Genomic DNA, 144,179 nt, shown 5'->3' with positions numbered 1-144,179 from the left:
ATAACTAGTTGTAATGTAAAATGAAACAGTCACTCTTGGAAAAGAGTTTGGCAGTTCTTCAAAAAGCCCTTAAAATACAATTACCACATAATTCAGGAGCAGCACTTCTGGGAATTTATCCGAGAGAAATGAAAAATTATTTTCACACAGAAATCTATATGCTGTTATAGATAACATTACGTCCACCAAATGATTAATGGATAAAGAAGATACACACACACACACACACACACATATATACACATACACACACACACACACATACACACACACACATACACACACACACACACACACACACACACACTGGAATATTACTCAGCCACACAAAAAAAGAACAAAATCTTGCCATTTGCAATGACATAGACGGAGCTAGAGAGTATTAAGCTAAGTGAAATAAGTCAGTCAGAGAAAAACAAATCCCATATGATTTCACTGATATGTGGAATTTAAGAAACAAAACAGACGAGCAAAGAGGAGAAAAAAGAGAACAAAGCAAACCAAGAAACAGATTCTTAAGTATGGAGAACATACTGATGGTTACCAGAGGGGAGGTGGCTAGGGGGATGGGTTAAATAAATGGTGGAGATTAAGGAGTGCACTTATTGTTACAGTCACCATGTGTTTTATGGAAGTGTTGAATCACTACATTGTACACCTGAAGCTAATTTTACGCAGTATGTTAACTAACTGGAATTTATTTATTTATTTGTTTATTTATTTTGAGACAGAGCGCATGCTAGTGGGGGTTGGGGCAGAGAGAGAGGACAGAGAGAATCCCAAGGGGGCTCTGAGACATGAGGCTTGATCTCACAACCATGAGATCGTGACCTAAGCCAAAATCAAGAGTCAGTCGCTTAACCAACTGAGCCATGCAGGCACCCCATGGAATTTAAATAAAAATTTTTAAATGAAACTAGACAAAAAAAGGAAACTACAGGCCTCTATCTGAACACAGACACAAAAATCTCAAGCTAAACATTAGCAAATTAAATCCAGCAATATAAAAAGGGGGGAGGAACCATCATGGTGAAGTTGGATTCACTCCTGGGATAAAAGATTGGTCTAAATTTGAAAATCAAACAATCACATATGAACAAAATAAGGAAAATTAAATGGCTATCTCTATAGATTAAGAAAAATATTTGGGGTGATCCAATGTCCATTCAAGATAAAAACCGTCAGGGATTGTGGGAGGGGGGATGGGCTAAATGGGTAAGGGGCATTAAGGAATCTACTCCTGAAATCATTGTTTCACTATATGCTAACTAATTTGGATGTAGACTTAAAAAAATAATTAATTAATTAATTAAATATTATTTGTGGTACCGAGAAAAAAAAGATAAAAACTGTCAGTAAAGTAGGAAAAAAAAGTAGGTCCCTTAAACTCAATAAAGGACAGCTAAGAAAGCATACAGCTAACATCATACTTAATGGTACTGGATGTTTCCTCCTACCATGATTTTTTAAATATCGATTTAAACTTTTCATTTTGAGATCATTGTGTATTGTAGTTGTAAGAAATAATAGTAACCTCTTGCAAAAATATAGTATAATGTCACGAGTGGGATGTTGACATTGATACAGCCAAGGTACGGAACATTTAATCAAAACAAGGATGCCTCATGTTGCCATTTTATAGACATACCCTCTCCCTTTTAGCCTCTTATCCCCCCTTAACCTCTAAAAGTCACTAGCCTGTTTTCCATTTCTATATTTTGTCATTGTGAGAATGTAATAAATACAATCAGATTATGTAACTTTTGGGGATTGGCTTTCTTCACTCAGCATAACTTCCTGGAAAAATAAAATTTGCTGTGTGTGCCAATAGTTTGCAGAAAATTTGCAGAAAATTTTTTTATTTGCAGAAAATATTCCATTATTTGCAGAAAAGATTCCATTATATGGACATACCAAATGTTTAAGCTATTCATCTATTGAAACATGTCTCTGTTGGGGTGCCTGGGTGCCTCAGTCTGTTGAGCGTCCAACTCTTGGTTCTGCTCAGGTCATAATTTCACGGTTTTGTGGGTTCAAACCCCACAAGAGGCTCTGTGCTGACAGCACAGAGCCTGCTTGGGATTCTCTCTCTTCTTCCCTCTCTGCCCCTCCCTCACTTGCACTGTCTCTGTCTCTCTCAAAATAAATAAATAAACTTAAAAAAGAAAAAAAGGAAAGAAAGATGTCTGTGTCGTTTCCAGTTTGGAGCTATTATGAAGGACACTGCCATTGACATTAGCATATAGGGTTTTTGTGGTTTTTGTTTTGCTTCTACACATAAGTTTATTATTTTTTTTAATTTTTATTTAAATTCCAGTTAGTTAACACACAGTGTTATATTCGTCTCATGTCTACAATATATTGATTCAACACTTCCATATAACACCCAGTGATCATCACAACAAGTGCATTCCTTAATCCCCATCACCTATTATTTCACCCATCCCCACCCACCCACCTCCCCTCTGGTAACCATCAATTTGCTAACAGAGTACATTTACCATAATAAGAACTGAGTAATGATGTAAATAATTGTTGAATCACAATATTGTACACCTGAAACTAATATAACACTAAATGTTAACTATACTGGAATTAAAATTTTAAAATTTTTGGGGCGCCTGGGTGGCGCAGCCGGTTAAGCGTCCGACTTCAGCCAGGTCACGATCTCGCGGTCCGTGAGCTCGAGCCCCGCGTCAGGCTCTGGGCTGATGGCTCGGAGCCTGGAGCCTGTTTCCGATTCTGTGTCTCCCTCTCTCTCTGATCCTCCCCCGTTCATGCTCTGTCTCTCTCTGTCCCAAAAATAAATAAAAAACGTTGAAAAAAAATTTATTAAAAAAAAATTTTTTTTAAGAGGCTCTGTCTCTAGGTTTGCCTCTCTCTCTTTTATCCCTTTGCTCATTTGGTGTCTTAAATTCCAGATATGAGTGAAATCACATGGTATTTGTGTTTCTCTGACTGACTTACTTCACTTAACATAATACTCTCTTAGCTCCATCATGTTGTTGCAAATGGCAATATTTCATTTTTATGGCTGAGTAATATTCTATTGTATATATATACCACATCTTTATCCACTCATCATTCAGTGGACACTTGGACTGTGAATTGTGAGGTAGTTCTATTTTTAACTTCTTGAGGCTGGGCCACTTTCTTACACCATACACAAAAATAAATTCAAAATGGATTAAAAACCTAAATGTGAGACATGAAACCATAAAAATCCTAGAGGAGAACACAGGCAGTAACCTCTTTGACATCAACCATAGCAACTTCTTTCTAGATATGTCTCCTGAGGTAAGGTAAACAAAAGCAAAAATAAACTATTGGGACTTCATCAAAATAAAAAGCTTCTGCACAGTGAAGGACACAATCAATGGAGCTAAAAGGCAACCTACAGAATGGAAGAAGATATCTGCCAATGACATATCTGATAAAGGGTTAGTATTCAAAATATACAAAGAGCTTATCAAACTCAATACCCCCAAAATGAATAATCCAGTTAAAAAAATGGGCAGAAGACATGAACAGACATTTTTCCAAAGAAGACATACAGACAGCCAACAGACACATGAAAAGATGCTCAACATCATTTATCATCAGGTAAATACCAATCAAAACCACAATGAGATATCACCTCACATCTGTCATAATGGCTAGAATCAACAACACAGGAAACAGGTGTTGGTGAGGATGTGGAGAAAGGGGAACCCTTGTGCACTGTTGGTGGGAATGCAAACTGGTGCAGTCACTCTAGAAAACAGTATGGAGGTTTTTCTTGTCTAGGATTGTACTAAGCAAAATAAGTCAGTGAGATAGAGATAAATACCATACGACTTGTGATGAGTACCAAGTGTTGTGTAGAAGTGTTGAATCACTAGATTGTACACCTGAAACTAATATTGCATTGTATGCTAAATGCACTGGAATTAATAAAATGAAATGAAATGGGAAAAAAAGTGAGTTGGAAGGTGTTCCTGTTCCTTCCATTTGGTGGCAAATGGTGCATAACTGGTATTTTTTGATAAATGTACAGGAGGTTTTAAACCATAACTTCAATTGTTAAAATAGATATAGGGCTATTCAGGCTATCTAGTTCTTCTTGAATGACTTTTGGTAGTTTAAAAGTAATTGGTCTATTTCATCTAAGTTATCAAATTTAGAGGCTTAGAATTATTTGCAGCATTCCATTGTTAATATGTAAATGCCTTTGGGATCATTAGTTATGTTCTCTCTTTCATTCCTGTTGTTTCTAATTTGTGTCTTCTCTTTTTTTCTTGGTCAAACTATCCAGAAGCTCATCAATTGTATTGATCTTAGATTTTCTCTATTATTTTCCCATTTTCAAATTCATTGATTTCTGCTCTAATCTTTAGTATTTCCTACCTTATACTTGCTTTATGTTTAATTTCCTCTCCTTTCTCTAGTTGTGTATGATGGAGGCTTAGGTATGAACTCCTTGGCAGCCCAGGTGACTTTTTCAAACAATATGCTGAGACTTAACCAAATTTGGCATCTTTATACTAATATTAATGGTAATATTTTGGTCTCTTAAGTGTATTTACATCTTTATGGGACCATTGTGCTGCTGCCAACAATATTGCTAAATGTCTTTGATCATCACATCTACCACTCTGAGCACACAGTCATTGGGAGCAAAGGTTGGACCTTTCTCAAGGACTTTGAAGTGTTGCAATTATGTTTGTTCTATGAGAAAAAAATCTAACCTTTCTCTTGAACAGGAGAAGGGACGTTTGTGAATTGCCATTCGGCACAAATGACATCTGCAAACATTTTTCTAAGGGACTTGACCAAACGACAGCCTGGCATCCTCCTGCACCAGGCTGTGTCCCTAATGGACCCCAGCCCTCATGCTGAGTCTTCGCTCAAGAAAACGTCATGCAGCCAAACCACAAAATGTACACTGTCCACCCACCTTGCCAGAACATCTTCACCTATTCTTTGTGCAATTTTCCATTCCATAAAGTCCCCAGTCCCTTTCTTTTCCCCTCTGCTTCACTTCCCCAGAGTCCTTGTTTCTTCACTATCTGCTCTCCTTTAAAAACCTCAGTTCCCTTTGTTTTATTTGAAATTGAGCTTACTTTACACCGCAGTATCTCTCTCTTATTATAGTAGTCAGAATAAAATCCATTTTAACAAGTGTTCAGTTCTGTTTTTCTTAACATTTATTTATTTTTGAGATACAGAGAGAGACCGAGCATGAGCGGGGGAGGGGCAGAGAGAGAGAAGGAGACACAGAATCTGAAACAGGCTCCAGGCTCTGAGCAAGCTGTCAGCACAGAGCCTGATGCGGGGCTCGAACCCACAAACTGTGAGATCATGACCTGAGCTGAAGTAGGATGCTCAACTGACTGAGCCACCCAGGCGCCCCTCAGTTCTGTTTTTCTTTGACACAACTTACTGATTTTTAAAATCTTTCTTCCTTTGGGGCACCTGGGTGGCTCAATAGGTTAAGCATCTGACTCTTGCTTTTGGCTCTGGTCATGACACATTTCAGGAGATAGAGCCCTGTGTCGGTCTCTGCGATGACAGTGTGGAGCCTGCTTGGGATTCTTTCTCTCCCTCGCTCTGCCCCCCCCCTCACGCACCACTCCCCCAAAATAAACTTTAAAAAATAAAATAAAATAATACCTTTCTTCTTTTCCAATATAGGAAATGAATGCTCTAAATTTCCAAGTAAGTATATCCCATAAATCTTGCTAAAGCCTAAATCTTGGTATGTTGTGTTTTCATTTTCATATTTTCAAAATATTAAAAAATTTTCTTTGAGACATCCTCTATGACCCATGGGTTGTATAGAAATTGGTTGTTTAATTACAAAGCTTTTTTTCCCTAAAGCTATCTTTCTATTAATGCTTCCTAATTAAATTATATTATAGTCTAAGAACATGATTCAGATGATTTCTATATAGCATACTTGGGTGGATGTTCCGTGTGAATTTTTTTTACTTATTGTCTCAGTGTTTAAATATACATTTGAAAACAATCTGAATGCATCTTCAAATATTATACCTCTTCACTTGTAGTGTAAGAAAATTATAGCAGTATATTCTCAACTCCTCCCTCCAATTCCATGTCCAATATTTATCATATATTTTACTTTTACTTATGCTATAACGACACACATTGTTGCTATTATTACTTTATATGACTTACTATTTTGGAGCACTTAGAAATAAAACGCTACATTTTATTTTCATTTGTTCCATTTCCTATGCTTTACTTTATATAGATCCAAGTTTCTGCTGGCACTGAATCCTCTGGGGATTTGGGGGGTGTGGTGGTGCTGGAAAGTCTTTGCTTCTCATTAAAGGTATAAAAATAAAGATATTCTTGCTAATTAGAGAATCTGGATTGACATTCCTCCCCAGTGCTTTAAAGATGTCACTTCATTGTTTTCTTCCTTTTATGGTTCATGATCAGAAATCTGCTAGACTTCTTATCCTTGTTCCTTTTTGTGAAATGTGCTGTTTGTTATTTGACTGACTTCAGGATTTCTGACTTTCTCTAGATTTCATGTTAGTTATATCCCCTGCAACCTCAGTTTTCAAATGGATTCAATAAAGTCTTTAATTCTGGGGTGCCTGGTGGCTCAGTCAGTTAAGCGTCCAGCTTCAGCTCAGGTCATGATCTCACAGTTCAAGAGTTTGAGCCCCAAATCAGGTTGTCTGACTGTCTGCTCTCAGCACAGAGCCTGCTTCAGATCCTCTGTCCCCCTCTCCCTGAGCCCCTCCCCTACCCATGTTTTCTCTTTTTCTCAAAAATAAATGAAACGCTTTTTTTAAAGTCATTAATTCTAAGTTAGTCCTGCTTTTCTCTTGTCATGGTAGGAGTGAAATTCTTTCCAGCTTCCTACATCTCTGAGCTGAAACTAGCAGCTCTTTAGTGTCTCTTAAATAGGCTAGTCCATAATTAATTATCTTAGATAATTTTAGTCTCTATTTACAATATCTGTTGCTGCATGGCAACAGAAAATGTTGGCTACTTTCCAGCACATCTTGCAGGATAAAGAAGACTTCATAAAGGGTCACAAGAATGCTCGCATGTCACTGTTATCAATGCTACTTTCACCTCTGTCTTCAGCTCAGATACCTTAGGGTCCCATCCAGGCCACACCTGGTACCACACTAAGCTGTCCCTATTATTGACATAGCCTGTCTGGAGCTGAGGTTTTCCATTCCTATCTCCACCTCATGGTGGGGTGTGCAGGATGCATCAGAACTTGAGCAAGGTCAGAGCCACAAAGTGGTTTTACGCTCCATGTCTCAGTAACAAACAGGGCCCAGGGTCTGCATGAACGTCCCTGTCTACAGACCACCAGCTAGCCCTTAGTCTCTTTTTACACCATCTTTGAGGAGGGGTAGGATGGTTTCCAACACTGTTCCAAGTGGATGAAGCCTGATACCCTGTAGATCTATAAACATGGTATATGTGAGCTCTCATACTTCCTTCAGTCTCTTAGCAGGCATTGGTCTCTGGTTTGGTGTGTACTCATCAGTGGCTGGCCAGCCCAGCTGCAGCAAGCTTTCTGGTGAGGTACGTTAAGGTTAATATGAAACAATGTAATTTGTCAAAATAGGAGGCTAAACTAGAAAACTTACAGAATTCTTACAACTAGTGAAAAATTTAATAGAATTCAACACCCACTCATGCTAAAAACTTCCAGCAAACCAGGAAATATTAGCTCATAAAGGTATCTCAGAAAAAAACTCTAGTTGATATCATACTTAATGAGAAATGTTGAACACTATCCTCCTAAGACTGGAAACAAGCAGTGTACTACACAGTATGTAAGGCAAGATTAAAAATCATAAAATGTGAGATTAAAACTAACTTTATTCATTGATGACACAAGAAATCATACAAAGTATCTTCACTAACCACAATGGAATGAAACTAGAAATCACAGAGTGAAAGTAGGAAAACTGGAAAATTCAAGATTATGAAGAAAATAAACAAAATATTCTAAAATAACCAATGGGTCAAAGATGGGATTCTAAACAGTCTCAGAGTTAGAACTGATCGATGAATTCATCAAGGCAGCAGGAACTCAACACACAAAAATTAGTTGCATTACTATACAATGAACAATCTAAAAGGAAATTAGGAAAACAATTCCATTTACAATAGCATCAACAAGAGTAAGATACCTAGGGATTAACTTAACCAAGGAGGTGAAAGACTTGTACAGTGGGAAAATACAGAACACTGCTGAAAGAAGTTAAAGAGGACACTAATAAATGGATGACACATACTATGTTCATGATTGGAAGACAATACTGTCCAGTTGTCAATGATACCCAAAACAATCGACAGATTCATTGCACCCCCTATCAAAATACCAATGACATTTTCTGCAGAGATAGAAAAGCCCAACCAAAATTCACATGAGATCTGAAAGTACCCCAAATAGCCAAAATAATTTCAAAAAAGAATATAGCTGAAGATCTTACACTTGCTGATTTCAAATTTTACTACAAAGCAACAGCAATCAAAACAATGTGGTACTGGTATAAAGACAGATATATAAACCAATGGAATAGAATAGAAAGCCCAGGGGCACCTGGGTGGCTCAGTCGGTGGAGCGTCCGACTTCGGCTCAGGTCATGATCTCACAGCTCATGAGTTCAAGCCCCGCGTGGGGCTCTGTGCTGACAGCTCAGAGCCTGGAGCCTGCTTCAGATTCTGTGTCTCCCTCTCTCTCTGCCCCTAACCCACTTGCATTCTGTCTCTGTCTCTCTCAAAAATAAGTAAACATTTTTTAAAAATTAAATAATAGAAAGCCCAGAAAGAATGGGCAAACATGGTCAAATGGTTTTGACAAAGGCGACAAGACTATTCAATAGGTAAAAAGCCTTTGCAACACATGGTGTTGGGAAAACGGGATATCCACATGCAAAAGCATGAAATGGGACACTTACCTAACACCACATACAAAATTTTACTCAGAATAGATGAAACGCCTAAATGGAAGAAATAAAAATATAAAACTCTAAAAGGGAAACAGGGCAAGACTTCACAGCATTGGATTTGGCAGTGATTTCTTAAATACAACAACAAAGGTACAGGCAACAAAAGAAAAAATAGACAAATGGGACTTGATGAAAATTAAAAACTGCTGTACATTAAAAAACACAATAGCAGCACCTGGGTGGCTCAGTCAGTTAGACATCTGACTCTTGATTTTGGATCTGGTCGTAATCTCATGGTTTGTCAGATCAAGCCCTGCATCAGGGTCTATGCCGATAGCTTAGAGCCTGCTTGGCATTCTGTCTCTCCCTCTCTCTGCCCCTCACCTGCTCATGCATGCTCACTTTCTCTGTCTCTCAAAATAAATAAACTTAAAAAAAAAGATACTATCAACAGAGTCAAAGGCAACCCACAAAATGGAAGAAAATATTAGCCAACAATATATCTGATAAGAGATTAATATCCATAATATAAAGAGAACTCCTACAACTCAAAAACCAAAAAATAAAAAACTGGACTGAAAATGGGCAAAGAACTTGAATAGACATTTGTCCAAAGAAGATATACAATAACTACTGTGCACATGAAAAAAAAAAGTTCAACATCATTAACCATTAGGGAAATGGAACTCAAAACTACAAGATACCACTTCACACCCGTAAGGATGACAACTATCAAAAAAAAAAAAAAATACCAGGTGTTAGCAAGGATGTTGAGAAATTGGAACCCTTGTGCACTGTTGGTGGGAATGTAAAATGAATTGTATATCCACTGCAAAAAACAGGATGGCAGTTTCTAAAAAAAAATAAATATAGAAATAACATACAATCCAGCAACTTCACTTCTGGGTATGTATATTTAACCAAAAGAATTGATAGCAGTATGTGGACACTTATGTTATAGCGGCATAATTCATAATAGCTAAAATGTGGAAGCAATCCACATGTCCATCAATGGACGAATGGATAAGCACAATGTGGCATATCCATATGGTGGGATATTATTCGGTCTTAAAAAGGAAGGAAATTCTTGCATATACTACAATATGGATGAATTATGAAGACATGATGCTAAATAAAATCAACCAGTCACAAAAAGACAAATACGTTATGCTTCCACTTAAATCAGGTACTTATATTAGTCAAAATTATATAGAGACAGAAAGTAGAATAGCTGTTTCCAGTCCAGGGCCTGGGAGGATAGAGAAATAGAATGTTACTGTTTAATGGGTAGAAAGTTTTCATTTTATAAGGTAGAAAGGGTGGGAGATGGATAGTCCTGATGATAACACATTATGAATGTACTTAATACCATTAAACTCTATGCTTAAAAATTATTAAGATGGGGGGCGCCTGGGTGGCTCGTCGGTTAAGTGTCCGACTTCGGCTCAGGTCATGATCTCACAGTCCGTGAGTTCGAGCCCCGCATCAGGCTCTGTGCTGACAGCTCAGAGCCTGGAGCCTGTTTCAGATTCTGTGTCTCCCTCTCTCTCTGCTCCTCTCCTGTTCATGCTCTGTCTCTCTCTGTCTCAAAAATAAATTAAAAAACGTTAAAAAAATTTAAAAAAAAAATTATTAAGATGGTAAATTTTGTGTTATGCATATTTTACCAAAAATTTAAACACAGAAAAAGATAAAATAGAGAAAAACGCAAATGAGAACACAACATGCCAATATTTGCACGACAGTGAAGCAGCGTTCAAAGAGAAATTTATCACTATAAATGTCTATATTTAAAAGGGAGATAGAACTCAGTTCAGTAATACCACTTTTCATTTTAAGGAAATAGAAAAAGGAGAGCAAACTTAACCTGAGGTAGCAGAAGGAAGGAGATAACAAAGATTAGATCAGAAAATCAAAATAGAGAATAGAAAAACAATAAACTCCATAAAACAAAAAATTTGTTCCTTGCAAAGATTAACAAAATTGACAAACCTTAGCTAGATTGATTAAGAAAAAAGAAAGAAGATTCAAACTACCAAAATCAGAAAAGCAAGTGGGAACATTACTACCAATCTTACAAAAACAAAAAAGATTATACAAAGAATATTATGAACAGTTTTACACCAACAAACTAGATAACCTAGATGAAATTGACAGATTCCTAAAACATACAATTTACTGAAACCTACTCAAGAAGACATAGAAAATAAATCCTAAACATGTAAAGAGGTTGAATTAGTAATCAAGAACCCCCCACCCCCACGCTTCTAGTGGGAGATTGACTGGATGGGTGATGGGTATTAAGGAGGGTACTTGTGATGAGCATTGGGTGTTGTATGTAAGTGATGAATCACTAAATTCTACTCCTGAAACCAATATTGCTCTGTATTTTAAGTAACTAAAATTTACATTTAAAAAAAAGCCTTCCCTTCTAAAGAGCTCAGGACCAGAGCTCTTTGCTAGTGAGTTTCCAACAAAAAATTTTAAAAAAAATTATCCTAATGCCTCTCAAATTCTTCCAAAGAGCAGAATAGGAGGGAACATTTCCTAGCTCTTTCTATGAAGTCAGCATCCTTCTGATATCATAGCCAAATAAAGGCATCACAAGAAAAAAAAAAAAAAAGGAACAAAGTCCTTTATGAACATAGATGCATAATTCCCCAACAAAATACTAGCACACTGAAGCCAGTACCAACCACATTAAAAGGATGACATATTATGATCAAGTGGAATTTATCCCAGGAATGCAATGGTGGTTCAACAATATGAAAAACAACTAATGTAAAACACCATATTAATGGAATGAGTGGAAAATCCACATGATTATTTCAATGCTGCTTTAAAAAGCATTTGTAAAAATATCAGAATCTTTTCATGATAAAAAATACTCAATAATATAGGAATAGAGGGTTTAAAGTAGCACCATACTAAATGGTGAAAGGCTGAAAGATCCCTCCTAAGAGCAAGAACAAGACAGGATGACTGCTTTCACCGCTTCCCTTCAATATTATCCTAGAGTTTTCAGGCATAGCAATTAGTCAATAAAAAGAAATAAAAGTCCTCAAAATTGGAAAGGAAAAAGCAAAACTATATTCATAAATGGCATGATTTTATGTGTAAAAAATCCTTTAAAAATTTACCAATAAAACTGTTAAAACATACATGACTTTGGCAAAGTTTTGGGATACAAAATGCAGCTGTATTTCTATACACTAGCAATGAAAAATCCAAAAATAATTTTAGGCCAATTGAATTTACAATAACATTAGAAAAAACATGATACTTAGGAATAAATTTAACCAAGGAGGTAAAACATTCATACACTAAAAACTAAAAAACATAGTAGTAAGAAATTAAAAAAAAACACAAATGAATGGAAACATATCCTATGCTCATGGATTGGAAGACGTAATATTGTTACAATGGCAATACTCCCTGAAGCGATCTACAGGTTCAGTTTAGTCCCTCCCAAAACCCCAATGGCCACTCTTGCAGAAATGGAAAAGCTGGCCTAAAATTTCTATGGAATTTCAAAGAACCTCCAATTGCCAAAGTAATCTTAAAAAGAACAAAGTTGGAAGACTCATACTCCCTGATTTCAAAACTTTCTACATAGCTAAATCAAAACACTGTGGTACTGGGATAAAAGTAGATAGAGATGAATGGAACAGAATACAGAGTCCAGAAATAAGCCCATATATCTATGGTCAAATGATTTTTGACAAGGGTTCTAAAACAATTCAATGGGGAAAAACCAGTGTCCAGCGTTGGACAGCTGAATATCTGCATGCAAACAAGTGATGTAGAACCCTTATCTTACATCATATACAAAAATTAACCCAAAAGAGATCAAAGAATTAAATTTAAGAGGTATAAAACTCTTAGAAGAAACATAAGGCTAATCTTCATGTCCTTGAGTTTGGCAATGATACATTTTTTTAATGTTTTTATTTATTTTTGAGAAAGAAAGAGCATGAGCAGGGGAGAGGCAGAGAGAGAGAGGGAGACACAGAATCCGAAGCAGGCTCCAGGCTCTGAGCTGTCAGCGCAGAGCCCAGCGGGGCTTGAACCCACAGACCGCGAGATCATGACCTGAGCTGAAGTCGGATGCTTAACTGACTGAGCCGCCCAGGCGCCCCTAGTTTGGCAATGATATCTTAAATATGACACCAAAAGCATAAAGCAACAAAAGAAAAAAATAAGTAAGTTCGAACTCACAAAATCAAAAGTTTGGCTACATCGGGACACCTAGGTGGCTCAGTTAGTGAAGCATCTGACTTCAGCTCAGGTCATGATCTCACAGTTTGTGAGTTTAAGCCCCTGTCAGGCTCTGTGCTGACAGCTCAGAGCCTGGAGTCTGCTTTGGATTCTGTGTCTCCCTCTCTCTGCCCTCCCCTGCTCGTACTCTGTCTCTGTCTCTGCCTCTGTCTCTCTCTCTCTCAAAAAAAAAAAAATAATAATAATAATAATAATAATAATAAACATTTAAAAATTTTTTTTTAATTTTTGGTACATCAAAGGACACTATCAAGCAAGTGAAGAGACTTCACAAAGATTGGGAGAAAGTATTACCAGACACAAAAAGCCCATATTGTATGATTCTATTTATATGAAATATAAATTTGCATAAATGTAAATATTTGGAATAGGTAAACCCACAGTGATGATGAGCAGATAGGTGGTTGCCAGAGGCTGGGGAGGGAATGAGGAATGACTGCCTAAATAGCATGAGGTTTTCGTTTGGAATAATGAAAATGTTCTGAAACTAGGTGGTGGTAATGGTCACCTAACACTGTGAATGTACATAATGCCACTGAACTGTAGCCTTTAAAATGGTCAGAAAGATAAATTGTATGCTATAGGTATTTTATCACAGTAAAAAACATGAAGAAAAAAATAATAGAATTTAGCTCAAAGTTGAAACAGATTATCATGCTTAAGAGTGCTTCAACACTTCTAATGGAAATCACAGAGAACAGATTTATATATTTAATTAAAGTGATAAAAAATAATTCCCTTCCTAAAAACTAAACACCAATTAAAATGTTATGAGTAAAGATATATTGAAGATATTTTCATACACACATGCACATACATGCAAACACACACTCATGCACACACACACACACACACACACACACACCAAAACTACCCCAGTCACTACAAAAGGAAATTCTAAAGAATGTTTTTCAGGCAGAAGAAAGGTTATCCCTGAAGGACCTTGTCCTCAGTCGGGTTCTTAAGAAGCAGCCCCTACAGTGCAGCTGCCAAAACCTTTCCGCCAGTAAACTCTAGAACCAGAAAATATCGTGGTGAACTCTATCAAATGGTCAAGGTACAAGTAATCCCACACTTACATTTTGGCAAATAGTTAAAAATTGCAAGCATTCCACAATTCATTTCTTACACTAGCATAAATTTAAAATAAAACCAAGAAATGAAAATATGTAACAAAAGACATATCAATATTATTCATGAAAATGTAATCCTGAACAAAATCAATTAGTTAATCCAACAATATACAAAAATAATAGTTTCCATGAATGAGTTAGGTTTGCCTCAAGAAAACAGATTTACCTTAATATTAAAAAGAAAGTAGTCAATAAAATTAACTATATGCACAAGTTAAAGTGATCATCTCAATATTTGTATCAAAATTCCTTGGTAAAATTCAGAATACATTCAAAATTAAAACAAATGATAGAAAAATATGAATAAAGTGCTACATACTTAACCTAGGAAAGTAATTATAACCTGGGCCCATAATCATCCTGCAAAATAATTAAATACTGTGAACTCTATGTAAATGGGAAAATACTCAGAATTACTCTTTTCATCATTTTTATACCAGAGGAGCTGATCTAAAAACTAAGGCAAGAAAATGACTAGTACATGTTTTGGAAAGGAAAAAAAGAAAAACCCAAAATTGTCTTGTTAGATATTATTTTCTGTGTATAAATTCCAAATAATCTACAGCTTAAAATTTTTAAATAAGAGAGTTTTACAAGGTAAATGGATAGAATTATAAATATACAATAATAATTTTCATGTATATATCAGAAACAAATTCTATTTCTTTTTTTTAAGTTTTTATTTATGTATTTTGAGAGAGAGAGAGAAAGCACGAGCAGGGGAGGGGCAGAGAAAGAGGAGAGAGAGAATCCCAAGAAGGCTCTGCACTGTCAGCACAGAGCTCAGTGCAGGGTTCCATCTCACCAACCATGAGATCATGACCTGAGAAGAAATCTAGAGTCGGACACTTAACCAACTGAGTCACCCAGGCACCCCAACAAAGTTTATTTCTATAAAATAAATTTTGAAGTTGAGATATTATCTAAACAGTATAAAAATATCAGGGCACCAGCATGGCTCTGTCATTTAAGCGACCAACTCTTGGTTTTGGCTCAGGTCATGATCTCATGTTTGTGAGGTCAAGTCATATATCAAGCCCCACGTGGGGCTGTGTGCTGAGCATGGAGCCTGCTTGGGATTCTCTTTCTGCTCCCCTCTCTGTCCTTCCCCTGCTTTCATGCTCTCTCTCTCTTTCAAAATAAATAAACTTTACAAAAATAAACAGTAGAAAAATATCAAGTAACTAAATAAAAACAAGACACGTGAAAGCATTAAGAGAAAATCACCTAAATTTTCATGTTCAAAGACTCAGAGATGTAATATGTTAATGCTGTCAACATTTCCAGAATGATATATAAATATTATAGAATCCAAATCTAATTCTTAAAATGATTTGCCCACCTGTAAAATGTCTATGACATGCACAATGTCAAGAATAGTCAAAGCAATTCTAAATGAAGAAGAATGTGTAAATAATTGTTCCAGGAAGTATCAAGGAAAATCATTATAAAGCTACATCATTAAGATATAATGGTTTTGGTGCCAGGAGCCACCTATGAAACAATTAGAGTTCTCAGCAGTCAACCAACATGTTTTTCTAGTCCTGATACATGATGAAGAAAAAAAGAGAAGTAGGCAATGAAGAGTATTTTACAAAAATGGTGTTAGGTCTTTTCTAAGTATGACCTTAGATATTTCTGATATAATGTCATACAAAATATCGGTTTCATAGGCATTGAATACCTAACTGTAAAAGCAAATCTATTGAATATTTTAGAATTCATATAGAGAATATCTTTAAGAGGTTAGAGTAGATACATTTTTCTTTAATTTTTATAAATCACAAATGTAAATAAAGATATTAAAATACTGGACTACATTAAAATTAAGAATATAAAATGAATGTACTAACCAGCCCTAGGGAGGAGGAGATATTGCCACAAACATAACTATAAATTCAAGTATGCAGAATGCATTTGGGTATGCACAGTGTATTCAAGCTAGAAGGGAGGATACTTGAGTATAAAAGAAACAAAGGAAAGGGGAAAGAAATACAAAAGGACAACAAATATACCTCTGGAAATAGGATATAGTAGTGAAGACCTTGGAAACAGCACAAATACTGTAATTATTACCAGAAAGGGAAAGAGTGATAGGAGTTTCAGAAGTAAATAAATGGAAGAAAGAGAAAAATTACTTAAAATACTAATTTGTAGGGGGAAATTATTAGGTGAATAGTTAAAAGAAATAAAAGACTATAAAGTATTAAAAACAATGCCTTAAAAGCAAGCATGTAAAAGCTGAAGAGGAAGTACAACCAATAAAAGAATGCAAGGAATGGAAATAGAATGGGTAGTCGGTTAGACAAGTGCTTAAAGTGTGAAGGACCAGGAAGGAATGATAAGGAGGAAAGGCAAAGAATAGGTTCTGTAATCAATACGTGGTGTATTTCAATCTATCATCAAGTATATGTGAGAAGACAAAAAACTAATAAAGTCATCTTAATTAAATACAAAGAGATTTTTTAATGCAATTAAAGAAGGAATATGGATATGAGCAGGAAAGCCAAAGGAGAAATTGAGGAAAAGAATTTAGTAAATGGGAGATTAATAGAACAGAAAAAGATCAACATAACACATTTTTAAAGTTGGCATAGTAAAACTAAAATATAATTGTACCATAAAAAATTAATGCAAAGAAGAAATCTGAAACATAGGGGCAATTTTAAGAGATAGAAGATTAAGTTTAGATTTGGAAAGAAGAGAATATTTGAGGAGCAGAATTCTGGAAATGACTTAATATCTCATTTGCAGCACTGAGACCCAGTCACAGCAGCATCCTTACCAAAGCCAGTCTCTGTGGCCCCAGAGCAGGAGGATAACTCTCATAGGCTGTGCTGAAAGGCAATGGCAGGATGTCAAGGTTATGTGTGACTTCATCTCCCACTGGGCATGAACTACTTTGTTATCCAAAATGGAAATGGCCTTGTGTACAATGACTCACCTGCCAAGTACACAAGAGACTAAACTGCCCTCCCTGATGCTGTGTGTCTCCTGTTAGGGTCATTAAGATCACTTGTGTTACAAGTGCACAATTACCTTCTGACATAACAGATCGCTCCTGAGTTGAACTAAGTGGTAAATTATTCCTTGGGGCTTCAGAACAATAATGGGACAGTAATCAGAAGTTTAGTTCTCTCAGCAAAAATTATTGCCGATATTTAGTGTTACACTGGCCACAGTGCAGCATCCCTGAAGCTGGGGTGGTGATTACTCAGAGTTGAATTTCAAGTTTCTAAAGTTGCCATATAAAACTAGCAAATTGCTTTGTCTTGTTCAATGACCAAGTCCTGGTTTTTATTTGAATTCTCAATACATACTCAGTGACATACCTTACACAACTTTGAATACAGGGAATATCTATGTTTTTTAATTTAAATGTTTTATTTTGAAATAATGATAGATTCAAGGAAGTCTTCAAGGTAATATAGAAAAGTGGCATTAACCCTTCACCAATTTTCCCCAGTGGTTACATCTTTCATAATTATAGTACAATATAGAGAAATTTGATATCGATGCAGTGTGTATATATGTGTATGCAATGTGTATAGCTATTTTATCACACATGTAGATTCATGTGACCACTACCTCCATCAAGATAAAAAACTATTCCATTCACACAAACATTCCCTCATGCTACTTCTTTATACTCACATATTCCCCCCACCACAAATCTGTTTTCCATCACTCTAATTTTGTTATTTCAAAAATGTTATGGGGCGCCTGGGTGGCTCAGTCGGTTAAGCAGCCGACTTCGGCTCAGGTCATGATCTCACAGTCCGTGAGTTCAAGCCCCGCGTCGGGCTCTGTGCTGACAGCTCAGAGCCTGGAGCCTGCTTCAGATTCTGTGTCTCCCTCTCTCTCTGACCCTCCCTTGTTCATGCTCTGTCTCAAAAATAAATAAACATTAAAAAAATTTTTTTTAAATGTTATATAAATATAATAATGTAATTATACAGCATATAGTCTTCTAGGATTTGGCCTTTATCCCGGAGCATTAGTCTCTGGATCCACCCAAGTTGTGCATGTATCAATAGCTAAACCCTTTTTATTGTTGAGTAAGATTCCTGCTATCCATGTCCCAAAGTTTGTTTACCTTTTGCCTACTAAGGGACATTATAGTTGTTTTGCAGTTTGGCTATCACAAACAAAGAGCAGTTTTGTGTTACTACGAACAACTGTGTACAAGCTTTTGCATAAGTACAAGTTTTCGTTTCTCTGCAATAAACACCCAGGAGTACAACTGGTGGACTGTATCAGTGTATATTCAATTTTTTAAAAAGGGACTGCAAAACCCTTTTCAGAGTGTTTGTACCATTTCACATTCCTGCCAGCAGTGTAGGAGCAATTCTGTTGCTCTGCGTCCTCTCCAATATTTAGTATTGTAATGACCTTTTTTAAAACTTGTGATAAATTACGCATAACATAACATCTACCATCTTATCTACTGATAAACATATAGCTCAGAGGTGTTAAGTATATTCATGTTGTTGTGCAATAGATCTCCAGAACCTTTCCATCTTTTTAATCTGAAATTCTATACCCATTAAACAACACCCCCCTCCTTTTCCCCTTTCCCCCAACTTCTGGTACCCACCATTCTACCTAAGACTTCCAGACAAACAGAGCATAATAACATGGGAACAGGAAGAAAAATTTTGCTAGTGGGTATCTAGGGGTAGTGGTGAGTGGTGCCAGTCTCTTCTCTACCCCTAGATTCCTGAATCCATAAATCCTGGTTACAGGAGAGAAAGCATCATATATTGGGTGCTATTTTACAGCATATACAACCTCCCAAAGAATATAGTCCCAGCCATGCCAGATATTGTCACCTAGCTTACTCTGTAAGAGTCTCCAAAAGGACATTCCACCCTTCTATCAAACCAGCTGCTTCAGGATAATGGAGAACGTGGTAAAACGTGTGCATTCCATGAACACAGGCCCATTTCTATAAATCATTTGCTGTGATGTGAGTTCCTTGATCAGATACAATGCTGTTTGCAATGTCATTATGGTGGATAAGGCATTATGTAAGTCCACAGGCAGTAGTTTTTATAGTAGCATGCAAGCATACAGACATATATGTACCCAAATGTCTATTCCAGTAAGAACAAAGTGCTGTCCCTTCCATGATGGAAGAAGTCCAATGTAACCAGCCTTGATGAATGGAAGTTCATGTTTCCGAGCTTATACATAACCACCATCTCTGCTTCCATGCATTTTGTTCATGAGCCCATTTGACAATGACAGGAATGGCAGGTAAAAAATGCTGACTGGTATCCACAGAACTAGTCATTCTATCCACTTGATTATTGAAAATCCCCCTTTAGTGAGATCACCTTTTAGTGAGAATTCACATCGGACAAAAATAACTTCATATTTATTGAATACTCAGAGGTCTATCCACATTTCTCTTCCCCACACCTCCTTATCACCAATTTTCTAATAATGTTCAAGTGCCTAACCATCCAGCAAACTCATTAGCCACAGCCAAAAAAAAAAACAAACAAACAAAAAACGGTGTACACTCATGCCTCTGACCACTTCTTCCAAGCAAAATGAACAATTAGCTGCACCTAATTCTGCCCACTCAGAGGATTTCCTTTCAGCATTGTCCTTCATGAACATCCCAAAAAGGGGCTGTAGTGCTCCAATTGTCCACTTTTGAATGGTGCGTGCATAACATTCCTAGTCAACTGCTAATACAGATCTCCCTTACAGGCCATAGATGCAGGCTGGGAGAGAGAATGTAATGTAGCAGGAGTGAGGCCCATGGGCATTTGGGTTATGTCCTCATGTAATTTCCCTGTGCCCTCATGACATGCACAAGCCTAATCTTGGATGGACCACCTCCATTTGACAATGGAATACTGAGGTGCATGCCCAACTTGATGGCTTCATTGGTGAAACAATACCTTTTTTTTCTTAATATGTATTTATTTTTGAGAGTGAAAGGATGAGCAGAGGAGGGGCAGAGGAGGGGGGACAGAGGATCCCAAGGGGACTTTGTAATGACAGCAGTGAGTCTGATGCAGGGCTTGAACTCACAAACTGCAAGATCATAACCTGAGCAGAAGTCAGAAGCTTAACCAACTGAGCCAACCATCTGCCCCAGGCAATACCTAGTTTAATATTGGAAACTCAGGTTTCGTAGAAACTTGGTGGCCCATGAAAGCATTCTGTCTCTACTAAGTTCCAGTAGCAAGCCAAAAGCTGTTTCCCAAAGACAGATAGTAGGACTTTCAGAAGGTAATAGGGCTTTCCTCCCAAATAGTAGGTGTTCACACTGTGATTCACATCCAAGGGGTTTTCAAAGCCCCCCAAACAGCATCTCTACATACCACTTCCACTTTAAGAACTATTGGGTCTGTTGGATCATATAACCCAAGTAGCAGAGCAGCTTGCATGGCAGCCTGGACCTACTGCAGAGCCTTCTCTCATTCCAGATCCTGCTCAAAACTAGAAGTTTTTGGAGGTCACTCAGTAAGTGAGCTGGAGTACCACACCCAAATGGGAAATATGTTGCCTCCAAAATCCAAAGAGGGCCACTAGGCATTGTGCCCTTTTTTGGCTTTTAGAAGGAATATCCTGACATGCCTGATGCCAGTGACCTCTAAAAATTTCACTAAGGAGAAAGGCCTTTGAATTTTTGTCATACTTATTTCTCACCCTCTGACATGCAAATGTGTTACTAATAACTCTAAAGTAATTGCTACTTCTTGCTCATTAGGTAAATCAGCATAATGCCATCAATACCCATGTGGCATCCTGCGGAAGGGAAAGGCTGTCAAGATCCCTCTGGACTAACTTATGATGTATGGTTGGAGAGTGGATATATCCCTGAGGTAGGAGAGTGAATGTGTACTTCTGGTCTTGCCAAATGAAAGAAAATTGCTCTGTTTGTGTTCAATAATAGATATCAAGAGAAAAAAAAAAGCATTTTCCAAATCAATACCTGCATACCCAAGTACAGCGGGTGCGTTAATTTACTCAAGCAATAAAGCCACATCTGGAACAACACTTACAGTTGGAGATACCATCTGGTTAAGCTTACTAGAATTTAATATCATTTTCCAATATCCATCTGTTTTCTGGACAGGTCAGATATGTGAATTGAATGGGTAATGTGAGAGATACATCACTCAGCCCTGTATCTTTCAAGTCCTTTCAAGTCCTTCATGGGGGCACGAACCTCTCCCAGGAACGTAGGATTCCTGCTGATTTACTATTTTCTTACACATAACTAGTTCTAGTGAATTCCACTTGTTCCTTCCTACAAGTATAGCACTATTCCACCAGCCAGAGAAACCACACAGGAATTCTGCCAGTTGCTGAATGTGTCTATTCAATAAGTGCAATTCAATTAAATAGGATTGGTCTAGGAACTTACTGAATGTACTGTGAGAGGGACCTGGCCCAAAACTTCATTGATCACCTGGCCTCCATAAGACTCTACACAGACTGGAGGACCACAGTGACATTTTGGGTGTTCTGGAATTAGTGACAGTTCAGAGACAGTGTCCAATAATCTCCAGATAGGAAATTTTGTGAAACAAAGAACAGATGGAACAAATTTTTTAAATGCAAGCAAGATGGGAGATCTTAACCCAAGAATATCAAGGATTACGTTAACTATGAAAAGTCTTAGAGTGATGTTAGAAAAGATGGAAGAGTGGGAGGCTTCAGGAAAACATCTCCTACCCTAGACAAAAATTTTACTTGAAGAATATGTCTGACGTAAATATTTTGAAACTCTGGAGTCTTTTCAAAGCCTTGCAGCTTCCAGGGAAAAGATTAGATATATTGTAGTTTCTTTCCACTCTTAGCATGGTGGTAGCTAGTCAATCCCCATCTTCAGCCATGTGGCAGGCAACCATGCCCATATCCCTGAAGTGTCTTGAATGTGGCTTGTGGGGGCTAAGGTAGGTAATATGGATCTTTTCCTACAGATATCAAGGATCCGTGTTATGATTTCTGATTGTTGCTTCTGCTCTTGGAGGTACAGGCAGAGGTAGGCTATCATTGTTGAGACCCTACTAGCTGAAGAAACTTCCAGGGAAATCAAGAGACAGAGTTTCATTCCAACCTCTTTATTTTTCTCTTTTCCCTCCTTGGGAACTGGACACTGAAGGATTAGGACATTCAGAATGAATTGCATATATGATGAAATTTAGAAAGCCACCACACATTCCCAGTGAAAGACACTGGATCAGAAAAGACCTAAAGGGACTCTAACTTTTTGCCTCAGGTTGAGTTGTAGTACAGAGAAGCCATACAACAATAAAAATTTTAAATGTGCAAAATCCAGGGAAGGGGAGAATCTGGTTTCTGCAATAACCACACTATAAGATTTAAAAGTCATTTAAAACAAAAAAAAAAATCACAAGACAAAAAGAAATAAGGTAGTATGGCTCATTCAAAGAAAAAAATAAATAGAAAGTGTCTCTCAGGAAGACAAGATGGCAGGCTTACTAAAAAAGTACCTTAAGGGGCACCTGGGTGGCTCAGTTGGTTAAGCGTCCGACTTTGGCTTAGGTCATGATCTCGTGGTTCATGAGTTTGGTCCCTGCATCAGGCTCTATGCTGACAGCTTTCAGTCTGGAACCTGCTTCTATTCTGTGCCCCTCTCTCTGCCCCTCCCCCGTTCATGCTGTCTCTCTCTGTCTCTCAAAAATAAATAAGCATTAAAAAATTTTTTAAATACCTTACATCAGCTATTTTAAAGATGCTCAAAGAGCTAAAGGAAAACATGTACAAAGTCAAGAAAATTAAGTATGAACAAAATGAAAATATTAATAAATAGGAAGGACACATTAAAAGAACACATCAAAAAGAAATTCTGGAATGAAAAGTATGATAACTGAAATGAACAATCACTACAGTAATTCAAGAACATATTTGATTAGTCTGGAGAAAGAATAAGTGAATGTGAAGAAAGAATAATTGAAATCATTGAGACTGAGTGCCTTTCCTTTCCAGAAAGGAAAAAGAGTGAAGAAAAGATAATATATTCTAAGGTTCCTATGGGACACCAAGCATATCAATACACACATTTGTAGGAGTTCCAGAAGGAGAACAGAAAAAAGGGAAGAAAGATTGTTTGAAGAAATAATAACCCAAAACTTCCCAAATTTGATGCAAGATGTGAATCTACAAATCCAGCACATTCAATAAACTCAAAGTAGAATAAACTCAAGATACACATTGGGACACATTATAATCAAACAGTTGAAAGAAAAATACTAAGAATCAGAAAGTGGGAAGAAAAAAATGACTCACATACAAGGGATCCTCAATAAGATTATTAACAATATCTCTCATGAAAACCTGTGATGCCAAAAAGAAAACCAAAGCAGGAGGCATCACAATCCCAGACTTCAAGCTATACTACAAAGCTGTAATCATCAAGACAGTATGGTACTGGCACAAGAACAGACACTCAGATCAATGGAATAGAATAGAGAACCCAGAAATGGACCCACAAACATATGGGCAACTAATCTTTGACAAAGCAGGAAAGAATATCCAATGGAATAAAGACAGTCTTTTCAGCAAGTGGTGCTGGGAAAACTGGACAGCGACATGCAGAAGAATGAACCTGGACCACCTTCTTACACCATACACAAAAATAAACTCAGAGTGGATGAAAGACCTCAATGTAAGACAGGAAACCATCAAAATCCTCGAGGAGAAAGCAGGCAAAAACCTCTTTGATCTTGCCCACAGCAATTTCTTACTCAACACATCTCCAGAGGCAAGGGAAACAAAAGCAGAAATGAACTACTGGGACCACATAAAAAAAAAAAAAAAAAAAAAAAAAAAAAAAACTTCTGCACAGCGAAGGAAACCATCAGCAAAACTAAAAGGCAACCAATGGAATGGGAGAAGATATTTGTAAATGACAGATCAGATAAAGGGTTAGTATCCAAAATCTACAAAGAACTTATCAAACTCAACACCCAAAAAACAAATAACCCAGTGAAGAAATGGGTAAAAGACATGAATAGGCACTTCTCCAAAGAAGACATCCATGGCCAACTGACACATGAAAAAATGCTCCACATCACTCATCATCAGGGAAATACAAATCAAAACCACAATGAGATACCACCTCACACCTGTCAGAATGGCTAACATTAACAACACAAGCAACAACAGATGTTGGTGAAGATGCAGAGAAAGAGGATCTCTTTTGCATTGTTGGTGGGAATGCAAGCTGGTGCAGCCACTCTGGAAAACAGTATGGAGGTTTCTCAAAAAACTAAAAATAGAACTACCCTACGACCCAGCAATTGCACTACTAGGCATTTATCATGGGATACAGGTGTGCTGTTTCAAAGAGACACATGCACCCCCATGTTTATAGCAGCACTATCAACAATAGTCAATGTATGGAAAGAGCCCAAATGTCCATTGATGGATGAATGGATAAAGAAAATGTGGTATACATATATATATACAATGGAGTATTACTCGGCAATCAAAAAGAATGAAATCTTGCCATTTACAACTACGTGGATGGAACTGGAGGGTATTATGCTAAGTGAAATTAGTCAGTCAGAGAAAGACAAAAATCCCTATGACTTCACTCATATGAGGACTTTAAGAGACAAAATAGATGAACATAAGGGAAGGGAAACAAAAATAATATAAAAACAGGGAGAGGGACAAAACAAAAGAGACTCATAAATATGGAGAACAAACTGAGGGTTGCTGGAGGGGTTGTGGGAGGGAAGAATGGGTTAAATGGGTAAGGGGCATTAAGAAATCTACTGAAATCATTGCTTCACTATATACTAATTTGGGTGTAAATCTTAAAAAATAAAAAATAAAGTTACATAAGAAAAAAAAAAAAAACTCTGTGATGCCAGACAGCAGTGGATTGATATATTCAAACAGATGAAAGCGAAAAAAAACCTCTCCACCAAGAATCCTATATCCAGAAAAACTGTCCTTCGAAAATGAGGGGGAGGTTGAGACATTCCCAGATAAACAAAATCTGAGGGAGTCTGTTCCCAGTAGATCTGCTCTGCAAGAAATGATAAAGGATATCTCTCAGAATGAAATGAAAGGACACAAGAAGAAAAAAAGATGTTCAATAAAGATAAGTGCATGAGCAATTTAAAAAGCTAGTATTAGTGTACTTTGGGGTTATAACTCTAATTTTTATTTTCTATATGACTTAAAGAACAAATTCATAAAAAATATTTTGGGGGCACATGATGTATAAAGCTGTAAATGTGACATCAGTAACTGAAGGGGGGCAAACTGTATAGGAGCAGAGTTTTTGTATCTTATTAAAGTTAGGCTGGTACAAATTCAAGTTAGATTTTTATGACTTTAGGATGTTAAAATAATCCCCATGCTAAACACAACAGAAATATTTATAGAATATACACAAAATAATATGAAAAGAGAATTAAAACCTTTTACTACAAAATTAACTGAATGCAAAAGAAGATAGTAATGCAGAAAATGAGGTACAGAAAAGCCCTAAGTCATACAGAAAACAAATAGAGAATGTCAGAAATCCCTTCATACCAGTAATTACCTTAAGTGAATGGATAAACTCTCCAGTCAAAAGAGATAATCCACTTTCATCAATAGACAGATCATCAGACATAAAATCAATAAGGAAACATTGGCTTGAAACAACACATTAGTGGAGATAGGACAGGACACTCAATCTCCATATAACAGTATACATATTCTCCTTAAGCACATGTGGAACATTCTCCAGAACAGATCATATGTTAGGCCACAAATCTTAATACATTTAAGATGACTGAAATATCAGACATCTTTTCTCACCACAAAAGTATGAAATTAGAAGTTAATTACAAGAAGAAAACCAAACAACATGCTAGTGAACAACTGGAATAGAAGGAGAGATAAAGAGTTTCCCAGACTGGAGTACCCAGAAGGTTCAGTCGGTTAAGTGTCAGACTTTAGCTTAGGTCATGATCTTGCAGTTTGTGGGTTCAAGCCCTACGTTGGGCTCTGTACTGACAGCTCAGAGACTGGAGCCTACTTTGGATTGTGTCTCTTCTCTCTGCCCCTCCGCCACTATCTCTCTCTCTCTCTCTCTCTCTCTCTCTCTCTCTCTTTCAAAAATAAACATTAAAATTTTTTTTTAAATATTGTAATCAAAAGACATGGGGTGTCAGAGTGGATAAAAAACCAAGACCATCTATATGCTGACTACAAGAGAGACTCATTTTAGATTTAAAGTGAGGGGATGGAAAACCATTTATGATGCTAACAGACATCAAAAGAAAGATGGGAGGGGGGAGTTAAGATGACAGAGGAGTAGGGAGACCCTAAGTTTGTCTCATCCCTCGAACACAGCTAGATAGTTATCAAATCATTCTGAACACCCAAGAAATTAATTGGAGGCCTGAGACAGCAAAAACTGCAGGTCTAGGATCTAGCTTTGTTTCTGTTTTGGGGGTTTTGGGGTTTGGGTGGGGGGTTGTTTTATTGTTGTTGTTTTTCTTTTTTCATTCCTTTTCTAGACAAAATGATGAGATGGAGAAATTCACCCTAAAAGAAAGAACAGGAAATAGAAATCATGGCCAGGGATTTAATCAATACAGATATAAGTAAGATGTTTGAACTAGAATTTAAAACAACAATTATAAGGATACTAGCTGGGCTTGAAAAAAGCATAGAAGAGAGAAGAGAATCCCTTTCTGCAGAGATAAAAGAAATAAATCTAGTCAAACTGAAATTAAAAATGCTATAACCAAGAAACAAACCCAAATGGATGCCATGACAAGGAGAATCCATGAGGCAGAGGAGTGAATTCGTGATAAAAAAGATAAAAATATGGAAAATAATGAAGCTGAAAGGAAGAGAGAAACAAAGGTCATGGATCACAAAAGCAGACTTAGGGAACTCAGTGACTTATTAAAATGTAATAACATTCATATCATAGGAGTCCCAGAAGATGAAAATGGAGAAAAGGGAGCATAAGGATTATTTGAACAAATTATAGCTGAAAACTTCCCTAAACTGGGGAAGTACACAAAAATCTGAGAAGCACAGAAAACTCCCATTAATCCAAGAAAGGTATCAACCATATCATAGTCAAATTCACAGGCAAGTAAATACACAGGCAAGGAAAGAATCATGAAAGCAGCAAGTGAAAATAGGTCTGTAACTTACAAGGGAAGACAGATCAGGTTTGCAGCAGATCTGTACACAGAAACTTGGCAGGCCAGAAAAGTGTAGCAGGATATTTGCAAAGTGCTGAGTGGGAAAAATATGCATCCAAGAATTCTTTATCCAGCAAGGCTGAAATTCAGAATAGAAGGAGAGATAAAGAGTTTCCCAAACAAAAACTAAAGGAATTTGTGACCACTAAACCAGCCCTGTAAGAAATTTTAAGGGGGACTCTTTGACTGAAGAAAAAAAAAAAAAAGACCAAAAGCAGCAAAGACTAGAAAGAACCAGAGAATTACCAGAAATACCAACTCTATAGGTAACACGTGGCACTAAGTTCATATCCTTCAATAATCATACTGAATGTACATGGACTAAATTCTCCAAGATATCGGAATGGATGGAAAAACAAGATCCATATATATATGATGCCTACAAGAGACTTACTTTACTTTATTTTTGAAGGTATTTTTTTTTTGAGAGAGAGAGAGAGACAGAGCATAAGTGGGGGAGGGGCAGAGAGAGAAGGAGACCCAGAATCCGAAGCAGGCTCCAGACTCTGACATATCACCACAGAGCTCAATGCAGGGCTCAAACCCATGAACCATGATCATGACCTGAGCCAAATTTGGACGCTTAACTGACTGAGCCACCCAGGCGCCCCAAGAGACTCATTTTAGACCTAAAGCCTCCTGCAGATTGAAATTGAGGGGATGGAGAACCATCTCTCATGCTAATGGATGTCAAAAGAAAGCCATAGTACCACACTTATATTAGACAAACTAGATTTTAAAACAAAGACTGTAACCAGAGGTGAAGAAGGGCACTATATCATAATTAAGGGGTCTATCCATCAAGAATATCAACAATTGTAAATATTTATGCCCCCAACTTGAAGACCCCCAAATATATAAATCAATTAATAACAAACATAAAGTAACTCATTGATAATAGTAAAATAATAGTAGAGGACTTTAGCACCCCACTTACAGCAACAGACAGATCATCTAAGCAGAAAATCAACAAGGAAACAATGGCTTTGAATGACACACTAGACCAGATGGACTTAACAGATATCAGAACATTTCATCCTAAGGCAGCAGAATACACATTATTCTCCAGTGCACATGGAACATTCTCTAGAATAGATCACATACTGGGTCACAAACCAGCCCTCAACAAATACAGAAAGATGGAGATAATACCATGCACCTTTTCAGATCACAATGCTGTGAAGCTTGAAGTCAACCATAAGAAAAAAATTGGAAAGTCCTCAAATACATGGAGGTTAAAGAACCATATACTAAAGAATGAATGGGTTAACCAGGAAATTAAAGAAGAAATTTAAAAATACATGGAAGCAAATGAAAATGAAAATGAAAATATGACAGTTCAAAACCTTTGGGATGCATCAAAGGCAGTCCTGAGAGGGAAGTTGCAATTTAGGCCTAGATCAAGAAGCACGAAAAGCACCAAATACACAACCTAACCTTACACTTAAAGCAGCTATAAAAAAGAATATCAAATAAAGCCCAAAGCCTGCAGAAGAAGGGAAATAATAAAGGGTAAAGCAGAAATAAATGATCTAGAAACAAACAAACAAACAAAAACCCACAGTAAACAGATCAATGAAACTAAGAGCTGGTTCTTTGAAAGAATTAACAAAATTAACAAAACCCTAGCCAGACTTATCAAAAAGAAAAGACAAAGGACCCAAATAGATTAAATCATGAATGAAAGAAGAGACATCACAACCAATACCACAGAAACACAAACAATTATAAAAGAATACTGTGAAAAATTATAACTGGACAATATGGAAGAAATGGACAAATTCCTAGACACACACTACCAAAACGCAAGTGGAAGGAAATAGAAAATTTGAACAGACCCATAACCAGCAAAGAAATTGAATCAGTTGTCAAAAATCTCCCAACAAATAAGAGTCTGGGGCCAGATGGCTTCCTAGGAGAATTCTACCAGGCATTTAAAGCAGAGTTGAGAAGACAGGAATCCAACATGGCAGAGAAGTAGGGGGACCTGAAGTTCCCTCCTCCCTCAAACATAGTGGTGTTGAGGCCAGAGGACTTGGAATTCCGAGAGTCCAGGCTGCAGAGTGACAGAGACGTCTCCAGGGACCCACGGGGACAACTTGGAGGGCTACAGGTGCATGATTTAGAACTGGAAGAGATAAAATGGGCGGCATAGGCATGGAGGAGAGGGATTCCCTTCTGCAGAGAAACAAAAGGAAGAGAAAGACAGGCTGTGGAAGTGTAGGATTGTATTTGGACAAGAGAAAAACCACAGACCAAAGATCAGAAAAAAAATGGAGAAAGATCCAATTTCTAACTGTGGAGCTTCCTCCAGACTGGGGCCAGCTGCTCCTGTGCACACACCTGGGGTGCCAGCCCTGGGCTAGGCAGCTAGCTCAGATGTGCAGTCCGCAATGGGAGAAAGCAATCCCCTCCCTGAGTGCTGTGGGAAAAACGTATACAGCTGTTCCAAGGACAAAGGACCTTGACTGCGCCTGACAGCCAGAGACCCTTTATCAGCAGGACAGAGTGGCACCTCCCTGGCACTGGGGTATGCAGAGTGGGATCCTTTAAGACATCGGGGTTTGAGTCCCAGACAAATGCCACGGAGGCACAGAAGACAGTGGAGTGGGAAAAACAAAACAAAACAAAACAAAAAACAAACAGCCCACTCACACCCATGCAGCGCTGTGAGGATGACCTGAACAGAATGGTTTGGGACACCCAGTCCGGGGAGGAGAGACTGGGGTGTCGCCATTTTTCTCCCCATCACCAACAAGGTGGGGCTTCAGGGAACAGACAAGGGGCCACAGTGGAGGCAGGACCTGCCTACACCAAGCCACGCCCCTTCTTGCCTGGTAACTGTGTATCTACTGGAGCAAGATTGACACTGACCACCCAGACAGCCCCTCCTCCAAACCAGCACAGCCACTAGTTCCAAGGCCCCCAGTGGTTTTGCATTTTCTGATTTAATTCCTGGACAATTCTTATTTTATATATATATATATATATATATATATATATATTTTTTTTTTTTTTTTTTTTTCTTCCTTTTCATCTTCGTATTTCTTCCCTTCTCTAGTCTGGTGATTCTGGTTGTTGGTTTGTTTAAGCACACATATTTAATCTATTATCTTTATACCTGTTCCATATCTCCTTCTTTATTTTCCTCTCTCTGGATCAAGCTGTATAGTTTCTCTGCCTGGTCAATTTTCTTTTCTTTTTTTTTTTTTCCCTGCCTCTGTCATTTCTCTCTTTGTAAGGGATAAAAGGCCTCTTCCATCACCACCACCACCGTTTTTTTTCCCCCAGGGTCACTTTAATGAACAAATCAAAGCACATCTGGTGGAGGGTCCAAACCATCACTACAAGTAGGGAGATAAAGCAACCAGAGTCACAACAACAGAGAGCACGTAACACATGCCAAAAACACCTCCTGAAGGGCCAGGCCCTGGATAATGCATGACCCCTCTTTAATATAGTAGTACTCACAGGTGCAGGATTCATAAAAAGCTATTAAAACACAGAAGGGACAGAAAACTAGCCAAAATGATGAAATGGAAGAATTCTCCTCAAAATAAATTCCAGGAAGAAGTGACAGCTAAAGAATTGAGCAAAACAGATGTAAACAATATATCTGATCAATAATTTAGAATAATAGTCATAAGATTAATCATTGGGCTTGAAAAAAGCATAGAGGACAGCAGAGAATCTATTGCTGCAGAGATCAAGGAACTAAAAAATAGCCATGATGGAATTAAAAAATGTTGTAAATGAGGTGCAAAATAAAATAGATGTGGTGACAGTGAGGATGGAAGAGGCAGAGGGGAGAATAAGTGAAATAGAAGATAAAATTGTGGAAAATGATGAAGCTGAGAAAAAGAGAGATAAAAAAACTCAAGACCATGAGGGGAGAATTAGAGAACTAAGTGGTTCCATGAAACGTAATAATATCCATATCATAGGAGTTCCAGAAGGAGAGAGAGAGAGAAAGGGGAAGAAGTTTACTTGAATAAATAGCTGAGAACTTCCCGGTGTGGGGAAGCAAGCAGACATTCAAATCCAGGAGGCACAGAGAACTCTCTTCAGACATAAGAGGAATCAATCTTCTCCTTGACAAATCTTAATGAAACTGGCAAAATACAAAGATAAAGAGAGAATTCTGAAAGCAACTAGGGACAAACAGGCTTTAACCTACAAGGGTAGACACATAAGGGTAGTAGCAGACCTGTCCACTGAAACTTGGCAGGCCAGAAGGGAGTGGCATGAAATATTCAATGTGCTGAACAGGAAAAATATGCAGCCAAGAATCCTTTATCCAGCAAGGCTGTCATTCAGAATAGAAGGAGAGATAAATGTTTTCCCAGACAAAAAAACAAAAACGAAAAAACAAAAAACAAAAAACTGAAAGAGTTCATGACCACTAAACCAGCCCTGCAAGCGATCCTAAGGGGTACTCTGTGAGTGGAATGTTGCAAAGACTACAAAGGACATCATTGCACGCATGAAACATACAATGACACTAAATCCATATCTTTCAACAATAACGCTGAATGGAAATGGACTAAATGCTCCAAACAAAAGACATAGAGTATCAGAATGGATAAAAAAAACAAGATCCATCTATATGCCATTTTTTAATTAATTAATTTTTTTTTTTTATTTACATCCAAGGGCACCTGGGTGGCTCAGTTGGTTGAGCGCCCGACTTCGGCTCAGGTCATAATCTCACAGTTTGTGAGTTCGAGCCCCCCATCAGGCTCTGTGCTGACAGCTCAGAGCCTGGAGCCTGCTTCAGATGTATTCTGTGTCTCCCTCTCTCTCTGCCCCTCCCCCACTCATGCTCTCTCTCTCTCTCTCTCTCTCTCTCTCGCTCTCTCTCTCTCTCTCTGTCTCAGAAATAAATAAACATTAAAAAAAATTTTACATCCAAGTTAGTTAGCATATAGTGCAACAATGATTTCAGGAGTAGATTCCTTAATGCCCTTTACCCATTTAGCCCATCCCCCCTCCCACAGCCCCTCTCATAACCCTCTGTTTGTTCTCCATATTTAAGAGTCTCTTCTGTTTTGTCCCCCTCCCTGTTTTTATATTATTTTTGTTTCCCTTCCCTTATGTTCATCTGTTTTGTCTCTTAAAGTCCTCATATGAGTGAAGTCATATGATTTTTGTCTTTCTCTGACTAATTTCACTTAGCATAATACCCTCCAGTTCCATCCACGTAGTTGCAAATGGCAAGATTTCATTCTTTTTGATTGCCAAGTAATGCTCCATTGTGTGTGTGTGTGTGTGTGTGTGTGTGTGTGTGTGTATCTTCTTTTTTTTTTTTTTCAACGTTTTTTTTTTTTTTTATTTTATTTTTGGGACAGAGAGAGACAGAGCATGAACGGGGGAGGGGCAGAGAGAGAGGGAGACACAGAATCGGAAACAGGCTCCAGGCTCCGAGACATCAGCCCAGAGCCTGACGCAGGGCTCGAACTCACGGACCGCGAGATCGTGACCTGGCTGAAGTCGGACGCTTAACCGACTGCGCCACCCAGGCGCCCCCCACATCTTCTTTATCCATTCATCCATCGATGGACATTTGGGCTCTTTCCATACTTTGGCTATTGTTGATAGTGCTGCTATAAACATGGAGGGTGCATGTGCCCCTTTGAAACAGCATACCTGTATCCTTTGGATAAATACCTAGTAGTGCAATTGCTGGGTCGTAGGGTAGTTCTATTTTTTATTTTTTAAGGAATCTCCATACTGTTTTCCAGAGTGGCTACACCAGTTTACATTCCCACCAGCAGTAATATGGCATTTCAGACCTGAGGACACCTTCAGACTGACAGTGAGGGGATGGAGAACCATCTATCATGCTACTGGAAGTCTAAAGAAAGCTGGAGTAGCCACACTCATATCAGCCAAACTAGATTTTAAACTAAAGACTGTAACAAGAGATGAAGAAGGGCATTGTATCATAATTACGGGGTCTTTCCATCAAGAAAAGCTAACAATTATAAATGCTTATGCACCCAATTTGGGATAACCCAAATATATAAATCAATTAATCGCTAACATGAGCAATTTTATTGATAAGAATATGGTAATTGTAGGTGACTTTAATACTCCACTTACAACAATGGACAAATCATCTAGGCAGGAAATCAATAAAGAAACAATGGCCCTGAATGATACACTGGACCAGATGGACCTGACAGACACATTCAGAACTTTTCATCCAAAAGCAGCAGAATACACATTCTTCTTGAATGCACATGGAACATTCTCCAAGACAGATCACATACTGGGCTACAAAACAGCCTTCAATAAATATAAAAGAATTGAGTTCATGCCATGCATATTTTCAGATCACAATGAAAATCAACCACAAGAAAAAGTTTGGAAAACCTCCAAATGCATGGAGGTTAAAGAACATCCTACTAAAGAATGAAGGGTCAACCAGGCATTTAAAAAAGAAATTTAAAAAAACGTATGGAAGCAAATGAAAATGAAAACATGACAGTCCAAACTCTTTGGGCTGCAGCAAAGGTAGACCTGAGAGGAAAATACATGGCAATCCAGACCTATCTCAAGAAACAAGAAAAATCCCAAATACAAAATCTAACAGCAAACCTAAAGAAACTAGAAGCAGAAGAGCAAAGAAACCCCAAAGCCAGCAGAAGAGAAATAATAAAGATTAGAGCAGAAATAAACAATATAGAATTCTAAAAACAAAACAAAACAAAACAAAACAAAAAAACAACAGTAGAACAGATCAATGAATCTAAGAGCTGTTTTTTTGTAAAAATAAACAAAATTTATAAACCCCTAGCCAGAATTCTCTAAAAGAAAAGAGAGAGTACCCAAATGATAAAATCACGAATGGAAAAGGACATATCGCAATCAACATCACAGAAATGCAAACAATTATCAGAGAATACTATGAAAAATTATATGCCAACAAACTCAACAACCTGGAAGAAATGGACAAATTCCTAGACACCCACACACTACCATAACTCAAACAGGAAGACATAAAAAATTTGAACACACCCATAGCCAGTGAGTAAATTGAATCAGTTTTCAAAAATCTCCAAACAAATAAGAGTCCTGGGCCAGATGGCTTCCCAGGGGAATTCTACCAGACATTTAAAGCAGAGTTAATACCTATCTTTCTCAAGCTGTTCCAAAAAATAGAAATGGAAGGAAAGCTTCTGGACTCATTCTATGAAGCCAGCATTACCTTGATTCCCAAACCAGACAGAGACCCCACAAAAAAGGAGAATTACAGGCCAATATCCCTGATTAATATGGATGCAAAAATTCTCAACAAGATACCAGCAAATCAAATTCAATAGTATATTAAAAGAATTATGGGGAATTCAAGCTGGTGCAACCACTCTGGAAAACAGTATGGAGGTTCCTCAAAAAACTAAAAATAGAACTACCCTACGACCCAGCAATTGCACTACTGGGCATTTATCCACGGGATACAGGTGTGCTGTTTCGAAGGGACACAAGCACCCCTATGTTTATAGCAGCACTATCAACAATAGCCAAAGTATGGAAAGAGCCCAAATGTCCATCGATGGATGAATGGATAAAGAAGATGTGGTGCGTGTGTGTACACACACACATACACACACACACATACACACACACACACACACACACACACACACACACACACACTGGAGTATTACTCGGCAATAAAAAAGAATGAAATCTTGCCATTTGCAACTACGTGGATGGAACTGGAGGGTATTATGCTAAGTGAAATTAGTCAGTGAGAGAAAGACAAAAATCATATGACTTCACTCATGTGAGGACTTTAAGAGACAAAACAGATGAACATAAGGGAAGGGAAACAAAAATAACATAAAAACAGGGAGGGGGACAAAACAGAAGAGACTCATAATATGGAGAACAAACTGAGGCTTACGGGAGGGCTTGTGGAAGGGGGGATGGGCTAAATGGGTAACGGGCATTAAGGAATCTACTCCTGAAATCATTGTTGCACTATATGCTAACTAATTTGGATGTAAATTTAAAAAAAGAAAAAAGAAAAAAAAACCTGCCAAGTGTTTGCAAACACAAAGGAACACACATTTACTTTGTGGGTGCAAACTGCATTTTAAAATTCTAACTCTGAGGCTGACAAAAGGAATAGATAAAGTTAATGCTGAGAAAATTGTGATACAATCACTGCAGGATCATTTAAGATTAGGCTTTCAACATCTTGCTTTAATCTACCCCCACAAGCTGTTCTTCCCTTTCTCTTCATATTTCCAGTAAATAATACCTTACATCTGAAGAACTTCCTACTTTCACATATATTGTCATGGTAAATGAGATGCCAGCAAAGTGCCTTCCAAACACACTGCTTGGTTCCCAGGAGGCACTCAGCAAATGTCTGTCAGTTCCCTTTTCCCTTCTAGGATTTATAACATTTGGGAGCTGCCCTAAAGTCCCACAGCTAATAGTAAATGGCTGAAGAGGGGCTCAATTGTAAGTTGTGAGATGTTAAACTTTAGCACAACATTCGATAGTGTTGCCATTGCTTCACACTGCTTTCTGCCAGTTGCATCAGAAAAAAAAATGTTGCCTTTCTTGTGGCCCACCCCTCGACAACATTCTTTTAGTAGTGTTCAACAATCCTAAATGCAGATTCCTTAAAAAGCCTTTCCTCCTGGGTTTCTGTTTAATTCCTGTACTGATAATCCTCATGCTTCTCTGGATTTTTCCATCTGTATCTCTTTCTCTAATTCACATACCTTAGCCACATGCCAAAATGTAGACAATATCCCCAAAGTTCTGTCCTCATTTCTCTCATTCCCCTTCATGATTCAGCAATAATCTTCAAACAGATGATTCCTAATGTGATAGATTTTTCTTTGAGCATAAGTGGAGACCTATATTTCAAGCCACCCTCAAGTTTCTTTAGAGATAAATAAATTCCAAGATTAATCAGCATCTTCTCTGTTCAAATCTGCTCTTCCCTCTCTCTCTCTTTCCTTGCTATTCAGGGCTAAAATTTAAGAATCATTTTGGACCCCTCCTTCCCTGTATAGTAATAAATTATGAATTTCTGTGCTTTCAACCTCTACAACTTTATTTAACTATCCATCCATGGTGTGCTAGAGCCAGCAGAAGCCAACTGTTAAATTCTCAAACATTTTGCATAAATGTATTAAAAATAAAGGTTATACTTAAACACACACACACACACACACACACACACACGCAAAAGAATTAGTGCCTATGATCAAGTGGGATTCATTCCTGACTGCAGGGCTGGTTCAGTAGTCACAAATCAATGCAATACATCACATTAAGAGAAGAAAGGGATAAGAACCATATGATCCTGTTCAATAGATGCAGAAAAAGTATTTGACAAAATACAGCATCCTTCCTTAATAAAAACCCTCAATAAAGTCAGGATAGAAGGAACATACCTTAACATCACAAAAGCCATATATGAAGAGCCCACAGCTAATATTATCCTCAATAGGGAAAAACTGAGAGCTTTCCCCCTGAGATCAGGAACACGACAGGGATGTCCACTCTCACCACTGTTGTTTAACATAGTGTTGTAAGTCTGTGCCTCAGCAATCAGACAACAAAATGAAACAACAGGCATCCAAATTGGCAAAGAAGAAGTCAAACTTTCACTTTTTGCAATGACATGATACCCTACATGGAAAACCCAAAAGACTCCACCAAAAAGATGCTAGAACTGATCCATGAATTCAGCAAAATCACAGGATACAAATCGATGTACAGAAATCGATTGCATTTCTATACGCCAATAATGAAGCAACAAAAAGAGAAATCAAGAAATTGATCCCATTTACAATTGCACCAAGAACCATAAAATACCTAGGAATAAACCTAACCAAAGATGTAAAAGTTTCGTATGCTGCAAACTATAGAAAACTTATGAAAGGAATTGAATAAGACACAAAGAAATGGAAAAACATTCCATGCCCATGGATTGCAAGAACAAATATTGTTAAAATGTCAATACTACCCAAAGCAATCTACACATTCAATGCAATCCCAATCAAAATTGCACTGGCATTCTTCTAAAAACTAGAACAAATAATCCTAAAATTTGTATGGAACCACAAAAGACCCCAAATAGCTAACACAATGTTGAAAAAGAAAACCAAAGCAGGAGGCATCACAATCCCACACTTTAGCCTCTACTACAAAGCTATAATCATCAAGACAGCGTGATATTGGCACAAAAGCAGACACATAGACCAATGGAACAGAATAGAGAACCCAGAATGTACCCACAAATGTATGGCCAACTAATCTTTGACAAAGCAGAAAAGAATATCCAATGGAATAGAGAGTCTATTCAGCAAGTGGTGCTGGGAAAACTGGACAGCGACATGCAGAAGAATGAACCCGGACCACTTTCTTACACCAGACACAAAAATAAACTCAAAATGGATGAGAGACCTCAATGTGAGACAGGAAACCATCAAAACCCTAGAAGAGAAAGCAGGCAAAAACCTCTTTGACCTCAGCTGCAGCAATTTCTTGCTTGACACGTCTCCAAAGGCAAGGGAAATAAAATCAAAAAATGAACTATTTGGGATTTCATCAAGATAAAAAGCTTCTGCACTGCAAAGGAAGCAATCAACAAGACTACAAGGCAACCAATGGAATGGGAGAAGATATTTGCAAATGACATATCGGATAAAGGGTTAGGATCCAAAATCTATAAAAAAAAACTTACCAACTCAATACCTGAAAAACAAATAATCCAGGGGAAAATGGGCAGAAGACATGAATAGGCACTTTTCCAAAGAAGACATCCAGATGGCCAACAGACACATGAAAAGATGCTCAATGTCACTCATCATCAGGGAAGTAAAAATCAAAACCACACTGAGATACCACCTCACACCGGTCAGAGTGGCTAAAATTAACAACTCAGGAAACAACAGATGCTGGCGAGGATGTAGAGAAATGGGAACCCTCTTGCACTGTTGGTGGGAATGAAAACTGGTGCAGCCGCTCTGGAAAACAGTGTGGAGGTTCCTCAAAAAATTAAAAATAGAACTACCCTGTGACCCAGCAATAGCACTACTAGGAATTTATGCAAAGGATACATAAGTGCTCATTCATAGGGGCACAGGTGCCCCAATGTTTATAACAACCCTTTCAACAAGAGCCAAATTATGGAAAGAGCCTAAATGTCCATTAACTGATGAATGGATAAAGAAGATGTGGTTTATATCTACAATGGAATACTACTTGGCAATGAAAAAGAATGAAATCCTGCCATTTGCACGGATAGAACTGGAGGGTATTATGCTGAGTGAAATATGTCAGTCAGAGAAAGACAGATGTCATATGTTTCACTCATATGTGGAACTTGAGAAACTTAACAGAAGACCACAGGAGAAGGAAAGGGGAAAAAATAGTTTCAAACAGAGAGGGAGGCAAACCATAAGAGACTCTTAAATAGAGAGAACAAACTGAGGGTTGATGGGGGGGAGGGGAAGAGGGGAATATGGGTGATGGGCATTGAGAAGGGCACTTGTTGGAATGAGCACTGGGTGATGTATTAAGCTGTGAATCATGGGAATCTACCCCCAAAACCAAGAGCACACTGTATACACTGTATGTTAGCCAACTTGACAATAAATTATATCAAAAAAATTGTTTAAGAAAATAAAAATAAATAAAATAAAATAAAGCAGAGTTGATACCTATTCTTCTCAAACTGTCCCCAAAAAATAGAAATGGAAGGAAAACTTCCAAATTCATTCTATAAGGCCATCGCTACCTTGATTCCAAAACCAAAAAAGACCCCACCAAAAAGGAGAATTACAGGCCAATATCCCTGATGGTCATGGATGTAAAAATTCTCAATAAAATATTAGCAAATCAATTTCAACAGCACATTAAAAGAATTATTCACTACGATCAAGTGGGATTTATTCTTGGACTGCAGGGCTGGTTCAATATTCGCAAATCAATCGACGTGATATGCCACATCAACAAAAGAAAGGATAAGACCATATGATCCTGTCAATAGATACAGAAAAACACTTGACAAAATACAGAATCCTTTCTGGATAAAAACTCTCAACAAAATAGGGATAGATGGAACAGATTTCAACATCATGTAGGCCATATATAAAGACCCACAGCTAATATCATCCTCAATGGGGAAAAACTGAGAGCCTTTCCGCTATGGTCAGGAACAAGACAAGGATGCCCCCTCTCACCACTGCTATTGAATATAGTACTGGAAGTCCTAGTCTCAGCAATCGGACAACAAAAAGAAATAAAAGGCATCCAAACTGGCAAAGAAGAAGTCAAACTTTCACTATTTGCAGATCACATGATACTCCATGTAGAAAAACTGAAAGACTCAAGCAAAAAATTGCTAGAACTAATACATGAATTCAGCAAAGTCACAGGATATAAAATCAACATGCAGAAATCTGTTGCATTTCTATACACCAATAATTAAGCAGCAGAAAAAGATATCAAGGAATTGATCCTATTTGCAGTTGTACCAAAAACAATAAAATACCTAATAATAAGCCTAACTAAAGAGGTACAAGACTGTACTCTGAAAACTCTTATGAAAGAAATTGAAGAAGACACAACGAAATGGAAAATCACTCTATTCTCACAGATTGGAAGAACACTGTTAAAATGTCTCTAGTACCCAAAGCAATCTATACATCCAAAGCAATCCCTTTCAAAGTGCCACCAGCATTTTTTGCAGAGCTAGAACAAACAATCCTAAAATGTGTATGGAATTAGAAAGGATCCTGAATAGCCAAAGCAATCCCAAAAAAGAAAGACAAAACTGGAGGCACCACAATTCCAGATTTCAAGCTATATTACAAAGCTGTAGTCATCAAGAAAGTATGGTACCGGCACAATAACAGACACACAGATCAGTGAAACAGAATAGAGAACCCAGAAGTGGATCCAGAGCTACACGGTCCACATCTTCAACAAAATAGAAAAGAATATCCAATGGAAAAAAAGACAATCTCTTCAGCAAATGGTGTTGGGAAAACTGGACAACAACATGCAGAAAAATGAAACTGAACCACTTTCTTACACCCTACACAAATATAAATTCCAAATGGATGACAGACCTAAGTGTGAGACGGGAAACCATCAAAATCTTAGAGAAGAACACAAGCAGCAACTTCTTTGACCTCAGCCAGGGCAACTTCTTACTAGACACATCTCCAGAGGCAAGGGAAACAAAAGCAAAAATGAACTATTGGGACCTCATCAAGATAAAAAGCTTCTGCACAGTGAAGGAAAAAAAACCTACAAAACTAAAAGGCAGTCTACAGAATGGGAGAAGATATTTACAAATGACATATCTGATAAAGGCTAGTTCCAAAAATCTATAAAGAACTTATCAAACTCAACACCCAAAAAACAAATAACCCAGTTAAGAAATGGGAAGAAGATATGAATAGACGCTTTTCCATAGAAGACATCCAGATGGCCAACAGACACATTGAAAGTTGTTCAACATCACCCATCATCAGGGAAATACGAATCAAAACTACAATGAACTATTACCTCACACCTGTCAAAATTGCTAAAAGTAACAACTCAGGAAACAACAGATGTTGGGGAGGATGGGGAGAAAGGGGAAAGCTTTTATACTATTGGTGGGAATGCACACCGGTGCAGCCAGTCTGGAGAACAGTATGGAGGTTCCTCAAAAAGTTAAAAATAGAGCTACCCTACGACTCGGCAACTGTACTCCTAGGCATTTACCCGAAGAATAAAAAAATACTGATTTGAAGGGGCACTTGCACCTCGATGTTTACAGCAGCACTATCAACAGTAGCCAAATTATGTAAAGAGCCCAAATGTCAATCAGCTGGTGAATGGATAAAGAAGACGTGGTATATATATACAATGGAATATTACTCATCCATAAAAAGGAATGAAAATGCCTCCATTTGCAATGACATGGATGACACTAGAGTGTATTATGCTAAGCAAAATAAGCCAGAGAAAGATAAATACCATATGATGTTACTCATGTGAAACTTACTAAACAAAAAATAGATGAACATAGTGGGGAGAAAAAGAGAGAGGTAAACCATAAAACAGACTCCTAACTAGAGGCCAAACTGAGAGTAGCTGGAGGGGGGTGGGGTGGGGGATGGGCTAAATGGATGGTGGGTATTATGGAGGGCACTTGTGATAGGCATTGGGTGTTATATATGTAAGTGATGGACCACTAAATTCTCCTCCTGAAACAAATTACAATACCGGGAAAATATTTAAAATGTTTTTTTTTTATTTTAAAAACCAATAAGTCATTTTTTTATTTTTTTTATTTACTTTTTTTTTAAATTTTTTTTAATGTTTATTTATTTTTGAGACAGAGAGAGACAGAGCATGAACGGGGGAGGGTCAGAGAGAGAGGGAGACACAGAATCTGAAGCAGGCTCCAGGCTCTGAGCTGTCAGCACAGAGCCCGACGTGGGGCTTGAACTCACAGACCGTGAGATCATGACCTGAGCCGAAGTCGGACGCTTAACCAACTGAGCCACCCAGGCGCCCCAATAAGTCATTTTTTTTAAATGCCCAAGCAGTTTTCCTCACTACTGCTAAGGTCATCTAAACAAGGAAAAGTTTGAGAAACTGTCACAGCAAAGAAAAGCCCAAAACGACATGCTGACTACATGTCATGGAGCAGGAAAAGGTAGAACAGAGGGAACATGGATAAATTATAGACCTCAGTTAAAATAACACATTAATATTGGCTCATTAATTGTGACAATTATGAAGAAACTAGAAAGAGAGGAGAAATTAAACGTCCAATAAGAGAAACCTATTGCATCAGACTGGAAACCTAGAGGAGATGAGAGCTTTCATCATCCCAGCCATGGCCCACCCAGTGAGGACAGTGTGCACAGAGGGGCTCAGGGATTATTGATCCTGACGTGTCAGCTATGACTGTTTGAATTGCAAGCAAATGAACATACTTACTGAGGTAAAATAACTGAGTATTTTTTTAATGGTAGAAATAAAGTAATACTTGCCAGAAGCACGTTAAGAATGGGTTTGGATCTGGCAGGCCCAGGGGCTCACACTCTCCCAGGGTGACCTGGACCCTCTCCAAACCTCCATCCTGCCAAATGCCTTCGGGGAGGCTCCATTCAGAGGTTTCTCTCACTGTGTCTGGGGCCTCCAGCAACTCCAGGCTGACACCCACTCACTGTCCATTCTACTGGGAAAGGTTTCTATTTCCCTTAGGATCCCTGAAAAGTCGTGGGGTTAAGTATCTTTGGCCTGGCTTGGGTCACATTCTCATCCTTGAAGTCATCAGAGCACCCAGAGGATGGAGATGGGGTTGGCTAGACTTGGATCATGTGCCCAACACTGAGGCAGATGGGAGGTGGGGGGTGCCCTCTGGAACTCTTTGCATGGGAGACAAGCGAGATGTAGTTCCCAAAGGCAAGCTAAGTTACTGGACTTGGGCATGACAATGGATGCCAGGTTGGGAAAGCAGCAAACTCCACATCACTGACGGCCAACTGCACAGCACTGTAATCTGCTGTGCCCAAGAAAGCAAGGGGTTCACTTAGGGCCAGGGACTGCAGTGGTCCATCCAGTGCTCTTGCTGTCCTCCCACGATGGCAAAACACTCTTCCAGCTGCAGAAAAACTAACTTTGCTGTTGGTGGTAAACTCAAGGCTCCTGCTTTGGTCATTGGGTCCTCAAGTCTCAGAGACTAGAAGACACACAGACCTCACTTGTGTCCCTGGAAGGAGGGAGCCCAGGAGTAACACCTGCCCCCTGACCACATTAATCACCCATACTCAACGAACAAACTGGTCCATATTACAGTCTCCTCTCTCTCCTTTACAAAGAGCAAAGACCAAATGTATAGTAAGGAAATTATTGCTCAGTGAAGCAATAGGAGACCCAAGGATTACTCCACAGCATGAAATCCCCAGTTGGCAGGCTTTCTGGAGGCCACGGTCCCTGGGTCATGCATGTGGTTCTCTGAGACCCCACAGCCTCAGTGAGAAACTACTCACTAGGAGACACAGTTGTTCCTATTTCCTTGATTCTTAACAAGGATGCATTTCAAAGGTTTATACTACAATCTGGAGGCCAAAGGACTGCAGAGCCAGTCTGCTGTATGCCCGTTGTAGCCAGGGCCACATTCTGTATTTGGAGGTTTATTACCGCTCTTGGCAGGCTAAGAGTGAGGGAGGAGGTGCTTGTCTCAACCACACAGATGCTGGGAATGAAAACATACATTGGAACTGTCTACACTGCCTGTGAACCTGTTAAGTTGCCCAGCAGCACAGTCAGCTCAGTAATGGGCCATGAGGGTTGTCAGGAGCCAGGCTGCCCTGAGCTGAAGGACCACAGATGCCTGCCTGGATGGTTGTCCTGTCTGAGACCTGATTATCTACCGGTGATAACTCAGATGGGACGAAGGATCCACCCAGTGCCAGGAGGGCCCCACCAGCCCACAAGAAGGGGGCTGGTAAGTCACCACACCTCATCCTATATAAAACCACATATGTCTACTGAGTGCCCTCATGGGTCAGAGCTGTGCTGGAACCTGGGAACCCCCAGGCAGAGTGGAGCCAGCAGCACCCTTCCCAGGAGGGACAGTGGAAGGATCCTGCATGATCTCTGAGGCTATTCACAATCCATGATCAGAGTCGAGTTGAATTTGAAACAGTCTGTGACCAGGTGGATATTCACTCTTTTTTTTAGAGCCCAACACTGAGAGGCAAGAAACCAGTGCTCCCCAGATCAACTCCGAATGCGTGAGAGTCCTGTCCATCCTAGAGGCTCAGAAAGAGGAGAAACAGAGAAGAGACATAAGATAGGGAAGGGGGCCACTTATGATAAAGCCAAACCCTGACCCTGACGCAGAACAAGGCCTTGTCCCAAATATCAACCTTGACACTGACCCAGAATGTAAGGCTGACCTAGACCCAGACCAAGACCAAGACCCTGACCTTGACCCTGACCCAGTCCCTAGCCCCTGACCCTGCCCAACAAATAAGGAATATCAAGTGAGAATAATGAGAAACTAGACTCCAAAAGACAGGTCCAATGTGGATTGTGGAGATTCAAATGTCTGGCTGCGTATTCGGGGCTGTGATGGCTGTGCAAAACCACTAAAGGCCCTAAACAAAGGTAAGGATGTCAAATATGCCAATTTTTTGTCCAGAGTTGAGTAGAGACTTGGTTCCAAGAGTCCTTGTTCTTGGTGGCTTCCAAAGGACAAACTAGCCATTCCCACCAATAATACACAATGAGAGACTGTCCTGCAGTTGTGACCTAGGGGCAGTTCTTCTGCTAAGCCTCATTTTCTCCTCAGTGTTTTGGGAAAACACCTTTTGCTCTTTATAGACCTAAAATTATTAAGTGGTCCTTGTAAATTCCCTTCTGTAGGTGGAAGAGTCTAGTGTCTAGGTGATCTGAGGCCAATGGCGGGCAGTGTGAGAGCATGTGTGTTCAGCAGCAAAATGACTCATACTCACCAGGGCTCATTCAATGCAGATATTCTGCAATATTGGCAACAGGTAAGATTTGAACTGCTGGCTTGCTCCTTTTACTTGGGGGTAATGAAGTGAGTCACAGGGAACGTCATCTGAACCTCAGCAAAATAAAGACTCATAAAAAAAAAAAAAAAAAACATTGCCTTGAGATGACAGTTTGGGAGATGCTAGATCATATCCAGGGGGAGGTGTGTACCTCAACAGAGGGGTAGGAAGGGGGCATGAGGACCAAAAAGATCACAATGGAGAACATCCACTCAGAGACTTAGGAAGACAGAGGAGTAAAGGTCGTATCAATCCCTGAAATGAAAGTTGATGTTTTCAGATCCATTGTAATAAAGACAGAAACTAAAGCTGAACCATAGACTACAAGCATTCTGACAGTAATTCAGGGTAAAGAGGGCACAGATTTGAACATCTGTCCACTAAAAATATGCCAGAATTCATAATAAATTGATTCCAAGTTAAATTTTTTCAGTAATTAATAATAAAAAAACAGAGGTGTCTACAGTAGGAACTGAAACAGATCTCATAAATGCGTTTCAAGTTTTGAAGAAGTGTCTCTGGCATTACCCCATCTTCATATGCTTGAATTGTATGTATCACAAACTTGTGGTGTGAAAAGTCACGGGATTCCCTAAAAAGCCTGGGACTCCACTGCTGGAAAGAAAAGTTTGCTAAGAACAATTGAGTTGGAGCAGGTTGTCACTGGCATGAAGCAAACCGTTACTCAACAATCTGCTTTTACATATCCTGTACTGTGGACCTAACCAGAAGTCAAAGCTACCTTACCCATGAGCGGGGCTCTCACTCTTCCCTAGCCTCAATGGACAGAGAATAGACTAGCTCTTCTCCCTCACAACTCAATTCATATCTACAAATACCCAATCTTAGAAGGGATGTTGCTTACTCAATTTCAAGATTGCAGTTTTTAAAAATAAACATTCTCATATTGTTTTTCCTTTCAGTGAAACAGAACTTAATTTAGTTGCTTAAGAATCCAAGAATGACTAAGATGTGCTTTTGAAAACAAAGTAACACTAAAGAGGTAACACTAAGATGAAAGAATGTTGTTATGTTTCATGGTTGTTTGGTGGTTTTAGTGGTTTTTGTTTTAGAGAGAGAGAGAGAGAGAGAGAGCAGGCAGGGGAAGAGCAGAGGGAGAGGGAGAGAGAATCTTAAGCAAGCTCAACGCTCAGCTCAAAGCTGGATGAGGGGCTCGATTCCATGACCCTGGGATCATGGCCTGAGCTGAAATCAAGAGTTGGAGGCTTAACCGACTGAGCCACCCAGGCACCCCATTATATGTTTTAACTCTGTAAAGTTTAAATAAAATTAAAGAAACTTGTTTTCAAAAGAAAGGAAATGTTAGATGTAATTTTGCTATAAAATAGGTACTAGAAATAGAAGCATCTGGGCCATAGCTGAATCCCACCTACATTCGCTCATGCCTCCTTGAGATTTAAACAAGAAACAGCCAATAAAATCCTCATGGCGCCAGGAGAAGGGGCCCAGGATAATGGGATGGCCAGGCGTTGGCCCCGCACGGGCAGGTTTTGGGGTTTGGCCCACAGGCAGCTCCCAGTGTCAGCTGCCACGTGCAGGTGGCAGGCTGCTGCAGGAAAAGGAGCAGGGACAGTAGCTCCATGGTCCTTTTCACTTTTGTAGATTGCAGTTTCACACTTGTTGCATTTCTAGTTGAATTTTTATTGTAAACTTTTACTTAAAAAAATAAAACTCTCAGTGTTTGAAGTGGCAATGGCCGACAAGTCCAAAGAGCAGGGCAGAGGAAAAAACCAAAACCAAGGACACAGTTGAAATACTTGAACCAGCTGGGGAACATGCACACACCTCCTCTTGGCTCATTAGGATAAATCCCTAACCCTAACCCTAACCCCTAATCCCTAAAAGCTACCCCCACCCTCACGTCACGGGACCGGAAATTAGGGTCGCACCGAGCGTGCTTACATCGGGCTATTTCCTTAGTCCCGCCTCCTCTCCCTTGTTACCCAATCGCTTCTGACTCGCCGTTCTGCGCGCCTTCCGGTGGCCAACTTCCGCCTTCCGGCCAGACAGTCCGAGCGTGCGAGTGGCCGGTCTTTCCAGCTGCATGGCGGTGGCCAGCGCGGGGCCGGCTGAGCTGGGCTTCGTGGAAGCAGCGCCGGCGTGGCGGCTGCGCAGCGAGCAGTTCCCAAGCAAGGTGGGCGGGCGGCCGGCGTGGCTGGGCGCCGCCGGGCTGCCGGGGCCAGAGGAGCTGGCCTGCGCGCTGTGCGGCCGCCCGCTGGCCTTCTTACTGCAGCTCTACGCGCCGCTGCCCGACCGAGCCGACGCCTTCCACCGCTGCCTCTTCCTCTTCTGCTGCCGGGTGCCGCCGTGCTGCGCCGGTTTGCGCGGTGAGCGGCCGCTGCTCCCGAGCCAGGGCCCGGGTCATGTTTGCGAAGGGCAGCGCCTGGGGGCGGCGGCGGGGGGGGGGGGGGGGCGGGGGGGGGGCGGGGGGGCGGTGGAGAGTCCAGCGCAGCGCCTGGCCCCCGCCCCCCGCCCTGCTCGGCTTCCTCAAGCATTCTGGGCCCCAGCTTTTGAGTTTAATCGATTGGTACGAAGTAGGCGTTGTTATACTGAAATAATGAAAATTGTTTTTTAGAAAGCTGGGCCCAATAACGTTTCCATATTTGTGTAGAATCAATGTAACTTAACTGTTAGTCTCATTATTTAATTATATTGAATAAGCCCAAAGATCCAATTCAAATTGCTGTGAGTACCAAACTGGTTTCTTGTTCTTTTTCACTTTTTTTTCCCCTTTTCTCCCCTTTCGGAAAGTAAGATCACTGAAATCAGAACCTGTGGTCTTTTCAGTCCTGTGTGGACCAGAGTCTCCAATATTTGGATTGCTATGTTGTTTTACTTACGGTATTTACAACATCTCTTCTCATTTTCTTATAGTTTTTAGAAATCAGCTACCCAGGAAAAATGACTTTTACTCCTATGAACCACCTTCTGAGAATCCTCCTCCAGAGACAGGAGAGTCTGTGTGCCTCCAGCTCAAGTCTGGTGCTCATCTCTGCAGAGTTTGTGGCTGTTTAGGCCCCAAAACATGCTCCAGATGTCACAAGGCACATTACTGCAGTAAGGAGCATCAGACTCTAGACTGGAGATTGGGACATAAGCAGGCTTGTACACAGTCAGGTGAGTCACTTCATGTAAGTTTCAGCTCTGTTTCATAGCATCTGTCAACCCAGGTTTTTTGTTTTGAGGATAAAAGTTAAGATTAAAGAAAGTATGATACTTTTCCAAAATTTTGGTAACTGGTGATATGAACAGCTCTATGAAAGGAACTGTGACGTCCCACCTACTCAGTTATGTCTCACACTTGCCTCAATACAGGCATTTAATTTATGACCCATAACCTGAAATGCCGGAACTACATATATTTGGCAAAAATGTTAACTACATAGAATATGCTTTAGAAATGGGAAATTATTAGACCCTCTATAAAACTAAATGACTAGTAATTATGCTAGTTACCTTTTCTTGTTTCAGAATATTTGGACAGAACAATTCCAGATCACAACTTCCTTTTTCCGGAATTTGAAATTGTAATAGAAACAGAAGATGAGATTACACCTGAAGTTGTTGAAAAAGAAAATGAATCAGAAATTATAGGAAGCATGGGTAAGGGATCAGTTTTAGAACCTTTATTCATTAAGTGATTAAATATAATGCTTGAAAGAAAAGGCTCAGTATGTCAAGAAAAGAGGTAGGTACTGATAGGAAAAGTTAACCCACTTTGTAGTATGTAGCCTATACTATTCAAATATTATATCATTTGAAAATATACTTCCTGTACCTCCCCTCCTTGGCATATGTATCAGATATATTCTAGTTCTGATAAAGACATGTCAGGGCCACATGGTCATTTGGGTAGGGCTCCACAGGATACTTGAAACTTGGTACGTTCATCTGGATCCAAGATAGGTTTCTCAGATCGAGATCAAATAAGTGAGAGTGCTTAGTGTTTGTGCTTAGTGTTTGGCGGGTGACCAGGGTCGTTTAAATGTTTCTCTTCCGTGTGGCCGGTTTCAGATTCGCAGTTTTACAGGTTATCTAGAGATGAACACACTCTAGGTGTAGTGCCTAGGCCAAAGCAAATACCTAAGAGACAGATTAGTAGCCAACATTTATCCAACACTTAGTCTGTATCAAGGGCTGTTTGTGCGTGATCTCATTAAAATCCTGAAAGCAGTAGAATTAGAAACTGTACTTCATTTTGCAGTGAGGAATTTGAGGTTTTCCATGTAATTTGTTTGGTCATGTAACCGAAGCTGTTAACGTTTTAGAACTGTAGTTTGAGCTCACGTGATATTGACTCCAGAATTTGAGCCCTTAGGCACTACAAAAGTAGGTTTCAGAATCTAAATACACTTTAGAATATCAGCTCACTGGTTTATAGTTCATATTCAGGTGATATCAAAAATATTCTTTGGTACGTGTAACACAGACTAAATTCTGTTGAGGACAGCAGTGGTTCAGATAGCTGGGATTCCTGGAGAGGAGTGTGAGGAACAAGTGGGTAGGTCAACAGGGAGCTTGTGATGGCTGAATGAGTATAACAGCTGGGAAAAATGCATGAAACACGAAGAGATAGGGAGAGTCCAGGTGCCTAAAGGGCAGTAGTGAAAATAAAAGGGTCAATATCTGTTGGGTGTCCTGTCATCTCTGCTGGACACAAGTCCTAAACCCAGGACTTGGGTCTGTTCTTTTCATTTGAAGCTTTAAAGAGAGGTACTTACTAGGAACCTACACAGTAAAGTGGAGTGCCTGGAAAGTCAGATGGTCTTGAAGCACCAACTTCAATGAATTAAAAGTTCAGGGAAAGCCTGTGGGAACATCTGGCCTTCACTCCAATTTAACACTAAGTTGGTTGTTTGAAATTTCCTTTCCTCGGCATGTGGAAGATGTCAGGCCATGGGGATTATTCCTATTGTCCTAACAGTTACATTGATGATTTTTCAGATGAAGTACCTGAGGAGGAATTGGATTCCATGGCAAAACATGAATCCAGGGAAGATAAAATTTTCCAGAAGTTTAAAACTAAAATAGCCCTTGAGCCAGAACAGGTAAACTAGAATTCATACAACTCTTTCTTGTGTTCTTTTCAGGTGGTGTTTTCAGGGTAAAATCCCTGAGAAGAGATAACTACAATAAAGCTAGGGTCTTGTTACAGGAATCCTTCACACAGATGGTCTGCTGATCCTTTCAGTAGTTACTGAAAGACTACAGGTTGTACTGTTTATCATGTAGGGTCTATAGTCTAAAGAAAGGATCAGAGATAGCAGATGAGTAAGATACTGCCTGTGATGCAAGAAGTTTGCACCAGTGGCAGAAAGAAAAAAGTATTTTTGCCCATGTGTCCAACAGGGAACTCTTGCTTATGAAACCAACATGACATGTGACACAAACCCTGGTTTTGTGAAAAGAAAAATGCGCTTCGGTGTTGGCGAGAGTCCTGGATCCTTGAGTTACACTATAAGCTCTGATGTCACTCCATCTCCAGTGTGAAAAAACAGGGTGGTTGTGCGGATGAAGGGAGGGTATAGGCACATAGCAAGTGCTCGGCAGACGTTTCTCTTCTTCATCTCTGTTCTTCCATTAACATCATTCTTAAAGACATTCGCCATAAACCTAAATCACTGAAGGAAACTCAGCTAAACTCCTATAAAGCAGTCACTGAATCAAGTACCCAGGGGAAGAAGATCATGGGAAGAACAGACCCGGGTCCTAAACACCGAGAAGGTAGTTTTTAGCAATGTATATGCTTGTGACAAAACAGGAAGGCCACTCCGTTGATGTATAACACCTAATGAAATTTATCTCTGTAGTATTTATCTAAACAAGTGTTTCACTTGGCATTTGTCCCTTTAAAATTTTTAACTGAGTTTAAAACAGGTTCCTTTTATCTGTGAAATAAGCACAAACTCTGGGCTACATTTTGGATTCAGAAACTACACAAAATACTCTTAGCATTCCGATTCTAACCATATTATCTTTTATGAAATACGGTTTTGATAACCCAAGTCAGATAGGCTAAAATGATGACACTGAGAAAGCATTAATGGTGCCAGGTCTGAGGTGAGGGAACCTCACTGTGTTTCAGATGAGTGAGGGGAACTCGTGTAGGAGCATGTGCAGAGTTTCTCCAGATTACCAAAGCACATGCTACCAAGGGAGACTTAGGTGAGATGTCTGTGATTTGAACATGATCCTGATTGATTTTAGGTCCTCAGATATGGCAGAGGGATTGCACCCATCTGGATCTCTGGTGAAAATGTCCCTCAAGAAAAGGATATTCCAGATTGCCCCTGTGGTGCCAAGAGAATATTTGAATTCCAGGTATGACCTCAAAAAGTATTCTAATATACAGTCACCCTGGGTTATGTAATTAAATGCTATAAAACTTCACTGAAGTAACATATGCACATGGGTCCTGTTATTTACAGCAAGTGCTTTGTCCCACCTAAGGGACACCTTGGTCCCACCTTGTTCCCTGGAGGGAAATGTCTTTTACTGTTTTATCTGGTAGTCCTTTCTCTTTCTAAATAATGTGCTTTTTCTGACAACTTGTCAGTTTATTAGTTTTTAGACATTATCCGTTGACTGACTTGTACAATAAAAAGGATTTAAATGTAGTTGCTTCTATCATCTTGACCACCCCTCCCCACCTCTCGGTATGGTTAAATCATCATTTTTAGTGTCTCCATTTTGTTACATTTGTAATTTTAAATATACCTTCTTTTCTTGTTCTGGCACTTAAGGCCTTTGTACTGGGTGACAGGAAGTGTTTTAGAGGCCCTACTCAGTTTAGGGTCTTTGGATTTGGTAGGGAAAAAATGGATATAATCATGAAGATGGGTTTTCAGAAGGAACTGTTATCACAATCCATTTGGGTTGGGTAGAAATGCTCTTGTACTGTGGATTTACTAACCTTACAAAGTGGTAGGTGATACTTGTTTCTTGAGCAAAAAAATGAATTGTGAAAACTATATCCAAAATTAATTCAGTTAGTGTCAAAGCCGGAGACTGAAACACCCAAGAGCCCTATCACCCTGGCAAGGAAGGTGTGTTGAAAACAGACCTAATTGTGCCATCCTCTCCTCAGGTCATGCCTCAGCTGCTCAACCACCTGAAGGCCGACACTCTGGGCAGGAGTGTCGATTGGGGTGTTGTGGCTGTCTTCACCTGTGCTGAAAGCTGCAGACTGGGGATTGGCTACACAGAGGAATTTGTTTGGAAGCAAGATATAACAGATACACCCTAAAGACAACATCATAAAGCCTTACAAATGCTCATACTGTCTTAGGCCTTGCAATTCCATTACTAGGACTTTATCCTAAGGAAATAATTATACCAGAGACAAAGATGTTGTTTTTGGTGAGTTTACAATGTGTAAATATTAGTGAAACAAAAATGTCCAGTGACAAGTAAATAAATTTTGGTGTATTCCTACAGCAGAAGGTAATGCAGTCTTAATGATACAGACCTATATGCACATCAAGTAAGATAACAGGTTTAAAGGGACACCAAGATATTCACAGTATGTTCATATCCTTTATAGAAGTATTTTTGTATGTTTATGTTCACAGAAATCTGGAAAGGTACATACTTGGTGTGAACTAATTAACTATGAATGGTAAGACTAAGTGAAGTGATTAGTTTACCCGTGTTTGTTTCTTTCTACTTGAATAAAAGTGGGTTAATTGCCTAATTAAGATAATCTATTAGAGTGTTTTTCCTCCTAAAATTTGCAGTGTTAAAACCAAGAGAAAATTATTTGGGTAAAACCTGAAGAGATTTGTCTGGTAATCAGACAGGCTCTAGTATACATAGAAGTCCAGAACAATGAGAAAAATAGGCTGGTGCGTGTGAGGACTTCAACTGAATTTGAAGAGAAGCTCTACCTCAGAACAACCTTGATCAGCCAGCAGCACTGCTCAAAAGAGACTGCAAGGCAAGAATGATGGTCTTCCCCTCTATCTCAGTACCACATGGGAAGTAAACCCAAGGAAGGAGGTAGGAATGAGGCGCTGGAATTTCCCTAGGGAAATCTAGCCCAGGACACAACAGCCTGAGGGAAGGCCCTGAGGTGAGCCAAATCTGTTAACCATGCTAAGGCTCCTAGCCCCGAGTGCTTTACAGTGATGTCTTTGAACAGGAGTGATGCCAGCCCAGGACTAAAGCAAGCATGAAGGACATTGCTGTTGGTCAGTGCTTGAAGGCCGACAGCTAATCTACATTGATTCATATTCTCCCACACCTATCCCCGCTGGCCTGGAAGTGGCACTGCCGCCCTAAGTACATCTTCTTGGATGTTACACCATCTGTTAATGTCACCGACTACTTGGCTATTTGACTGGAATTTTAGCTGAGCAAGTCCTGGCTTGTTAGCCCATGTTATATGTGTACCTATATTTTAAAAAGACTTGTGTATAAAATACAGTGAAATGGAGCACATGGGTGGCTCAGTCGGTGAAGTGTCTGACTTTGGCTCAGGTCATGATATCCCGGCTCATGGGTTCGAGTTCGCGTTGGGCTCTGGGCTGACAGCTCGGAGCCTGGAGCCTGCTTCCAATTCTGTGTCTCCCTCTCTCTTTCTGCCCCTCCCCTGCTCATGCTCTGTCTCTCAAAAATAAACAAATGTTAAAAGAGAGAGAGAGAAGAGAGAACACCAGAGACTTGACTCCTCACAAAAGAACATGGCACTTCTGTAGTCTTTACAAAGGTATCAAGCCTCTGTCTGGATGCAGCTACTCATTTGCAGGAAATACAGAGAACAGAAGAACAGGCTGAATAACACCATGAATTTGAAAATAGCAAAACATATACTGAAAGAAACTACCAGCTAAATGGTCTGTAAATTTTAAGGAAAAGAGATGGAAGAGGAATATAAGGAATACGTGCATAAAAACACGGAATTTTTTTTAATGGAAGACTGCCCTGTATTAGTAATTTAGGTGATGACTACAAAATTCAAGATAACATCTATTGGTGGGTGGTGCTGTGGCTGGGCAGGAGCAGAAGGAGGGGTTTCAAGGACACAGGCAAGGTTCCAGGTGATGGCTGCAGGGGTGTCTACTGAGGAGTACACTGTGCTGGACATATTTTGTTAGGCTATCCATGTGTGCGGTGTTTCACAGGTAGAAGTTTCAGAATTCAGAAGAGTGATTAGGAAGAAGATATGTCAACAAGAACTAAAATGTAATGAAAAATTTCATTAACAGGAACCAGAGAATACTTAGGAATTAATTTTTATGAAATGTAGAAGCCCTATATGAAAAAATTATAAAACTTTACTGAAGAATCTAAGAGAAGATCTACACGTGGAGAGAGATTTCTTTCTTGGATAGATGTCTTTCCAAATGATCCTTAACATTACTGATATCAATGGCCATAATTAAGGAAACAGGTAAATACATAATGGTACCTAAGAGATGTCATACATTTGTGATGCCATTGGACTCCCTATCATGGAAATGTGTTTATGACCTACTGATGGGGGAAAAAAAGGCAAAGCTATATAAAACTGAACATATGCTTTAGTATTTTCTAAATATGGGATCAAAAGCACCCCAAAAGGAAAGGACCTGTACAGAATGGGGCTTGGGACATACCCCGGGGCAGTAAGCAGAAGAACTTTTTCCTTTCTGATTATATGCCTCTGAACTGTTTGAAAATATACTTTTACAATTAACTCCAGCAAGAACACCCAAGAACTTACAAATTTCCAGCTAATGTTCATGAGAAAAAAACACCTCACTAGGCTGTACACATACCCCAGCTTTAATACTGAAGGACTTTGCCCTGGAGCCTGATTTTGTCACTCACTGGCTATGTAACCTGGGACAAATGCCTCATCCCTCAGCTGAGGCCAGAGTTTCCTCACCTAAGAAAGAGGAACAAAACCTAGTTACAGGTTTTGTAAGAATTACAGGCAATGTATCTGGGAACCAGGAAGTGCTCAATTTATGGAACATAAATACATGTTTCGTGACCAACCTTAAATTTTCAGGTAGTTCTTCCATTAAAACTGCAACATACAATGAAATGTTGACTGAAACAAACAACAAGCAAGCAAGCACACACTGAAATGGTTTCAGGCAATTATATCTAAAATACAAACTTTACCAGTATGGTCACATGAATCTTACAAGGTATCATTTATAACATCAATCTAACACTTTTATAAACAGCATTTATTGTACAGAGTACTCCAAAGGAAGAAATATATGTACAGCCATTTGTTTTCCTTAATACATCTATTCTGTCCTGCAATACTGAAAAGGCGGAATGTGTCTGGCACAAAAATAACCCCTAGGAGTCACGAATTAGAAAAACAACGCTTTTAAAAAAGATTTTTACTTTTCTGGTAGAAATATAAAAACTGGTTTATGGGGAAGAAATTAAAAGAAAAAGTCCAATCAACTGCAGAGGTGGCTTTAACATTTGAAGTTCTGTACCTCAAACCAGCTTGTCAACAGCAGTATGTGTTTAAAATCTAAATATAAATAAACAGGCAGCACAACTCAAACAGCAGCACGGTACGAGCAACTTACATAATGCTGCAGTGTTCTCTGTGCAGAAGACCACTTCCCAGCATCGCCACGAGGAGTGCACGCCGGAGAGCTTCACCTGGTGCTGCAACCCACAGAACGCCCATCTTCTCACCAAACTGGGACCCTCCACAACACCAGCATTTAAATGTACCAAAACTGATTTGTTTTTAAAAAAAAGAACAAGTGGGTGCAGAGGCAGGAGTACATTAACAGCCATTATGTCGTCTTCCTGAAACCCTTTAGAATAGGGTAGATATTTTCAAATGCTTCGTAAATTTCTGCTCTGACTTTAGCACCTGTGAAGACAAGTCAGAGAAGAGAGGAGTCTGAAATAGCTGTTCTTAACATGTTTAAAAGGTAAAATTACTTTAAAACCACAAGGACAATTCTCTCCATTCCCAGTTAGACTGACAGATGCGGACATTAGAACACTAATGAGGGAATCCCTTGATACAACCCTGTTTTTGTTTTTAAAGTACTATTTTCTTAAAATGGCTTTTTAAGCCACAAAACAGTGCCCTAGATGACTCCAGCCTCCTGCCCTGCAGTCCACCACATGTGACCAGTGTTATTCCCTGCACCAGCTCGTGACCTGAGCAGCTCGTGACCCAAGCAGTGCAGAAGGAATGACCAAGTCTTATTCTCCCACTTGCTGCCTTTAAGCAAGCTCTTCTAAACTTCCCTCTGTTGTCTCCAAACGACACAGATGAATCTCAAAGCTTTACAGGGGGATTTCCAGCTTAAAATGCCATCTCTTAAGCAATGTAATGGCCATCTTCCCTGCTCTCACCCCCCTGGTGGGTATGTTTCCCATCAGAGTGCTAGGGTGACGAGAAGAAAGGGGCAAAGGTGTCTTCACCACTCGCCAGCCAACTGAAATTACTTCTCAGCACTGAGACAATGCTGTTCTTGAAACTCTGGCAAACCTCTGGATACTACTTCCTGTTACAACTTACCTGTTAAAACAACTTTTCCAGAAACAAAAATAAGAAGAACAATTCTGGGTTTGATCATTCTGTAGATTAAACCAGGAAATAACTCTGGCTCGTAACTAGGAGGAAAATGACAAAAACAGTTTAGAAATTAAAAGCTGTCCATGCTTCAGGTAAAATGAGGACCTGCGCAGGGAAAATACTGACTAAACGGCAAATTCACTGCGAGGCCAACCCACAGGAAAGAGAACTTAAGGCCAGTGAGGGCGACCCGTCATGGGCACTTGAAGACCAACGAACTCTATTTCTGATGAGCCTGGATTTTCTGATGTCGTAGCAGCCTCATGCTCCCAGTTCAGACAGACTGAAAACAGTAACGATGTGTGTGGTTAACCTACTGGGAAATGCAGGACAGGCTTCTCTGAGGAAGAGACACTTGGATGGATATCTGAAGTGCCAGTGGGAGTTTCCTAGGTGAAAAGTATAACAAGAAGGTGCCAAGTATAAAACTTGGGCCAAGAGCCCTGGTCCAAGAAGGGCAGGGCAAGTCTAAGCGGTGCTGGGAGCAGAGAGGCTGGAGAAGTGGGCAGTGGCCTTGTAGGTGGCAGGGAAAGTAAGAGGAAATAATAATCATTTCACTCAAGTTTATACTTTACTGGTACAGCTCATATAATGTTCACTAGAGAAATTCAAACAACTGGGGACAAAAGTTGACATAACAGGTTGTGGATTTAATTCATGCATTTAAAATGCATTTATTGAGCAATAAAATAACAGGGAGCCAATTTCATCCCAGTCAAGGGGAGTTGTGGATGTCAATAAGTGAAATGGGAGGTAGGAGAATGGTGAGAAAAATGTATTTTCCAAGACAGAAAGAAGAAACTTCAACATTCAATACATCTATCAGTACATCCCCTGTTCTTACATACTGACTGTTCTGCGTATGTTTTATCATGAATAATGTTTACACAGATTATATAAGTGAATTGTTGCCAAAGGCAATCACAATACATTTCAGACTCACCTACTAAATTGTTGGTGGGTCAGCACGAGGCCTTCTAACCTTATAGGGAATTTCACATCACAGCTCCCCACCATATTCTGAATCTTGAAGTCCAAGAACTTTGCTGGGAAACCTAATTTCTGTACAACTCTGGCATATTTTCTTGCTGCTAGTCGGGACTGCTCTTCACTAGGGAGAAGAAAAAGTGAGATAGTCATAGTCAAAGCCAGCTAAAATAAAATTTTATTCGAAATTCAAAATTACTGAATTCAAAATTCAATTCATCAGACCACTGATATGCCCAGATTTTACAGATGTGGAACATCTCATCATCACCATGATCATTACGATTACTGTATTTTAGCCTACAAATTCCTAAGGTGAAAATTAACAATTTCATTTTAATAGGAAAATATTAATGAGATTTATACTTAGATAATGCATACTCTAATTGTATCTTCTTTTATATTAAATCTCTCTTTATCCATTCCTATAACTCATCTGTTGGATAAAACTATGGCTTAGTAATGTACGGCCTATGTAAGAAAAGCAAAATAAAAGCAATAATGCTATCATAAGCAAAAGACTCTCAAGTGCAAGGGTTAGGGATAACAAAAATTAAACATACATACTTGCAATGCTTTTTTTTTCTTGAGGAAAATAAATTTATTTGTGGATTCCTATCTTGATAAAATAATCATGCAACTAGATACCCACTATTCAGTGTGTAGCAAATGGATAAAGACAGCTAAACGGTGAATGAATAGCATGTCTGGGAAAGAAAAAAACACCCAGCATTTATTGATAAGCCAGAAACTTTTGATGACCCATCCAGGAAAAAACAAGCAAGACTCCAAAATGAAGACTTATGTGGAAGCCAGGGAGAGACCCACACCTTGCCTTCTGAAAAAGGCAACACAGGAGATCAGGAACCACTGTGCCCACACCAATGGCCTTCCCCTCATTAAAGACAACTTCAGGGGCACGTGGGTGGCTCAGTGGGTTAAGCGTCCGACTTCAGCTCAGGTCATGATCTCGCTGTTTCACAAGTCCGAGCCCCACTTCCGGCTCTGTGCTGACAGCTTGGAGCCTGGAACCTGCTTCCGATTCTGTGTCTCCCTAGCTCTCTGCCCCTCCCCCACTTGCACTGTTTCGCTCTCTCAAAACTAAACAAACATTAAAAAAAAAAAAAAAAAGACAACTTCAAAGTTCAGAATAAGCAAAAACATCTGCAGCCCTCTTGGTGTGTAGACAACTCCAAGTCATATTAATTTTTACTTTAAGAGCTTAATTTACTTCACTTATTCAAGCTCTATGAAGCTGATGCCACTAATCTTCCTCCAACCTTCGCCTTCTACCAATTACGTGGACTCTGTAAGACAAGGTTTACAGCCAAGGCCCCAAAGCACTAACCTTCACAGACAGGATCACTTCAAACAGACGCAGAATATAGGCAATAGCATTTATGAAAGGGGTAGACATCTTAAGACCTGAATAAACCCTAACTCCCATGATGAAGCCTATTTACAACAAGGAGCAGCAGGCATCTATGACCAACACACGTGGTCTGTCCCACTGCCAGTACCAAGCAGATCTATACACTCTCACACCATCTGCTCGGAAATTTTGTGATTCATCACCAATTTGTTTTCACTTGGGGATGAATTTGTGTTATACATAAAATTTGTTACATAAAGGGATTCTTAGTAACAGCTTGGATGTTACATTTTATCAAAGACACATAAAATGCAACTGAGTAACCATGGTAACGTACAACCAGGAGAATAAATTCCTTAAACCTACCTCTTGGCTCCTGTGCACACCATTTTCCCAGAACTGAATATTAGTGCAGTGGTTCGGGGCTCTCTTATTCTCATGATAACAGCAGCAAACCGCTAAAATGGTCAGAGACAATTGTTAATGAGGTCACGCCAGACTGACTTCCTTTAGGAGAGTAAGACAATGAACGTCACGACTGGTAAAATGGAGAGTTCTCAAAATCCCTGGCACATGTTCCTATACGTGGGTCTCTTACATCACCGGGCAGCACGCACGCTTTTCTTTGCACAGGGGGCAGAATACAGTGACTACTGAGTACGTTGAACCAAGATCTGTGTATTCTTCCACACCATTGCAACAACAACTAATATTTGCAAAAAATTTTACTTTAATTACATCCTTAATAAATATCAGTGCCTCTGTTTCTACCTTATATTTGCCAGCTTCTAGAACTGTTAACTTACTGATTTTTTTTTTGGCAAATCGATTGATAAACCTTTTCTACCTCCAGAGGGAGTAAATCAAATTACAAACATATCAATATGTAGTGGAGTGACCTTCTGTTTCCAACTAGCTTTTAGAAACAGTATTAAAGTATCAACACATAAAATTGCAAATTGAGAAAAAAATCAAACTTTTTATTTTTAATTTCGACTTTTTAACAATGTTTTTACTGCTAACATCGTAACTCAAGGGGAACATATTTCAGCTGTGGGTTGAATGAATGGCCTCCATTACTAGTTTACATGATAAAAAGCAAAAAATTACTTGCAAATAACTCTAAAATTTTAATATCTGATGATTACATAAGAAATATTCATGTATTTCTAATCAGGATAGCTCTTTAACAAATTAGATTCCTTTTGCAATTTTATTTTTAAAACTGCTCTGTCTTCCTGCAGATTTTACCACCATGCAAAAATTCAAGCACTACATTCTAGTTTGTACAAGTCCCAGAAAAGCCTAACCTTGCATTTCCTAAATTCCCTCTACTGATTTTATTGATCAAATAATATCATTTCATTAGAGACTATAACACTGTAGAATTATGTATTCAAAGTAAATAAAATAATAGATAAAAGATTAATTATTATAATGCTACATACACCCTGTATACTGGCTTACCACAGTGCATAAATGGTTACTTCCAGATCTTAGCTACCTTGGGATTTTAGAAAAATACTTTAAAAATGTCTAATATTTACATAATTTCTTAAGATAAAGATAAAAACCTGGCCAATAAACAGTTTTTATTTAGCCTTTACTTTCATTTTTATATGCTATATAAGAGCCATTCTATTACTTGGTGGAAGGACAAATGGAGATATACATGTTTATTTTACCACTTTAAACGATTAAAAAAAGGGACATAAGACGTGTACCGATGAACAGACAGCAAGACATTTCTTGGTTATCTACCTGCTAGTTTTCCTTATGTCCGTAGGACACACCATTGAATTGCTCTGGCTGAAGATAACTAATAGAAATGGTTGAGACTATAGGAGGCACAACAGATAATAAATATACACTTCATCTTCTTATTAAGGAAATTGTTACAGTTTATCACAAATTCAACCTTACAAATTCAGGTTTGTGTGTTAACCTTCAAAAATTCAACATTAGATATGTACTGTCTAACTTAATATGCTGATATATTACATTTCAAAGTCAAAGGTAAAATGCTTTAAATGATGAAAGAAGTTCAACAGTTCTGGCTTTTCCGTTTTCTTTCTTAAATTCTCACTCTAAATAAAATAAAATTAAAAAAAAAAAAAAGAACTGTTTTTACATTGAAGTATCTTTGTGGTTTCCCCAATGGCTACTGGGCAACCATAAAGATTTATTCTTACTGTAAAAAGAAAGGGTTCTAAAATAATTAGCCATATTTGATGTCCTCCAAATTTTAATTAGCTCAACCAAGCAGACCAGAAAGTCTTAATAACTAAAGGAGTCATTTTCTTTCTTAGACAGTTATTACAGCGACTTTAATTTGGACATTTCTACCTAGGCTACATCTTTCTCACTTGTATATAAAAGACAGAGATTTAGAAACTTGCTCCAAGACCATCACTTAACTTTTTTCTCAATGTACAGCTAACATATATTTATCCAACTTACCTGGTTCAGCTGACAAACATACCCCTACACTTCTACAAAATTATTTTGTCTGCTTTCTACGTAACTCTTAAATACTACTCCAACCTACACCCAACTACTTTACTTCCCTTTCCTTAAAAAAACGTATTTTAGTAAACTATGAAAACAAATCTAAACCTACTTCATTCTGTTTTGTTCTGATGATACATCCTAGAATAAGTCATTCAATAACGACTCATATATTTAAAATAATCAAGGTATATTTTACATTGATATTTTTACATTGATACAGCATAACTTTTAAATGTTGTTATAAGATATATTCTGTTACAAAAGCTCATTCTACTAAAACAGTTATCTTACTAGAGGTTCAGGAGTAAATATTAACATTCAATAAGATTTGGGTTTATGTTATTAGGACAATAAGAGTTGTCTATTTTCTTTGGTTATCTCCAATTAAAACATTAAAAATAAATTAATGACTTATTAGAGAAATCAGACTTCTGAAGGAAATATCAATTGTAAGATTATAGCCTACTCTAAGGAAAATGGCTTCTCTAACTCATGCAGTTCTTACTAGGGTTAGCTGCCAATGACGACACAATGATATATATAGTTTTTCTGGTTGAGGAGGGAGGCAGAAACTTGGTCATTGTCTTTCTCTGTTTTATTTAAATATCTCAAAATAGTTGGGTGTCAAAGTCATCCTCAAGTCTTAATACTTATGCATATGCACACACACAAAAAGCCACACTACAAAAAAAAAAAAAAAAAGACAAATACGTACATTGATTCAAATTTTACAAAAATATTGGGGATATTCAACTTGAGAAGTTCAAAACGCTGCTGAGAAATGCCATATCTTCAATTCTCACATAATAGAGGGCAAGGCTCTGAACTCCGTCTTAGATTTGACTGAGTGCCCAAAGTTTAGATACACCGTTTAATAGTATGTACATAGTTCTCCTGTTGACTGAAGTTTTCCTTTGTTAAAAGGCAAGTGCTAAAACAGTCCAAGTTTCCAAAAAGAGTTTTATTTTTCTTGGCCTACAATCCTAGCCTTAATGACAGGGTGTTACACCCCAAAATCTCTGCAAATTCTCACCCTATGACACTGTTCCTGAAAGATGCATGAAAACTGGCCTGGCTCCCACTAACTGTCCCAACCTTGATATATCCTGGTCTTGTCAAAAACAGGTTTCCCCTGCTACTGAAAAGTAGAGTGTTCCTGTGAAACCTTTCATAAACCCAAATGGAGTAAAGTGAGGAACAATCACCATTTTGTAAAAGCAGAAATTCTCTTCAGATTTCTTTCCGTTGGCAAAAACAGGCACTAATGTAGGTCTTTAATGAAAGCAAAGTGACTTAATGCAAACTTTTGGATAGCATAGGAAACCTGTCCTGGTCAAACCAATGTCAGTCGTATACACAGTCACATGCCCCATTATGGGTAAGCCACATTTCTAAAGAAAACATCACCACACACATCTCTAGGTGATGTACAGGCAGCTGACAGAAACATGAAAGCGATTTTCAGTGAAAGTCAGCTTCAAACTGCGTAGAAAAAAGCATTTGAGACTCTAACTGAAATACCATTCTCAAGCACCAGGATTAGACACATGGATAACTTCCCCAGTTTGCATGTACTCAGAATCCAACTGGGCATGGGTTCTGCTTGAAGATTGACCCCGAATCTGCTAGAAGACCTCCTCCAGAAAGTGGTGACTCCTGAAAATACAGCTTCCTCCCAAGAGCTTGGAATCAAGGATAGGACAACACACTTGGTATATATACTGCCTGTTCTTTCTCACTTCTTCCCCTTGTGTTTAATCATTTTGTGCTGTTGACAAAATGTGGTACAAGAATATGATTTCACCCAGTGTATGAGATCTCTACCCTGACCAGGAGTTCCCAAACTAAAACAGAAGTTTCTGGATTGTGGCTCAAACAACAAATGCTTTATCATAACTTCACTGGTTAAAACAGAGCCAGATAATAAAAGTGTCCTCTATTTATTGGCCAGCCAAGTAGTTTTGGCACAATTGTTAACAAATGGGATAAATACTTGGGGGGCGCAGGGAGGCACAGAACAGAACAATCAATAAGTTGAGAAAAAAGACTTTCCGTTCCTAAAATTGACCAAGCTGATTCTTGGGAAGTTAATCCTTCTGGTTAGGTGTAAGCAAACTAAAAAATACTGGATGTATGAAGTGAATTTCACTTATTTCTTATGATTATTTCTCCACTGTCTAACATCCAGGTAAGCTTACATGCTGCCACTTGGACACTATTTCAAGATGACATTCAAATAATGACACCACATAAGAAAAGGAGTCAAACCCGCATGGGCAACCTAGACTGGGAGTTTCACCAAAGGGGGAGCAAGGGACATCAGTAAAGGATATGGCGGTAATCTGGAAAAACTGAGAGGCACAAACAGACACTGACACAGATAGCCTGTCAAATAGAATACTCAGATTCTCAAGTATGTCCTTCTGCCTTCTCTTTTTTTCTTATAGAAAATCTTATTTTTCCTTTGTTAAACGAAACCAGTTTAATAGCGGTTCCCCATGTATGAAAGTAAACAGCACGCTAATAGATTCTCCCACTTTAGGGGAACTGTCTTCTACAGGGCCCTACCCAAGAGCTCTTCTTCAATCCGATCATCTCCACTCAGAGGCCTGGTCTGTCTAGTCCTTGAAGAATGTCCATCCGTTTGTGAATGCAAATATTTACTATTTTTTTAAAAAACAACTTATCTACCAATGCAGAGACAAAAGCCTTACCATGTACTCAGGCTGCTTATGTTAACGTAAAAAGTATCATAGGTATTTTTACCCCATAATGTTTTTATTATAAAGTTTAAAAGTTATACATAGAAAAATATAATAAACTCCCTATACTTATTACCCAACCCTGACAATTATTAACTTCTGGCCTATCTTGTTTCACCCATGTGCCCTTCCCCAATTCTCTAATTGTTTTATTTTCAAGTAAATTCCAGACAGCGTATCATTCCATTCCATATGGTTTCCAAAACATAAATGAAATCATACCACATATTTTGTTTTTTAATGTCACAGGATCCCCATCACAATGGGTAAATAAATTTAGTACTTTATCTTGTAGACTGCTGTGATTCTAGGGTCTCTCAATAAAAAACAATACACAATTTTCTTTAATTCCTCATTTTGTTGGTATCAACAAACCTAAGCATAACACGTTTTGGTCTAGGGAACTTTAACAACAAATTCCTGTATTATTATAGTTTGAAATACATTGTAATTGCTCTGACCTTGGGATTATATTCAGCATTTCGGGCACGAAGTGCAATGGTCTTTAGGTCAAGCTTACAGCCAAGATTCACCGTAGATACAATATTTCTGCAAGAAATTTGAAAAGAAAGCATGATCATTTAACTTTTACAGGATGAAGTGTTAGATAATTATCTAGAAATCTGATTCTTTTACTAGAACAATGTAATTAGGTCAGTTTAAATTTTAATCCAAAAAATTTTACATTGGGGCACCTGGGTGGCTCAGTCAGTTGAGCGTCCGGCTTCAGCTCAGGTCATGATCTCACGGTTCGTGAGTTCGAGCCCTGCGTCGGGCTCTGTGCTGACAGCTCAGAGCCTGGAGCCTGTTTCGGATTCTGTGTCTCCCTCTCTCTCTGCTCCTCCCCCGCTCATGCTCTGTCTCTCTTTCTCCCTCTCTCTCCCTCCCTCTCTCTCTCAAAAATAAATATACATTAAGAAGTTTTTTAAGTAAAAATAAATAAAAATTAAAATTAAAAAAAATTTACATTGTTGACATTTATTATGTTTACCACACACCATGGTGAGCATTTTACATGGGTTGCCCCACTTAATACTTACAATGCACTATGAAGTAATAACTATTAATATTCACATTTTCAGATGCAGAAGCTGAGGCTTAAATGGCATGGTTGCTCCAGATAAAATGGGATCCTTGCTCCAGATAAACACGGCTCCTAAGTGGTAGCCAGGCTTTGAGTCCATCTATCTGTAGAGCCATGCCTTAGCCTTCTGAATGAAGCTCTTATTTGCCCTTTGAATGACACTAATTGCCCATAAACCATCATGCACGGGCATGGGACATCACTGTCGTATGAATGCCGATTCCAGATTGCAAATACATTCTCCAGCTGTTTCCAGCTCATTGCTGCTTTTGGTTCCTGTCCTGTCAAAATGCAACAGTTTGAAAACTTGATGGCTCACAACTGGGTTGGATAAGAGGATAGCTGTGTTTTTTTCTCTTTTAACTTTTTTTTAATGTTTATTTACTTTTGAGACAGAGACAGAGCATGAACAGGGGAGGGGCAGAGAGAGAGAGAGACACAGAATCTGAAGCAGGTTCCAGGCTCTGAGCTGTCAGCACAGAGCCCAACATGGGGCTCAAACTCACAAACTATGAGATCATGACCTGAGCTGAAGTCGGACGCCAGACCGACTGAGCCACACAGGTGCCCCAAGCTGTGTTCTTTAATAGACAATTTTAAGGCCAGTTGGAATAATCAACCCAAGGGGTGCCTGCATGGTTCAGTCAGTTGAGTGTCTGACTCTTGATTTTGGCTCAGGTCATGGTCTCACGGTACGTGAGATCGAGTGCAGCATGGAGCCTGTTTGGGATTCTCTCTCACTCAATAAACAAATGAGCATTAGAAAAAAAAAAAAAAAAAGATCAACCCAATGAATGTTTTCATTTCTACCTCACCTATTTCCTTCCAATTAATTTTATATACACACCTGCCTTTAGCATTTCTCTACTTAAGAAATAATCAAGTTGTGGTACATCTACCACAAATTTAGTCACATATTTGCTACATGTATTTTCTTCTTCTTAAGCAACAGTGCATAAGGGTTCAAATTTCTCCATATCCCCAACACTTGTTATACTATTTTTGATAATAGCCATCCTAATGGGTATGAGGTGGTCTCATTGTAGTTTTGACTTATATTTACATAATGTTTAGTGACGTTGAGCATCCTTTCATGTGCTTCTTGGCTATTTGTGTATTTTCTTTGGCAAAATGTCTCTTCAAGTCCTTTGCCCATTTTTGGAATCAGGCTCTTTGGTTTTCATTGTTGAGTTTTAGCAGTTCTCTAAGTCTCCAGATAATAATCCTTTATGGGATGCATTTTCTCCCTTCCTGTTGGTTGCATTTTTACTCTGTGAACACTGTCTTTTGGTATACAAGTTTTCTTTTTAAAAAAAATTTTTACAAGTTTTAAAATTGTCATGTAGTCTACTTTATGTTTTTTCTGTTGTTACCCATGCCTTTGTGTCACATCTGAGAAAACATTGTGAAGTCCAATGTCACAAAGCTTTTGTCCTATGTTTTCTTCACCGAGTTTTATTGTTTTAGGTCTTACACTTAGGTCTTTGATCTATTTTAAGTTAGTTTTTTATTTGGTGTTAGCTAAGGGTCCAACTTCATTCTTTTGCATGTGGATATCCAGTTGTCCCAGCACCATTAGTTGAAAACACTATCTTTTCTCCATTGAACAGTCTTGGGACCCTTGACAAGTATCATTTGACCATATATGCAAGGGTTATTTCTGGGCTCTCTATCCTACTGCATTGGTCTATATGTCTGTGTTTATGCCAATACCACAGTTTTGATTGCTGAAACTTCGCAGTAAGTTCTGAAATTAGGAAGTGAGAGCCCTCTGGTTTGCTCTTCCTTTTCAGGATTGTTTTTGGCCATTCAAAGTTCCTTAGGATTCCATTTGAATTTTAGCATGATTTTTTCTACTTCTGCAAAAAATATCATTGGGATTTTGATAGGGATTGCACTGCACCTATAGATCATTTTGGGCAATATTAAAATTTTAACAATATTAAATCTTCTAATCCATGAACCTGAGATGTGCTTCCACTTTTCATGTCTTTTTTAAAAGTTCTTTCAGCAATGTTTTATAGTTCTCATCATACGTCTTTCACATCCTTGGTTAATTCCTAAGTGCAGCAAAACCTTGGTTTGAGAGCATAATTCAATCCAGAAACATCCTTGTAATCCAAAGCACTTGTATATCAAAGCAAATTTCAAGAACCATTGGCTAGGTTGTGATCATGTGACATTCAGCATCACGTGCTACTCGTATTGCAAGACACTGCTCATTTGTCAAGTTAAAATTTATTAGAAATGTTTGCTCATCTTGCAAAACATGCAGAGAACAAGTCACCCACAATTCAAGGTTTTAGTGTATTTTATCCTTTTTGATCTTGTTAATAGAATTGTTTTTGTAATTTGCTTTTCAAAAAAAATTTTTAATGTTTATTTTTAAGAGACATAGAGTGTGAGCAGGGAAAGGGCATAGAGAGAGAGGGAGACACAGAATCCAAAGTGGGCTCCAGGCTCTAAGCTGTCAGCACAGAGCCCAACACTGGGTTCGAACCCACGAATCGTGAGATCACGATCTGAGCTGAAGTCGGGCACTTAACCGACTGAGCTACCCAAGGATGACTGAGCTACCCAGGGACACCTGTAATTTCCTTTTCATATTGTTCACTGTCTATATACAGAAATGCAACTGATTTTCAAGTGTTAACTTTGTATCCTGCTACTTTGCTAAATAAACTCATTATAGCTGACAGGTTTTTTTGTGGACTCATTACGATTTTCTACATATAAGATCATAACATCTGCCAACAGATAATTTTATCTCTTCCTTTCTACTCTAGATACCCTTTATTTGTCTTGCTCTGGTACTATGTCGAGTAGAAATGGAGAAAGAGTGGGGTGCCTGGGTGCCTCAGCCAGTTGAGCATCCGACTTCAGCTTAGGTCATGATCTCACAGTTTGTGGGTTCGAGCCCCGCATCGGGATCTGTGCTGACAGCTCAGAGCATGGAGCCTGCTTCAGATTCTGTCTCCTTCTCTCTCTGGCCCTCCCCAATGTGTGCTCTGTCTCTGTCTCTCTCAAAAATAAATAAATGTAAAGAAAAAAGAAAAAAAAAAAAGAAAGAGATGGAGAAAGAGGTTGTCCCTGCCTTGTTCCTGATCATAGAGGAAAAGCATTAAGTCTTTCAGTGTTAAGTATTAGGTTTGCTATGGTTTTCTAAATATGGCTTTTACTATGTTAAGGCAGTTTCCATCTTTTCCTATTTTGTTGAGTGTTCTTACCATGAAAGGGTGTTGAATTTTGTCCATTCTTTTTCTGCATCAATTGAGGTATCAGTTTTCTTTTCATTTTATTGTTATGGTATATTACAGTGGTTGATTTTTTAAGGTTATTTACTTTGGGGGGGGTGGAGAGAGAGAGAGCGAGCATCAGCAGGGAAGGAGCAGAGAGAGGAAGAGAGAGGATCCCAAGAAGGGTCCATGCTGTCAACACAGAGCCCAATGAGGGGCTCGAACTCACAGTGAAATCATGACCTGAGTCAAATTTGAATTGAATGCTTAACTGACTGAGCTACCCAGGCGCCCCCAATGGTTGATTTTTGTATGTTGATCTACCCTTTCATTCTAAGAATAAATCCCACTTGGTCATGGTGAATAATCTTACACCATGCTGCTTAATGATGTTTCCTAGTATTTTTTTGAAGATTTTTGTATCAATGATCAATGGGGATACTGGTCTGTAGGCTTTTTAGTGTCTTTGGCTTTCGTGTCAGCATACTGCTGGCCTCACTGAATGAGTTAAAAAATGTTCCCTCAATTTTTTAGAAAAGTCTGAGAAGGACTGGTATTAGTTCTTTAAATGTCTGGTAGAGTTCACCGAAGCCATTTGGTCCAGGGATTTTCTTGGCTCTGCCACCTCCCCAGAATTCTTCTTAAAAATGTATGATTTTCTTTAAGTTTACTAATTTAAATAATCTATACACCCAACATGGGGCTCAAACTCACAACCCCAAGATCAAGAGTCGCATGCTCTTCCAACTGAGCCAGCCAAGCGCCCCTTAAAAATGTGTTCTTATATATTTTCACTGATTATCTATCCCAAGTCTTCATAAGCTTGTAGGATTTAGAGGCCACTGAATTCCCAACCTACCAGGGTTCTTAATGGATATGGAAACTCAGTAACGTGTCTGACTAGATGCTTTGTGGAATACCAGAAGGGTTAAGGTGCCAAGATGAAACACACACCCCATCACAACTGGTTATAACTTATGATTTAAACAAGAGGTAAAAACTTAAATGGCCATAAAAGCCAGACAAGCAAGCAAGACACCAGGGAATGTTGCTGACAAACGTGAACTAACAAGGGATTATCTCTCTAAAGTATTAAAATGAAAATCATCTGATTTTTAAAATCACATCAGATCAAAATCTGAGGCAAGATTTGGATAACAGGATCTACGATGAAATATTACTTAGTGACAAAAATGACCAGCGATGGCTGGTGAAGTAATTATTGCAAATGACCCTTCACTTTGGCCATGCTTCCTGAAAGCAAAAGCTACGTACTTCACACTGATAGATACAAGAGAACATTTGTATATTTTTCAGGACTTTTTTCCTACCTCCACCCTGCGTCCAATTCTGATACACATAGGACCCATTTCATTTGTACAGGAAAATCCACTGAGGGCAAGAACAGACATTCTCAGCTTGTGGAAAGGACACAGCTCTCCAAAGAGTTATATGCAGCCCTTATAATAACCAATGAAGACAAACAAGGACCATTGTGAACTGAGTAACTAATCTTCCCTTCCCAAAGAAAACATCAAAGGGAAAGAGACCGTGTAAGTGTAAGGCTTGATTCAGCACATCAGCTGCAGGGAAACGTCTACAGCAATTTGATAGCCCGGCCCAAGGACATGAACGCGAGCTACCCAATCTACCCAATATGCGGCGATGTCATGAGAGCCTTTTACTAAGGGGACTGACTCACTGAGGCAACTTCGCATCCTTTCTCCTGTGGGACACAGAGATGACCACTAGTGCCACCCCCTCAACAACTCAATCCACCTGAAACAAAGAAGAGCAGCACCCGCCGCGAGGGGCCCTTCTGGGTGGAGGGAAAGACACAAAGTACTCACTGCAGCTGCGGCACGATCCCAGAGCTCTCAGAGGCTGGAGTGGCGGGCGTAATGGGGGTCATGGGGGTCATGGGGGAGGGATACAGGGGAGTGGTGCCCGGCAGGGGCGCAGTGGTAAGAGTCTGTGAGTGGAAGAGCTGCGGTGTCTGGCCCGAGGCCGCCTGCGTCGCCTGCTGGGATGCGGACTGCTGAACGGCCGCCACTGCCTGCTGCTGCTGCTGCTGCTGCTGCTGCTGCGCCTGCTGCTGCTGCTGCTGCTGCTGCTGCGCCTGCTGCTGCTGCTGCTGCTGCTGCTGCTGCTGCTGCCTCTGCTGCTCCTCCAAGATGGACAGACTGTTGGTGCTCTGAATAGGCTGTGGAGTCAGTCCTGTGCCATAAGGCATCATCGGACTGAAGATGGGGATTCCAGGAGTCATGGCGCCCTGTGGAAGGTCAGGAGGACAGTAAGTCAGGCCAGCTGGTATTGTTTCCAGCACTTGTCCGGTAGAAGAGGAGGTGAGATGTACAAAGACAGATGCTTTCCGAATATAAACGGAGTCATGATGCATAATAGAAAGGCACTTGCTGTCCTTACACACATCCCTTTCTTCTCCACCATTGCACAGTAGGTAAGAGCCTGGTATTTAGAATTATACCCAGGTGTGAAATCCAACCCTGCCACTTATTACGTGTGAACACTCAAGGAAGTTGCGTAACCGTTCAGGCACACCAACAGGATAACGATGTTCTAATACTGCTGGAAAGTATAAAGGCCATAATTGGAGCGACTGCCCATGCTTTTAAACTATTATCCTGGCATACTACCCGGGTAGTTCCCCATTTCACTCGCAAGGTATCTGTCCAAGTTTGGCTAATAAATGATATAGTTACCCCAGAGATGCCACTGAACCCATTCAACGCGATGACAGGCACGCAGAAGGTACTGAAGTGTTAGCAACAATAATGACAATTATTAGAATACCATTCAAAAACGTGGATCATTTGCTCTCCAAAAAGTTTATATCGTGCTCGCTTCGGCAGCACATATACAAAATGTTTATATCAAGAAAATCCAATGCATCTATCAGAATAATATCAATTTATTTTTCTGAATGCTTCTTAACTTCCAGATACTGTCACATTTATTAATTTAATTTAATAATTAATATATTTATTAATATATAATTTATGATATAATTAATTTATCTCATAACAGCCCTCTGGGAAAGGAAAAACTCGACGTTCTTCCCACATTAAGGACAAGAAAACTGACCCCAGGAGAAACTAAAGGACTTCCCCAAGACCACAGGTCTCACCAGCAGAGAAGCCACAATGACAGCCAAGTTTTTCTGGGAGCCAGTCTAATGCCCTCACCCAGCACCAACTCTACAGAGCCCACAGAGCCTGCAGAGTTTGCAGTGACTTTGTGAACCTCTTCAAAGTATACCTAGTATTTCTGCATCACAAGGAATCCATAGTTTTCGTCAGATGCTCAAATGCGTGCAAAATCCAAAAAGGAGCCACGATCCTCTCCCACTTCCACCACTTTATTTGGCAGAAAGCATAAACCAAAATTGTCTAAGGTTTATGTTAAATTGTTTCATCAACATAGTGGCAGAAAGAGTATGAGAGGAGGAGGGTCAAACATACACCGCAGCCCTAATAGTATAGGTACGATCATACTGCGTTGATCACTCACATCTGTAAAATACTGGCTAGAAAAAATTCAGGTTATGTGACTTTAAAAAGAGTGAGGTTTTGAAAGGTCTGCCTTTCTTTATGTCACGTATACAAATGAAGTCAAAATGGATCACAGGCACACATGTAAAAGCTAAAACTTTATCAGAAAGAGAAAATCCTTAAGACTTTGGGTTAACCAAGATTTCTTAGGACACAGAAGCACTGACACTGAAATAAAATTGATAAATGGACTTCAGAGAAAAATTAAGACCTTCTACTCTTTGAAAGATATCATTAAGAAATTAAAAGTAAGCCACACCACGACTGAGAGAAAATATCTACAATACCTACATCTCAGAAAGGACCTGTATCCAGAATACACGAAGAACAATTACAATTCAATAAAAGAAAAACAAATAAGCCAGTTAAAAAAATGGGCGAAAGATGTGAAGGACATTCTACAAATGAAAATAATGCAGTTGGCCAATAAGCATTGACAGGATGCTCAAGATTGTTAGTCATCAGGACAATGCAAATTAAAATCACAAAGAAACAGCACGAAGCAACCACTAGAATGGCTAAAAGTCAGAGTGTCAGTGAGGATGTAGAGCAAGCGGAAATCTCACGTTGCTGCTGGTGGACCTAGAGTATGGTTCGGCAGTTTCTTATAAAGTGAAGCACACACTTACCACAGACCTAGCAATCCCACTCATAAGTATTTACCCAAGAGAGACAGAAACAGTTTACACAAAGCCTGTTCACAAATGTTTACAGCAACTTTATCCATAATAGCCCCAACCTGAAAACACCCACAATGTCAGCAACTAGAGAGCAGATACACAAGATGTGGTACATCCATACAGTCGAGTACTACTCGGCAATAAAAAGGAATCTGCTGATATACAGATGTTATATTGGGCAACGAAGAGAGATACACAAAAAAAGCACATACTGGTATGGTTCCATTTGTATGACTTTCTAGGCTAAGCAAAACTATCTATCTTTAGCTCTCGATCAGCAGAGCAGTTGTATACACACAGGTGTAGACAATTATCAAAACACACCTAAAGTGGGTGTTCTTATCATGAGTTAATTTTTTAAAAGTAGATGTTATTTGGAACCTTAAACATAAAAAAGAAATGCTAAAAACAGAAAATAACTTGGCAAAAGTTACTTTCAAAATCAAAGGCCCAACAGTCACATGGAATACTTTCATAAACATTTATCAAAAGATTAAGATTTACAGACAAATACATATTTTAACTTCCAAATAAACTCCTCAAATTTAACACTATCAAGACTACTCAAAGCCTAATACAATGTTTCAACAAAGTAAGAGGCTTAAAATCAGATAAATCAATTTCAACGACAGATGGTTAAATTCCCTTCCTTTGTTTTTCTACTGCCTCTAACAGTGTAGACTCTGTCCCATCTACACCCTCCCTCCAGTTGTATTACCTGAGGGGAGGCCAGGCCCTGAGCATAAGGTGGCAGGCTGTTGTTCTGATCCATGATGTTCACTTTCTTCTTGGTAAATTAAACACCTTTGGACTGGAACTCGCCTCGGCATTCAGTCTCTTCCTAAAGCATCCCCAGTACACACTTCTTAGCAATTTCCTCAACTGCTTGCGTTGTCTTCGTGCACACCAAGAAACGGTAACGCCACTTTGAAAAAAGTTTGAGGTTTAATGTAAGAATACAAGCTGTACAGTCTTTTATGAACCAGTTTCATAATTACACAAAAAACTAGAAAAAAGCAATGAAGCTATTTTGGAATATACTTTTTTAACCTTATAATGCTGAAATCCTATTCCCTCCCATGTTTATTGTGACCGCATGCAAAACTGCCACTAGAACAAAAAGTGTTTTATTACATGTTTAATTTAAATGCTCTTAGAATGTTCAGCGGTGCTTGGGTGGCTCAGTCCGACTTCAGCTCAGGTCAGGATCTCACAGTTCAGGAATTCAAGCCCCACATGGGGCTCTGTGCTGACAGCTCAGAGCCTGGAGCCTGCTTCGGAATCTATGACTCCCTCTCTCTCTGCCCCTCCCCCGCCCACACTCTTGTCTCTCGAAAAATAAACATTAAAAACTTAGTTTTTGATACTTAGAATGTTCAAAAATAAGGTGTCATAATCAATATTTAAAAACTTTTGGGAAATCGAGGCGCCTGAGTGGCTCAGTCGGTTAAGCGGCCAACTTTGGCTCAAGTCATGATCTCAAGGCTTGTGGGTTTGAGCCCCGAGTTGGGCTCTGTGCTGATACCTTGGAGCCTGGAGCCTGCTTCAGATTCTGTGTGTGTGTCTCTCTCTCTGTACCTCCCCCGCTCACACTCTATGTCTCTCTCTCCAATAAATAAACACTAAAACAAACAAACAAAGAAACAAAAAAAACTTTTGGGAAAAAACACTCAGAGAAAACACATTCCTAAGGAAACTGTCAAATCAGAGTAGAAACATTTATTTTTTTATGTTTATTTTTGAAAGAGAAAGAGACAGAGCGGGGGGGGGGGGGGGGGGGGGTGGCAGAGAGAGAGGAAGACACAGAATCTGAAGCAGGCTCCAGGCTCTGTCAGCACAGAGCCCGATGAGAGGCTCAAACTCACCAACGACGAGATCATGACCTGAGCTGAAATCAGACACTCAACCGACTGAGCCACCCAGATGCCCCTGAGTAGAAAAATGTATTAAGCCCTGTGTACAGAGTGCTATTGGGCCAAGTTGAGGTTTTTAAATATTCCAGTCAGTTTTATATCCTCCACAATGTCTTAGGTGTTAATTTCAATAAACAGTGAATTGGATCCAACATACTGTAATGTGATATTTATTGATCTACTAAGTTATTTATTTTTTTAAAAATACTGCTTCATTTATTTTTTAAAAAATACTGCTTCTTGCCTTGTTTTATTCTTTTTTAAGTTTATGTATTTATTGGGGGGCGGGGGGTGAGGGATGGCAGAGGGAGAGAATCCCAAGCAGCTTCTGCACCATCAGCACAGAGCCAAACATGGGGCTCAAACCCACAAACCATGAGATCACGACCTGAGCCAAAGTTGGACACTTAACTGACTGAGCCATCCAGGTGCCCCAATCTAACTGAATACAACACTGTGATAGAAGATGTACAGACACAAAAATAAATAAAACATGTTTTTATACATGCAATAATTTGACCTCTTTAGAACACATAAATACAAACTACGCCTCTACCTAGCTTTCCTTAACACATTATTTCTTTACTGGCTACACATTTTTTATTTCTTTTAGAAAAAGAATCAAGTGACTACTGAAAGACCTTTTGTTGAGTTTAGTTCAGGTGGCTCCTTACCTTGATTAGAGTTGCTTTGAGAACTAGAGTCAAACAGTACTGGCTCATTAACATATCAAGAACAGCATCTAGTTATCACTTAGTAAGCCCAAGATAAATGTTAGCTATTAGTAGATTTCAGTTTAAACATTAAAATCTAAGAAGATATTGGCACATATAGAACTTGCTGGTCTGAAAGTTACAAATTATATACCAAAGACACACACGAGCTTCAAACATGTACTGGTACAAAGTAAGCACTCAAGTATTTGTTGAATGAATGAAAGAATCAATCACTTTGACAGGACAAAGGACCAAAGACTATATATATCCTACATACTCATCACTGAAAAAGGGGGGGAAAAAAAAACAAAAAACTCTGGTTCAGAAAATGTCAGATATAATAAAATTCTATTTTTTAAATTGTTATCCTATAATAACAATAGAAGTGATGCAAATATGAAGAGGAAATAGTCATTAGCATCAAAGAGTTCCATGTGAAGGGTATACAAATAATTACTCCAAAACTTAAGTGCTGTAACAGAGGTGTACTATGCCAAGTTCCTGGAGTGCAGAATCTCGCCAATGTCTTAGCACCATGCCTGGCATACAGTAGGTCATCAAGAACAAATGCACACATGCTGTGGATGATAAGACATAGCAACTGCCAAGTGTCCTGAAGGGGAATGTGTTCACAAAGCATGATCACTGGACTTGGGTCTAGCAAGGTAAGCAGGAATTTACAAATCAGCACTGCAGGCAAAAGACCAAGCACAAGGAGACAAAGGCTGCAAAAGCATGCAATATGCAAGCAACAAGCTCTGGAGAGGAGGTAGCAAATGTAAGTGGGGTCACACTGTCTACCAGTTTTACATATCACATAGGCAAAAGAGCAGGGACAAGATTTTGAAGTGCAGCATGAGTAGGTCTACTTTGGCAAGTGTGGATGAATTCAAAGAGATAAAACCAGAGGCTGGAAGTTCACCTTAAGGCAGTCACTGCTATGGTTAAGGCAAGAAATAATGAGAGCAGGATTTCAAGCACTCATAGACATGACAAGAGCTTTCTCCAAAACTGGTGGCTCCTGACCCCTTAGTGCAAACTCAGAGTCTACATAAGAAATCTGCAGCACTAGGTCCGGGCCGATGTTACGATTGTTCAGGTCATCCCTCATTCCCAGTGATGGCACCGACCATTTTTACTCACCTGTGCCATTAAAACCACAGTTATTACTTCTAACTTAATCCTACTTAGTTACTACTATCGTTAGCTATTACTTATAACTTATCCTATAATACTAACTTATCCTTTGAAAAGAAAGTTGTTTGCAGAGTGTGTTCATATTTTGGAAATTGAAGCATCAAATCTGATCTTTTTAAAAGGCAATCACAGATAAGGGAAAAGAATCAGTTAATTTTGCATTGCCCCCCAGTGTCTGCATAAACCACTCAAGCATATTATTTCTCACACAGAAGCCTACCTAGAATTTTAAATTAGAAAAGCACACGGCCTGGGGCCTAGACAGCTAGGCCTTGTAAACCAAGCGCTGTGTATTTACAGCTTACGCTCTATCGTGCCGGAAATCTCTAGCCTCTGACAAAACGTTAAAGTCTCAAGCACAACTTTATAACAAAGCCATTCCTGCTCATAGCAAAAAAAGGAGGACAAAGGCCAGGTTGAATCTGCCCTCCAACATCAACGAGGAGAAAAGGATGGCAGGACAGGAACTCCGGGTCTTGGATGTGCCGGACTGTTGTGTCCCGGGCACTCCCGGAGCCCTGCACCCGAACTCGCACGATGAAAGCCGTTGTTAAAGCACAGCAGATGAGGGCACCGGGCGGGACAGGCGGCCGGGGTGGGTGGGCGGCCGGTACAGGCCGGAGCGGCGTCGGCACGAGCGGGGAGGAGCGGCCCCCGCGCGGCCTGCGTGCCCACTCAGCGTCTCCCTCACTATCGCCCCAGGGCCTCGCTGCAGTGGTCGCCTCTGCACCAATCCTCAGAGAAGAGGAAAAGCTAAAGGGGCTGTTACCTGGAGTCCCTGCAGAGACCACTGCGGGGCCGCGAAAACGAAGTTAAGCCACAGGCGGCCCAGGCGCCCGCCACGGCGACCCTTCCCGACCCTACTAAACTTCGGCGCGCGTTGATAATGTCACTTCCGCCAGTTCTTCCATCCTAGGCTTCAGCCAATTGTCCAACTAGAGTGGCGGCCATGGGAAGTGTGGGCACTCCGTCACTTCCGCTGTTTCCGGAACAGTTCCGCTGGGTATTTGGCTTAAGGGAAAGAAGGGGCGGGCTGAGCTCCCCAGGAGTTCTAGGGGGTGAGCCGCCGGACCAGAACGTTTTCTGATTGGTCCTTGCCGAGGGGAGGCAAGATAATGATTTTCAAATGTTGACTTTTTGAAGTCTAGCGGTGTGACCTTCGGCAAGTTACCCGACCTCAGCGCCTCAGTTAGTAGAATGGAATAATAGTAACAGTTACCCTCTAAGGAAGTTGTGAGATGGATTAAGGAAATGCAGGAGCAATGCCAGGCACATGGTAAACTCTCCGCGCATGTTAGCTATTTTCAAACTTGGAGAATGAAAAGAAAAAAAACAGCCTGGTTTACAGGTTCAATTCTACTTTGTTTCTGCTACTACCATTTTATGCACTCTTGTCACACTTGCCACAAAGACCGTTACTGAACCCCAAATTCTGCCCCTGGCTTGAAAAGGCAATACTCAAGAGATGGTTTTGACTGAAAAGGAATATGAGCTTTGTTCAAGAGGCCGGCCACCTGGGGAGAAGGTGGACTCTTATCCAAAGCCAGCTTAGAGGTTTCCGCCTGGCCAGGGAATTTTTTTTTTTTTTTTTTTTTTTTTTTAATGTTCATCTTAGAGCACGCGATCGCGATCGCGCTCGCGTGGGGGCGGGGGGGTGGTGCAGAAGATCTCAAGCTGACTCTGCGCTGACAGCAGAGAGCCCAATCATGAGCCCTGAGATTGGGCTGTTGGATGCTTAACGAACAGCCACCCAGGCGTCCCCTGGCCCAGGGATTTTTAAAGGAGTTTAGGGCAGTTAATCAGTAAAAGGACTGCAGTGGTCCATAATATTTCTTGTTGCAAGCAGAATGGATGGTGCCAGCTACAGATGTTATCGCAGTGCTCAGAGGTTGTGCAAGGGGTGTGGTTCCTCAGTGCCCAGGGTTGTCCAAGAGGTCTGGTCTCTGTTTTGTGACATGCAGAGGTGCTCTGTTCTTCCTAGGAAAGAATGCATGATGGATAGATTAAGAAAGGTCAATCACTTGGGCTAAGGGTTCTCATTAAAGCTCAAAGACTAGTAGGTTGGTGGGAAGGGCTTGAAGGGGCTTTAGTTTCCCACTGTCCATTTCATCATTCCATATCTATGAGATTAAGGGTGAAGGTCCATCTTCCGTAGCTACTTTCTGCTAACTGGGGACCACCTAGGGATTTTGGAATAAAGCCTTTTACAGGATGGGAGAATCTTGTTTCTGGCATTTCCACTGAGGGGGACGCTAAAGACATCTCCAAGTTTGTATGAATAGCATGAGCTCCTGCTCGATGGATGCAAAAAGTGAAACAACAAAAGAGAAAGAGAACAGGAAATATAGCAATGTTTAATAGGGTATATTTCCATTTGGAAGGAATTAAATCTAGCCAACTGCTAAAAGGATCTAGAGCTAGGGCATCTATAGTGGTAATGTGTTTAAATCTTTCATGACTTCAGTTACATTTTTTGAGTATATACACAACACTCTATTTTAATGAGAGCCTCCTTAAGCTCTCCTTAAGGTGCCTTCTTGTACTGCAGTCAGGATACCAAAGGCCATTCGGTTTTGGAGAGCTACATTTCAAATTTGTGGGTGACTGCACGTCGGGTTTGGTTAAAGGTGGCTGCTGTATGCTTGGCTAAAGCCTCTACTTGCAATTTTATATCAATAAAGGTAGCTCCTGGGACAAATATGGTAAGGGATAAAACCATCAAAAGGCCTTCTTTACTTGATGTGCCAGGAATCGCTGTCAAGTGGGAGATGACTTGTCCCAGGAGATAAGGGCATCCCCAAGTGCATCATCCAATCCAGTCATAAGAAAAAGCGAGGCCACCCACTATTTCCACAAGTACACAATTAACCCCATGGAATGGGGTGAGCTCCAGCTTCAAAAGAATGATTTTGTCATCCCAGCCACATAGAATTGGTCAAGGTGATAGTTGAGTTAACCGTTGTTGAAGAGTCCATCCCAATGTCCAGCTGTTCAAATTATATGCCCATGGGGCTTGTTATTATTCTCACAGAGCAACAAGCACAAAGACTGTCTATACGTGAGCTATTGTGACAATCGCTCTGAAGTTTACCTCAAGTTGTCTAGCTTAGGCAAACAACAAACACTCAAAGACAATCAGACTAGAATTTAACATCCACAAAGGTGTGTTATTGAAACATAATTTTTCTTCCTAAAGTCACCCTCATTTCCTGCCGGAGTCCGGCTCCGGCAGGTCCAGGGGTTCCCAAAGGATGAACAGCGTTAGCGAAAAAGTGAAAATAAAACAAAACAAAAATAAAAATGGACACAGACAACAGCAGTGTGTTGAACTGGCCGATTTATTGCAGTAAACGTGGCATTATATATGCTAGTGATTTCCTTGTAGCATACGTCATCTATGTTTTTCTAACATTATCTAATTTTGAAAACGTTCCTTTGTGTAATTACCCCATAAGGAATAACATGATTGTTTTGTCATAACGTTCCCTCCTGCCCTTTGCTTATTGATTAATTTCTTTTATTGTTTTTATTATGTATCTATGTTTATCTATAATTTATGAAGTATTTGCTTTGCTGTTTTCACGAAAGGTCATTTATCTCTCAACACCTCAAGTGGAACAGTTACAGGGATACGACCTCTTAGTTGTTTCCCTGAATCATTCGTGGTTTTGAAGAACAAAAGTGTTCGCCTGGGTCCAAGGTGCCAGGAAGGGGGCCAAGAGGGCCTTAGAAACCCATGTCTTATACATTCTCAGAGACACAATGGAACCAATGAACCATTCTGTACTTTAACCGACTAGGTTCAATCATCATCTGGAATGCCTCCTGGGGGCCAAGTGGGCCCAGGGGTCAGAGTGACCTGTGTCCATAGATACACTCCTTAGTTACCGGAGTGGGGCTTTCGGATCCATATGTCTGTCCTTCGTTGGCCATCTTTGCTGGCAAATGCATGAGGCTATCCTTCCTGCAAGTAGAGGAGCCTCCATGGGGAATGGCAAGGGCTAAACGCAAGGTCGCACAATTTCTTGCAGAACCTTATTTTCTTCCCTAATGGTTTTGTTTTTTTTTTTCCCCAGGGGGTCTGCCGAGGGCAATTCCCCAACAGACAATACCCCAGGTACTTTTAAGGCCAAATTACCTAAAAGCGGGAGTACAAGAAGCTTCACTGTCAGTGGGCCGCCCTGCAGTCACCAATCCATCCACAGCCTGGGCTTTGCCACTCAGGCTGGGTAGCTCGGCTTCCAGCAATTTCCAAAGATAGCCAAATTGAGACTAATTCATTTGAAAAACAAGTCTAGTTTTAACAGACTTGGTCTGATTATTTACATAAGCTCAGCAAGAATAGTGATTGACCATATAAATTCTTTAAAACTTGCTTTGCAAGGCGCCTGGTTGGTTCAGTCATTTGAGCATCCAACTCTTGACTTTGGCTCAGGTCATGATCTCATGGTTCCACGGAGCCTGTGCTGACAGCACAGAACCTGCTTGGGATTCTCTCTCCTCTCTCTCTGCCCCTCCCCTGCTCTCTATCTCTCTCTCTCAAAATAAATGAAAGGAAAACTTTTTAAAATATTTTTAAAAATTTTAAAAACTTGCTTGCCAAAACAAAAAAACAAACGAACAAAACAAAAAACACAAAATTGCTTTGCTAGAACTTTTCATAAGGAATATCTAGATTGAACTTTTAATAACGACTTGAGGCCAGATACCAAGCCAATAACTTGCCATCAGATTTGCCTGTAATACCTGTAGATTTGGGTGAATTCCTCTTCTTGAGATACCCCAAATATTCTAGGGTTTCCTCCACCTTCCAGGAAGTGACATTCTTTATTCACCTAGTAAGGCTGCTGAGAACTCTGTAAGCAACGTATCCCATGAATATCTCCAAGGAGCTTTATTGACTCTATAAACTCAATCTTAGTTCCTTAAAGCTCCCTGGTCATATCTGAATCTATTCGTGTCTTTCTCAAATATGACATTCTACTCAAAACCTTGGTAATATAACCAATATTTCCCACGGTGTCCTATTACAGGGAGAACAGATTTTTATTGAACTTATGCAAATAATTATAATTGCCATGAAAGAAAGAATACTCACTGAGAGTTTCTGGATTCAGGAAGGTTCATATAGGGAGAAAAGTTAAATGTTTCAATATGTTCACAAATGAATATTTTATCATATTTCTATAAGGCATAGATACCTTAAGAGAAAATTTCTTTAAATGTGGAAAAGCAAACATTAGAGAATCAGCGATGTTTCAAGCAAGGTTTATCATCATTTGTTTGACAGTGTTTCCCAAGTCGCTTAACATACAAAATAAACAAGCCTAATTAATGAAAAAAACTTATTTAGAGGCACCTGGGTGGCTCACTCAGTTGAACATACAACTCTTGATTTCAGCTTGGGTCATGATCTCACAGTTAGGTTCATGAGATCAAACCCCACATTGGGCTCTGAGCTGACATCAAGATGCTTGCTTAGAATTCTCTCTCTCGGGGCGCCTGGGTGGCTCAGTCGGTTGAGCGTCCGACTTCAGCTCAGGTCACGATCTCACGGTCCATGAGTTCGAGCCCCGCGTCGGGCTCTGGGCTGATGGCTCAGAGCCTGGAGCCTGCTTCCGATTCTGTGTCTCCCTCTCTCTCTGCCCCTCCCCTGTTCATGCTCTGTCTCTCTCTGTCTCAAAAAAAACAAACAAAAAAAAAAAACCAAACAAACAAAAAAAACCGTTAAATTAGAATTCTCTTTCTCCCTCTTTCTCTGCCCCTCCCCTGCTCATGTGCTGGTGCTCTCTATCTCTGACTCTCAAAATAAACATAAAAAAAAAAACCCTCAAAGTTCTAAAGCACATGCCTAAATAGGATCATTATCATAACACTCAATATATAATTATCTTTTTTTTTTTAATATTTATTTATTTTTGAGACAGGGAGAGACAGAGCATGAATGGGGGAGGGTCAGAGAGAGAGGAAGACACAGAATCCGAAACAGGATCCAGGCTCCGAGCTGTCAGCACAGAGCCCGACGTGGGGCTCGAACTCACGGTCCGCGAGATCATGACCTGAGCCGAAGTTGGATGCTTAACTGACTGAGCCACCCAGGTGCCCCTATAATTATCTTTTAAAAAAATTATTTTTTTAAGTAATCTCTACACCCACTGTGGGGCCAGAACTTACAACCTGGAGATCAAGAGTCACAAACTCTACTGACTGAGGCAGGCAAGCACCCTTTATTACCTATTTAGCCAGGATGGCAATAAGAGATTCTACACAGAAGTTATATAGTTGTTAGCAAAACTTACCTCCTTTAATATTGGGAAGTTTTAGTTCTCTTAAGTAATCAAAGACCTGATAAAGACAAACATAGAAACTTTCTGTGCAGATAAAGAAAAAAAAAAAACTTTGTTTATACTTTCTTATCAAGAACAGACCGACAATTGAAGAAAATGTCTTTTTTTAAATTTTATTTGAGAGAGAGAGAGAGAGAGAGAATCTTAAACAAGCTGCACCATCAGCACAGAGCTTGACATGGGTCTTGATCCCACAACCTAGGGATCATGACCTGAGCTGAAATAAAAAGTCTGACATTCAACCAAGTGAGCCACTTGGGTGCCCCAGAATCCATTCATTTCAATCTTAGTTTTGACCACAAATAAAATTCTTTACCAAAGTTTTCCCTTCACAAACCTTCTACAATTTTTCTTTTTCACTCAGATTTTGTCCTAAGCCTTTTCTCTCTAAATAACCAGTCTCATTTTAGGACAAAATTACTTTTACCTCAACAAAAACGTAATCTCATTTCTTATATCTTTCTTACACATCTCTTACTTTCCTACATACAGAGTTGCTTTCCTTATTTCCATCAGTCTTACTGACATTTAGAAGATTTTTAACTCTTAGAAACCTTAGTCTCCAGTGAAAATTAAGTAGGAACCAATTGTGAACTGTTACACTAAGATTCTTTAGATGGCAAATTTATGAACACCTTCATAATTTTTAAAAACATGTTTTTTGTACACTCTTCCAATTAAGTATGAACTATGTTTGTTAGCAGACCCAAGTACCTTTAGTTTCTCTGTAAGAAGGAGCCAGAAACAGATAAGCCTATGTTTAGTAAATATTTCAGTACTTTATCTCATTTGGAAAATAATTAGATATCTAATGAGTTCAACCCAATTTATCATTTAACTTAGAAAAACTTTAAAGTTTTGGGTTGCCAAAGATTTTGAAAGCTATAAACTTTTTTATTTATTCAGACTACTTGTTCTTAACAATTAGGAAAACTTTGAGACAGACAAAATCAACCATCATTTTAAGTCATTTTTGTTGACAAATTGCAACTGATACAACATGATTTTAACTAATAAATTCAGGTTGAATAAAAGCTGATTATCTGTGTCACATTCCATGTTGATAACTCCAAAAGCATGTCTATTTTAATTAAACCAAAAATCTTGAATTAGCTTTTACTATTTTTAAATTTTTTTTCAATTTTATTTATTTATTTTGAGAAAGAGAGAGAATCCCAAGCAGGGTTCCAACTCACGAACTGTGAGATCATGACCTGAGCCGAAGTCACACGCTTAACCGACTGAGCCACCCAGGCGCCCCAACCTTGAATTAGCTTTAATACCAAATGTGTTGTGCCTGTGTCCACTAAAATTCAATTAATTTGTTCCCCACTGTCACTTTTTACTTGAGGCATCTGTGGGGAAATCTGAGGTAAGTGGTTTAAGTTTGGGGAGTCCCTGGATCCCTCCATGGGAATTTGGGAGGTGCTTTAGCTTGAACCTCAAGGGGGGGGCCCAACGGCTCAGGGTGCTTTTTGCTTCTTGATAATGAAAGGAGGAGGAGGAGCAGAAGCTGACGATGCCCCAGGCACCAAAGAGGGTAGAGGAGCCAGCTATGGGAGCGGGTGCCCACAGTGGTACAGAAATAGGGGGAGGGGGAGGGGGAGGCGGAGGTGCGAAGGTGCCACCAGAAAGGCCAGAGGCAGATTCAAAGTTTAGAGTAACATCCCTTTTTTCTCTGTCTCTTGTCTCTCTCTCCTGAAAAACAGGGTTTTTGTCTGGTTGCTTTTCAGCTCTCTGTACCTTTTATTTAAATTACGTCCTAATGGACCTTCTTTGGGAAGAGAAGGTGTATTCCCAATCTTCCTGGGCAAAGGTTCAGAAAGAATACACAAGACACACAACTATGACTGAATGAAGCCCAGAGTATCTCCGTTAGCATTTGTTCTTTCCTAAAAGTTGGGGGCTTCACCAATTGAACTGAACACTTCCTAGTTTCTGGTTCCACCCCCAAAGTTGGAGTTTCACTAACTGAACCAAATGGCTTCCTTTTTTAAAAAATATTTTATTTATATTTTAGAGAGAAAGAGAGACAGAGTGCGAGCAGGGGAGGGGCAGAGAGAGAGGGAGACACAGAGAATTTGAAGCAGCCCTAGGCTCTGAGCTGTCAGCACAGAGCCCGACGCGGGGCCCAAACACACAAACCATGAGATCATGACCCAAGCCGAAGTCGGACGCTCAACTGACTGAGCCACCCAGGCGCTCCCAAATGGCTTCCTAAGAGAACCAAACCAAGACCCCTTGTTTGGAGGCAACTGAATGGGAGGAAGGAACCCAAGAGAGTCATTTAGTGGCCATCTCATCTCTAAATGGTACATGGACCACCAAGCTGTGTTACAGTAAAAGACCACCTTCTTCTTAGTCATAGGTTCCCGCCTATATTCCTTTCACTTATTCAAAATTCAGTCCAGTGGGTTATTTGGTGGGATAGAAATGGAATTTCCCATTATACACACATTTAACATAACACAACCCCCTCCACCTGCACACACACCAAAACAGATCTGTTCCAAATTCCAAATAAATCGACCATTATTCAAGTCCCTTTTAGTTTCTCCTGAAAGCTGTGACTTTCTAATGGGAAACAAAAAAACATGGACAATGAAACAAAAGCACCCAATGCTTCACAAATGAGAAACTTGCATCAGCAGGCACTCCGATGGACTTATCTGGTCCAGAAGTTTGTCAAGTCCCCCAAATGCTCCTTTCCTTTCCAGTCAAACCAAAAAGCGAAATTGGCAGCTAGTGTCGTTCGGGAATCAGCAGGGAGTTTCCCGGAGACAAAAATAGTCTCATCAGCTGTAGGGACAGATCCCTCAGATTTCCTCCTGGAGACCAACTAGCCCAGAGAAGCTAACCTCCTGCGGTCCTCCAAGCTACAAGCCCAGGAAACTAAAAGGAAGCCGTGGCCCTCTGCTCTGCCTTAGGATTCTGGGGGGGGGGGGGGGGGGGGACCGGATGCCACGGGGGCATTGGTTCCTGAATGGCTTGCCAAAATTTGTTAGTGAATCCCAAATTTGGCTGCCCAGGGCTTGAAAAGTCAATGCTCAAGTGGCACCTGGCGGGCTCAGTTGGTAGAGCATGCAACTCTTAATCTCGGGGTTGTGATTTCAACACTAACATTGGGCCTGGAGGCTAGTTAAAATTTAAAAAAGGAAGGAGAAAAGAAAAGAGAAAAGGAAAGAAAAGAAAAGCCAATACTCAAGAGATGAGTTTTGATTGGAAAGGAATATGAGCTTTCTTCAGGAGGACAGCCACCTGGGGAGAAGGTGAACTCTTGTCCAAAGGCCAGCTAAGAGGTTCTGCCAGGGATTTTTAAAGGAATTTAGGGCAAGTAATCAGTAAAAGGAGTGCAGTGGTCCATAATATTTCTTGATTACGAGCAGCCCCGATGCTGCCAGCTACAGATATTATTGCAGTGCTCAGAGGTTGTGCAAGGGCGTCTGGTTTCTGTTTCCTCACATGCAGAAGTGCTTTGTTCTTTCTAGGAAAGAATGCATGACATACAGATAAAGAAAGGTTAATCAGTCAGGCTAAGGGTGCTTGATAAAGTTCAAAGACTACTAGGTTGGTTGGAGGGGCCAAGGCAGTTTCAAGAGTATGGGTAGTTGTTTCTTAGTCTTTTCACTTCCGTATGCTTGGTTGGACCACAGAGTATCTTCATCTCTCCTATGGCTCATTTAGGCATAATCATATATTGTATTATAATTTGCTTCCTTTGTACTCTTAGCCCTTGAACAACACAGGGGTTAGAAGCGCCAACCTCCACATAGATGAAAATCCACACATAACTTTTGACTCTGTTCGGGCTTCTGTTGACTGGAAGCTTTGCTGATAACATAAAAGTCAACACATTTTATATGTTATATGTATTATATGTTGTATTCTTATAATTATATGTTGTATTTCTTATAATTAAGAAAAGAAAATGTTATTAAGAAAATAATGAGAGAAAATACATTTACAGTACTAAACTGTATCAAAAACAATCTGAGTATAAGTGGACCCATGCAGTTCAAACCTGTGTTGTTCAAGGGTCAGCTGTACTTTATATAATCAGTAAGGCTGTCGTTGCCATGAGGACGGGAAATGTATTATATAAGTTTTTGGATCCAGGACAGAATCTAAATAAGTGTAATACTTTTATGTCCATAACCATCAAAGAAAATCCTGTTTTATCCTATGTTTACAATAAAACTTGGGGAAATTTTTAATTAAGCAAGTGCTTTTCAAAAATCTTCTGTGGTTCCCAAACTGCACGCATATAACAGGTGGTCCATCCTAAAAGAACCAATTGCTTGTTTGCCTGTTTTTTTAAAAAAATATTTTAAAACTGTAAAATATAATATTCATATAAGGGAGTGCATAAATACATGTGAAGATTCACAAATGGTTACACATCAATAAGCCTAGTGTTGCCGGGGCTGGAAACTCCATCCCATAGTCCAGTCAAACAGGTTCTTCCTACTCACTGTGTACTCATAAGTTATGTAACATATTTTCTTTTGCTCAACCTTCTAAGTCTCATCCACGTTGCTGTATCTTTCCTCTCGTTGCAATTGGTTAGTTTTTTTGGTTTTTTGTTTGTTTCTTTGTTTTGTTGTGACATAACCCTCAATTGGTTTATGCACTCTGCTGTTTATGGACATTTGGCTCATTTCCAATTTGGAACCATGAAGAACACTGAATGCCACAAGAACATTTTTGTACTTGTCTTCTGGCGAGGACGATATACAGCTCAGCCGGGGGTTGCTGGGTCATAAGCTGTATGCACCTTCAAATCCGCCAAGCGATGCCACTCCCTTTTCGGGTGCACCGACTTACACTCCCATACAGCATTCGAGTTTCCGCTACTCCACAGTTTTGCCAACTTTTTTTGTATGGTAAGACTTTAAAATGTTTGTCCATCAGGCGCGAATTCTAATGTTTTCTTAGGAAAGAAACCTTTCTAAGGAAAACAACAAAAAAATCTGTCCCGCCTCCTTGGGATAGGGGGCGCCCGGCTACCGACGGGAGCAACCAACGAGCGGCGCGAGATAGAGCGGCCAGAGCTGGCGCCGCGAGAAGCCGGAAGCGGCGGGACGTCCGGCTGGGCGCCATCTCGCCGTGAGACAGCAGCAGCCGGAGCAGCGCGATGTTGTCGACGGCCGCGGGGTGCTGGGGACCCGGCAGAGACCTGGCGGTGGAGCCCCACAGCGCCGCCGGCCCTTTGGAGATGCGCTTTTCGCCCTACGCTTTCAACGGAGGGTAAAGACCAGAGAGCCGACCTTTCAATCCCCACCGCTTTCGTGCCTGCTGAAGCTTTGGGAGTCGCGGCCGAGCCCGCGTTCCCCGCCGACCGCAGGCCTCCCTCTCCATGGGTTGCGGAGGGGCAGCTTTGGCCTTAAGTGCTTCACCTTGCAGGCCGGTCACTTGTGCATAGCCTGCTCTTTGTTGCAGTAAGACAGAAGATAGAAACTGAAACCTGGGCTCTGCTACGAAAGAGGTTTAAAAATGGGCCTAACCTCTTAAGGCCTAAATAGGTTTCGCATGTCAAAGGCGAGGCGACAGGTTTAGCGCCTGATGTTAAAAAGTTAGGATTGGTTGGCCACTGTCGTTGGATGCACGGTTGTGTCTGCAGTTGATGGTTCTAATCAAACAGCTTAATCGTTTTCTGTTGTTTTAAATGGAAGGCAGCGTTGGTTGACTAGACTTAGTTTCGTAGATGAGAGCTTGTTAAGAACCTGTTTGGACTATGGGATGGAGTTTCCAGCCCCGGCAACACTAGGCTTATTGATGTGTAACCATTTGTGAATCTTCACATGTGTTTATGCACTCCCTTATATGAATATTATATTTTACAGTTTTAAAATATTTTTTTAAGTTTAAGCTTAAGTTCAGGGGGAAAAAAGTCAGAAGAGGGACCCTTTAATATGTGTACTCTTGCATGTTACCTTCAAGTTGTGTTTTTAAAATTAGCTTTATCTTTAGTACTTTTCCTTCATTGTACGCTGAAAGTGTTACTAGCAATGTGGAAGGACCCTGCGTTTAGGACTTGATAACAATGAAGAGGTGTAAATTGAAGCAGTGGTTGTAGGTTACCAACTATGTACACACACCCGATTTGAACAAACAGACGGTTCTTGGACCATATTAATTAATCATGTCTTTATGGATTTGAAACTTTTTTTTTTTTTTTCAACTTTTTTTTATTTATTTTTTTTTGGGACAGAGAGAGACAGAGCATGAACGGGGGAGGGGCAGAGAGAGAGGGAGACACAGAATCGGAAGCAGGCTCCAGGCTCTGAGCCATGGGCCCAGAGCCTGACGCGGGGCTCGAACTCACGGACCGCGAGATCGTGACCTGGCTGAAGTCGGACGCTTAACCGACTGCGCCACCCAGGCGCCCCTGGATTTGAAACTTTAATGCAGACTTTTGAAATATGTTGGAAAGAGAGTGGAAGTCTCCAATTTTAGCCTCGTTTCTGCCACTGAAGGACAGTGTGGTGTTTGAACAGTGTGGTGTTTCGACTTCTTGAGCCCAGATTTCATTCTCTTTCTTAGCTAGTCATAGTTTAGAGGGAGAATCCGTAGAAAAGCATTTTGTATACTGCAGGCAGTTCTCTTTTTTAATTCTCAGGATAACGGAGAGTTAGGTGGTATTAGCTCCATTTTTACAAATGAGCCAGGCCTCTTGTCATTGCTCTGGTCATAAAGCTGGTGTGCAGTTGAGCCAGGACTTGAATCCATAGCTCGTCGTTGGCCACTGATTTTATGTATGCTTTTACCATTGCACTTCTAAACGCTTTCTGTGATAACGAAGTAGTTACGTCCCAAGATGGGAGGCACATCGTGAGGCAGTTGTAAGAATGACTCTCCAGTGTGTAGAGTACTCATTACTCTTTAACCCCTTGTAATCCAATTTCAGCCATTACTGCTTTAAACATTAGTAACCTTGTGATTAAGTTACCTTTCTTCAGTCTTCTTTTTCTGTAGCGCCTGTTGCTGCTGGCTCATGGGCAGCCTTTGCTTTGGCAGAACAAGGCTTAGTTCCATGTCCTTTTTCTACTGTCTCGTTAAATGCAGTTCAATCCCATTATTAGCACTCGCATCTCATTTGCAGAAGGATAATTCCCAAATCTGTTTCTCTAGTTTTACCTCTCATGAGTTCCTCCTTTCTGGCTTCTTAAATGAAACATTTCTACCTGAATTTTTTCCTGTTACCAAAACTCAAGATACTAAAACAAAAAGCTAGCTAATTATTCCTCTCAGTTACCTTTCCTTCTTTATGCTCATAATTATGCCATTGTGCTGCTCCACCAAGTTTAAAATCTTGGATGTCACAATTGCTCTTCCCACTTCTGTCGCATATTGGTAGTTAGAAAAACCATGTACAATTTGTGTGTTTCCTCAGTATCCCCACTTCTTCCGGTACCACTGCTGCCTTTTTACTGCATTAGCCTTTTTTTTTTTAACAAGCACCATATTTTTTGTTTGTTTGTTTTATTTCGAGAGAGCTTGCATGAGAGAGAGCACGAGGGGGTGTGGGGCAGACAGAGAATCGCCAGCAGGCTCCGTGATGTCAGCACAGAGCCCGACTCAGGGCCCAAACTCACGAACCCGCACGAACCTGAGCCAAAATCAAAAGTCTGACAATCAACTGAGCCACCAGGCGCCCTTCTATTGCTATTGCATTAGTCTTATTGGAGCAGTGCTTTCATCCCCTTTCACGTACTATGTTATTGTCACCGTCGCTTCTTTTTTTTATTAAAAATTTTTTTAATGTTTTACTTATTTTTGAGAGAGTGTGAGCAGGGGAGGGTCAGAGAGAGAGAGGGAGACACAGAATCTGAAGCAGGCTCCAGGCTCTCAGCTCTCAGCACAGAGCCTCATGTGGGGCTTGAACCCACTGATTGAGAGATCATGACCTGAGCTGAAGTCGCACGCTTAACCAGCTAAGCCACCAAGGCGCCCCTGTCACAGTGGCTTCTTAAAACTTCATTCCACTTTGCAAATGTAACTGTTCTCATTCCAAAATCTTTAGTTTGGCATTTGGGATTTTCTAAAGTCAGACCCATGTCCCTCACATAAGCCTTATGTTCCTCCACTAGTTCACACAGAACACCTTAGTAAGTTGTTTGAATGTTTATTTGTATTATTACCTGTTTCCCTTTATTCATTGTCCACGTTACCTGAAATGCCATCCTTTTGTACTTCAGAACTTCAGTGCAGATCCCACCTCAGTAAAAATAATGGATAACATTTTCTCAGTGCTTATGTTCTGTGAGGCACTGTGCTAGGTGGTTTATGTGATCTGTGTCATTTGACTCAGTCATCCTGTAACACAGGAACTGTTACTACCAACAACTCGAACTTGGGTAATTTGTCTGAGGTCACAGAGCTAGGAAGTGGCAAGGACAGGTCTCCAGTAACTCCAGAGCCCAGGTTCTCAGTGGTCACAATCTACTGCCTCATATATCTATGCCATAGCGATCATAGCTAACACTAGAGGACCAGTTATGTTTCAGGTACTAGTAAAAGGGCTTTGTAATTATTAACTTAATTCTTGCAGAATCCTAGTAAGGTAGTTACTGTTACGATCTCTGATCTATACAAGGACATTGATGCTTTGGGAAGTTGAACAGCTTACCCGCAGTGTCGTATCTAATAAGTGAGAGATCCAGAATTAGAACTGGACAGACTGCTTTGGGAGTTCATGCTCTAGCCTCTTCAGTAAACTGAATCATAAATCATACAGCCACAAAAGAGAAAGTTTGTTCTTTGTTCATTCATTTCCAACAGATATGTGGGTGTCCACTGAGTGGTAGATACTAAATAAGGACTTGGATAAAAAATGAAAAGCATCAAGCCCTTTGAGCTCAGAGAGCTTTTGGTGTGGCACCACTGTCTACACCTGATCCTCATGGCCCTGTTTTGTGATATCAGTACCTTGCACAAGTGGGTATTTAATTTTTTGATGATGTTATGATAATTCAGTGGTTTTTCTGTTACCTTCTGCGAAGTGACCTACGCTTTGACTTAGGCTCGTGTTATTTTTTAGGGAGTACTTAAATTTTTTTTCCTAGACGACTTATAGCCAGGGATTCTTTCCCACTGATCTTTCAACTTTCTTCTGAGTCCTGCTCTTGCTCAAATCTAGTGGGTTTTGTCCAATATGTGCTATGAAGAGCTCTCCTCTAGAGAGGTAGTATTACCATTCGCAAGTATTCACTAATTTTTGTGTCCCACCCCCCCCCCCCCAGGACTGTATTGGCAATCGCTGGAGAAGATTTTTCAATTGTGGCTTCTGACACTCGATTGAGTGAAGGATATTCAATTCACACCAGGGACAGCCCCAAGTGTTACAGACTGTAAGTAAATATTTCTAAGGACATACTTCCTGGCACCTTGTGATGATTTATTGCTGTAAGAGATTCCACTTCTAAACAGTTTGTTTCATGAGTTTTTAGATTGCCTGTTTGGAGCTTAGTTTGCATTTTTGTTAGAAAACAGTTTTCTAAATTAGTATTCCCTAATATGATATGCAGTGTTTTTAAAAAAAATTAAAAAAATTTTTTTTTTAATTTTTTTTTTTTTTAACGTTTATTTATTTTTGAGACAGAGAGAGACAGAGCATGAATGGGGGAGGGTCAGAGAGAGGGAGACACAGAATCGAAACAGGCTCCGGGCTCTGAGCTGTCAGCACAAGGGCCCGATGCGGGGCTCGAACTCACGGACCGCGAGATCGTGACCTGAGCTGAAGTCGGCGCTCAACCGACTGAGCCACCCAGGCGCCCCTTTAAAAAAAATTTTAATGTTTGTTTACTATTGAGAGAGAGACAGTATGAGCAGGGAGGGGCAGAAAGAGAGAGGGAGACACAGAAACCGAGGCAGGCTCCAGGCTATGAGCTGTCAGCACAGAGCCGGATGTGAGGCTCAAACTCACAGATTGCGAGATTATGACCTGAACCGACGTTGGACACTTAACCGACTAAGCCACCCGGGTGCCCCTACATCGCTTTTATTATTAGCATTTTACTATAATGCTTTATTTATTTATAAAATATCTATAAAATATTTATAATATTGTAAATATTTTATCACACAGCTTTGTATTTTTCTGTTAATCCATTACATGTTTTTTAAAATCTCCCACTTTTTTTTTAACCTGAAATGTTTAATTTAGCCATATCCTAAGCAGTTATATCTGTGAGCCACTGTCTTAAGGACCAGGTATATTTTTTCTAAAACATAAAAGTGAAGTCATATGCACTGACAACCAGTAGTTTGTATTTGACATTTTTGGGAACTGTTACAGTTGGTGGTTAATTCCTAAATTAGGCCACAAGAGCCTCTTAAGCCTGAATTGTAACAGGAATGGATTGATGGGATTTGGGTACCTTGGACAGGGCCTTGTGCTATAAGAAGTAGGTAAAGAGGACTCTGGCTTCTTTCCTGGGTCCAGGGCTAGCGCACACCCTACCTAAAGAACAATCAATACCGGTTTTCATCTTCCCAGTTCTCTTCCTGTATTCTTCTTCCATCTTTTGATATTTAATTCATAGTGCATCCATGCTATCTTTTTTCTTCTAAGATGTTTTATAATTTGAAAGTAGTAAATGTCACAGATAAAATTTAAGAACATAACTTTACAAATACCATTCTCTTGCAAGGTTCTGTTCATCTTTGTAATGTTCTGTTTTAGTGTGTGTGCTACTGAAGGGAATACCTGGGTTTTTTTTTCCTTTTTATGCAGTACTTTAGGTGTATAGATAGATACAACATTAGTGATTTCATATGTCTCCCTGTCATCCGTCTTTAGCCTTAAATCATACATAGAGCTAAAACTGCCTGTCTGCACTTAATCCCATACCCTGTGGGCTGACTTAGAGCCAAACTTGCCTCTTTCCCACCTGTTTGAGACTCTACATTTAACTTTATTCTTTGCATGCAAACACCCCTTCCTTTGATGTATGTGAAGATTTGGGAAAAGCATCTTGAAGCTCTAAGATTTTGTCCTACCCTATTGGTATTATTAACCCATCTTTTTTTTTTTTTTTTTTTTTTTCAACGTTTATTTTATTTTTTGGGACAGAGAGAGACAGAGCATGAACGGGGAGGGACAGAGAGAGAGGGAGACACAGAATCGGAAGCAGGCTCCAGGCTCTGAGCCATCAGCCCAGAGCCTGACGCGAGGCTCGAACTCACGGACCGCGAGATCGTGACCTGGCTGAAGTCGGACGCTTAACCGACTGCGCCACCCAGGCGCCCCAAACCCATCTTGTTAGTAAAGGCAGTATAGCTTTATGGGAGCTTGGAGCTCTTTAACTGAGTGCAGTGAGGTTGATTGTAGGGATAGATCAGGAAATGTTGATGCCCCCAGAGGTGTCATTGGTCCCTCTAGTTGGACAGATATGGTTTGTATGAATCCCTCATAAATATCTGAAAGGAAGAGTTTATCATGTGATTTCTCCTATGTTTCTTGATGAGACTGGTGTAGGTTTCCTTATGGATTGATACTAAGATTTAGGAATTTTTGAGACCTGGTTGAATTTGTATGGATATACCAAAATTGAATCACTTCCCCAGTGGTGGGCATTAAATTGTTTTTTGTTTGTTTTGTTTTGGAGAGCCATTAACATAATATGTAACTACACAAGAAAGCCTGTAGTATATTATGTATACTTCACAAGTAAGCCTATAGTATATCTTTGCCAACTTATGTGAGTAGATTGATGGGATGAATTTATAGCAATGGAATTATTGCATAAAAGTGACATTCACCTAAATTTTTACTGGATACTGCCAAATGGCCCTTCTAAAAAGTTAAATTGATGTATATTTTTGCCCAGTTATTAAGAGTACCCATTTTCAGTGCCTGGGTGGCTCAGTTGGTTGGGCATGCGACTTTGGCTCAGGTCATAATCTCACGGTTTGTGGGTTCAAGCTCCACATCCAGCTGTCTGCTGTCGGCACAGAGACTGCTTCAGATCCTCTGTCTCTCTCTTTCTCTGCCCCTTGCCTGCATTGTCTCTCTCTCAAAAATAAACATTAAAAACGGGGGAGTACCCATTTTCCTAGGTCTTATTAACAGGTTGAAATCATCACCTGTGTAGATTTGGATTTGTGAATGACATGAAGGCTCTTTTCATACATTTATGGTGACTTGCGTCTTTCTTTATATGACTCCTATAACTTTACCAATCTTTCCATTGCGAGGTTTTTTTTTGAGATATAATTGACATGTAACAGTGGTTTCAGGTGTACAACATGATTACATATTTGTGTATGTTGCACCACCATAAGTCCAGTTAACATCTGTCCCCATATTTATTACAGAATCTTTTCTTGTCTTGAGAACTTTTAAGATCTATTCTCAGCAACTTTAAAATATTCAGTACAATGTTGGGCGCCTGGGTGGCTCAGTCAGTTAAGCATCTGACCCTTGATTTCTGCTCTGTTCATGATCTCACGATTTGTCAGTTTGAGCACTGACCGTGTGAAGCCTGCTTGGGATTCTCTTTCTCCTCCTCTCTCTGCTCTTCTCCTGATCTCTCTCTCTCTCTCAAAATAAACTTTTAAAAAAGTTAAAAAAATTCGATGCAATGTTATTAACTATAGTCACCATGCTGTACATTATATCCCATGATGCACTGTGTTAATGCTTTTGATGTTTGTAGGAGCCATTTTATTTCATTTTTTAAGTGTTTATTTATTTTGAGAGAGTGAGAGAGCAAGTGCGCGCGAGCAGGGAAGGGGCAGAGGGAGGGAGAGAGAATCCCAGACACACTCCACACCGGCAGTGCAGAGCCCCATGTGGGGTTTCATCCTAACAACCGTGAAATCATGACCTGAGCTGAAATCAAGAGTTGAATGCTAACCGACTGAGCCACCTAGATGCCCCTGTAGGAACCCTTTTAGATAAAGGAAGTTAATATAAGACTTTGGTCATATCTACTACAATTTTTTTTTTTTTTTTTACTTTATCATTTTTCTCTATAAAAGTTTTAATTTGACGAAATTTATGAAATTTTTCTGTGAAAGCATTGGGTTGTATCATATTTAAATAGGTGGCTGTCAACTGAAGATTGTATCACCTATGTCTTCTTTAGGCAATTCATACTTTAATTTTTCTGGAAGTCTTTGATTCACCTATAATTTATTTAGGTATGAAATGATGACACTGCCCTCCCGGCGCAACAGAGGGCTAACTAGTCCTGTTACCATTTGGTGAATAACGGGAATAGGGGTTTTATATTTAAAATTGCTGAAGACATGTTTTACTTTACTATCTAACCAGCCCAGTTTCCTGAAATGTGCTCTTTACAGAACAGACAAAACAGTCATTGGATGCAGCGGGTTTCATGGAGACTGTCTTACCCTGACAAAGATTATTGAAGCAAGACTAAAGGTAGATACTTTTGTTACATGTCTGCACTTTAGAAAGTTAGTAATGATTTATTAGATTGTCACTCAGAATAGCTGGAGAAGCTGTAAGTTAGCAGGTGAAACCATAACCTGTTCTAGAAGTGAAATGATACTGTTAATGAAATGATAGCCACATTAAAGTAGCGTAATGTGAAACTGCAGGGTATTTAAAATCTCTGTACAGTATAAAGGGTTCTCTACCCTTATGGAGATAGCCTGGTCAGGGTTTCTTCTGAAGATAATCTTCCTTCAAAAACAAAAATTCTGTGGAGGAGGCAAGCTTTTAGACAGGTGCTTGGTTTGGAACACCATCAACTGACGTGCTCTCCCTCGTTCACGCATTGGACTCTTAGTTGACAGGATGCACGGGCAGGAATAGAAATAGATAAGTCAGGAGTTTGGATGAGAGGCACAACCTAAGCTATCGCCACCTAACACCTTAGTAGGCTTTAGTTGACAGCCAGCTGAGGAAGTTTGGGCATAGAATAGATGGGGGCAGAAGAGCTGAAAAGGGTGGTATGAGGAGGAAGTGAGGAATGAGGCAAACCAGCCTGTTCTGCAGTTTGTAAAGGGGCTGACACTGTCACTGCCTCCATGTCTCCTGTGCGAGATGGGGAGGTGTGAGGAACAGAGGAGTACTGACTCTTAATAAAAGTAAAGGCACGTCTTGATTTTTATTATGGCCCGTGTATATTAAACAGCATGTAACAAATAATTTCAAGGAGAGCAGGATAGGAGTAATTTAAACCATATTAAAATGGATTTTATCTGTAATAATAACCAGTAAATACAAACTCTTCTTAGCTGGCAAAAATGCAGGGCCGGTGTAGGATTTAATTTTGTAGGTTATGTGTCATAATTTTATGTAGTTGGTAAGGCCAACCTGGTACATGAAGAAGTTACCAGAGGTGGTCACGTTCTATGTTTGCCTATTAGTGAATAACACTTGAAATTGTATACACTTACGAATGATGTCCTAGGTATTGGAGTATGTAATAAATTTAACAGATACCTGTTCTGGAATAATTTCAAAATTGTTCAGTAAAATACAGAAATGATTTCATTTGGTATTGATCAATTGTTAATACTATTTAAATTCTTTACATTGAAAGTTTTATTGACTTACATTTATTGACATATTTATTCTATTCCTGGTGCATATTTTGCAGATGGAACTTACAGTACAAAAGTACACAGACCAGCAGAATAGTGTTGTGTTAACAAAGTATAACAAGGAGCAGGGAATTCACCTTAATTACACAATCCTTGAAATTTCTCTTTCATGTGTTATTACATAAATGATGCAGTGATTATACTGTTGATGCTTGATTTTGAAATGAAATGAAGATTTTTTTCTAATCTTCCGTATTTAGCTATTGTTATTTTGGTCTGTGTTCTTAGGTAAATCTTTGGAGATGTTTGCTATGTGGCTGATAAATTGGTGAACTCATTTTATGTTTGAAATTTTTGTAGAATTTCTCTATTGGATAATTTAGGATTCCCTAAGAGTGAATAAAGCTAGGATTCAAAATCACTAAAAGGTTTGTTTTGGATACTTCTGGTCTCCACTATAGATGCTTTAAGGAGCAGGACCACTTCCCTGTACTAGAATCATGCAGAGTAAGGGTCCTGCCCTCATGTCTTCTGTTCTCATAGATACCTCCTTTGCAAAGAGAAGGACTTCTATCTGGGTCTGATCAAAGGTCAGCAAATTTTACCTGTAAAGGGCCAGATAGTAATTATTTTCAGCTTTATGGGCCATTTGATATCTGTGGTAACTATCAGCTCTGCTGTTGTAATGCACGAGGATGTATAGATAATATGTAATGAAAAAATATGTTTTAATAGAGCTTTATTTACAGAAACAGTTGTTGGGCTGGATTTTGTCCATGGACTGTACAGTTTGCTGACCCTGGTCTAGAGGCAGAGTAAAGGAGAGCCGGATTTAAAACACCCTCCCAGGTCACTGTATAAACATATTATGTGTGCATTTGCTCTTGAATTAGCAGTTCCTGAGATATGGATGGCATGGAGAATAGAGTCTTTAAATCAGACAACTGAGGAAAATTTAACATTCTTTCCCTTAATTTTTATAGCCCCCAAAATGGCATGATACAATAAATTATTATTTTGTCTTAGTATGTTTGTGTGATCTTGAAAGAAATAGACATCGTTTCACCAAGATTTGCATTCATCCTTTAATTTACAATTCCTTGTTCAAGTCTGTAATATATTCTGCCTCTCCATGCCTGTTACTTTCATTAATAATTGCAGATGTATAAACATTCCAATAACAAGACCATGACTACGGGGGCGATTGCTGCAATGTTGTCTACAATCCTCTATTCAAGGCGCTTCTTTCCATACTATGTTTACAACATCATCGGGGGACTGGATGAAGAAGGTAGAATTCTCGTTCTGGAAAATGAAGGGGGGTGGCATTTTTTAGATATGTATGTTTCCCTCTAGAGTTGAAAAGAATAATAAATAACATCTTGCCCAACACTTTTATTTTCTGTTAATTAAAGCAATAAGGAACTGAAGCTTAAAGGGGAATAAAGAAATGATCCAAAGACACACCACAGGTTGTGTACTAAAACTCTAGTAATGACTGTTAGGCATGCTGTTCCTTTACTGTTTACTGAATATCTTGCAGGAGTTCAGTAGTAGATAATTAGCATTTTAATCCTGTGGAAAAAATCTGACTTGGAGGAGCTTGACCTTATGATTCTACATAACAAATGTATTTGACTTAAGTTGTTAAAACTGATGCCTTAAAAGAAATGTATGCATTTCCAGCAGTGTTTTCAGAACAATCTGAAACACCTCTTTGATTTTCTGTCAGTCAGACCAGGAGGGCCTAAGAAAATCAGTCTCGTTACTTGACATGTCCATCCTGTTTTTGATCTAAAGCTGTATTACGAAGCAGGGACACGGATGGTTTTCACCAGGTTTCATTTGGATTGACTTTCGGTTGCTTCCAACAACCAGATGCTATACTATCTCTCAGGACAGATCTGTGCCACCATTTACAGTAGTCCATTGAAGAAAGAAGTTCTAGAGATGTTTGGCTGAGAACAACGTATTGAAATATCTCTACAGAGAGGAAAACTTTCTGGATAGTAGGGAGTTGGGCTCCTCTCCTACTCTCCCCACTTTTTACTCCTGTCCCTTCTGTTCCATGGGCTCTTCCTTTGTTTTCCCTCTGTCTTAACAGCTGCCCACATAAATGGCCCCTGAGAGCACTCTGGTCATTTTACCCACCATGGTTTAGATGTAGACAAATTAGGGTGACAATTTATTTCGAGTCTTTCAGCCTTCCTTGAAAGTAAGACAGAATATAAAGCATAGAAACAGCCAATAAAAATTCATTCCCCTTGGGGTGCCTGGGTGGCGCAGTCGGTTAAGCGTCCGACTTCAGCCAGGTCACGATCTCGCGGTCCGTGAGTTCGAGCCCCGCGTCAGGCTCTGGGCTGATGGCTCGGAGCCTGGAGCCTGTTTCCGATTCTGTGTCTCCCTCTCTCTCTGCCCCTCCCCCGTTCATGCTCTGTCTCTCTCTGTCCCAAAAAAAATAAATAAAAAACGTTGAAAAAAAAAAAATTAAAAAAAAAAAATTCATTCCCCTTAACAAGTTAATTAAATTCTAGCCACAGATTAGCTTGCCTAGCCCAGCTTGCTGGACACTTTTTTTTCACCTAAATTATGTCTGACTTGAATGTCAGATCAATAAATTCAGGTTTTAGCAACATTAGTCATAGCTATCATTGAATCATTGCATGCCAGACAATGTCCTTTGAGTTTTACTGAGAGTCAGAGGCTAATTTGGGAACGCTCACATCTACTGAAGGGCAAAGCTAAGGTTTGGGTTGGATCTGTTTCTCGAGTTCAAAGCCCTGTTCTCTGATGTTTTGGTGGTATTGTCAGGCATTTCTGTCTTTTATAATCTTGTCTGCTTTGATTGTCCTTTAAATTTATTTTCACTTCTTAGAGGAATTTGTGTAGTAAAGCAGTCTTTTTTGTCTGTTCCCCCAAGACACTTTAGCTTTTACCATGCTTTCCTGTTTTCTTGGTTTATTTCCTTGCTTTGGTGGCGTGTATCTCTCAAGAGATTTCTGGAAAAAGAAATCCGGAGAACTTGTTTTGAGACTTTGCTTTTATTCTGGTGTTCTGCAATTTTATAGTGATACCCTTTGTACAAGATCTTTTCCCTATTTGTGTCTTCTCCTGTTCACTTCCCCACTGTCTCGACAATCACCTGGATTGTGATCTTCTATTTTATTATAATTCTTCCCTGGCATATTGTCCATCTCTTTGTCTTTTTCTTCTCTGAAGATTTCCTCAGGTTTAGATTTTTTCCTGTACTACATTCTTACTTCTGCTGTCATTAATTTCCAAGAACTTTTCCAATTCTCTGGCTTCCTTATTTTTTTTCTCTAAGTATGTTCTCATTAGATGTACTCCCCTTGATATTTTCTTGTGATCTCCCCATTTTATCGGATTAATTTTTTTTCATTTTATTTTTGACTTCTGTTTTCTATGTTGGAGGCTTCCTTCAAATTTCTGTTGATTTTTGGCCATTCATTCTTATTGAAGAATGGTAGGCCAAAATCTGAGTAAAGGGTGGTATTGGCCTGTCAGTTTTCCATTTACTGCCCTGTACCCAGACTGCACATATGCCAGGTGTCCCCAAGTCCAGGGTACCTGGGACCTTGTTTCCAGTTTTTCTTTTTTGTGGAGGTGGAGACTTGGAGAGCAGTATTCTTTAGTGAGACCTTTAGGGTAGTTGGGTCATTGGCTGTCCTTGAGGACACTGGGGTCAACGGCTAAATTAGGACAGTGGGATCAATAGTTACCCTTCAGGACACTGGATCGAACAGCTGCCCTTCAGGATAGCCAGGCGAGTAGCTGTCTTCTTGGACCTCTGTGCCTTTAACTCTCTAGTTGCAGTCATACTTTAAAAATTTTTCCACCCAAAAGTAGTAATGGCTTTAGTTTTTCTGTAACAAAAACAATAGTAGTTGCAGAAGTTTCAAATAGTACTGGAAGAGACAAAAATGAAAGTAGTTATCCCCTCAAAGCCTATATTTAGAGTTAATTACAACTAAACTTCCAGTAAACCTGCTTACAGGTATCTTGGTAGTCATACATGTTTGTGCACCTTACAAGTAGAATATGGTGTATGCATCTTTATGTTGGATGTATTGTCATGGAGATCGTTTTATGCTAGTGAATAAAGATGCGTAATGACTCAGTGACTTACATAGGGTACAGCTACACTGCAGTTTGCCTCCCAGTCCTCTGCAGGTCATTTAGGTGGTTTCCAGTTTCCTTAATCTAAGCAATGTGATGAATGCCTTTGTACATACAGTTTTGTATACTTTTTCTTTTCTTTGTTTTAAATTTTATTTTTTTAAACTTACATCCAAATTAGCATATATTTGTATACTTTTTCAACCGTGTGTACTTCCCTGGAAAAAATTCTCAGAAGTTGTGTGTCTGGGTCAGAGGATATATATTTTTGGCATTTTGATGCCATCACTAGTTTGCCCTTCGGAAAAGACCACCAGTGGACCCTTCTGGCAGCAGGGGCATGAGTACCTGGGGTTCTTTGGGCATCCTTACTACTCTTAAAGATCTTTACCCAATAAATATTTTATTATTTTAATTTATATGTAATTTTTGTGTGCTGAAGTTGGGCATTTATTTGTGTTTTTTGATCTTTGCTTTTCTTCTTTGGAGACTGACCTGTGTATTAACCTTTGCTTATTTCCTTATTTGCAGGTTAGTCTTTTTAAAAAATTATTTATAAGCATGCCATCTAACTGTGTCAACTCTGTAATATCCGTGGTGGTGGATGCCTCCCAAGAATGTTCTTTGTCTCTTACATTTTGGGGGTTGTCTACCTGTGCAGCATTTTCTGAAGTTCGTATGGTCCAATCTGTTGGTCTTTTCTTTGTGGCATTGAGTGTCCTACTTTGTTAGACTCCCCCATCCAAGGTTTTCTTTCTAGCACTTGTTTTGACTTTATTTTTTTACATTGAAGCCATGGTGCTTTTTTAAAGAATTATTTTGGTGAGGAAAAGCACCCTACAGATAAGATTCATGCCATTCTGCTCTCGTGTTACAAAAGTCTCTTTTGCCTTTGCTAAGTGGGAAGGTCTTTGAAACTCTGGTCTTCGACTTATTCTGCTCTTGTATTTCTCAACTCTGTGGCGTATGGTTTTTCTGAATTTGGTTCTGCCTTTAGTTGAAATTTTTGGGCCTTGTTTTACTTGTGGCCTGTTGGCCTTCTGAGAGAGATTGTTCTTCTTTTTTGGCTTTGTACTTCCTGTCCCTTTCTTTGTGTGTTGAAGTTAGTGAACTGCCCACTGTGATCGCAATCTTGTCCCAAGCTTGCTTCCAACAAAAACACTTAACCTGGGGGTCTCCTGAGTGACTTCAGCACCTTACATGCTGCCTTCTCAGCAGAGAATTGTAAGTAATTGTGCAACAGAAAAACTACACAGAGCTACGGGTGGCAGATGTCCATGGGTAGGAAGAAGACTGTCCTTACCCCACATCTCCCAGGTGAGCTACTGAGGTGCTTCGGTTCTGGCGTAATGTGTTTTAGAGATCAGTTATATCACTTTAAAGTCATACCTCGTCAAATGATCCATGATTTTTCACACCCAAAACACAGGGAATTTTTTGTTTTTTTTATTTGACAGAGTGTGTGCACTGGCGAGCAGGGGAGAGGAGAGGCAGAGAGAGATGGAGGGAGGGAGAGAAGGAGGGAGGGAGGGAGAATCTCAAGCAGGCCGCATGATCATCATGGAGCCCGATGCAGGGCTTGATCCCATGAGCCTGGGATCATGACCTGAGAGCTGAAACCAAGAGTCAGACACTCAGCTAACTGAGCCACCCAGGCACCCCCAAAACATAGCTGTTTTTTTTTTTTTAATTTTTTTTTTTTCAACGTTTTTTATTTATTTTTGGGACAGAGAGAGACAAAGCATGAACGGGGCAGGGGCAGAGAGAGAGGGAGACACAGAATCGGAAACAGGCTCCAGGCTCCGAGCCATCAGCCCAGAGCCTGACGCGGGGCTCGAACTCACGGACCGCGAGATCGTGACCTGGCTGAAGTCGGACGCTTAACCGACTGCGGCACCCAGGCGCCCCTAAAACATAGCTGTTTTTAAAAGGCCTTAAAAAAAATTACGGTGACACGTGTGCTTTGTAACAGATTCAGTACCTAAGCATATAAGTGATTCCTTTCTTTTCTTGCCTTCAGTCGCACGAAGATAACTACAGTTTTCAGTTTATCTTGCCATACTTGTTTGTGTGCTTATACAAATATGTTATATGCTTTTTTTTATTGCTTTTTTTTATGCCTATAATAGGAAATAGGATTCTGTTATATACATTATAGAGTTATTCATTTTACATTGTCTTGCGGTTATGTCCCCAGTCCCATCTTCCTCTTCCATACCTGTTTTTGCTAATGGATTTTAGGTTGCTTAGAAATTTTTGCTCTTTTAAGAGAGACAGAATAAGCCTTCTTAGGGGTATATCCTGTTCTACAAGTTAGATTGTTACTGGGTCATTGGGTGCATGCTTTATATTTTGATAGATTCTCTTGCCAGATTGCTCTTTAAAAAGGCATAGCAATTTATGCACGCTTCAGGAGAGCCTGTGAGGCCCATTGATCCTTACACTGATAGTACTCTGCAACTGTTGTTAAGAATGGGTAAATTCAGGGGCGCCTGGGTCCCTCAGTTGGTTAAGCATCCTACTTCAGCTCAAGTCATGATCTTGTGGTTTGTGAGTTCGAGCCCCGCATTGGGCTCAGAGCCTGGAACCTGCTTCGGATTCCATGTCTCCCTCTCTGTCTGCCCCTCCCCCTCTTGCACTCTGTGTCTGTCTCTCAAAAATAAATATATATATTAAAAAAAAAAAAAAGAATGGGTACATTCAAACTCTGGTGTTGTGTTTTGTTTGCAAAAGTGATTCTTAACTCTGGTAGTACAAAGCAATGTTTATGTTTTAGGCAGAACTAACTTTTTGCATGTGGCATTTGTGTTTTTCTGAAAATTTTCCTGTATTAAATCAGTTTTTTTATGGTGTTGATGCTAAAGGTGCTTACTGTTTAAAAACACACAGTAAGTTTTCCTTGTGACTGTTCGCATTCAACAGTAGTAGAATTTTAAACTCCGGTCTAGGGGCGCCTGGGTGGCGCAGTCGGTTAAGCGTCCGACTTCAGCCAGGTCACGATCTCGCGGTCCGTGAGTTCGAGCCCCGCGTCAGGCTCTGGGCTGATGGCTCGGAGCCTGGAGCCTGTTTCCGATTCTGTGTCTCCCTCTCTCTCTGCCCCTCCCCCGTTCATGCTCTGTCTCTCTCTGTCCCAAAAATAAATTAAAAACGTTGAAAAAAAAAATTAAAAAAAAAAAAAAATAAACTCCGGTCTATGCTAGAACGACAATAGCATTTTTTAGGAATGTGGTGAGGAGCTTGGTGCAGAACTCAGAGCAGGACCTATGACTGCTAACCAGTGTGCCTGTTGAGACCACGTACATATTGGGATCCACTGGGTGGTAATTGGCGATGTCAGCTTGACGAGAGCCTGAAGCTCCAGGTGGCAAACACACCATAAGGGACCAGAGTGGGCAGGTGTACCTCTGACTCCCTTGTGAGTGGAGGCGAGCAGACTGCTGGGTTAACAGTGAATATGACTGAAATTGTAGCTAAGTTCATAGTCCGTTTTGTGTCACACTTTGTGTCACACTGGATCTATTTTTACCGTGATTTGGGATGGTAGTCAGGGTGCATCCTTATGGAAACTGTTTTATTCTTTCAGGGAAGGGAGCTGTGTACAGCTTTGACCCAGTAGGGTCCTACCAGAGAGACTCCTTCAAGGCCGGAGGCTCAGCAAGTGCCATGCTACAGCCCCTGCTTGACAACCAGGTAAGGAGACTGCATCCGTGTTGCTGTGACGTTAACACAAAGTGCCTTCCTCTGAGTTCTCCTATTCACCGGCTCAGGAGAGTGGAGAAATCAAGGGTTTCTTGTGCATCGCTGTTGTTTTTGGTGGGCTGATTTGCCCTACCCAGACCTTCTTGTCTCTCTGTGTTCTGCTGGCTCTCTTGTGGCCTCTCACCTACTCTGTAGTGTCTTCCCCTGATATCGTGACTTCCAGGTCTCCTGTGTCTACAACGGTCGACCATGTTTTCAGTTCTCCTCTTGCCACCTTACCTGAAGCACTTGCAAATATCTTTTTCCCCATATCCACCATTTGTTTGTCACCTAATTTTATATTCTAACTCCCAAGTACATTTTTAATTTGCCCCCTTTCCTCTTATCGTTGCCTGAAATCAGGCCTGTATTTCCCATCATCCTTTCTGCCGCCAAGCTTACTTCTTTGTGTTTCTGAAATATGTGTGTACAGTTACTCGTGCATATTACTTATCCTCCTCATCACCCGTCACTCCACTTCCACCTAGACCTTTGGTGTGGTGTGCCTGTCCTGTCACCAGGCCTTTGGGCGTAGCACACCCTGGATCTGGAGTGTTACTCCTCTCTGACTCTGGTTTATCCTTCACACTCTGTACCCAAGTGTGTCTTCTGACGAAGCCTCTCCCTTCAGGGAGACTTAGTTATGGCTGTTAGGGATTCTCGTGGCTCTTTTTTGTTTTTCTTAGTGGTAGCACATTGTATAATGGTACTCTGCTTTCATATGTCCACCTCTCTAGGTGATGTGTGCTTCTCAGGAGCAGCAGCTTTGTCTCAGTGAACATTTGTCAGGTTTTAGGAATGTATAATTTAGCCAGGTCTGGAAGCATTTCAGTTGAGAGAGATTTTAAATGTATGTGATGTATTCATGATGAATCCTTAGATACGTGAAGGCACTGGGGAGGCTTGAACCACCTTTGTACTGTCACGTGATGCCTCATTCAAGTTTCCTGTCCCACCAGGTTGGTTTTAAGAACATGCAGAATGTGGAGCATGTCCCACTGTCCTTGGACAGAGCCATGCGGCTTGTGAAAGATGTCTTCATTTCAGCGGCAGAGAGGGACGTGTACACTGGGGATGCACTCAAAATCTGCATCGTGACCAAGGAGGGCATCAGGGAGGAGACCGTTCCCCTGAGGAAGGATTGATTTATGTGCTGTTATCATTAATCACTTCACAACTGGTTAATTTTGTATCTTGGAACTATTGGACTGATGTATTAAATAAAACCTGAAGTAATTATTCTAAGCAGGACAGATCTAGAAAGTATAATTTCGTTTTCCTTTCCTTTTCTTCATTCTTCTCATATTTTTCTGTCTTCCAGAGCTATTTTTGTATTTTAATTATTATTATTTTTTTTTTTGATTAAAAAAAAAAAAAAGTTTTTTAAGTAAGCTCTGTGTCCAGCATGGGGCTTAAGCTCACGACCCCAAGATCAAGAGTTGTACATTTCCCCGACTGAGCCAGACAGGTGCCCAAACAGGTCATGTCACTTTTTCCTTATATTTATGAGCAAGAAATTAATCTGGAAAAGATGACTGTTTTGATCAGCTTATCATTGCGTGATGGCCAGCCTATCTAATTGATTATAAAGTCCACCCAGCTTTCTTTAAAGGGTAGATTACCTTTAAACCACTGCTTTTATCAGTTTTATTAATGAATGTAAAGGGAAATGGAAGATCTTAAGATATTCCCTGGGGATGTTAAACAGTCTGAAATGACTGGGAGAAAAATCTGCAAATCAACCAGCATAGAAGAAAATTACAAAAGTAAATAGCCCCTTAAATGAGCTTTAGCCAGTAATCAGGAAGAATTTTTATAAACACTTTAAGAATATTAAATCCGAAGGGCGCCTGAGTGGCTCTGTCGAGCCAGTTGAGCGTCTGACTCTTGGTTTGAGTTCAGGTCATGATCTCCCAGTTCCTGGGATTGAGCCCCACGTCGGGCTCTGTGCTGACAATGCGGAGCCTGCTTGTGATGCTCTCCCTCTTTCTGCCCCTGCCCTGCTTGTGCTGTCTCTCAAAATAAACATTTAAAAAATGTTAAATCTGAGACCTAAATCTTGATAGAGCTAATATAAAATACATTTTATCTCCATTACATGTAATGCTGGAGCAGTTTCTTTGGTGTGAACAAGTCCGATGATATGGTGTAACCTAGGGGGTGTCATTGGTTTTGTGGCATATTAACAACAGGATTTTCCTGTTGGCCTCCTGTTCAGAACTGGACTTATCAAAAACTCCTATGAGATAACATATTTTAACATTTGCTGAGAAGTCTGTTGATCTGCCACCTGCAAGCTGAAGACCCAGGAGAGGCGGTGGTATGGGGCCCTGCCTCCAAGGACCGGGAAGACGGCTGTTCCAGCTCAGCGTTTGGGCAGAGAGCAGATTCTTGTACCTTTTCTGTTCATGGCTTCAGCAGATTGGATCACGTCCATGCTGGGAAGGGCAGCCGGCTGTACTCAGTGTACCAGTGTAAATGCTAATCTCACCCAAAAGTCCCCACAGACACCCCAAAATACTTAGCAGAATATCTGGCACCCTGTGATCTAGCCAAGTTAATATAACATTAATCATTACAATTATATAAACTAGTTGTATTTTATTTTTTGTTTCAAAGGATGTCCCATTGATATTGGGATTCAACTTTCCACTATTTAAAATTATATAGATTTGTGTGCCTGGAACTTTGTATAAGATCCTCACCTCCAAAGTTTTCTGGGGAAGTTTTCCAAATTCATGATGTCTTTTTCTGACCTTCCGGTATGAATTATTTTAACCTAGTAATTCTCTACACCTTGAATGTGGTCTCCTTTGAAGGCCTGTGTTTGAAGGAGGCTGCAGTTAATACTACCTTGTCCAGAACATGCTGGCACGTGGGTCCTTCCAGAGCTAACTCTAGTTGTTTGGGTGGCTTTTATAGATCATTTAACCACAATACGTCGCCTGAAAAAGGCAGCCTTTTAGCACTTTGGTAGATTAGAGTTTAATTTATAGTTAGCCAGGCTTTAAGTTTCTGGTTAAAAAGCTGCCATTACGTCAAGACTTCCCTTCATACGTCAGATTCACATTTCTGCCTGCTGCACAGAATGAAAGGGTTGAAAATCAGAAAATGTTAGGAATTGTGGGAAAACAGTGCTTATTACTCTTTGTATGTGTTAACTGTGACTTGATTCACACACACTGAATTGGAATGTTGTATATATGTTTTTTGTTTAATGATGAGAAAGGGCAGAAATATTTTTCCAAAGTCTGCTCAACGGAACTGCCCAGTGGGGTTGTCCTGGCTCAGAGCTAAGCCTGTGACCAGCAGGTGCCACTCATGCCTTCATGTGTCATACACAAGCATGTTTTCTCGAATTGCAGAAATTAAAAACAGGCTATGAGGCCGACTGCAAGCCTACTTGAAAGGAATATGGACCGATTAGTGGAAAGTGTCCTTATTACCAAAATGGCTCAACTATTACCCTGATGGGTTTTTGTTTTTTTTGTTTGTTTGTTTGTTTTTTGTTTTTTTTCCCTTGCCTTTCTGTACCTAATACCTAGAAGAGCCTTTCATGGCCAAGAGCATTCATTAACTTGCTTTCTGACTCTAGAGCTCCTTTCCCTCTACTTGTACCTTTCAGAGGGTGGGATCTCCTATATCAGAATTATGTAGAACACTGGGTAAAAACTAATTCCTGGGTGCACCCGAGACATATTTTCTTAAAAAAAAAATTTTTTTTTAATGTTTATTTTTGAAAGACAGAGCATGAGCAGGGGGAGGGGCAGAGGGAGAGGGAGACACAATCCAAAGCAGGCTCCAGGCTCTGAGCTGTCCGCACAGAGCCCGATGTGGGGCTCGAACTCACGAACTGTGAGAGCATGACCTGAGTCGAAGTCAGACGCTCAGCTGACTAAGCCACCCAGGCACCCCAGAAGACATTTTCCTAGTCTCAGAGCTGGACCTGTATTTTTAAATTAAATACCTGCAATTTTAAAAAACTCCCTTAACTCCTCTTCAGACACTTTGAATCAGAAACAATCATAGGAGACATAGTAAAGGATTTATTATAGTATTTGACCTGTAAGTGCAATTAAGAGGAGGTAGATCTGGGCTGTGTGAGGTGCTGGAGCCTAAAATCCACGGTGTGGGCTGTTGGGGAGGGACAATGGGTGTGAAGTGGGAGACACAGGAACAGACTGGAACCTGCAAAATGGGGCCATGAGGACACTTGCGTTAGTCTCACTACCTTCAGATGTCCAACTTCAGTGATGGGGACAAGGGACTGGGCTAAACGCTCACCTGGCCCAGCAGCTGGGGAAAGCTAGAATGAGTCAGACAAGCGCTGATGGTGCTGAGACCAGGTGCTGCCCAGGCCCCCGGAGGTGGACACAAAGCAGGATGGCCATTGCCTTACATCTCTCACCTGCCAGCCCTCCAGAGTTCCCAGCAGCAGGCTGCACCTAAACTGGGAAGGAGCTTCAGGTTCCTTTCCAAGTTGTTGCTTCTACAGAGGAGGTGGCAGCTGTGTCCATGGACAATCTGGACTGTTGGGGGAGGCTGAAGGCAAGGTGAGCTGGAGGTACAGAACCTCCTCACAGCCTTGTGTTCTGCTCATTAGCTTGATTTCCACCAGAACAGAGGTTATGAAAATGGTTTGAAGGGAGTTTCACCCACAGGATCACTGGGGTTTGTCTGTTAACATCCTGGGGCTTATTTTCTCTCTTAGATGGGGAAGGGCTCACAGTGTGTACAGCTGGGAGGTGGTGAGTCTGAGATGTCCAAAGAAGGGAGAGGCCCTGACTGTGCAGGCCATGATCCCCCTCTGAATGGGTGCCTAGTGTCTTTGTCCTGAAGATGCTTCACAGACATGTGCTTTCTTCTACCCTCCAGGAGGAGATCAGCTGTCCGTGTGGCTCTCCCTGGTCTGAGTGGCTCCTTGGAGTATGTAATCAACTTTGAAAAGTATTTTTCTGTAATGGGAAAACCTCCATTCAAAGCACAACATGGGGTGTGGATTGATATCCATGGGCTGATTTAGGAAGTATAGGTGATCTAGAGTGTGATCTCCTACCACTTTGTCCTCAAGCAGACCCACAACCTGTGCCTTTTCTGCAGTAAAGTTGGCTGTTGCCTTTTCTGCAGGGAGTTGGCTGTGGTCCAGGGAAGAGGTCGGACCCAGGTTCTTCAATGGAGGTCCGATCTGCATCAGTCACTCTCTCAGGGGCCGCCAGATGGCAGTGTTGGCTTGCCCAGTCTAAGCCACCCTGCCATAGAAGATCTGATCTGCAAAGAAGCAGGTTGCTGGCCCGTGCTCTGCCAGTGCACAGACTTTGCTGAGTCTGTGGGATGAACCCAGCAAAATTGGTACGAGTCTACTAAAAGGGATAAACCAAAAGGTTGGTAGGTAGTAAACTCTCTGGAGGTCTTGTGTGTGTATGGGATGGGGAGGAATGTTTCAGGGAGAGAGAAGGGGGGAGAAGGGTTGTGGTTTGGAGAGACAAAAATCAAAACACAGAATTCCTCTGGAAACAGATTTATGGGGTGACTGGTGACATTTATTATGGTGACCAGGTGACTGGCTGCAGAAATGAGATTAAGACTCAGTATTCATTTCATTCTACTGATTTCTCCCTCTCTGGGTTTTCTTTGTTTTCTGCCACCAGCAAGTCCTCTTGTGTCTTGTACTTCAGCAAATTCCTTTCAAATGAACATTGTTGTTATGATGATCTCAGGACTCAAGTCTATAAATGCCATTGAAATTCTTGGTTGAGGATTTTGTAAGGATGCTGATAATAGAATTTTTCTACAAATTTTTCCACTTTGTCCTCAAGCAGACTTACAAGCTTGAGGAAGCTTGATCTTTGATTAGCAAAGTTCTAAGTTCAAAGTTCTAAGTTGCTTGCTTTGAGTAGTGTTCAACTACATCCCAAGAAAATGCAAGAGAAGACTTGCTTTTCTCACATTTAACTTAACGCCTTTGACTTAAAAGGAGTTGGTCTGTACTGCTTTCATTTAGGAGTAAATGTATTTTTCTTGTGTCTCACAGGTAATCCTGCCTTTTTTCTCTTTTGTTCAGAATAGAAATCATGTAAGTCCAAGAGAGACCTGCCCTAGTTAGAGATAAAAGGAAAGTCTGTAATTATTTTATTTTTTAAAAAAATTTTAATGTTTATTTATTTTTGAGAGAGAGAGAGAGTGAGAGAGAGAGTGAGCAGGGGTGGGGGAGGGATAGAAAGAGAGGGAGACACAACTCAAAGCAGGCTCCAGGCTCCACACTCTGCACCGTGCCCAACGTGGGGCTTGAACTCACGAGCTATGGGATCATGACCTGAGCCGAAGGCAGACGCTTAACTAACTGAGCTGCCCAGGTGTCCCAGAAAGTCTGTAATTATAATGACTGTATTTCCTTAACCAAAGTTTGAATCATGCTACAATGTAGAATCTGACCAAAGATTTGAATTCAGGGCTGTCTTTGAAATATTAACAGTTGTAATAGACTTGTTAGGAGTCCCTATTTAATTTTGTTTTTCTTTCTAAATATTTCTTTTTAATTATTTATGTAAAAAAATTTTTAATGTTTATTCATTTTTGAGAGAGAGAGAGTGAGCATCAGCAGGGAAGGGGCAGAGAGAGAGAGGGAGACACAGATCTGAAGCAGGCTCCAGGCTCTGAGCTTGAACTCACGAACTACTAGATCATGACCTGAGCCAAAGTCGGATGCTTAACTGACTGAGCCACCCGGGCACCCCTATTTTTAATTATTTCAAAAACTAAAACTGGATTCTGATTTTGTTTATGTCCTTGACTCTCTCATAGTGGCAGTTTTCATTTACTATTACAGTTGGTGGTTGAGAACCACAGGAGTAGCCTAGGGGTAAGGGCACTGCTGACCATCTGTGTAGTGCTGCTGCTTTGCCTGTCATTTACAATGTTAAGAAAAGTCATCTACAAACACGAAGATGTTGGTTAGCTTCTCAGGAAGCCATCCTGTTGGGCCATACCAGCTCTGTTCTTACTGCTTCCTGAGAGCATTGCTATTTATGAATTCTCTAGAACCTTGTCAGGCATGGGGAAGACCTCCAGAAGACCTGCCAGCCATCTTGCTCCTGGACTCTGAGGCTCTGAAACCCGTACATGTCATAAAGTATTCCCCATTTGGGGTTTCCCTGTGAAGCTCCTCAGAACTTTTCCTGAAAGTTAATTACAGTGACTCTAGTGAGGCCAGCATTTCTGAGGGGAAGATGTGGGCCTAGAGAAAGGCACAGAGGACAAGAACAGAGCCAGGGACACCCTGGGTAGTGTTGAGGAGCCCATGTGATTTGCAACAATCCTTTCTGTAGGCTCTCAAAAGAATATAAATCAGCACAGGGCCAGTATTGATATATTATGAGAGCACAGACACCAAAATAGGATTTTTCTAAGAAATCAGAATTGGCTTATTTATGTTGTTTATTTAGGGGTGGGGTTAGGATATTTGTTCAGACACTCACTGTGTTCAATTTACCCATTACTTCAGCAGTAGTTTTCAAGATCCTACCATGTCCCAGGCACTTTCTATGTCCCATGGGGACATAGCTGTGAATAGGGATATGAAGTCCCTGCTCTCTTAAGGTAGAGCTCTCTTAAGTGTCTATGAGGAACACCAAAAGTGTGAGGTAACAGAGTAGGCAGGTGTCTACTTGAGAGGGTTGTGGAGAAGGTGACATGTGAGCTGAGACTTGATAACAAGAACAAGCCAGGGATTTGAGAGTCTTGGGATGAGCTTACAACACACATTTGTTTCCTGAACGCCAGCTGAGCACCATCTCTGTGCCAGGCCCTGGGGTCTAGCCCTGAACAGAATAGACTCCAATCTTCCTCTCAAGAAGCTTGTGTTTTAATGGGGAAAACGAGACAACCAACACAATAGAAAGTGTATCATGCAGAGTTATAGTGTGTTGCAGTTACAAGGTGATGAGTGCTGGGGAGAAAAACAAGACAGGCAAAGGTCTTGCGGGGTCAGGGGGCAGTGCAGGTATCCGGGAAGGAGCTTCCTCCAGCTAAACAGAAAGAACACTCTACTTCTGATTCTTTCTGAGAAAGAAGCCATAGCTTGGTGATTCTTGTGTTGTACCTCAGAAGGAGACTGAAGCCTTGACACTGAAACCACTCTTTGGCACTGAAACCACGGCTTCTTACTGTGCCATGCTGATAGCTGTCTTTGAGGAAAGGGCTAGAAGACGGTCTGTGTGGGGGTCATCAATTAGCAGCTCTATTGCTGGTGGCGACATGTGGCACATCTGGGTAAATAAAAACCCGGTACAAGAGAGGGTGTTTTAGCTTCAAATTCCTTAAATAACCAACAGTTGGGAAATGGTTAGGCAATTTATGAAATACTCATTACATGGGATATTATGCTGCCATTAAAAGTGGTACCTATGAAGTCCTTGTATGTAACATGGCAGAATATTAGGGCAGAACACTAACTGAAAATCAACAGAATACGACATTGTTTGTGTGCCGCAATTATGACTATGTGGAAAAATGAAATCGTAATGCAGTAGAGAAAGCACCCCGATTAATACAATGGGATAGCCCAATATGGATGGGTATCTTTTTTTAACATTTTTTTTTTTTTTTTTTTTTAATTTTTATTTTTGGGACAGAGAGAGACAGAGCATGAACGGGGGAGGGGCAGAGAGAGAGGGAGACACAGAATCGGAAACAGGCTCCAGGCTCCGAGCCATCAGCCCAGAGCCTGACGCGGGGCTCGAACTCACGGACCGCGAGATCGTGACCTGGCTGAAGTCGGACGCTTAACCGACTGCGCCACCCAGGCGCCCCTGGATGGGTATCTTTATAGACCTCTGTAATCGACTTTTGTTATTTATTTTTAATTTTAGGACAAAGCTTTGTAATTTAGAATTCTACATTTAACAACTCCTCTTCCCATTTTTTACAAGTAATTTCCACACCCGCCCAAGGGCTCAAACTCATGACCGAGACTAAGAGTCCCATGGTCCACCTACCGAGCCAGCCAAGCATCCCACTCCTCTTCCCTTTTTGCCAAACTTCTCAAAATATTTTATTTTAATCGTAGATGCAGTATAGTAATCAACTTAATAGGAAAAAAAAATCTAGGTGACAGCTTGGTTTGAGTTGGTGAAAAATCAGGTTGTTTGACATAGTATCTCACTTTGAACCAGCCATAATGAAGTCGATAGATATACCTGATCAACTCCTAAGCAGTAAGAAATAAAGACTTGTTTTCATGAGCTGTGCCTCCATAAGCCACAAGTATTTTCAGGCAGTGTGTGGGGCAAGATTGGGAGGAGGGTTGCTCACTTGCTCGCTGCAAAGGGCTGGTGCTGCCTACTGCATGGGAAGACTGTTGGACAGCTAGATGGGGGCTTGGGCAGAAGAACAGTCTGATTTATCTGTTGGATTGTGGAACTGAAACCCCAGGCTTTTTACATAGATGTGCACAAAGCCTCTGGGTTGTCTGGAGAAAACCACAGAAAATTCTGACTTTTCTTGAGTTTCATGAAGGTGAACGGAGTTTTAACCTTCATGCACATTACAAAATTCTAACAAGGCAAGTAATCTGAAGGGTGTAGAATTTCCCTCAGAAAAGACTGGTGTTAGGGAAAGATGACCAATGCCTTTCTTACTCCATTGGAAGCTTGGAATACTGTCACATTCCTTCTTACAGTTTTCACGAATTGGAGGGAAGCAATTACCAGGCAAAACTTATCAGGAAGTTCGGTGTAGGTTTGGAGGTATTTTTACTTTCATCCCTTTAATAAATTTACACTGTTCCATGTCCCTCGTAATTCTATAAGAAACATAATTTTGGAATTTTGCAGTAGATAAACCCTAAGTGGCTGTTCAGTGGCTCAAAATGTACAGCCAGTTTGGAGCGAGGCCCTCCTGATACTTCAGCCCTCTTATTCTGACACTTCCCATTGCTGTGGGCATGGGTGCCGATGTGTTTGTCCTAAATTAAGTAATTTCCTAGAGGGCCAGATCTTATCTTTGTTTATCATCTGAAGTGACAGCATGCTTTGGTTTATTATGAAGTACAAGCTATTTTTTTCCTTGAATTCATCCTTTTTTCCATCCATTCACCCATGTATTTTATTATGGAACATTTCAAATGGACACAAAAGAAGTTGAGAGACCAGTACAGTGAAACCCTATGTGCCCCTCACCCCCTTCAATAACTACTCATGGCCAGCCTTATTTCATTCCCTCCCACCCCCTAGATTATTTCGAAGCAAATCCCAGAAATCCTGTAACTTCATCTGTAAATGTTTCAGCCCTCTAAGATAATGACCATATATTAAAGTACAATCACAGTATCGCAATCATACCTTTGAAAATTAACTATGATCCTTTAATCAAATATCCAGTCTATGTTCAAATTTCCTCGATTGTCTCACAAATTTCTATTTATAGTTCATTCAAGTCTGGAGCAAAATAAAACAATCTCTCTCTCTTTCCCTTGAAATTTCATTGTCAAAGAGTCCAGGTGGTTTGTCCCGCAGAGTCCCCTGCTTTCTGAATGTTACTGATTGCATTTCTGTAGTTTCTATAAATGTCTTTTCTTGTAAATTGGTGGATTTAGAGGCTTGATCAAATTCAGTTCAATTTTTCACTAACAGGGCAAGAGATATTTGTATGAGTCTTACTAATTTGCTTAGATGAGCAAATTAGACACGTTTCTGTTAGTTATACAGCAGTGTACTGTGATAGGTACTTTTTGTGATATGATGTATATCTCACCGTATTAATGATTTTTCAGATAGGCTTCAGTTTCTGAAGCCAAAAGCCTTCATTAGATCATAGGTTTCAGACTCAGATGGCCTCCCCCTCAGGCAGGAGGATGCCTCTTTCCACATGGGGGGTGGAGAGGGTCGCCTCTTGGCTTCTGCAAGAGCAGCTGGGGGGGGGGAGGGAGGGATGGGGATCTCATCTGCCAGGCCACTCCCCTAGGCTACAAGGTCTCAGCTTCTTCTTCAGGGCCGAGCCTTTCTGCCAAGGTTTTTGTTTTTTTTGTTTTTAAATGTTTATTCATTTTTGAGAGAGAGCATGAGTGAGGATAGGGCAGAGAAAGAGGGGGACAGAGGATCCGAAGTAGGCTCTTGCTGAAAACAGCAAGCCCCATGCAGGGCTGGAACTCATGAACTGTGAGATCATGACCTGAGTCCATGTCAGATGCTCAATGGACTGAGCCACCCAGGCGCCCTTTTTTTATTTTTTTTAATGTTCGTTCATTTTTCAATGACAGAGTGCAAGTGGGGGTTGGGCAGAGAGAGAGGGAGACACAGAATCCAAAGCAGGCTCCAGGCTCTGAGCTGTCAGCACAGAGCCCGACGCGGGGCTCGAACCCATGACTTACAAATCATGACCTGAGCCGACTGAGCCACCCAGGTGCCCCTGTTTTTGTTTTGAAAAGGCAGTCTACTCTATCTCATTTCCCTGCTCTGTGTTAGTAATATAAATGTCGCTTTCTTCCTCAAATAGCAAACATCCCAGCCTCTTTGATCCACTTGCCTGCTTTGTGAGCCCTCTTACAATTCAGCCCCTGCATTCAACACCTTTATTTACATGTTTTATTCATGGAGTAATAGTAATAATGCACTGTTAGTCTCATCTCCTCTCTGCCATTATCTCGATTCTCTCTGTGTTGGGACTATTTTTGGGAGAGTGCCTCAGTGACAGCTGTGGGACACATTTAACCTGCCAGCTGAAATGTCTTACAAAATGCCCTTCATGTTCCAGCTTATGTACATGGCTCGGCCCGGGCACAAATGGCACAGGGTAAGTGTGCCCGGTACCTCTTCTGGGAGGCTCAGGTGGTCCGGATTCCCTTTTAGAAACTTCAGAGTCAGGCTATTCGTAGTGATGACTCCTCATGCTCCAGCTGCCATGCCTGCTCCCTGCTGGCAGCGGGGACTCCGATCCCTGACTCCTTAAAAGGAAAGGTCTTGAGAAATGCTGCCCTGAGTCAGACTGTGGGCCGCACAGGCAGGAGCTTCTCTCTGAGAGTGGTGCCAGGGGAATGGCTCATGGGGGCAAGAGGGTGTCCTCCAAGAGCATGGCCTCAAAATAGCCTGGCTGTCCTGAGCTTCCCCTGACAGCCTGCCATGAATCAAATACCCACAATCTATGCAAAGCTGTTGGAAACCTATTTATATTTTATGTTTGTACCACATGAAGAGCAGTTGGATTGAAACTATCTTTCCCGAGGTGTTTTGTTCCCCCTTGTTTCCCTAAAACTGAAGTTGTGTCACCTCTGTGACCAGGGATCACATGGAACGTGACGAGTCACATCGATTTGTGAATGTGCCAGGGAAGGTGCAGCTAACATCGAGGGTGTTACGGACACCTTCCATTGGTGTATTGTAGGGACCACAAGTTGCCTATGAGACATCAATATGTGGGCAGAAACCAAACATCTTGCTTTTGGGAGTAGATTCCATCTCAAAGAATTGTCCAGAAAAGGAAAAGCTTGTTTATCCCAGTTTCCTTCATGACTACACTCCAAAGTCAGCTTCTATAAGGATGATATTCCACGCAAATGTGGCCGATGGCCTGGGCAAGGCTACAGCCACCCTCCCTTTCTCTGCTGGGCTACAGCTGTGACAAATGCATGTGCCAGGAGGTCAAATTAGGGAGGACTTCAGGAAAAGTTCTAGGTTGGAAGCGAATTTATATGGATTTCCATCCAGAAAGAGAGCTGGGCTAATTCAGCAGCCTGGCTGGGTCTGGCCCCCAAGAGGAACTCACAATGTCCATTGAGCCCCTGGGGGTTTACAAGCTATCAGGTTAGAGTGGGTGTCCAGGCAATATTTGGGAAAATCTAACAGAAATTGGGCATTTACATGAAACAGGGCCCAAGGATTAAGGAGACTTGTATGTTCACAGGACAGTAGTGGGGTCAGTCCTGGAGCTCCTCTCAGGTTTGTACCTCCACCGGCCCCTCACGTGCTTGCCAGAGCAAGCCCTTGGAATTGTGGTCCAGCCACACGCACATTGTGGTGCCCTCTCCCACACTCATTTTTCTGGCAACACATGCTGCTTATTGTTGCCCAAAGACACCTGCAGGTTGCTGGATATAGGCTCTGGGGTCCAATCCCATTACTTCCAAGCCGTGTGTGTCCTCTGGAGAAGTATTCGACAAGGGGAAGCTGTGGTTTCCTCACCCGTGAAGGAGAGTACTATCAGTACTTCCTCCCAGTGCAGAGTAAGTGTGTGTGAGTGCACAGCCCAGAGCCTGACACATAGTACATCCTCAGGAAATTGGCCTTGATGGTGGTCCCGCTCTTCAGAGGGGACTACCACGCACTCTGCTCCCACCTGCCTGGAAACTTTTAATTACCCTTCAGAGCCTTTGATTTTTGGCTCAAGAATACCTCAGGGAAGCCATCTCTGACTCCCACCTGCCCTCCACCCCCACCTCCTAATTCACTGTCCTCTCTCCTCTTGTGCAGATTCTCTGCCCAGGGTAACTCCTCACTTGCTGTCCACCATCATCCCAGAAGGCAGAGACCTCACCTGCTTTGCACTCCTGGCTCCAGACCCATGTCCACCATTATTGCTTAATAAATATTGTTAAACTGGTTAATCATGTCAGTTGAGTAGTTTTTTTTTTTTTCTTGATGTTTATTTATTTTTGAAAGACAGAGTGTGAGCAGGGGAAGGGAGGAGAGAGAGGAAGACACAGAATCCGAAGCAGGCTCCAGACTCAGAGCCTGATGCCGGGCTTGAACTCACAAACGGCGAGATCATGACCTGAGCTGAATTGGGACGCTTCACCGACTGAGCCAGCCAAGTGCCCCTAGTGGTTTCTTGATAAAACTCTGGTTGGCAACTATAAATGTCTTTGATTCTTGAAAAATGTATTGTAACTAAATCTAGTTTTGTAGGAAAACCCTACCCAACACAGGGTGGATCAGTGGGGGTGGAGTGGAAAAGATGAAAAGAATTCTTGGTGGTAGAAAGTTTGAGGAACCACTGAGCTAGCATCTCCTCCCATCCCAGCGGGAGCTTGATCTCCAAATTAAGCATTTGTTTCTGAGCTTAGGAGGCAGCAGCTGCCACAGAAGGTTAGGATACAATGCTTTGCAGCTGACCAGTACCCTTCCTGAATTGGCTTCTCCCTCCACTAGGCCAGGCGTGCACCCCTGTTGGCTTTCTCTGGGCTGGCTTCCAGCCCCTGGCCACTCCCTAAGGTCCCTTGGGGTCACTTCGCTACCTACAGCCCTGCAATTTGGGACCAGCTCCTGTCACCTTCTGTTTAGCAGTTAAAATTCCATACGTGCAAAATTGAGGAAATGACCCAGTATGAAATGTTGGCTGTTTTCAGACCCCAAAACTTTCTTTTCAGTTAGTTGGTGTTTAATAACCTTGTATTTGAACTAAAATTATAAAATCCTAGTCCTGGATCCCTATCTTTCAGCATCTCATAAAATCAGTTTTCCCAAGCAAGCACATGGCTTTTAAAGTTTTATCTACTACGCGTAAATGACCATTTTGCGTACTAGTTCACTGGATGAGAAGATTCACACACACACTTCTATGAAAAAAATCCACTTGCTTGGAATCCATCTTTCTATTTCCAGTCCTAAAAGAGTCCAAGGAGTTATTGAAACCATTTTCTCTTCCCTGTCTCCATCGCTACTTAGTTCCTAGTGCAGGCTCTGCTTGTATTGAACCTGGATCACTCCAGTAATCTCCTCACCAATTTCCTGGCCTTCACGTCTTTGCCTCACCCCTCTGTGCCCTACAGGGCAGCAGGTATGATCTTCCTAAAATGCAAATCTGACCATGCCACTTTCCTCCTTGAAATTCTTCATGGCTTTTGTTTTTACTCACTTAAAAACATTTACATACAATAAAATTAACTCTTTTTAGGTGCATTTGTATGTGTTTTGACAAATGCATACCTTTAGTAACCAGCACTACAACCAAGATCGACAAGAGTTGCTTCTCCTCACAAAAATCAACCCCCAGCCCTTGGCAACCACAGATCTATTTTCTGTTCTTTTAATTTCTCCCTTTCCAGCATATCTCTTGAACAGAATCATACAGTATGTAGCCTTTTAAAAAATACCTTTTTATTTTGAGGTACTTGTAGATTGATAGGTAGTTGAAAGAAACAGCACAGAGAGATGCTTCACCCTATTTCCTTCAATGATGACAATTTGCAACCAGGATGTGCACTGATGCAGTCAAGAAACAGAAATTTCCATCACTACAAGGATCTCTCCTTTTGCCCTTTTATACCCTCCCCCTCCCCCTTTCCTTAAACCCCTGGAAACTGCTATTCTGTCCTTTATTTCTCTAATGTTGTAATTTCAAGAATGTTATATAGATGGAATCATACAGGATGTAAACTTTTGGAATTGACTTTTAAAAAAAATTTTATTTTATTTTTGAGAGAGAGTATGCACGTGAGTAGGGGACAGGGAGGGGCAGAGAGAGAGGGACAGAGGATTGGAGAGAGAGAGGAACAGAGGATCGGAAGCAGGCTCTGTGCTGATAGCAGACAGCCCGAAGTGGGGCTTGAACTCATGGACCATGAGATCATGACCTGAGCCAAAGCTGGACACTTAACCAACGGAGCCACGCAGGCGCCCCATCGGATTGACTTTTTTTACTCAGTCTAATTCTCTGGAGATTCATCCAAGTTATTGCATGTATCTATAGTTTGTTTCTTATTGCTGAATAGGATTCCATGTTGTAGATGTTCACAGATGTGTCTGTCCCTCCGCCAACCCCACACAGTCTTGATTATTGTAGCTATCTAATAAGTCTAAAATTGAGGAGGCTGATTTCACCTACCTTATTCCTCTTTTTCTGAGTTGTTTCAGTTATTTTAATTATTTTAGTTCCTCTGTCTTTCCATATAAAGTTTGGAATTTTCTCGTCTATCTTCATTAGAAAATCTTGTTGGGATTTTGGTAGGAATTGTGTTAAAGCTGTATATCAATTTGGGGAGTATTGACATCCTTACTATGTTGAATAGTAATCCAATCCGTGAACACCTATGTCTCTACTTAGACCATATTTGATTTCTTTCATCAGTGTGGTGTAGTTTTCAGCATAGAAGCTCTGTACATGTTTTGTTAGATTTACACCTAAGTATATAATTTTTTAAAAGTGATTGTAAATGGTACCATATTTTTACTTTTGGTGTCCATGAATTCATAGCTAATGTATAGAACCATAATTGGTTTCTTTATATTTGTCTTGTATCTGGCAACCTTACTGAATTCCAAGAATAGTTTTAGGTGTTTCTTTTTGTAGGTTCCTTCGGACTTTCTGTGTCTGTAAGTACAGACAGTTTCATTTCTACCTTTTCAACCTGTATTCAGTTCATTTCCTTTTCTGGCTTTACTGCACTGGCAAGAACTACCAGCACTATGTTGAGTAAGAGTAGTGAAAACAAATATTCTTGCCTTATTCCTAATCTTAGGGGGAAAGCATTTAGTCTTTCATCATGAAGTATAATGTTAACTGTAGGTTTTTTATAGATGTTCTCTATAAAGTGGAGGAAGACTCCCTCTATTTTTATTTTTCTGAGACTTTTTAATCATGAATTGATACTGGATGTTGTCAAATCTTTTTTCACATCAATTGATATGACCATATGACTTTTCTTCTTAACCTTTTAATTTTGTGAATTATTTCAAAATAAAATTAATATTGGGGTGCCTGGGTGGCTCAGTTGGTTAAGCGTCTGACTTTGGTCCAGGTCATGATCTCATGGTTTGTGAGTTCGAGCCCCGCGTCAGGCTCTGTGCTGACAGCTTGGAGCCTAGAGCCTGCTTCAGATTCTGTGTCTCCCTCTCTCTGCTCCTCCCCAGCTTGCACGCGCACGCTCTCTCTCTCTTTGTCAAAAATAAATAAAAAACTTAAAAAAACCAAATTAAAATTAATACAATTTCATATAATTGATATAATTTATATTTAGAAATTATTTTTTAAATTATTGCTGAGTAGGATTCCATGTTGTAGATGTTAACAGTTTGTGTCTATCCCTCTGCCAACCCCACAAAGTCTCTATTATTGTAGTATCTAATAAGTCTAAAAATGAGTATATTTAAAAATTACTTATTTTTGAATATTGAACAGCTTTACATTTCTGGAATAACCCTCATGTGGTCATGGTGTATAATTCGTTTTTTTGTATTGTGGAATTCTATTTGGTAATATTTTGTTAAGGATTTTTGCACCTATATTCATGAGGGATATTTGTCGACAAATTTCTTTCTTTCTTTCTTTCTTTCTTTCTTTCTTTCTTTCTTTCTTTCTACTGTCTTTGTTTTTGAATAAGGGAAATACTAGATTCATAAAATTAATTGGGAAGTGTTCCACCTCTCCTATTTTCTGGAGGAAATTTTATAGAATTTGTGTTAATTCTTCTTTAAACATTTGGTAGAATTATCCAATAAAACCATCCGAGCCTGGAGATTTCTTTGGGGAGTTTTAAAATTACAAATTCAATATTAAGAGTTATAGGACTGTTCAAATGATCTATTTCATATTGAATGAGTTGTGGGAGACTGGATTTTTTAAGAATTAGTCTATTTCATCTGAATTGTCATATTTATGTGTGCAGAGTTGTCCACAGTGTTCCCCTATGTTCCGTTTGATGTCTGATGTCTTTAGTGATATTTCCTGTTTCATTCTTGATATTGGTAATTTGTGTCTTCTCTCTCTTTGTCTCTCTGTCTCTCTCCCCCCCTCTCTATTTTGCTAGAGGTTTGGCAATTTTATTGATCTTTTCAAAGGAGTTTCTGTTTTTTTCCCAATGTTTTTTTATTTTTAAGAGACAGAGAGAGGGGCGCCTGGGTGGCGCAGTCGGTTAAGCGTCCGACTTCAGCCAGGTCACGATCTCGCGGTCCGTGAGTTCGAGCCCCGCATCAGGCTCTGGGCTGATGGCTCGGAGCCTGGAGCCTGTTTCCGATTCTGTGTCTCCCTCTCTCTCTGCCCCTCCCCCGTTCATGCTCTGTCTCTCTCTGTCCCAAAAATAAATTAAAAACGTTGAAAAAAAAAAAAAAAAGAGACAGAGAGAGACAGAGCTTGAGTAGGGAGAGGCAGAGAGAGGGGGAGACACAGAATCCAAAGCAGGTTCCAGGCTCTGAGCTGTCAGCACAGAGCCTGCCGCAGGGCTTGAACCCACAAACCATGAGATCATGACCTGAGCTGAAGTTGGAAGCTTAACCAACTGTGCCACCCATGTACCCCAAAGTAGTTTCTGTTTTAATTTTTTTCTAGTATTTTAAATTACATTGATTTCTGCTCTTTATTATTATCTTCTTTCTGCTTTTCTTGCTTTGTGTTTCTTTTGCTCTTTTCTAGGTTCTTGGAGTGGAAGCTTAGGTTATTGATTTGAGACATACAGAATGTGTTCTCCAAACATAGTAGACTCAAACTAGAAGTCAATGACAGAAAACATAAAAATAATAGGACAATCTCATCTATGAAGCCTCAAGGAAAATAAAACAAATACACTGAACTAAAGAAAAATGATGTATAACATATCATATATTTGTGTATGTTTCTAATTCTTTTAAATTTGTTGAGGTCTTTTCTTTCTTTCCTTTTTCCTCCAAGATATCTTGGTATATCTTTTGCGGGCACCTGAAAACATGTATTCTGTTGTTGTTGTTGTTGTTGTTGTTAGGACTGCCATATAAATACTGATTAAAACTTATTGGTTGGTTTATCAGTTGCTGAGAGAGGGATGTTCTCATCTCCAACTATAATTGTGGATTTGCCTATTTCTTTTTCAGTTCTAAAAGTTTTTGAATCACATATTTTGAAGCTGTGTTGTCCTGTTATCATTACATAATGACTTATTTGGGCTCTTGTAATTTTCTTTGCTCTAAAGTTTACTTTATTTGATAGTAATATAACCACTTCTGCTTTCCTTTGATTAATATTTGCACAATATCTATTTTTCCACCCTTTTACTTTCTGCCTATTTCATTATATTTGAAGTGGGTTTCTTGTAAAGAGCACAATGTTGGGTCACTGCTTTTTAATCCTCTTTACCAATCTTTCTTTTAATTGGACTGTTTAGACAATTTACAAGTAAATAAATTGTTGATGTTAGGGCATAAGTTGACATTTTATTTTTTATTTTCTGTTTGTTCTCTCTGTGTTTTGTCTCTGTTTTCTTTTTCTTACTTTTTTGTAGATTATATATATATATAATATATATAGTGACCCAAGATTCCTTCTTTTCTTAGTTCCTACCTGTTTAGAGAACTTTCCCTAGCCTTCATTTTAGGGTAGGTCAAGCTGGCAATGAGTTCTCTTACTGGTCCTTCATCTGAGCATGTCTTTATTTCTCCTTCATATTATCTCTGGATATGTGATTCTTAACTGACAGTTCTTTTCTTTCAGAAATTGAAAAATGTTGTGTCACTTCCTTGATGAGAGATGAGAAATCTACTGTCATTTGAACTGTTTTCCCCGATAGGTAAAGTCTCATTTCTCTTGCTGCTTTCTACATTTTTTCCTTGTTTTTAATTTTTAGAAGTTTAGCTATGATGTGTCTTGGCATGGATTTCTTTGGGTTTATCCTGTTTGGGGTTCACTTAACTTTTGAATGTATAGATTTATATCTCTTGCTAAATTTGGGAAATAGTCATCATCCTCATCCTCATTCAATACTTTTATGTCCCACCCTCTTTCTTCTCCTTCTTTGAGACTCCAGTGACATGAATGTTAGATCTTTGGTTATGGTCCTGTAGGTCCCTAAGGCTCTGTTCCTTTTTTCTTTCTTTTTTCCTTATTTTCTTTCTGTTGTTCAGATTGGATAATTTCTATTTTTCTATCTTCTTATTCTTATTCTTTCCTCTCTCCCCTCCTTTCTGCTCTTGGGTCCATTCATTGAATTTTTTATTCCTTTAATGTATTTTTTCAGTTCTAAGATTTCCTTTTGATTCTTCTTATATATTCTTTTTTTGGCTGATATTTTGTATTTTTTCCATTTATTTTCAGTGTGTTTATATTTCTTGTTGCAGCATTTTTTAAAAATGTTCATTTATTTATTGGAGGGGGGGTGCAGAGAGAGAGAGAGAGAGAGAGAGAGAGCGAGAGAATCCCAAGCATGCTCCACACTGTCAGTGCAAAGCCCAGTGTGGGGCTTGATCTCACAAACTGTGAGCTCATGACCTGAGCCAAAATCAAGAGTTGGATTCTTAAGCCACCCAGATGCGCCTGCTGAAGGATTTTTATGATTTAAAATTGTTGCCAGATGATTCTAACATCTCTGTCAGTGTTAAAACAAATCCTTGTCGTTTCACTATCTCACCAACATGTGATATTGTCACACTTTTTTTTTTAAAGCCATTCTGCTAAGTGTGTAGTGGTATCACATTGTGGTTTTAATTAGCATTTTACTGATGAGTAATAATGTTGGAAATCTTTTGCTCATTTTTTATAATGAGCTGATTATTTTCTTATCACTGCATCTTCATTAGTTTTTAAAAAGCTCCCTAGCATTTAGAACAATACTTGGCATGGCATACGGGGTCCTATTTAATATGACCCTGTTGGTATTTCCAACTTCATCTTCCAATTTAGTATTGCTCTGATGGCCTCACTCATGGTTGAAAAAAGTATAATATCACAGTAGACCTCCTTGTTATTCCCACTCCCAAATCTATAACCCTATCTACACCTGTCCTTCTTCATTCCATCCTAATGTAATTCAAGAAGTGTCTGTCCTCCTAACAAAGGTCAATTCTTTTACAAGAGTGTTTGATCCCATCCCCTCTCACATTGTTTAGGACTTTCCTTCCATTATTCCCTTTTCTCTCATGTACTATTGATCTTTCATCCACACCTAACTGACCATTCCTACCAGTAAACCAATGTGCTCTTGTATCCTCCATCATAAAGAAACAAGAGAACCTCTCTTGTCCCCTAATTCCCTTCCAGCTACTATTTCTTTACTCTGATCCTCTTTATACTCAAATTTCTCAAAAACATTTTCTATAAATGCTGGTCCCACTTCTTCCCTTCCTGTTCCCTCTCTCCTGCCCTCTGATCCACTGAAGTGCTCTTGTCAAGGCACCACTGATCTACTTGGGCAAAATCTAGTGAAGAATTCTCCTACTTGACCACTGCCTTCTGTTTTGAAGCAGCCTCTTCTCTTAGCTTTGGTGGTGCCGTATTCCCTAGTGTTTTCTCTTATTTCACTAGCTGCTCCTTGGATTCCTGTGTACTTTCTCCTTTTCTCTCTGTCTTCTGGTTGTGGATGTGTCTCAGAGCTCATAAGGCCACTCCTGAAGAAACTTGAAAACACTTGGCTTTTGTGATATAATTTTAAAAATGATATTACACTACATGATGTCTTTTCATTGAAAAGAAGTCCACATTTATATGATGAGTTAAAATTCTACTAACCACCCACATACAGCCCTATTCCCCCAGGACCTACTGTATCCCAGTATCTGCGGCCTCTCCAGTCATTCTGTGTCCCCAGGGCCCCTGGGTGCCCAGACTCCTCTCCCTTCCCAGATGAGACATTTCCATGCTGATAGAAAATCTCTCAGCTCTGCAGGTATCAGCTTTTACCTCTCTCAGCTACTTTGGGTTAATGTTCTTTTTCACAGCAAACAGATTATGTTGTTCCTAGTAATTAGCACCATCTGCAATCATTTGTTCATTCCACTTGAAGATAACCAGTCTCTGCCATTAGAGCAAACCCCTTGGAGGCAGCACCTCTGTCCCAGTGCTTGGAACAAACAGTGCACATGAGAGCAATGCAGTAACAACTCCCATGAAGCCAGGAGTTGTGTGTATGCAAATTCAGATTTACATACACAGAGGCTACATGTATACATACTCACGAATACAGGCAACCCTCAGTACTCATCGATGCTGTGTTTGTGTGTTTGCCTACTTGCTAAGCTTTATTTGTAGCCCCATAACCAACACTTGCATGTTTTCGTGGCTGCAAGTGGATGTGAACAGAACTGGTGAGAGTGAGTCACCTGCACGCACTCCCAGCTGGGAAGGAACCGGGCGATACTCTTCAACTCTCGCTGGAAAGAGGCATCCTTTTGCCACCTAGTTAGTCACATGTTTTCATATTTTTGTGCTTTTTGTTGGCGATTTTGCCATTTAAAGTGGCCCCCAAGCCTAGTGCTGAAGTGCTGTCTACGGTTCCTAAGTACAAAAAGGCTGTGATGTGCCTCATGGAAAAAATACACTTGCTAGATGGTTTATCCAGGCCTGAGTTCGAGGTCTACTGATTGTGAGCTCAACATTCACGAGTCAACAATAAATATTAAATAAGGTTTCTTGAGCAGAAATGCACCTAAAACAGGGTTATGTAGTGATTAGTTGTTGACAATGTGACCAGAGGCTCCCAGGAACCTAACCATGTATTTCCTCCAGGGACAATGACTTAGTCTTCAGTAACTCAGGGTTTGTGTTGACTTTATAGAACATAATTACTGCAAATAACAAGACTCGATGGGAAGTATCTATCTATCTATCTCCAGTTTGCTTCCCTCAATTATCAGTTGAGGGGGATGTTGGAAAAAATGTATGTACTTGTGTATGTTTGTATTTTGTCTGTTTCTTATGAATTGACTGCTTATTTTCTTTGTTCATTTTTCTTTTGTCTTCTTCCTATCAGTATAAATAATTTATATGTCATGCATATTAATTCTTTAAAAAAACTTTTTTTTTAAAACATTTATTTATTTTTGAGACAGAGAGAGAGCATGAATGGGGGAGGGTCAGCGAGAGAGGGAGACACAGAATCTGAAACAGACTCCAGGCTCTGAGCTGTCAGCACAGAGCCCGATGCGGGGCTCGAACTCACGGACCACGAGATCATGACCTGAGCTGAAGTCGGCCGCTTAACCGACTGAGCCACCCAGGTGCCCCTTAATTCTTTATCTCGTACAAGCTTTGCAAGTATTGCATTCCCGTTGCCATTCTTTAAACTTCCCTTTTGTGGTCTTTTCACAGAGGGAAGTTTTAAATGTTTAGATGATCAAATCTGCCCGTCTTTTCCTTTGTAGCTTCTGGGTTTGTTTTTTCATAGAAAGGACTTCTTCAATCTATATTAATAAAATAGAATTCTCTACTTTCTATGTTTTTAAAGGAAGGGAGCCTTCTACTTTATGGGGGATATTTTCAGCATTTTAAGGTGGGAAGCTGCTGAATTAGCAGCTGCTCAGACTCTTTTCTTCCTTCTTTTCCTAGACTTATTCTCAGTTCATGCCTCATGACCAGAATTGATTGATCGCCTCCCAAGTGAAGAGCCTCTGCCTGCACGTCTTACTGCACCCACTTCCTCTCTCAGCACTGCTCCCCCAAATGCTGGTCTGTCTCTGGTAGGTTCTGGCTCTGCCCCTCCCCACCTCAGTGCTCTGTTTCTCTGTCTCTCAAAACAAATAAACTTTAAAAAGTTACATATAAGTACAGACTAAAGACCAAAGTACAGACTAAAGTTCTTTAAATAAGAACTTAATGGCCAAGCCTGACATGGGGCTTGAACTCAAACCATGAGATCATGACCTGAGCCCAAGTCAGATGCCCAATGAACTGAGCCACCTAGGTGCCCCTGGCCAAAGCCTTTTTAAAAACCTCTGAAGAGAATGGAAGAATGGACAGTCCTGACTTCACCAAGATGGGTGTCTGCTTCTTTTCTACAGCTCCTGCTGTCCTTGAACTCCCTCACTGGCTGTGTGACAGTTCCTCATGCAGACACCAGGCTGTAGCCAACTGAGCAGCGGGAGCTTGGAGCCTGGCCCTATATCTTCAGGCGTCTGATCATTTCACATAAGAGAGGCACCCTGCCAATGTCTGCCAGGCTGGACATGTATGGCAGGATCATCCACCAGAGTGAGACAGAGCCTTTTCTGCCCCTTCTGCTGGCCAAGCGGCCTTGAGGGTGAAACAGGTCTCCCCACATTTGTGCTGGACTGACCCGCTGCCCTTGGGCCTTTGTTGGGTAGGCAGTTAATGTGTACAGGCTATCTCCTGCTTCCAACCCCTCGGCATTTTTGTCCTCTATCCCAGCAAATCTGAGGGCGGGTAGAAAAGAACTTGCAAACTCTTAGAAGAGTCTTTGTTTCAAGGGAGGAGCAGCTTAGAGATGTACGGCCCTGCAAAAATGAAACCAAGTGAGCAAAACTCAACCCAAAAGTCATCAACATTCAAAATAATACCAGAGCATGATAGTCTTTTTTTCCAGATATTAGCTGTGCTCTATTTTCTGTGGTGAAGACCCCCAAATCTCTCTCCAGTGGAAGAAACCTTCATTTCTTTCAGCCTCAACAGACCCTATATCCAGAACTGTTTGCCGTTTTTCAGATTCTTTAAAAGACTTAATTTGTTTAAAGGGAAAAAGATTTTCCTAAAGAATCTGGCTACTAAGGACCTAATTCAGTGCCATGATTTTCTGGCAATCCAGATATTCACAGACATGGTCATGGCGATGATGAAGGCAAAGAAAGGGCTTAAAGGTAAGAGGAGAGAGACGCTTTCTCCCTCTCCTTCTGGGGATCTCTGAGCCCTCACCCCTCACCCCTCCAGTAGGCTGTGGGTTTGGTGCTGCAGCCTAGGTGGCTTCACCACCTGGATGCTTCTGGAAGCTGACACGTTCTCTTTCTGTGGTGTGTGGGTTAGCCAACTATTTCCAAATACAGGTGGCCCTTGAACCAAGTGGGGTTAGGGTAGACCATGCCCTGTGTAATCAAATATCTGTGTATCACTTTTGATTTCCCAAAAACTTAACTACTTAGTAGCCTACTGTTGACTGGAAGACTTGCTGATAATATAAAGAGTCAATTAACACATATTTTATATGTCATATGTATTATACACTGTATTCTTACAATAAAGTAAGCTAGAGAAAGGAAGATCTTATTAAAATCATAGGGAAGAAAAAATACATTTATAGTACTGTGTTGTATTGATCAACAAAAATTCATGTATAAGGGACCTGTGCATTTCAAACCCGTGTTGCTCAATGGTCAGCTGTATTCAGTTTTGTGTTGAGCCTTCTGTCCGGAGCCCTTGCTGGTCTCCCAGGCTGCTGTGCCTCATATTGGGAAGACCCACACGCTTCTCCTTTGCTGTTGTCCGTAGTGAGGGTTCTGAGAGCCTGGGCTGAAAAGGCAGTGTGGCTCCCTCTCACCTGGCAGAGAGCTGTGTCTAGGGCCATCCTGGGAAGCAAGGCCCACTGAGAGCAGGCTGGAAACTGGGCATCCTCTCCCAGCAGGGACCCCATGGGCCTGTGGGACACTGTGCATGTGTAGCTTGCTTAGAAGACAGGGAAGGAGGGGCGTTGGCTTAGGTGTCCCAGGGACTCACTCCTCTATTAAGGTGCCACATTATGTGCTCCTCATTTCTTCTGGCCTCTGAAATACCATCTCCTCACTACCCTCATAGCTGGCTTGGTCAATACCTGGGCCATTATTCACATGTTTGTTGGTTATAATCTTGTCCCCTTACCAACTGTAACCAGGAGGGCAGGGCTTCATCTGTCTTGCTCGCTTATTGCCTGCCATTCAGGGTGTTTGGCAAATGCTTGTTGGTTTTTGAGTGGGTCCAGCTGCACCTGTTTGCACAGGGGATCATCTGTACTACACAGCCTGTGACATGGACAGACTGCCTCAGCTCCTTAGACAAGGTAGGTTTTGAGGAGACTTTGTGATTCTATGTCATGAACATGAAACCACACTGGGAGCTAGTAGACAGGAAATATAGTCACTTGGCTGTCAGTGAGCCTCTAGGTGGAGAGTTGTCCTTGTCCAGAAATGGATGGGCAGGATGCCCTAGTGGATGAACGCCATCAGAAGCTAGAGGAAAACTCCTGCTCCAGGAGTAGTCTTCAGACTCCCTCCCTTATCAGCACCTGTGATATGATGATTTATGAAAAATCACTCAGATGACCAAAATATATTTCTCAGACACATTTGGTCTTCATCCACAGTTCCTTCAGAGCCAAAAGGGTGACACGGGTGTCTTGTTACTAATGAAGAGGGCTTTTGGACCCCATCTCAGGGCAGGGGCCCATGGCCCCAATGTCTCCCTCAACTTCCAGGGAGGGGACAGGGGCTGGAGATTGGATCACCCAATGGCCAATGAGTTAGTCAATCATGACTACATAATGAATCCTCCATAAAAACCCAAAGGACTGGGTTCAGAGAGCTTCGGGTTGGTGAACATGTGGAGATGTGGCAAAAGTGGTGCCCTGCAGAGGGTGTGGAAGTTCCATGCCCCTTCCCTGTACTTTGTGCTATGCATCCCTTCATCTGGCTGCTGATTCTTATCCTTTATCACACCCTTATATAAACTGGTAAATGTAAGCATTTCTTTGAGCTCTATGAGTTGCTCTAGCAAATTAAAAGAGCCTAAGAAGGAGGTCCTGGGAATCTCTGATTTATAGCCATCTGGTCAAAATCATAGGGAACGGCCTGGGCTTGTGACTGGCATCTGAATTGGGGGTGTTTTGTAGGTCCCTTATACATGAATTTTTGTAGGGTGTTTTGTAGACAGTTTTGTAGGACCGAACCCTAACTTGTGAGATCTGATGTTGTCTCTGGGTAGACAGTGTCAGAACTAGATTGAATTCTTAGACACTATGGTGGTGTCTGAGAATAGCTTGGTATTGTGTGTGGGGGGACCCCCTCCCCCTTGTTTGAATTGGGTCTGGAAACCCTAAAAGGGGTAGTGTCAGGGGAGTACCTAATCCCATCCCAGACAGCTCCCCCTCAGCGTGGAGCTTTGGTTCTGATTGGGAGGGATGTCTTCTGTGCACATTGGCTCCGTAACAGTAACTGAGAGAGCAATTAAGTCAGAAAACCAAACAGAATGGAGAAGACGGGTCCAGAAGAAATTCTAGACGGGTCTAGAAAGCCAGGGGGCTTTCTAGAGGACTGAGGGTCAGGGAAGGAGTCTTTGGGGTCATGTGGGGAAGGACCACCTTCCTGAGGGGTTGATGATCAGGCAGGATTTGGGGGAATGCCAGCAGGGGGGTCTTGGGTGGGCTGGGGTTCTCTCAGCTTCTTCACTGAGCACCCTATCCCCATACTGCCAACACCCTGCCCCCACTTCTCCATGTCTGTCTCCTGTCAGCTCTCCCACAATGCCAAAGTGGCGGCCCAGCTCCACGGGAACTTCTCTCCAAGAAGCAGCGGTGTGACCCAGAGGGTGCCCTAACGCAGGGCTGTGGTTACTTTAAAAGCCTCTGAGCACCAAATAATAATTGTAGATACTCTGCCTGCTCAGGAGGGTAGAGCTTAAAAATACTCACTCAGAACATCCTGGCAGACAGCATCTCAGCCGGGAGAAGGCAGCAAAATCCCATCACACGCCTGCCCCTGCAGCAGCACCAGGAGGTGCTCACACACCTGCTGAAGCCCACAGCGTGTCTAGCCATGAGAAGATCTCACGCAAGCCCAAATGGAGGGACTTTCGAGGGAAGACTGAGGAGCGGTCACAGGAGATGATGGGGACACTGGGCGTGTGCTGGGACAGGAGGGGGTGTGAGTGGAAGAAGCGAATGATGTCTGGAGCTCAGGTAATGGCATTGAGCTAATGCTGAGTCTCAGTTTTGGGAAAAGCTCCAAGGTTATATAAGATTTTGACATCAGGGTAAGTTGGGTGAAGGGAATGTGGAAAGTCTCCGGAAATCTGAAATCATCCCAAAACAAAAAGTAAAAAAGAAAAAGCCTTTGCAGGTGTGTCCCATCCTTGGGATGTTCCCACTGCACCAGACCATGCAGTCTGGCTCTCTCCATCTCTGCCCGCTGCCTCCTACCCTGCCCTGCTCTCAGCTGCCTCTCCAGATTCCTACACAAGAGCTGTGAGCCCATGCCCTGGGCTTCCTTGTGTCCTGAGGGGCCTCAGACAAGGTGGGGAGCAGTATGCATGAACTTCCTCACAGAGGGGAAGTTGGGAATCTCAGCCCAGCTCAGCACCCAGGCCATCTAGCTACAGACAATCGGATTTCTGAAAACTTCCACCTAAAGTCCTATGCCTTCATCTGTCGGCCTCATCAGGAGATTGTCTGGGCCTGGGCTCTGACAATGGCTGCATTCCACTTGCAGCGGACGCATCAGGAAATGAAGCCCCGCCACAGTCTAGGAGCAGATCCGAAAGAGTCCTGGGTTATGAGGGGAGGCAGGGGCGGCCTAGGGCTGCTCTCTTTGGGAGACTCTTCAAGAAGAGATCCTGGTTGGCCTCTCCCAGGTCTGCATCTGGGTATGATTAGCACTGTAGATCAGCAAAGAACAAACAGCTCCCAGGCCCCCCCCCCCTCCAGGAGCCCTTCAGGGTAACAGTGGGCACAACAGAAGACAGGGACACTGAAGGAAGGCCAAGGGCCCGAAGACCTGGTCCTGTGCTAAACTCCGTAAACACACGCCATCTGTTTACTCCTGACAGCAGCCCTGCTTTGTCCTGCAGAGGAGGAACCTGCGACTCAGAGAGATTAGATTCTTTCCCGAAGTCACATCAGCTGAAAAGAGGAAGAGGTGGTGTCTGACTCCAAAGCCTAAAAGGCTACAGATCTTTTAGCTTCTTATAGTTTTTTGAAAACTGCACGTGGGACACAGTCAGATGTAGGGTGTGACTCCTGGTGCCATCTCGGGTAAGTCACTTAACCTACCTGCCTCAGTTTCCATATCTGTAAAATAATGGGGATAATGATAAGTGTTTCTCCTGTAGGGGTAAGTGAATTCATTAATATAAAAAGCTTAAAATTATACCTGACATGTATTAAGTGACCACTAGCATCAGCTACCATTGTTATATTTAAAGAGCTATTACAGTGAGGGTGAGGTCTACCTTTCCAGGTTCATCAGCTGTTGCTTACTTACCATCTAGAATAACCTGTGGTTTCCAGGATTTTGCTATCTTTACTCTATGAGGATTTTTTAGATGGCAAGTTAAAAAGAAACCAGCTTAAACAACAGAGGGATACCCAGCAAGGCTTGATCGAGCCACTGGTTTCCCTTTACTCCTGTTTTGCTCTTTGTGTGTCTGGCACAATGGCCCCACCTGGTTTACAGGCCCACCCTGGGACCAGTCGCTCTGACCAGGAAGACAGGATATGCCGGCTAACTCGGGCTGATGTGGTCAGGCCCCTGGAACGGGAAGCAAGGGTCAGTTTTATCCAAGTGCATGACCAGGGAAGCAGCAGTTCTGGGCAGGAAAAGCAGAGCACTATGGCCAGTAGATGGAGAGAACCTCGGTCAGGTTCGTTTTGCTCCTACTGGCCACCCTGCCTGGTATTCCCTCTGCCAAGCTTCTCCCCTAGGCCCCTACCCAGTCAGAATGTGTTCCTTGCTTCAGGTCTGTCCCCAGTGCCTATGTGTCTGACATACAGCATGTCCTCAGTGCATATGTGCTGAATGAATGAGTGAAATTTCTGCCTTATAAAACTTTTCCTGATGTTGTCAATAAAACACGTTCTGCCTTTTCTCAACTCCCACAGAACGTGTTCGGATTTTGCTTATGGCACTTGGCGTTGCCTCATTTCTATGCTTGTTTCTGTATTTGTCTTCATCTCTTCATTAGACTGTACAATGCTGGACATGTGGCCTGCTTTTCCTCCCTTTTCAATCCTGGTATGAAGGGGCCAGATAAATGTTTGTCGGTTTATTGAATAAATGAAAGAAGGGGTGAATGAAAAATTAATAGTGTGAAAACAACCACGTAGGTCCTGCCTGGACTTAAAGCACGGGAAAGAGAGAGGAGAAATAAAACAGTCGGGGGCCCGGCAGAGGTATCTAAAGGAGTGGCAATGCAGAAACAGGCCATGAGCGTGCGGCGGCTGGCAAGCTGCCAAGAAGAATCGGGAGAAAGTGGGTGGCGGGGCCGGGCTTCCATCTGCAGGAAGTCTGGACGTCATTCTGGTCATTCGTAACACCTGAGCAGCACTTAGGGATTCAGAGTGCGGGGTGGGCTCTGACAGAGAGGACGGTAGTAGAGAGGGGTTAGGTGGACTGCGGTGGTGTTTAGACAGCAGAGAAGAAACTGTGGCCATGCGCAGCGTGTGGAGGAGTGAGGGCAGTGAGTCCCGTCTTCCTGGAAGTCTCAGATGCCTGAACCCCAAGCATTCTCACTCTCCTCCGGCCTTCTCGCCTACCCTTCCCCTGCCCACCCGCCCATCCACACTGGAAATGGGCACAAAAGGCAGGACCTAGAGCCCAGAACAAGCGGTGGAGTGGGAAAAGGTGGGTAGGCTCCCATGAATCCCTGCGGCCAGCCCTATTTATCAGGACTCAACAGTCTCAAAGAAAGTGAGCTTTGCAAGGCCTTGTCCCCTCAGGAACTATTTTTGGGTGGAGCAGTGACCAGGGAGAGGGCAGCTGTCCTGTCATAGGCCGGAGGTCAGAGGTGGCATCTGTAGCTGGCAGCCAGAGAGGAGAGTTGGAAGAATGCCCAGGCGAGCTGTGCCCACCAGCCAGGCTGAAGGGCTGCACTGGCACAGAGGCAGGAGGGGTTCACATGGGAAATGAGAAACTAACTCCCCAGGTCCCTTTGTCCCTTGGTGGGGATAGTATTACCCCCACTCCATCATAGCACCAGCAGTAGTCATCTACTGAGTGTTAAGGATCGGGCACTGCCTGCCGTACGAGCATCAATCTGCCCAATCTTCGCAATACCCCGTGAGAGGGGTGCCATTATCACCCCTACTTTAGAGATGAGGGCACTGAGGCACAGAACTCAAGTAACTCATTCATATCCACCTGAAGTTTGGCCTTCGGGTTAGAGACTAGGGCACTGTAACCACTGTAACTCTGCACGCAAATGCTGCATGCTTCTGAGGGTGCCGGTGACTTTCTCCATGACAGGAGAAGGGAAGGAATTTGAGGGAGTATTCTCACGCGTCCTGATCGAGCAGGGAAGAAATCGATGCCTTTCAGGAACAGATAGAAAGCATAGAAAGAGTTTACCTAGTCACTGTCAAAGAAGCTTGTGTTTGTCTTATCTCTGATTCAGCATTCACAGACATCACTGAAAAGTGAAGATCTTCTCAAGCTGTGAACAGAATAACCAAGAGCTGCCTGACGGCATCCATTGACTTAAACAGATGCCCCCCAGAGCCACTGCCCAGAGCTAATATAGAGGCACTGGCATGCTTGGTACCAGAAAAGAAGCTGGCCCTCACCCAAGGCAATTGTATATTATTGTTTTCTGGGTGTGCGACAGTTGAAACCACAGCTGAGTGGAGTAAATTAATGGCACGGAGATTTCCTATTGTGAACACACATACAAAGGAAACTGCTGTAGCGCTGCTCTGAAAGGCGGCCCTAGCTGCTGTAACAAGCACACCCTGAAGTCCGAGGGACTCAGTGCAATAGGAGCATCCTTGTCCATGTTGAGGTTCACAGTAGGAACACCCAACAGGCAGTCGTACAAATGGTGGTGGGTCCCTGTTCCACACGCCATTCAGGTACCCAAGCTGATGATGATGTTCAAGGTTGGCCTGGGTCTCAACGTCCAGCAGGCAGACAGGAAGCGTCAGAACTTGGAAGACCCCATCGTAGTAAGCTTAGCCCGCCATAACAAAGCACTGTCGGCTGGACAGCTCAAACAACAGCAATGTATTTTTCACAGTTCTAGAGGCAAGGGGTGAGAAATGGGTACCAGCAGAGTTCTGGTAAGGACTCTCTTCTTGCACCACAGACGGCTGCCTTCTTGTCCTCGCATGGCCTTTCCTCGATGTGTGGCCATTGAAAGGGGTGGTGGGGTGGGGGCCTTTCTCCCATCTCTGCCATCACAGGGGCCCTACAGGGCGACCTGATCTAATCCTAGTTACCTGCCAACATTCCCCTCTCCAAACACCATCACAGTGGGGATCAGGGCTTCAACATATGAATTCCTGGGGAGGACATAATTCAGTCCACAGCAGTGAGACCATGTGGTCAGTTTCCATGAACCAGGTGTGGAGGTGGCATAACCACTTTCACTGGCCACAGCTGTCACATGCCCCCCCTCCCCCAGCTGCAAGTGAAGGCTGTGCCTACAAGGGAAGGAAAATGCATCTCTGCTGAACCTGTGAATTCTCTGTCCCACCAAAAGAAGGGCAGCATCTAAGTTTAACCTGAACAGTCATTGAACCTCACGATAGGCATCAGGTGACACAGGTAAATGCATCCATTACGTATTGATGGATAACCAACTACCTGAAAACTTAGTGGCTTTAAATAAGAAACAGTTTACTCTCTCAGTCTCTGCAGGGTGGCTTCATTGGGTGATTCTGGCTCGGGATTTCTCATGAGGTTGCAGAAAGCTGTCAGCCGGTTGAAGTCTTCTGAAGGCTTCACCAGGGGTGGGCAGCCTCTGCTCTTTGCCACGTGACTGGGTGCCTTTCCTCTGAGAGAGCAAGCAAGGAGGATGTGTGGAACTTTCTATAACATACTTTGGAGGTGACATACCTTCACTGCCTCACCTTCTATTCATAAGAAATGGGTTGCTAAGTCCTGCCACCCTCAAGGGGAGAGGAATTAGACTCTACCTTTTCACAAAAGGGATATCAAAGAATTTGTGAACATATTTTAAAATCACTGTGGTGGGTATGTCTAAACTTGACCCATAAGCATTTGACCCACAAACACACCTAGTAATGTCATTTGGTCTACTTTTGCTGGTAGATTTGTAATGCAGTATAACTTGGCTACATGCCAGTGGTGGGACTTTAGAGCTCCCTTGTGACTCAGGTTTGTTATCAGTCAAATCAGGAGGCTCTTGGCTGCCAAGCTCCCAACCCCAGGGGACAGATTGTGCATCTGATACACACAGAAGCCCTGGGCCCAGCACAATGTGATTCACAGGGTTGGAGGTGACAGAAAGTTAGGGAAACTGGTACCAGACTGGGCTTTCCCACTGTGAGCCATTTGGGTTACTAATGGCCATAGCTCTGTGACGTTTCTGAGCTCTGTCCATTTCACAAAGCCCCACCATGGCACCTCCACTTTCCACCCTTCCTCCACTTCTGGCCTTAAGGATAGAAGAGAGGTGGGGTAAGAATTTGACTGAATTTTAAGGTCCTTGGGGATCAATGGTTCCACACGCAAACCAAATGATTCCGCAGGAATTCTGACTCCCAGTTCAGCAAGCATGTGGGAAACTAATATCACAACAGTGTGGATCTGCCTGAATTTTCCACCTATGCTTTGTGTTTTTCTTCCCTCGTCTGCAGCCAGCAGCACGCCCTTCAGGGATGTCTAGTGTCTCGAGGAAGGAGGGTGGGTGTTGCCTGCTGGGCCTCAAGAAGAACTTGAGGGAAAATAATCCTCCCTTTTGTTCTTCTCCATTGCTTTTTGTTTGCCTGGCAGATGTTCAGCTTGGTCTCAGGCACCACCCAGCTCCTCTTACTGAGAGGGACCTGCTTAGCTTATAGATCTCTGCATGTCCGTGTTGCTTAAGATGACTGTGGCCCCCAGCCTCCGGACCTTCCCTCTCCTGGTGCTCCCCAAACACAGGAGCCACTGGGAACTAGGTGAAAACAATCACAGGTAGCTTGGGACAGAGGTGATATAGACCCTCATGATTTTAGCAAGTGTAATAAAATGTGTCCCTATTTCTTTAAAAAAACAAACACCTTGGGGCGCCTGGGTGGCTCAGTCGACTGAGCCTCTGACTTCAGCTCAGGTCATGGTCTCGCGGTTCATGAGTTCGAGCCCCGCGTCGGGCTCTGTGCTAACAAACAGCTCAGAGCTTGGAGCCTGTTTCGGATTCTGTATCTCTCTCTCTCCCCCCCTCCCCTGCTCATGCTCTGCCTCTGTCTCTCAAAATAAATAAATGTTAAAAAAAAATTAAAAAAAAAACCAAACACCTTTTTAAATTTTAAATAATATCTACACTCAACATGCGGCTCAAACTTACAACCCTGCGATCAAGTGTTGCATGTTCTACTGACTGAGCCAGCCAGGCCCCCTGTGTCTCTATTTCTGATTCAGAAGATATTGTCACCCTTCTGAGAAGGAAGGTTCTTTTCTAATTCTCATATTGTCCACAATAGTAAAATTTAGGCATAAAATCTGAGGCTAAAATGGAATATAAACCCTGGAAACAGAATCTGGGCTCTTGTCGGTTTGCTCAGCTAAGCACCACAGTCACCAGATTATGACTTCTATACATTTGTATTCTAAGCAAATGGAATTGGAAACTGAAAGTACTCTACACCATCCTGTTGAGGTTAGAGTATGGCCAATCTTTTTAAACTTTTGAGATATATATATATTTGGACAGAGACCCAGAAATAGGACCTGAAAAATACAAGTTTATCTACAAACTTTAGAAAATACATATAGTTAAGAAAGAACCATACAACATACTAACCAAAGACAACCACTGCTAACCTTCTTATATGTTCCTCTTGACATTTTCTACACACACACACACACACACACACACACGGCTTGTGGTAACAAACATCCTGATCCAAGCCATCATCATCTTCCCAAGCGTATAGTGCCTTTCCAGCTGTGTAGGTATGAATGTCACCGTGCACCCTAGCTAGAGAGATGCACCCAGATGCCTGTTTGAAGAGGCTGAAGAGTGGATTGGAAGGGAAGACAGCAAGTTTAAGTAACTGAGTATTTCAAAATATATTTAGAAAATCAAAATGGGATCGAGCCCCATGTATCATTTGAGACTTTTCTGATACCAAGTGAGAGAAAACCAAACAGTAGCAGAATTTATTAGCTTACCAACGAAACATCCAGAGGTAGGGTTCACTTGAGCAAGTGGTTGGAATGAGTTGATTTCTCTCCAGCTGTCCACACTGCAGTCTCAGTGGCAGGCCCCCCGGCCTGTGTGCTCTGCAGGTGTTCCCGGTAAGTGGCCATGATGTCATCATGCACCACTCAGGGTAGGACAGAGGGCCTGATGAGGGGCTCTTTCTGAAGAAAACAGGAGTCCTTTTCACAGAAGCCCTGGGACACTTTTCTGTAACTGGATATGGATCCCACCCCTGTAGCCAGTTGGATGCTGAGTGGTTCAAGTGAAGGAGCCACTCCAGATGATAGAGTCAGTCCATCCAAACCCATAGCTCAGATGGAAAAGAGACGGTTCTCCAAAGTAGATTTGGGTGATATATTCCAGGAAAAAGAATAAATCATGGACAGCAAACACTTTCTTTAAAAATTTTTAAAAATATTTATTTTTGGGAGAGCACAAGTGAGGGAGGGACACAGAGAGAGGGGGACAGAGGATCCAAAATGGGCTCTGTGCTGACAGGCTGACAGTAGACAGCCTGATGTGGGGATTCAACTCACAAACCATGAGATCATGACCTGAGCTGAAGTCAGACACCCAACCGACTGAGCCACCCAGGTGCCCCCTTTCTTTTAAATTTTTAAATTTTATTTAATGCTACATCAGGAACCACTTTGTGTGAACAAGCATCCTTCCAGGTGTCCTTCTGAATGGATGCGTGGCTTCTCAGTCTATCTGCCAAAGCCTACTCAATGCACCCTACCTTGTTACCGACATTGCTTGTACCTTGTTGACACAATACTGCCTTCCTTTGCTCTCCTGTTTGGAAATTCCGGTGACTCATTGTACAAATTTTTATTCAGTATCTACCGTGTGTCATTCTTCTAGGTGCTGGGAATGCGTTAGTGAGTGAAACACACAAAGTGTGTCCCTTATATTCTAGTTGGCAGTGACAGTAAATGAAGCATCCTGTGTCAAGGAGATAAGTGCCAGGAGAAGACAGAGCAGGGAGGGGCGTAGTGAGGGCTAGTGCAGAGGAAGCTCTGATCTTCTCTTCCTCTTCCCCATAAATTATTAGCACACACCTCTGGGTGGGCCTTTCTTAGCATACACTGGACTCACCTGTTATGAGCATTTGGAGGCAGGCAGGGATGGGGTCACTTTTACACCCACGTTCCCAAGTGACAAGAGGTAAATGTGATGGTCAGGCAGTGCTCGGTGGCACCACGCTACTGCGGCCGGCACTGGACTAGGGAGGCCGTGTGGATGCCCCTTCACTCGTTCCACAGACTGGGAGACCATACTTAGGAACTTCTGCTCTTTGACCAAGGTTGGAATGCAAAGACGTTTGTTAGACTCAGACTCTAAGTCTTTAGGTAAGATGGGATTCGTGGCAGCCAGGGTCCAGATGGGAAAGTGGAAACCACCCCAGTGATTCAAACAGGGAAGTCCAACGAGTTGATTGCACGGTGCTGGCAGGCTGACAGAGCAAACAAAGGAAGCTGAAAGAACCCAGAGATTAAGAATGGAAAGAAGCAATGGCTGGGCTGTGGCAGAGGACTCAGGCGGGCAGGGGTGGGGCCCTGGGGCTGGGGCCTTTGGCCAAGGTGAACGCAAGCTGGGGCTCCAGCAACACTGAGCAAATAGGAAAGCGAGGCGAGTCTGTCCTCTCCTGCTGCACCTGTCGGACCCCTGAGGGTCTCCCAGCAGCAGAGCTGCTGTAGAAGAAGTTAGTTGAGTCTTGGGAAGTGCAGTTTGTAGAGTGTTGGCCCCAGAATTTCAGCAGAGAATGCAGAAGAGTGAGTTCACACACAAAGGTCAGCGTCTGGTCCAGTCCTTTCCACTCAGCTCCCATTCGTCCCCTTCACCTGTACTTGACTTCCACACAAGAACTGTAACATTTGTACCAATGCTATTGTTCTCGCCCTCTTCCCAGAAGGGTGAGACAGAAAGTGCCATTAGATACTGGCCCTATCTGTGCAATAGTAAGTTTCACTTGAGTGTGTGCAAAATCACACCCAAGTATTCTGTAAACTGAAAATAGCTTTTAAAGTGAACCACTATAAATAATTCTTACATAAAACAATAGAGAAAAACAAGGGGAAATAATGAATACATACAAGCATATGTATAAACAACACGGAAGCAAATGCAAAACTTTGATAGTTTTTTTCTTCTGTGATTTATCTCTAGGCCACAGTTAACTTTAGTGATTTCTTTTTTTACGAGGAATTAAGTAATTGATGGAATACATGTACCATGAAGTACTATGTGTCCTTGAAAAGGTTGACAGTGTAGGATGTCTTTTGCATATTAGTGAATGAGAAATGGCAGGATTCAGAAAGGCAATAAAATGATTGCATGATTACTGCATACAGACACCCACCGAAGGCCCAAGAGAGATGTGTGCTTGTGTTTGTGTGAGAGTACGTGAGCATGGAGAAAGATAGGAGGAGAAAGTGTACGAGAAGCTTCACATACGCAGGTGCACTGCTGAAGAATTCGTTTATCTTTTATGCGTCTACCAATTTATTTTGACTTCCCTTTTGAAAGACGCTCTCATAGGCGTGGATGATAGGGTGACAGTGTTATTGGAAAGCTTTACAGATGTTGACCCTCCTTTGGCTCACACTGTTCCTGATAAGAAGTTGGCCGCCATAACTTTCTTCCTCTATACATTATGGGTCTTTCTTGACTTTTTTTGAATGTTTATTTATTTTTGAGAGAGAGCAAGTGTACACTCATGCACATGCATGCACAAGCCAGGGAGAGCCACAGAGAGGGGGAGAGGATGTGAAGGGGGCTCAGGCTGACAGCAGAGAGCCTCTGAGGGGCTCGAACTCATGAACCACCAGATCATGACCTGAGCTGAAGATGGATGCCCAACTGCCTAAGCCACCCAGGTGTCCCTTGTCTTGACCATTTTTTTAAAATTAAAATAATTCTTTTATGTTTATTTTTGAGAGAGAGAGTTCGAGAGCATGAGCGGGGTTGGGGACAGAAAGGGAGGGGGACAGAGGATCTGAAGCTGTCAGCAGAGAGCCCAATGGAGGGCTCGAACCCATGAACCATGAGATCATGACCTGAGCTGAAGTCAGATGCTTAACCGACTGAGCCACCCAGGCGCCCCTTGACAATTTTTAAGATTATTTCTTCATAATTGGTTTTAAGCCATTTACGATGTGCCATGGTGTTCACATTCCCTGTGCTTGGAATTCGTTGAGTTGCATGACCTATAATCCATTTCTGGGTTATAGTTTTCATCAGATTTGGGAAGGTTTTCTACAGCTTACTGATGCTCTACTCATTTTTTTAAATTAACAGACTTTATTTTTAGAACAATTTTAGATTTACAGAAAAATTGAGCAGGTAGTACAGAAAATTCCCATATTACTCCTCCTAGCCCACCACTACCACCCACTCAATGTCCCCTATTATTATTGTTTTTCAATTTCCCCTATTATTAACATCTTCAATTAATGTGGCATATTTGTTACAATTAATGAAGCAATATTGATACATCATCATTAACTAAGTCCATAATTCATGTTAAGATTCACTCTTTGTGTTGTACATTCTAGGGGTTTTGACAAATTCATAATGTAGTGTGTCTTCCATTACAATATCATACAGAGTAGTTTCACTGCCCTAAAAATCTGTGCTCCTTCTGTTCATCCCTCCCTCTCCTACTAATCCTGGCCACCACCTATTTTTCACTGTCTCTACAGTTTTATGTTTTCCAGAATGTCACGTAGATGGAATTGCACAGTACGCAGCCTTTTTAGTCACGCTTCTTTCGCTTAGTAATATGCAATTAATGTTTCTCCATGTCTTTTTCCAGTGTGACAGCTCATAGTAATATCCCACTGGCGGGATGTGTCACAGTGAGTTTATCCACTCGCTGATCGAAGGCCATCTTGGTTGCCTCCAGTTTTAGGTAATATGAATAAAGCCGCTGTAACGATTTGTGTGCAGGTGTTTTTTACGGACGTAGTTCTCAGCTCGCTTGGGTAAATACCTA

General features: G+C 41.0%; 3 protein-coding genes and 2 long non-coding RNA genes across 6 annotated transcripts; 4 read left to right on the top strand and 1 right to left on the bottom strand.

Annotated features, from left to right (window-relative positions):
* The first annotated feature begins 47,133 nt into the window (after window positions 1-47,133).
* Window positions 47,134-52,842, top strand: PDCD2 (programmed cell death 2). The gene is made up of 6 exons (XM_058735969.1): window positions 47,134-47,476; window positions 48,024-48,266; window positions 48,621-48,752; window positions 50,094-50,197; window positions 51,357-51,470; window positions 52,237-52,842. Exons 1-6 carry the CDS (start codon window positions 47,194-47,196, stop codon window positions 52,393-52,395), a joined length of 1,035 nt encoding a protein of 344 aa, XP_058591952.1. The 5' UTR covers window positions 47,134-47,193; the 3' UTR covers window positions 52,396-52,842.
* Window positions 52,843-55,222: 2,380 nt separating this feature from the next.
* TBP (TATA-box binding protein) lies at window positions 55,223-77,641 on the bottom strand. 2 transcript variants are annotated; one of them, XM_058735970.1, is made up of 8 exons: window positions 77,497-77,641; window positions 73,620-73,826; window positions 70,503-70,924; window positions 64,794-64,881; window positions 59,426-59,517; window positions 57,644-57,811; window positions 56,644-56,738; window positions 55,223-55,983 (listed from the first exon to the last, which is right to left on the bottom strand). In XM_058735970.1, exons 2-8 carry the CDS (start codon window positions 73,671-73,673, stop codon window positions 55,904-55,906), a joined length of 999 nt encoding a protein of 332 aa, XP_058591953.1. In that variant the 5' UTR covers window positions 73,674-73,826; window positions 77,497-77,641; the 3' UTR covers window positions 55,223-55,903. The 2 variants fall into 2 exon arrangements, with proteins under 2 accessions (XP_058591953.1, XP_058591954.1); XM_058735971.1 differs by lacking the exon at window positions 77,497-77,641 and adding an exon at window positions 76,948-77,347.
* Window positions 77,642-88,150: 10,509 nt separating this feature from the next.
* PSMB1 (proteasome 20S subunit beta 1) lies at window positions 88,151-106,722 on the top strand. Its single transcript, XM_058735968.1, has 6 exons — window positions 88,151-88,321; window positions 92,317-92,424; window positions 96,383-96,464; window positions 98,756-98,885; window positions 105,315-105,421; window positions 106,429-106,722. The coding sequence occupies exons 1-6, from the start codon at window positions 88,209-88,211 to the stop codon at window positions 106,612-106,614; spliced, it is 726 nt and encodes a 241-aa protein (XP_058591951.1). The 5' UTR covers window positions 88,151-88,208; the 3' UTR covers window positions 106,615-106,722.
* Window positions 92,858-95,618, top strand: LOC131515223 (uncharacterized). Its single transcript, XR_009263527.1, has 2 exons — window positions 92,858-94,082; window positions 94,319-95,618. It is a non-coding gene; the product is annotated as an uncharacterized LOC131515223 (long non-coding RNA).
* An 18,034-nt stretch (window positions 106,723-124,756) lies between the features above and the next one.
* On the top strand, window positions 124,757-128,896 carry LOC131515224 (uncharacterized). The gene is made up of 2 exons (XR_009263528.1): window positions 124,757-124,931; window positions 128,681-128,896. It is a non-coding gene; the product is annotated as an uncharacterized LOC131515224 (long non-coding RNA).
* Window positions 128,897-144,179: the final 15,283 nt, after the last annotated feature.

The sequence above is a fragment of the Neofelis nebulosa genome, chromosome 6 (assembly GCF_028018385.1).
Source record: "Neofelis nebulosa isolate mNeoNeb1 chromosome 6, mNeoNeb1.pri, whole genome shotgun sequence".
Lineage (NCBI taxonomy): Eukaryota > Metazoa > Chordata > Mammalia > Carnivora > Felidae > Neofelis > Neofelis nebulosa.
Note: the sequence above shows the minus strand (reverse complement) of the source record. Positions and strands in the feature narration are given on the sequence as shown.

What these genes read in the sequence shown, in the direction of transcription:
- PDCD2 (XM_058735969.1), top strand. Translation starts at nt 47,194, where the DNA reads ATGGCGGTGGCCAGCGCGGGGCCGGCTGAGCTGGGCTTCGTGGAAGCA. An exon ending in GTGCTGCGCCGGTTTGCGCG is followed by an intron (nt 47,477 to 48,023) that starts GTGAGCGGCCGC and finishes ATTTTCTTATAG; the next exon opens with TTTTTAGAAATCAGCTACCC. An exon ending in AGAAATTATAGGAAGCATGG is followed by an intron (nt 48,753 to 50,093) that starts GTAAGGGATCAG and finishes ATGATTTTTCAG; the next exon opens with ATGAAGTACCTGAGGAGGAA.
- TBP (XM_058735970.1), bottom strand. Translation starts at nt 73,673, where the DNA reads ATGGATCAGAACAACAGCCTGCCACCTTATGCTCAGGGCCTGGCCTCC. An exon ending in AGGGCCTGGCCTCCCCTCAG is followed by an intron (nt 70,925 to 73,619) that starts GTAATACAACTG and finishes GACCTTCCACAG; the next exon opens with GGCGCCATGACTCCTGGAAT. An exon ending in ATGCTGAATATAATCCCAAG is followed by an intron (nt 59,518 to 64,793) that starts GTCAGAGCAATT and finishes TGACCATTTTAG; the next exon opens with CGGTTTGCTGCTGTTATCAT.
- PSMB1 (XM_058735968.1), top strand. Translation starts at nt 88,209, where the DNA reads ATGTTGTCGACGGCCGCGGGGTGCTGGGGACCCGGCAGAGACCTGGCG. An exon ending in AGCCCCAAGTGTTACAGACT is followed by an intron (nt 92,425 to 96,382) that starts GTAAGTAAATAT and finishes TGCTCTTTACAG; the next exon opens with AACAGACAAAACAGTCATTG. An exon ending in CGGGGGACTGGATGAAGAAG is followed by an intron (nt 98,886 to 105,314) that starts GTAGAATTCTCG and finishes TTATTCTTTCAG; the next exon opens with GGAAGGGAGCTGTGTACAGC.